Source organism: Amphibalanus amphitrite, unplaced genomic scaffold (genome assembly GCF_019059575.1).
Source record: "Amphibalanus amphitrite isolate SeventyFive unplaced genomic scaffold, NRLGWU_Aamphi_draft 000348F_arrow, whole genome shotgun sequence".
NCBI classification, from domain to species: domain Eukaryota; kingdom Metazoa; phylum Arthropoda; class Thecostraca; order Balanomorpha; family Balanidae; genus Amphibalanus; species Amphibalanus amphitrite.
The window spans coordinates 1-101,718 of record NW_024881843.1 but is presented as its reverse complement, the minus strand read 5'-3'; the positions used below and the strand labels follow the sequence as shown (position 1 = coordinate 101,718).

Below are 101,718 nucleotides of genomic sequence, written 5' to 3'. Positions count from 1 at the left end.
CAGTAGGGGTCCTGCCGGGTATTCGTAACGTGTCAACCGCTTCGGACAGTTTCGTAACATGTTACGAAGGCACCAAAACTACTTCGTTAATGTTCAAATGGTTGCTAAATTCGAATTCCGCTCTACCTAGAAACATACAAAACTCTAAAAAGTGAACCGAGGTCATCAAAGGTCAATGACCTGGCCCGACCTTCAGGTGACCTTGACACCCACCCTTGTGCATGGGACCCACATCATATCACATGTTTTAATGCTTAAAACCACGAAAAGACTGCAAAACGCGCGGCTAATGCGGGCCGACGTACGCGGCTGAATCGCGTTTCGGGTGAAACATGGTCTCAAAAAAATAGGTCACAGGTCAAAGGTCATTTGGGTCAGGGTCATGAAATTTCAAGGGTAGGTGTAAAGTTGATGAACTCAAGGGTACTGAACGTTTCGTCGCGATCGGCCGCTTTTTACGCGTTTTCGAAAAAAAATAGGGGTTGCATCAACTGGGTTGCATCAACAAATCTGTGCCGGCGAGGGTCAATCGCTCTAGCCTGTCTATCGAAAGTCATTGCTAAAAAAATCTGTTGGGGAACTTTCACGACCTGAGACGACCTCAGGGACATGAGGATGGGTCATGGGCGGCCGCAATTGTTCGATTCAGGGTGTCGAGTATAGCTGTTTCCCGATATTTGTAGTGTTTAAAATGACGTTCGTCCAAAAGAGGCGCCTTTTAATTTTCTCCTCCTGGCTTTAAATAGAGAGGGCGCAAAAATGGCCTGACCTTAGGTCACATGTATGGAATTTCCGAGATAAATATCTTATAGATACTGTTACTCTTATCAATCGCTGAAAGTTTCAAGGCGATCGTGCAGTCTGCGTCGCTATGACGATTGAAAACTGAAAAGCACTCTTCTAACTTTTGAGGTGAGGCCACTTGACGTGACTTGGTGACCTGACCTTAAGTGACCTTAGTCTAAAATTTTCACAACACGTGCAGAAAAGGGTTTTTGAGATACCTGCGAAAAACCCCAGAGTGGTGCCTAAACATCCCCCGGCCCGTCGAGGATTAAGTAGTTCACGGAAAGGAAGCCCACCTTAAAATGCATGTTTTTTCGATTTAGTCTTCATATGATCATTTGTAATATAATAATATAGTTTCCATAATAATAATAGTAAAATAATTTCCATAATAATTTGAAGCATACTTAAACTGTGGTACTTTTATAATGTTAGGAATAGCTCACTAATAACCGTTTGATTATACTTCATATGCTGTATCATTTGACGGAGGATCCATTTTCTATGTCGTCCCGGAATATGCTGCTAAAAATCAAATCTTCGGAACTGCTACGACATCTTAAGTTGGGTCGTAGCTTGGGTCGTAGGATGAATCCTAGGATTTTTGACATGAATATCAAATTATCTTAAGATTGTCGATGTGAATTAGAAGTATCCTAAATATCCAGACTGATCGTACGATAAAAAGTTAAGATGGTCAACATGAATACCAAATCGGTCGTACGATGAGAACTGATCGTAAGATGTCGACGTGAATACGGCCCCGGGACCCTCCGCATAGCAGACCAACGCCCTGACTAACTGCGCCACCAGGACTAGCGGTTTCTATGTTACGGTAAAGGAATTATAACATAGCTCTTAACGACAGTGACTGCATAAATGGTCCAACCTGTCAATAGCCTGAAAATGTAAGCTTATTACATCAACCATTTAGTATTAGAGCGCGTCTCCGAGATGCGAGATCTAGGTGTTCTCGACTGAAATGGCATTTGGTGTACGCAGTGATGGAATCGTGGAGTGGGCACAAACCTTGTCCTGGGTAGGTGCCTAATACCTATGTACCCTCCTAATGTTTTAAGCTGCTGTAGCTACATTTAGCATGTTTGCATGAGTTGACCTGATGGTACCTATGTAGAGCAGTGGTGTACAGTCTGCCTTAAAAGTACCGCGCAAAGTGACGGTGGATCCATCAAGCCTGACTGAGGTAGGGCCTGCTATAATTTGAAAGTCACCGAACCAATTGACCTAGGGAATGGACGAGGATGTGAATTGCTTCAGTTACTCAAATTTAGTAGGCCCTTCCTCGGTCAGGCATGATGGATCCACCGTCACTTTCCGCGGTACTTTTAAGACAGACTGTACGTATATGACTCCGCGTCATTAATTGGTCTTGTTCTGTTGACGGTTGTACCAAATACAGAATACAGAATAGTGTACATATTATCAAAAAGTTGTCGGTCCGTCTGTAACAAACGAAAAGTGTCATCCACATCTGGGTGTTTGCGCCGAAACGGCGCCACGCAGGAGCGTGAAATAGTGTATATTGCGGGCACGCACATGCAAATTACAACATACGCACACAAACAAAAATCTCAGTGATCATCCGTCGTTATTTCCAAAGATACCATGCTTCACACACATGTATATATCTGGCGCGAAGACCCACCCCTATGCTACAAGTTACGCTTGCGAAAGGAGTCCTATAGGAATCATATATGATAGACAGTGTCCTGTAGGACTCCTATAGGAAAGTGTCAATAGGCATATCCTATAGGATTACCTTTAGAATCCTTTGGGACATTGTCAGATGGGTGTTTATAGGAAAGTAAAGTATCATATATGAGTCTTATAACACTCCTATCTGTATAGGGCAGTATCCTAAAGCTAACTGTCATATAAGAGTCCTACAGCACTCCTATAGGAGAGTCTCCAATAGAAAACTGCCATATAGGATTCCTATAGCACTCTTATAGGACAGTGTCCTATAGGAAAGTGTTCTACAGGTGCCCTATTAAGTCCTGCAGAAAATTGTCCTATAGGACAATATCCTATAGAAATCCTATAGGAGTCCTGTAGAAGAGTGTCCTATAGGACAAATTCCTATAGGAATCCTATTGGTCCTATAGGACAGTTCGCCAGTCCTATAGGACTTTTTCGCTAGGGGTGCGCACGCGCAGGAGGCCGCTTCCGGATCTCGAGAACGGCTAGGCCGATTGCGCTTAAATTTGGTACACCTTTAGGAATCGCTTAGGAGGGTGCCGTACAAAAGTCAATTGTGACCCAATTGGCACGTGGGCACGCGCAAAATTGCACACGCGCCCAAATTTGGTGCACCGTTGGGGACCGACTAGTAGGGTGGTTCGTGCTTAAAAGGACCCTCCCACCTTTAAAAAAGTTAATGAATTGGCATAAAAGTAGTGTTGCATGGTACCTGGAGAGTGAGAAAAATGACTATCTACCAAATTTCATCGAAAAATATTAACCGGTTTTTGAGATATTAACCTGCGCACCGACGGGTGTCTGCGCCAACTTACAACCGACGGGGGGGGGGGGGCGGATGACCGCCCCCCTGAAATCTCGAGAACGAAGCAAGATAGCGACAAGCGGTAAACGGCATGGGATACGCACGGACAAGGTCTACAATTTTTACTTGGTCATTTTCAGGTCAGGTCAAAGATGACGTCACAGGGGTCAAAAAATTCAATATACTAATTGTATACTAGAGATATACTAATTGTAGCTACCAATGACCTTATAACATCCTGCTACTTTCAAAGGCCTCCGTCATCTACTGTAGCTCTGACATGGTGACAAAGTTGCAAAAAAGTGACTTGAGGTTGGGTCATTCGAAGTGACCTGGTGACCTGACCTTAAAAGTTAGGAGGTGGAAATTTGTACACCATGTGTAAAATTGATGAGAGAATAGTCATACCAAATTTCGCGGCGCGTAGCGCTGCGGTTTTCCCGCTATTCACGAAAAACCTAGGTGGGGGGGGGAGCGGCTAACGGCCCCCCCCCCGGCGGTGCGCGGGCTAAACAATTACTATTGTTTATTTTTCGTTGCCTTTGCTGTTCCTATGATGTCATTTGGAAGCAGTAATTTAGTATGTTGTTTTTTTAGCACATCAAAAGGCCTGCTTGATGTACTGAAAATGAACCTTTTCTTCAGAAAGCCTGTTTGATGTGTAATCGGTATCTTTAAAGTGCGGCAGATGTTACGAACAAACAGCATATACCACCACTGCTTCACAAAGATGTTAGGATAATAATTTAAAATCGCTTGATCTGCGCTGACGCCTAAACTTCAGAGGGGGCTTTCAAATGCATAAGCCCCTCTGAATTCAAAGTGCTGCAACTTTGAAATTAAATATCTCCGAATTAAAACTTTTCTCGATGTTGTGAGTGCCCAAAACCGGTAAGTGCAAGCCAGGGACCCCATTTTGGCTATCTCAACTCAAAACTAATGTTAACCCTCGCCCGTAGGGGAAGGTGGGGTAAGACGGCCCAGGGGGGCAAGACGGACCACCAGCCCTCCCGGCTGAACCGCTGCTGGTATCTACTGCTTTCTGCACTCACTATGTTTGTTTTCCTTCGTAACAATGGCCACCTTGAGCTCATGCTGCTAGGATGCATAGCTTTTGAGTTATTGAGAAAAATGATGTGTTTCGTCAAACCGATCTAATATAAGAGGTCTACGGGTGATTCAATTACGGCGCCTTTCTTGCATGATTAGTTTCTATTTTGCACTTAACAGTGAAGAACAAAGTTATAAACTTAGTTATAGTCACACTTTAGGAAATGCAAGGTCTTGCAATGTTGGGCTATTTGACATATACGTCATGATGATGACAGAATTTAGATTTGGGGCAAGACGGACCACTGTGGTCCATCTTACCCTGTGGTGGTCCATTGTACCCTGCATATGGGAAGTTCTTTTCCAAAACACTGACACAAGTTTAAGTAAGCTAATTTTTTAGGAAGGAGTCTTTGTTGCATGTGAGCCATGCATGCAAGTGCTCAGTTAGCATGCATTCATGCCAAACGACAATCAATACACATGTTCCCAGCTTTTAGCTGCACTTCAATCACACATGAGTAAAGAATAAAGGCTCATTTTGTTATTTTACCATTTTGGTTACTTTTTCTTACAAGAGTAGGTACAGAGCAGAAGTGTAACACACATGAACGGATAGCAGGCACTGCTGGGTGGTCCGTCTTACCCCACGTTTTTTCTTGTCTGAGTTTTTGACATGTCCCTCTTTAAGAGCATCCACCACCTAGATGTCTTTAATTTGAAATTTAGTCTTTACACATATCAACAGAGGAAGGATTGAGCGTTCCGAAGACTATAATAATATGAATTACGAGAGCAATGTAGCAAGATATGCGGCCTCAAACCTTAGCTGGTCCGTCTTACCCCACCTTCCCCTATTAGTGTTTTGCCAGCCGCGAACGTATAAGAGGGGTCCGTTGGACCATCCCCTTTGCCGTTTCGCCCCTGATCGAGTTAGAGCTTTGCGGGAAATACGAACGTGTTACCCGTGAAGAGAGGAAGCCGATAATACCCAATTTTAAGGTCCTAGGTCATCGGTTGACCTTCCAGGTCAGGTCAATGACCCAAAAGTCGGGAAAATCGGGACTCATGTTAGAACGTCGTAAAGTGTGGCTGCTATGAGGGTCTTCAGGGGGCTGATCACGAATATCATGTTAGTTTTCATCACAGACGATGTCGTCATGCACTTAGGCCAGGTCGGGCCAGGTCAGGTCAGGTCAATCAGTAGGGGTCCTGCCGGGTATTCGTAACGTGTCAACCGCTTCGGACAGTTTCGTAACATGTTACGAAGGCACCAAAACTACTTCGTTAATGTTCAAATAGTTGCTAAATTCGAATTCCGCTCTACCTAGAAACATACAAAACTCTAAAAAGTGAACCGAGGTCATCAAAGGTCAATGACCTGGCCCGACCTTCAGGTGACCTTGACACCCACCCTTATGCATGAGACCCACATCATATCACATGTTTTAACGCTTGAAACCACGAAAAGACTGCAAAACGCGCGGCTAATGCGGGCTCATACGCTGAATCGCGTTTTGGGTGAAACATGGTCTCGAAAAATAAGTCACAGGTCAAAGGTCATTTGGGTCAGGGTCATGAAATTTCAAGGGTAGGTGTAAAATTGATTAACTCAAGGGTACTGAACGTTTCGTCGCGATCGGCCGCTTTTTACGCGTTTTCGAAAAAAAAAAAAATAGGGCTTGCATCAACTTAGGGGTTGCATCAACAAATCTGTGCCGGCAAGGGTCATTCGCTCTAGACTGTCTATCGAAAGTCGTTGCTAAAAAAAAACTGTTGGGGAACTTTCACGACCTGAGACGACCTCAGGGACATGAGGATGGGTCAGGGCGCAATTTTTCGATTCAGGGTGTCGAGTATAGCTGTTTCCCGATATTTGACGTTCGTCCAAAAGAGGCGCCTTTTAATTTTCTCCTCCAGGCTTGAAATAGAGAGGGCGCAAAAATGACCTGACCTTAGGTCACATGTATGGGATTTTCGAGATAAATATCTTATAAGATACTGTTACTCTTATCAATCGCTGAAAGTTTCAAGCAGGGATGTGGAGCCGTGGAAATTTCAGACGGCTCCGGCTCCGGCTCCGGTTCCGGGTGAAATGTCATGGCGGCTCCGGCTCCGGCTCCGGCTCCGAGTAAAATGGTCCGGCTCCGGCGGCTTCGGCTCCGGCTACGGCTCCGGTTCCTACTCAGTACATCCCCTATGCGATTAATTAAATACGGGTGGGAGAAAAAAAGGCGATTGGATTGGTGCACGTTTTTTTTTTTTTTTTTTTTTTTTATAAATTTAGCTCGAATGTTTGAATGGACGGATTGACAGAGCCGGAGCCCACGCTAAGCGGAGCTTGTTGCGTAGACCCCGACCCCTACCGTCCGAACGCGCAATTCCGGGTAACGGGAGAATTTAGATGCCAAAGTTTAACGTGCCCTTCAAAGCCGGACACGGCCTGTCCCACTCAACTGACTTCAACTGGCTGCGGATGCTCCCACCAACCGCAGACCATACCCGTCAGGAGTCTCAAATATCGAGCGCCGGAGCGTCTCGAACCCGGGCTCTCACTACCGGGAGTCCAATGCTCTACCAACTGAGCTACGGGACAGGCACGTTGCTTCTGTGTTTGCGTAACAAGGCTTTTTTGAATAGGTACCACATATTTTATTGCCTTGTACTGTCAAACCGAACTATGTCAATATTTCTTTTTCCTCTTCAAAAGAAAAGAGCCGGAGTCGCCCCCTTTTTTTGACGGCTCCGGCTCCGCCTCCGGCTCCGGGCTATGTTGTTTCACGGTTCCGGCTCCGGCTCCGGGCAAAATATGCCGGCTCCGGCGGCTCCGGCTGCAGCTCCGGCTCCGGCTCTGCACCCCTGGTTTCAAGGCGATCGTGCAGTCTGTGTCGCTATGACGATTGAAAAGCACTCTAACTTTTGAGGTGAGGCCACTTGACGTGACTTGGTGACCTGACCTTAAGTGACCTTAGTCTAAAATTTTCACAACACGTGCAGAAAAAAGTTTTTGAGATACTTGCGAAAAACCACAGAGTGGTGTCTAAACATCCCCCGGCCCGTCGTGGATTAAGTAACACGGAAAGGAAGCCCACCTTAAAATGCATGTTTTATCGATTTAGTCTTCATATGATCATTTGTAATATAATAATATAGTTTCCATAATAATAGTAAAATAATTTCCATAATAACTTTGAAGCATACTAAATCTGTGGTACTTTTATAATGTTAGGAATACCTAGCTCACTAATAACCGTTTGAACAGGGGCGCGGGAACTACTTTCCGACTGGGGGGGGGGACACCATAATAGAGACTAACCTAGGGTACCCCCAAATCTAGTTTTCTCACCGGTTTTAGGCCACTTATTTTTCACCCCTCGGCTTTTTCAACAAAAAAAGAAAACATTTGCAAAAAAGTGTGGTATTCCGTCTCAAAGCTGTGGGGGCACCGCCCCCACGGCCCCAGAGTTGGGGGGCAAGCTGCCCCCACTGCCCCCCCCCCGGCTCCCGCGCCTATGCGTTTGAATATATTTCGTTTGCTGTATCATTTGACGGAGGATCCATTTTCTATGTCGTCCCGGAATATGCTGCTAAAAATCAAATCTTCGGAACTGCTAGGACATCTTAAGTTGGGTCGTAGGATGAATCCTAGGACTTTTGACATGAATATCAAATTATCTTAAGATTGTCGACGTGAATTAGAAGTATCCTAAATATCCCGACTGATCGTACGATAAAAAGTTAAGATGATCAACATGAATACCAAATCGATCGTACGATGAAAACTGATCGTAAGATGTCGACGTGAATACGGGCCGACGCCCCTGGCAATTGCGACCAATTACTTGCAAATGCCGCATTTTTGTCTGCATATATTTTGTGTGTGGCATATTCAATAAGCAAAATCACTTAAAGCCCATTATTACATGGACAGAGCGAACTTCATGCGATTACTAGCTTGAGCCTTCTCATTTGACCCTAACACAGCCTCGGCTGTTATGAACGGATGTTTTGCATGTCCGGCCACAACGTCCGATTTACAATTTTGAGAATTCCTAGCCTTTTATCAGTGCAAGCTGCATAGAAGCGTGTCAGAATTACATGCAAGGCAGCACACATCAGTGCTCGGCTTTAAATTAACTTTCTTGGCCGACATTGAACAATGCCCTGCCGAAAGTGAAACGAAAGTGAAGCAAAGATCATTCAATAATCGCATGCCGGTTGTGTGAGTGTGACTGCCAGGCTTTTATTTCCAATTTTCATAAACTTTTTCGAGGGTATGAGGGTGGGAGAATGATTGGTTTCGGAAAGTGTCACCAAATGTTCCCTTTTACCCTAAACATTGCCGTAAATAAAAAATTAAATAAAAAGTTAAAGGCAAAACACCTCTCCAATTTCCTTTACATTAAATTTCCATATCCACAGGCATCTTTTGGCATAATCTTTTTGTCAAAAATTTAATGGCCACATTTTGAAAATCAAAATTTTATCAATTAATTTTTTTTTTGAAAATTTTCAAAATATTTTGATTTATTAACTTTCTACAGTCAATGAGGATTCCAATGATGTACATATAAATGTAAGTTACTGGCCATATTTTTATATAATACGAGTCAAAAAGAGGGTTACTCTGAGCATTTTCAAAAATGCAATTGGCTATAACTCGTAAACAGTTTGCAGTATAACGCTGAAAATAGGAGATTAAGAATCTACGGTACAGATAACCCCCTAGTCGCAATTTCATCAGAATCTGAGTGGTAGGGTGTTATAGGTTGGTCGATCTGTCATGGAACGCCCCAGCTGCCTGACAGACGGTCTGACAGACGGTCTGACAGTCGGTCTGACAGTCGGTCTGACAGACGGCCGCAGACGGTCTGACAGACGGCCGCAGACGGTCTGACAGACGGTCTGACAGACGGCCGCAGTCGGTCTGACAGACGGCCGCAGACGGTCTGACAGACGGCCGCAGACGGTCTGACAGACGGTCTGACAGACGGTCTGACAGACGGTCTGACAGACGGTCTGACAGACGGTCTGACAGACGGTCTGACAGACGGCCGCAGACGGTCTGACAGACGGTCTGACAGACGGCCGCAGCTGGCTGCGGCGCGCCACGCCGCAGGCCAGTGATCCTTTGTCGAAATCCTTTGTCCGAACAGCCTCGGTGAGACGTGAACCAAGCGGCTACTTCAAAGACGGCAGCCGGCGCCCAGCTGCCCCGAGGTCACCAGCATCACTCCTTCCACACACGCACACGCACGCACACGCACACGCACACACACACACACCGGCTGCCAATCCGGCGTAATTCATCCTGAACAGGCTTATTCATCCTGAATAACCCTGTCTTACTGTCTAAGTTATGGACGCTAAGACTAAAAAAAATGCGCATTGTACGCTTTAGTCATTTCAGAACATCGTTTATTGAATGCGTATCGCTGTTCTCCCTCATCGTCGTAATACACACACATCTGTCAACGCAGCCAAGTAGTTAAGGGCGATATCGGACCAATCACCGGCCCCCGGGCCCGGTCAGCCAATGGCGATATGGGGCAAAGCTCTACCATAAGTGGAATTTAGAAAGTCGTCGCCACGATTCAGCAGTCATCGCAGAAACACCGATGGCAATTATGGGAGGCAGGGTCTGTGGGCGGCGCGGCTGGGCGTGAGTAACGGTCGTGTAGCGGCGCTATTCTATCTACACAAACTATCGACGGCTACAATATTTTACCATACAATCCTATCCTAACAGACTGCTGGGTAACACCAACAGGCAGCGCGGTGGAACTGACGGCGCGGCCCCTGCCCGCTGCCCGGCCCGTCCTCTGGCACTCCCGGGCCGCTCTCACGCGGCGGCCGACTGCTGCAGCTCCAGGTAGCGGATCTCGGCGCGCCGCCTCTGGCACAGCCGCCGCTGCTCGTGGATGTCGCTCACCAGCTGCGCGTTCTTCACCTGTCCGGAGGCGAGGGTAGCGGGTCGGTGATACGGAAACAAACCGGGCGTCGGCCACCGCCAGCACCACTGCCGACAGCACCACTGCCGCCGGCCACTGCCGACAGCTCCTCCCCCGGAACTGCCAGAGCGGCGCATAAGCAGTGACAAGGCCTGCGACCAGTGGCGTATCCAGAATCTTGAAAAGGGGAGGCCAAACCTGCTCAAGGGGCCCCACCCTTACCTTAGGGGCCCCAGTGGTAGCATACTTAAAGGTAGTGTGCCAGCTTTCCTGGACCGTATGGAGTTAATGGCCCAGATAAGGAGAACCGGATTTTTAGAACTTATCCATGCCTACAAAACTCATGGAAACGTCTTAAATTCTTCAAATTTTGAGTACCCCAGTGCGAAATTCGCCCCGACGGGTTGTCGGTCGTACCCCAACCACATTTCACACCACTATGAACAATAAACGCACACCCTGAAATCGCTATTACCGATATGCTCATCCAATCAAGTTTCGATAAACCCGTTCATCATCATCTCCTTCGGTTTCGAACACGCCTGTTAGGTGGTGCGGTAGACCGCGCCCAAAGCCAGGGCCCCGGTAACGTGAGGTAGCCGAGTCGGGGCAGCGTGCGCTGACACAAGCCGGGGCCGCGCGTCCTCCCGGTGTCATGTGATAGCCCGGGGCTGCCCGCGGGGATGCGGTAGACCGCGCCCAAAGCTGCGGCCCTGGCTTGGGTCAGCGCACGCTGCCCCGACTCGGCTACCTCACGTTACCGGGGCCCTGGCTTTGGGCGCGGCTTCTGCTCATACTTTGTGGTGCGGTGGTGGTGCGTCGGGCCGCGCGCTCTGACTTCGGCCAAGAAAAATGCGTCAGCTGATCATTGTCATTTCTGCCACTTGCGTGTGGTGAGATGGGGTCATAACTTAAGAGACGGCTTTTTCATATCAATTATTTTACATAAAATCATATTTCAAACCATAAATAATGTTCGACAGCCAAATAAAAGAAACAATACCAATACAGGCTTACAGTTTAAGCCTAAGGCTCGACATTGTGTTGTCTACGATTAGACAGCTGATAACTCATTCCCGTACGTCGTAACTCTATAATGACCTTTCCTTATTGTCACATGTGCGCCGCATTCGCGATTGTTGCCGACGCCTGTTTGCAGGTCAGCCCACTACAGTTGTTATACATATCGAAAAACCGATAAACTTTTAGGCGAAAAAGGCACTATTCCAGGCCCATTTTTGATTTTTTTTTTTGCGATATTAGGTAAAAACAGAAGCTTCTTATCCTAGGAAAAATAAAATGGGAAATCTTTCAAAGGTGGCACACTACCTTTAACCAACGCACAGGTGTGGTTCTTTGCCACTTTCGCCATGTGAGGGAGCCTTTTTGGGCACACTTGGCAATCTAAAAACTCTGAAGGCTCATTCTGGGAATCTGGCCTCTGAAAGCCCCTATTCGGTAACAGAGTGAACGACTCTGACTTCAGCTGGCCCTTTAATGGCCTCAGGAGACCCATGCTATTGCTGACCTCCCAGGGCCCCACGCTGGCTCTTGGGAGTCTGTGAGTCAGTCTGATGGCCCTATGCCGCTCTCGAACCCACGTCGGTATCTAGAAGCCCATGCTGCCCTCTGAGGGTTCCGCGCCGGCTTCTAAGGGCCACTCCTACCTCAGAGGGCTCAAACATGCATAAGATCTGAAGTATGGCTGCCGAGGCCCTCGAAGTGGCCTCTAATGGCCCGACGCCAGCCTATGAAGGCCCCGTGCTGGCTTCTGAGGGCCCAGCACCAGCGTCTGAAGTCAGATGACAGCTGGCCCCACGCTGGCCTCAGAGGGTTCACGCTGGTCAAGAGGGTCTCACACTGGCCTCAGAGGGCTCAACATTGTCTTCAGAGGGCCCCAAGCTGGTCTCAGTGGCCAGTGGGCCTCAAACTGACTTCAGAAGGTCCCTTGCCTCTGGGCTTAGAAGACCCCAAGCTGGACATAGACAGCCCCACACTGAACATGAGGGTCACACACTGACCTTAGAAGGTCCCACTTTCCTTAGAAAGACCCACAATGGACTTAGAGGGCCCCACGCTGGCCTTAGAGGGCTCCACGGCTGGCCTTAGAGGGCTGCGCGCAGGCTCCTTAGGGTTCCACGCCAGCGTCAAAGGGTCCCAAGCCCAAGTCTAAGCTTCTGTAGGACCGCCGAAGCGGCCTCTGAGGGCCTCCACGCTAGCCTCTGGGGCTCGGCCTCAGCCTCTGAGGGCCCTCAGACGGCCTGTGAGGGCCCTACGCCGGCCTCTGAGGGCCATCAAACCGCAAACACGCGCCCAGACTGACCCGGCGAGCGGTCGGGTCACCGCCGCTCGCCGGGCCAGCGCCGCCCGTGGCGGGCGCCGCAACTACGGATAGTTTGACGTAGTTGACTTCATTTAATGACTTAATGACGTAATGACTTTATTTAAGCTTGGGCCAGTACTTCGCATAAGGCCCTGAAGGTCGTTTCTCTTGGGACACCCAAGCATGCACGTACCCAGGATTTCGCCCAGAAGGGGACAACCTGCTCTCGAAGGGGCCCCGGGTTACCTGGGGGCCACTGACAACCCAGGCAGGGACGTATCCAGAACATTTCGATGGGGGGGGGGGATTGGGCACAGTGGGTCCGGTCCCCCTTGCGGACGGGTCCCTCCGTCTGTCTGTCTCACTGTCTGTCTGTCTGTCTAAGGCCTGAGAAAATGTGGAAAATTGGCAGACAACAGGGGCGGATCTAGGATTTCGATAGGGTGGGGGCAGTCAAGCACAGGGGCGGCACATTTTCCGCCAAAGGGGGCGGCATTTATAGGGTCTGTTTCAGTCCAGTGGAAAAAAACGAGCTTGGCGGCCGTAACGAGACGCAGCGATTGATATTCAAATTTAGGGTCTCAGGTCAACTGGTGACCTCTGGTCAGGTAAATTACCCTAAAGTCGGGTTTTTGTTTTTGGCAAATAATTTTGCAAACAAATGGCCATAGCGCAAAAATTTAGGTATAATCGTATTCCTCTCAAGCTGTGTCGAATGTTGTGGGTACTTTTTGTTCGGTAAAGGTCACAATCAAGATTGACACAAAGGTCGTCAGGTCAAGCCCCCTCAGGACACTGTTCGGACTAGGTCAGGTTGCATAATGCATATCAATCGATTTGGAAGCTCATTGCAATCACAATGGTGCCTTTCCCGACTCTAGCTTAATTTGGTCGAAAGTTATTAACGAAAAACGATTATGACCCAAAAGAACGTCCCCTGTGACGTTCTCTGTGGCGTCATACAAGAACAAAACGCCAAAATAAGGCAGGGAATCCTTTGACGAGCGTATGAAAACACATTTATTTGCGTCTTCGGGCGGATTCTATAACAACTATATGTTCCAAAAAGAGCAAGTTCAGTAGTTCCCCAATAGGTTTATAATGGGGGAGGTCAGGTGACTGACCTGACCCAAGATGAATTGTACGAACAACCCAAGATATACGAAGTATGAGTACCCGGGAGCTTGTTACTTTCTGAAAGTGTCATCATCCTCGCCGACACTTTGCCTGGCTGTAACCGCCGCCCAGAGGTCATTGAGCAGCGATGTTTTCTTTTCCCCAATTTGCCGCCTCCAATTAATAGAACCTTGAACAGGGCGTGGCACGCGGTGAAGCGTGGCCATTGACACGTACGATTGTGATACTGGGACGTCAGATCCCACAAAAGTAAGATTATTGTCCATTGATAATTGATTAATGTATGCAATGCTTTGAAATGATTGGTTTTTGTGTTGTTCGTGTGTCCATGTGTATTATTTTTTGTTGATACTATTGTTTGTTTCAGGTTTTACGTACAATATAGCGGCACCTAGTAGAATGGCGGTTTATTTGTAGAAATTGATTTGAATGGCCGTTACAGTAAAACTTTTGGATCTAGTCCTGATTTTGAGAGACTTTGTAGTTGAAAGATTGTCTTTATTTTCTTCTTTTAACAGTTTCAGTTGCACTGAATGAATATCAACTGGTTGTAGATTCTAGGGCAGTCAGTGGTTACGCAGGGTTGTTAGTAGGATTCCCCCTGTCGTATCATGCATGATGGTTGACTAGTAGAGGTGTTTGTAGCTAGACACACCTGTATTTGTCACTTTGACCTTGAGTTTTGGCCTCAGCACCTGGACGTCTGACCTTGATGTGTTAACACTGGTTTTGGGTCACAATTTTTTGTGCTTCATTTTTATTTTGTTATTGCAGTATTTAAACTATTATTTGCACCTCTTACATTTATTTAAGTAGTGAAACTAAATCCTGTGCCATCTTTTCTTGAGCAATTCCTTGCCTGGTCCACAATGAGTGACGAACAGAGGATGTTGTCTGCGAAGGGCAGGGAGCTGCGGACAACTGAGAAAGGTAGATGCTACCAGGCTGCTCAGAAGTCAAAGCTGTACAAGCAGTTATTGAAGAAGCTGAGATCACGTGGCAGCTTACTGTTGGAGTCTGTTGAGCAGGAAGAAAAGCCACAAGTGATCAGGAAGGACTTTGATGTCTGGAAGCATGATTATGTTGATTTTGTGCAAACATATGAAGTGATATGCTCCCTGATGGAGGGTGAAGAGAGAGAAAACCTGGATCATGACAAGAACCTCACTGAAGTGAATGAGCTGAAAGGCAAGGTGGAGGCTCACCTGTCTTCAGTCTCCGCAGATGATGCTACTCCTGCAAGATCTGACGCTGGTGGATCACGTTCAAGCAAGTCATGTGCCGGCAGTGAAGTAAAGGCACAGGTTGTGCTCATGAAGCTCAAGATGCAGCAGGACAGAGCAGAGCTGGAAGCAAGAGCTGCAATGAGTAGAAGAAGGCAGCATCTGAAGCAAAAACAAGAACAGCTGCTGCTGGAGCAAGAACAACTGGATATAGAAACAGAAATGAACATAAATGAAGCCAAGCTGAGGGTGGTTGACCAGTTTGATGTTGACAGGGAGGAGGGAGCAAGTCAAGACCCAAGTGATGAAGTTGGACCTGGTGCAAAGGAGGAGAATACTGAAGTGGTCACTGGAACTGGAGCAGTACCAAGAAATGATGTCTCCATTGATGCTGCAGTCCAAGTGAAGGATAATGTCCAAGGTACAGGAAGAAACGACAAGACAGCCAATGGTCGAGTGGAGGATGATGAACCCAGCACTCAAGCAGCACTACACAGACTGGCAGATCTGCTTACTGAGCGACACAATGGTAGTAGGCTTCCCGTGCTGGAACCAGGCATCTTCAGTGGCAACATTGAGGAGTTTCCAATGTGGCTGAAGTCTTTTGAAACCTATATTGAACATCAGACATCCTCTCCCATCGAACGCCTTCACTTTCTAGGAAAGTACACAGCGGGTGAAGCCAAGACAGCCATCCTGGGCCTGCTCCACCTGAGGACAGATGATGCTTACTCGCAGGCGAAGGCGAGACTGAATGACAGGTTCGGAAACGACTTCATCATATCCAACACGTATCGCATGAAGTTGAGGAGCTGGCCCGCAATCAAAAATGAACATGGGCGTCGCCACCACTACGGACACTACGGACAGTGTCCGTACAAGTTTTGGAAGGCCCGGAAACTTGTACGGAATGTCCGTACAAGTTTCGTCGACCGCAAATGCAGTCTTCGCACATGTTTGAAGCAGGTTAAAGTTTATCAGGCCCCTATTTGTGGTTAAAGTCAAAAGTTACGATCCAAGGCCGCCCCAAAGTCAATGTCACGCAAGAGTAGGTATATAGGGTGTAACGAAGTTATTCGGACATCTATTTCTTATTTATCTATCTATTAACTCAGCCCGGCCGCGACCGCTAAAGCCGCGCTTTGCCAAGTGGTTAGGAGAGTTGTCAAGATAACGACAAGCATACGACAACAATCAATCTGCAGATTGACTTGTATTCTTGGCAAGGCATGGATAATAAGAACTAGAAGGCCCACATCATGACCCACCAGCCCAACACTATCCACCCCTTAACTTGGTTCTTCTGCCTATCAAACTGAAAAAGACAACGCAATGGACGGGAAAATAGCTAGTGCACCACCTTTGGCCTCACGCCAAGACACATCCACTGCACTGGTCGAGGGAAGACATGAGCGTTTGGTGGAGTGGGCAGCTATTCGCGCTGTATTGTCCTTTGAACCGTCAAAGCGGCTTGTGTTGGCTGCCAGTAACTCATTACTCAAACGTGCCGGCCGTCACCGGCGTCAAACATCCGGCCAAGATCCAGATCTGGGACATGTTCAGCTTATGTGCGATGTTCCAGCTGTGCATTGTGTCACAGAAGACCACCTTCAGTGACGAGTATTACCGAAGCAGCATCCTGGCAAACAAATAATTGGAGCCGCTCAACCGGACGGCACGGGAGGGCTCGATTTCTAAAAACGCATTGATTTTGATTCAAGCCACGCTGCCTTCGTGCAGGCTGGAGCGCTACATTTAAGTCCGTAGGAGAATCAGAAGTGACATCAGGAGAAGCTCTTATCCTTCTGGACTAACGGGCGCCGACTTGGAAATAGTTGTCATCCTGATTTCATAGAGATCTTAAGGATTTTTGTTCAGCGGGAAGTGAATAAGGGGACACCCGGCACCAGGACCGCCCAACTGTATGTGAGCACATACATGCTAATACGGCGTCTGTCCACATCAAACCCACTTCTTGAAAACCCAGTAGCTGGAATGTTACAGGCATTTCTAAATCTTATGAAAGCTGGCGATATCTTCATCAAAAGGAAAACCTCAGGCTGTCTTGTTTCTTAATCACAGCGGGAAGAAAGGTGACCGGATAATTTCGTTACACCCCGTATCCTTCTATAGGCTATTTTACTGATACGTCAGTCATATTACCCTAATTATGTCACTTTTGTCATCCTGAGGCTCTAAATGAATGCTTAGATCAAAAGGAATGACAAAATCGTAGCCAGTGACTTCAAATACAGCAAATGAGACTGATCATGTGTAAACGTCAACCAAAGGCCATTCGAGGTCACATGAGGTCAACATAAAACTTGACCTTTTCAAACAACCTATATGTCATTCGACGTGTCTTGACATGACCAATGCGTTGGTACCACTGCTTTAGGTCTAGGACCTTTTTTGGTGAAGAAATCTGCAAAAAAGCCGCAGCTCGGGGTCGCTAACCTAACCTTTGACCTAATGTCGCTAACTCTTTGACCTAATGTAGGTTGGTATCAATTCTTTTTTTTGTCCCATCCTACCTATTGAATTGTCCACCATGTGAAACATAGTGGAACAGGTATGCAGGAGTGCCCTTCCATGCCCATGTGACCTGGCTACGTTAAATACCATAGAACTTCATTCAACGAGGGGAATTCAAGCACATTAGGTCACATCACTCCCCGCTCTTTTTTTTAGCTATGGACAGCCCGCCACCACAGGTATTAGTAAAAAGGTTACCCCTGGGGACCCAGCAGACAGATAGCATGGCTAGTGACGTCCGCTGAGTACCCAGGGCTGACAATGGTTAGGTACTAGGATAAGGACAAAAAGAGACGAAATATGAAAAAGCAAACAATGCATGTAAAATGTGTTTCTATTTTTTCCCCAAAACCACTAGGCATTCGGGGGCTATCGCAACTATTCGTCCGAGGCGTGTATGTGGGGGGGGGGGGGGGAGGACGAAAAACACCCTCCCTGGGTCCGCGTGGGTTAACGCATCTGACGAGTATTACGGCTGACAGAATATGTCCGTACAAGTTGGGGACCCGTGGCGACGCCCTTGAAAATGAAGATGGTCGTGCTCTCAGAGACTATGCTGATTTCCTCGAGCACTGCCAAGCGGCAGCTGCGGGTCCTCTTCGCCACCTAGGAATCCTGGATGACTACCTGGAAATTCAGATGATGGTGAAGAAGCTGCCCAAGTACCTGGTGGACAGATGGAAGAGGGAGGTGGACAAGTGGCTCTACGATGAAAAGGGCGTTGCTAAAAGGAGACATCCACCGTTCTCAGAGTTTGTCCGTTTTGTCGGCATCGAAGCCAGGATTGCTTGCGGACCAGTGGATGTACCCAAGTGTGAAGAAACGCGGCAAGTCCCACAGAAGACACAGAGTAAGGCCAGGACTTTCATGTCCACAACGGGTGTGAAGAGGGCCAATGGAGGAACTCAAGTTGACACAAGGAAGCCTTCAACATGCGAACTGTGTCAACACCAGCACAAGATCAGCGACTGCGACACCTTCAAAAGGATGACTGGAACTGAACGGAACAGCAAGGTCAACGAGCTGGGACTGTGTCGAGGCTGCTTAAGAAGAGGACACAGGTGGAGGGAATGCCGCTCAAGATGCAAGTGTGATGAATGTGGCAGGTGGCACCCTACGATTCTGCATGATGAGTCACTTCTCAAGAAAGCTGAGGTTCAGCCTGAAGGCCAACAGAGGACGTCCCACGTGGCACCGCAGGCGACTTCATTCTGCTCGGGCTCTGTGTCAGATGCTGAAGGAGGAGGCTGCTGTCACTCACTGGTGGTGCCAGTGCTACTGAGTCATGTTGACAACCCGGAACACAGCGTGCTGGTGTATGCTGTACTGGACGCTCAGTCTGATGCCTGTTTTGCTTCAGAGCCTGTTTGTGAAGCCCTGAAAGTCGACGGAAGAGCCACGAAACTGGAGCTGAGCACTATGACGGGGAAGTCGGTCATCAGCAGCCGAGCGGTACAGGGTCTGGTGATCCAGCCCCTGACAGCAGATGAAGCCATCAGACTGCCATCAACCTACACTCGTCCTGAAATCCCATGCTCCAAGAAGGTCGTTCCTAAAAGGGAGACAGCCATGAAGTGGAAGCATCTGGAGAGAGTAGCCAGTAAAATGCCGGAGTTCTTCCCTGACGCACCAGTGGCTCTGCTTTTGGGGACCAACTGTTCACGCGCCATCAAGCCACTGGACGTGGTTTCTGGTAAGGACGACGAGCCCTGGGCGATCCGAACCCACCTGGGGTGGGGCATCGTTGGCTGTCTCGGTGGGAGCAACGACCCGGACGCGACGTGTCATCTGGTGGACACTAGCGATGGTCACCCCAAACGTTGTCATTTCGCCTTCAGATCACAGGTGCGCGAGGTGAGCCCACTGGAGGTGCTGAAGGTGCTCGAATCCGACTTCCAGGAGACTGGCCGAGAGGATAAGACAGCTTTATCGATCCAGGATCAACAGTTTGTGAAGAAGATGAGTGAGGGACTCGAGCACCGCGAGGATGGCCATTTTCAGATGCCGCTGCCACTGAAGAATGACAAAGTGTCCATGCCAAACAACAAGACAGTCGCCATGCAAAGACTCAAAGGACTGAAGGCGAAGCTGGTGAGAAACGAGGCCTACAGACACGACTACACCGGCTTCATGGCGGCGACGTTAGAGAAGGGCTACGCAGAGAAAGTCCCCAGTGAAGAACTGGAGCTGGATGATGGCAGGGTTTGGTACATTCCGCATCACGGGGTGTACCACCCACAAAAGAACAAGATTAGAATCGTATTTGACTGCAGTGCAGAGTTTCGGGGTCACGTGCTAAACAGCCACCTCTTACAGGGACCGGACCTCACAAACAGCCTCACCGGAATCCTGTGCCGTTTCCGTAAGGAGCCTGTGGCGGTTTCCTGCGACTTGGAGGCGATGTTCAACCAAGTGGGAGTCGACGTCAGGGATCGCAACTTGCTCAGGTTCCTGTGGTGGGAGGATGGCGATTTGAAAAGAGACCCAACTGAGTACCGGATGAAGACTCACCTATTCGGTGCCACCTCGTCACCCGCGTGTGCAATGTTTGCACTCAGAGCTGCTGCTGACTGTCGGCGAGGTGACACTGAAAGAGAGGCCGCCGACTTTATGAAAGGTGATTTCTATATTGACGACGGTCTCATCTCTGTACCAGACGCCGAGACAGCGGTCAAACTGATTGACACGACCAGAAAGCTCTGCGCACGTGGAGGCTTCACTGTTCACAAGATCCTCTCGAACAGCATTGATGTCGTGAAGTCGGTGCCGATGGAGAGTCGCTGCGCTGGACTTCGGAGTCTAGATGTCGGTTCCGGTGATCTTCCCGTTGAGCGGACTCTGGGAATCGACTGGGACACGGACACCGACATGTTATCCATCCACGTCACGCCAAGAGTCAGAGAAGTGACCAGAAGAGGAATACTATCAGTAGTAAGTTCGTTTTTTGATCCACTGGGCCTGGTGTCTCCTTTCATTTTGAGAGGGAAATTGCTACTGAGGGAGCTGTGTCGTGAGGGCTGCGGATGGGACGATCCCGTGCCCAGCGATGTGGCTGACGCATGGAAGGAGTGGATGGAGAGTATGTTGGCTCTGAAGATCGTGAGTGTTCCACGATGCTATGTGGAAGGTGGGCTGCAGGACAAGATGACTGTAGAGCTGCATCATTTCTCCGACGCCAGCGCTGTGGGCTACGGGCAGTGCAGTTACGTGAGGACGGTTGACCAAAATGGACTGGTCAACTGTTCACTGATCATCAGCAAGGCTCGTGTGGCACCAACCAAGCCGGTTACGGTGCCAAGGCTCGAGTTGACCGCTGCCGTACTCTCTGTGAGGATGAGCAAGTTCCTCCAGGACGAACTGAAGCTGCAGCACCTACAAGAGTTCTACTGGACAGACAGTAAGGTGGTGTTAGGCTATATTTCGAACGAAGCGAGACGTTTTCACGTTTATGTCGCGAATCGAGTTCAGGAAATTCGCAACCATACTGAGCCAAGTCAGTGGAGGCACGTGACAAGTGAGGAGAATCCAGCCGATCTTGCCTCCCGAGGCATCAGAGCCGAGGAACTGGTGGAGAGTGCCTTGTGGTGGCACGGACCTGCCTTCCTGTCCCGTGCGGTCCTGCCGGAGGGCGAGGGACCACGGGAGGTTGGAGACGAAGATCCTGAGGTGAAGTCACGCTCTGCTTTCAGCTTCGCCACAGCAGTGCGGGAGGAGTTCGCTGGAATTCCGAAGAGGCTCGAGTACTTCTCTAGCTGGGTGCGAGCCAAGCGAGCAGTAGCGACGTGCGTCCTGTACGTGAGGAAACTTCACCACCTCGTGATGATGAAGAGGAGTGCCGTGCAGTCACGAGATGTTCCCAAAACGCAAGTCGGAGTAGAAGAACTGGAAGAAGCAGAGAGGATCATTCTGACAGCATTGCAGCGACAGGAGCTGCCAGGTGAAGTCGACCGCGCTGGACGATCGGGACAGGCAAGGACGGTGGGAGCCGGCCGGCGGACCGCCACGGTTCCCAAGGAGTTGTCTCGTCTCGATCCAGTTGTGCGAGACGGGTTGATCTGTGTTGGTGGGAGGCTTCGCAGGAGCGGTTTTCCAGAGAGTGAGGTGCACCTTGTTATCATCCCCAACCGAAGCCACGTGACGTATCTGATCGTCAAGGAGTGCCATGAGAAAGTCGGACATGCTGGGCGAGGACTCACTCTCGCTCGACTGAGGTCATCTGGCTACTGGGTCGTCGGAGGGAGACGATCGGTGGCACGCCTGATTCTGAAGTGTGTCAACTGCAAGAAGCTCCGTGGCCACGTTCTGAATCAGAAGATGGCCGACCTGCCGCATGACAGACTGGAACCTGCGGCGCCTTTCACCTATTCAGGCGTGGACTTGTTTGGTCCATTCCTGGTACAGGAGCGACGGAGTGAAGTGAAAAGGTGGGGCGTTCTCTTCACGTGCATGTCGTCTCGGGCAGTGCATATCGAGACGGCAAACTCACTGTCGACGGACTCTTTTCTTAACGCCTACAGACGGTTTGTGAGCCGAAGAGGCCCGGTGAGGGTGCTACGAAGTGACAGAGGCACAAACTTCGTGGGCGGGAAGAGAGCCTTAGAGCAGGCTTTGGACGAGATGGACGACGACAGGATACGCAGAGAGCTGGTGAAGGAGAACTGCGACTGGGTCATCTTTCGGATGAATGTCCCCACAGCCAGCCACGCAGGAGGCGTCTGGGAGCGCATGATTCGCTCCGCTCGGGCTGTCTTGGGCGGTCTCGTTCAGGAATGTCACGGGGCTCGGCCGGATGACGAGCTCCTGAGAACGCTGCTCTGCGAAGTGGAAGCTATCGTTAATAGCAGGCCCCTCACATCCTTCAACATGACTCCCGATGAACCCCACCCAATCTCACCCATGACTCTACTAACACAGAAATGTAATGTAGTGCTTTCGCCGCCTGGTGCCTTTCAGAGGACTGACGTCTACTGCCGTCGTCGCTGGCGACGCGTCCAGTACCTGGCAAACCGGTTCTGGCAACGATGGCGCTCCGAGTTCCTCCCGAGTCTCCAGGAAAGGAGGAAATGGGCGACAGCGCACGAGAACATCGAACTGGACAGCGTCGTGCTCGTTGTCGACGACAACTCTCCCCGCTGCAAGTGGATGCTGGGGCGCGTCACGCGGCTTCATCCGTCCGACGACGGATTCGTCCGGCGGGTCGCCGTACGCACGAAAGACGGAACATATGATCGACCGATACAGAAGCTGGTGCGGCTCCTCCCGTAGGCGCCGACTTCGGTGGCGCTCGGCGGAGCTGGTGGCTCCGCGCGCTGCTGGTGGCTCCGGCGGCGCTCTGCGGGGCCGGGCCGCGCGCTGGTGGTGGCTTCGGCGGTGCTTGAGCAGAGTTGGCGGCTGCAGCCATCGACGGCGCTCAGTGGGGGCTGAACTGTGCGCAGCTGTCGGGCTGAACTGTGTAGCTGCTGCGTAGCCTGGACTGCTGCGTAGCCTAGACTACTGCTGCGACCCTGAGCGTTGCGCGTGGGGCTGTCTGTGGCTCTGCCAGTGACGACAGTGGCTCATTTGATGACAGTGGCTCAGACGTTGAAGGTTTAACTGAGACATACAGTCATGCAGTGCCTCAGAGCCTGCGACATAAACAGTTAACAGCCACCGACAGTGTGGTGGTTGTTAGTGCGTTGTGAACTGAGGAGAGTGGCACGTCAGCCGACGAGTGAGCTGACTAGTATGTGTTGGCGCTACGTATCGTGAGTGGCTGCCGAGTGACGCTTAGTGATGGACGACGGGCAACTCTCGTGACATAAGATGATTTCAGTTTACCACCATCTTTACCGTCGTCGGTCGTGTTGCGCAAATGTGGACTGTCTTGTTATAGAATCGTGACCGATTGGTGGGAGTGTAACCGCCGCCCAGAGGTCATTGGGCAGCGATGTTTTCTTTTCCCCAATTTGCCGCCTCCAATTAATAGAACCTTGAACAGGGCGTGGCACGCGGTGAAGCGTGGCCATTGACACGTACGATTGTGATACTGGGACGTCAGATCCCACAAAAGTAAGATTATTGTCCATTGATAATTGATTAATGTATGCAATGCTTTGAAATGATTGGTTTTGTGTTGTTCGTGTGTCCATGTGTATTATTTTTTGTTGATACTATTGTTTGTTTCAGGTTTTACGTACAATATAGCGGCACCTAGTAGAATGGCGGTTTATTTGTAGAAATTGATTTGAATGGCCGTTACACTGGCGTTGGCGGCGTTGCGAAGTTGCAACATTTTTTTGACAGTGCAGACTGCAGAGTGGGTAAGCTGACAGGGTGGCCTAAGGCCCGAAGGGGACATCGCCCAACTTTTTCGCTGATACGCTCCATGGCAGCTCTAGTAAGGGACAAGGGGCAAACGAAAAATTCCAGTATCATTACATCAGTTTTTGATGGACATAAGTGTTAAAAGAGCGTCATTTGAAGAGCATGTCGGACTGGGTATGTGGTGTGCCGGCGAGGGTGGGAATTGGGGCCGGCCGGCCGGCGGGCGGGCGCTACCTGCAGCTGCTGGTTGAGCTCGATGACGTGCCGCAGCTGGCCGACCAGCTCCTCCTCCGAGTCGCTGTCGTCGCTGGCGTCCGCCGACGAGTCGTCGCTGCTGTCCACCGAGTACGTCCTGCAACACGCGCCGCCCGTCAGCTCGGCGCACAGCCGGCGCCGGCACACGTACCCAGCCACCGGCGGCCAGCAGCTCAGGCCAGCAGCGCGCCCGCACGGCTGCAGCTCACCGGTACTTGTAGAGCGTCTCCATCTCGCGGATGGTGTCGCGCAGCCGGCCGATCTCTGTGCGCTCGGCCGCCAGCCGGCTGCGCAGTTCGCGGCCGCTCGACTCCAGCTCGTCCTCCTCCAGACGCAGCAGCACCAGCTGGCGCACCAGCTCGGGCACCAGCTCGGGCACCAGCTCGGCCGGCTCTGCGGCACACAGGCGCACCGTCACCCTGACATCGGCTAAACCAGTCGTCCGAGACGCATTCGAGCGAAAATGACCGACCAAATAAACATTTAATAAATAGCAGACGTTTCGGCTACAGGGTGCTTCGTTGGGGGAGTAGGTGGGTATTGGGTAAGTCACCTGTCTCATGAGAATGTTCGTTAGACTCCACCGCAAAAACGCTGTAGCAACCAGAACTCGTAATGGCTGGGGTCTACATAGCAAGGAACTGAGCATTTTTTCTTCGACACAGTTTGCGGGATCCTCCGTTTTAGGAAATCAGCCCCCCCCCAGGTTTTACGAAAATAGCTACGCGCCGCCAAATTTGGCATAGCCTCTCTCGGGCATCCTTCTGGCACCTTCCCTGAAAATTTTGGTTCACAGTCATTTCATGTCAGCCCGTATTGTCAGGTCACAATGTGACAAAAACAACAGTACAATGTCAGGGTAAAATTGGACTAGCTTAGCGGCAACGGAACCACACAATTTTTCGCTAATAGCGTAAGCACTGTAGCACGAAACGCTACCGGGGCATATACTTGACACGTGTCCTGCGAGTTTTGAATCTCAGTGACCTAAGGTCAGACATGAATGAGATGATACTGGATCAGTGTCTCGTGGAAATTAACATTAGCCGTATTTACATAGGAGTTAAATGGAGGTTCCCCTAATCCTCCCCTACTTCTCCCCTTTCTCCAGATCGAATTTTAGGGTAAGTATCCCGCGAGTTGCTGGGGGGGGGGCGTTAAACGCCCCCACTTTTTTCGCCGGGCCATAGCATAAAAACGGCGCGCCGCAGGCGCGCCAAATTTTGGGTACCTGTAGGGAATTGATTGAAGATTATTGTGACAAAGTTTCAAAAAAATCGGTCGGAAAATTTTTGAGATATCGAGGTTTTAGTGACGTCATGATTTCTGAGTTTTCGACCAAAAACGGCATATGTTCAAAAAATCATATAAAATCACAGAATAGACATACAGACATGCCGTAAACGCCATTAGACTGCCAATGCCATGAACAATCAAATGGCTATCTTCGATTATTGATTATCGTTCCGCATTTTCCAAAATCTTGAACTGAATCTTGGCAATTTCTCGTGACTACTTCACGACCATGATACATGAATTTCTTAAATTGAACTTTTTGGGCCAAACACGTACACATATGATAAAATGAATGTCACCATCGTGTTCTACGCCCCAAATTACCCATAAAACATGTGTCACAGGCTGCGAATGTCAGTTTTGATTTTCGGGGATATGTGCCTTCCCGGTTGACCTGACCTTGACCCTGACCTATGCTTGACTGACCCCTACATGGAGCTGACACTCTTGTAGGCCTTATATGATGGATTGTGCACCGTTTTGACAGAGTATATGACGAGAGGCGCCCATTGCGAAGTCCTGAAGTCAATGCCACTGAAAGCCCGATTTCAGGTGTTTGACCTGACCTTGACCCGACCTGTGACCTCAAAATTCAACTTTAAAGTACTCATCTGAAGCGTCTCGTCGCGTTCTTTCGTTTGCCGCCTCGTGCGTTTCGCTGCGCCTATTGGTTCTCGAGTTATCGGCTGGGGGCGTTTAACGCCCCCCCCCCCAGCAAACGGTGGGTGGCGAAATACCCCAGCAACTGCCGGGGTATCATAGCCCCCGAGTATAACACTGCTATGAGTGTTACTGTGATCAGAGGCTTACAAGGAATGTTGTTTACTATAAAATGATAAATTGTGTAGGCACGTTTACGGCCCGAAAATTCACATTCCATAATTTGAAGGAATTTTCCGCTGCCTTTCAATTCCCTCTTTAACCCGGCAGTTGCTGGGGTATTTCGCCACCCGCCGTTTGCTGGGGGGGGGGGGGGGGGCGTTAAACGCCCCCAGCCGATAACTCGAGAACTAATAGGCGCAGCGAAACGCACGAGGCGGCAAACGAAAGAACGCGACGAAACGCTTCAGATGAGTACTTTAAAGTTGATTTTTGAGGTCACAGGTCGGGTCAAGGTCAGGTCAAACACCTGAAATCGGGCTTTCAGTAGCATGGACTTCAGAACCTCGCAATGGGCGCCTCTCGTCATAAACTCTGTCAAAACGGTGCACAATTTTTCATATAAGGCCTAAAAGAGTGTCAGATCCATGAAGGGGTCAGTCAAGCATAGGTCAGGGTCAAGGTCAGGTCAACCAGGTAGGCACATATCCCCGAAAATCAAAACTGATATTCGCAGCCTGTGACACTTGTTTTCAGTGACGTACCCAAGGGGGGGGGGGCCACGGGGGCCAAGGCCCCCCCCCTGAGCGCCGAAGTCGCTCAGGGGGCCCCTCAGGCCCCAGGATATTTTTTAAACACTGGATAAAACGTCTTTTACTCGGAAGAAAAATTGATATTAAAGTTTCATGTATGTGCCCTGGGTACCCGAGGGGCCCCTGCAGTCATCCAAGGGCCCACAGTTTCCTGGGCCCCTGGTCGCCTAGGGGGCCTCTGGTAGCCGGGGGCCTGGTCTCATGGGGCCCCTGATAGCCTGTGGCCCCTAGTCGCCTAGGGGGCCCTGGTCGCATGGGGGGCCTCTGGTCGCATGAGGCCCCTGATCGACTGGGGGCCCCTAGTTGCCTAGGGGGCCCTGATAGCCGGGGGCCTGGTCGTATGGGCCCCTGATAGTCTGTGACCTCTAGTCGCCTAGGGGGCCCTAGTCGCATGGGGGGCCTCTGGTCGCATGATATTGAGGCCCCTGATCGCCTGGGGGTACCTAGTCGCCCATGGGGCCCCTGGTAGCCGGGGGGCCTGGTCGCATGGGGCCCCTGGTTGCCTGGGGCCCCCGGTCGCCCCTAGTCGCCTGGGGGAGCCTGGTCGCCTTGGGCCCCTGGTAGCCTGGGATCCCCTGGTCGCCTGGGGGCCCCTGATCGCCTGAGGGCCGCTGGTCACCTAGAGGGCCCCTGGTCGCCTGGGGGCCCCTGGTAGCCGGGGGTCTGGTCGCATGGGGCCCCTGGTCGCATGGGGGCCCCTGATCGCTTTGGGGACTTGATCGCATTGGCCCTTGGTCGCCTGGAGGGCCCTGGTCGCCTGGGGCAGTGGGGCCCCTAGTCATCTGGAGGACCTGGTCGCCTGGGAACCCCTGGTCGACTGGGGGTACCTAGTCGCCCAGGGGGCCCCTGGTAGCCGGGGGGCCTGGTCGCATGGGCCCCTGGTTGCCTGGGGCCCCCGGTCGCCCCTAGTCGCCTGGGGGACCCTGGTCGCCTTGGGCCCCTGGTAGCCTGGGATCCCCTGGTCGCCTGGGGGCCCCTGATCGCCTGAGGGCCGCTGGTCACCTAGGGGGCCCCTGGTCGCCTGGGGGCCCCTGGTAGTCGGGGGTCTGGTCGCATGGGGCCCCCTGGTCGCCTGGGGGCCCCTGATCGCTTTGGGGACCTGATCGCATTGGCCCTTGGTCGCCTGGAGGGCCCTGGTCGCCTGGGGCAGTGGGGCCCCTAGTCATCTGGAGAACCTGGTCGTCTGGGAACCCCTGGTCGACTGGGGGCCCCGGGTCGTCTGAAAGTACGCTTATCACCTGATTGATCCCAAATCATCTGAGTGGCTACTGGCTACTGGATATAAGTAGTGACTGGAGTAGGCACTCATCTGAAGGAGCCAATATCTTTCACGGTGCCGGAGATATCACAGAAAAACAAAAAGGCTAAACTGAATACCCCCCAACCTTGGCCCCAAAGGCGTCATTGGCTAACACAGGGATGTGGGTCGATTTGCAATCGCATTTCCTCCTAAGTCCTATTTCTCCAATTAATACAGAGTGTCCCAGAATTACCCAAGCATTTATTTTCTGGCTAAAAGTACAATTGCGCTCGATTCCTAGTGAAACATATAATAGCCGCGTTTACATAGGGCTAGTTGCCAGATAGTGGAATTCCGATAACGAGACATTTATTCCCCACTATTATATTATATACCTACATATCCGGAATTGGAGGATGTTCAGTAATTGAGGCGCTCGCTCATAAAATGCCGTGCGTTTCATGCACACTCCTCAAGCAAAAATATTTTTACTTTCCAATTTTCCACATTTTCTCAAGGCTTAGACCGTTACAGAGACCGTTTTAATTGACTTTGATGAAGTTGAACACAATAAATCACAACCAAATGCTACATTAGGTTGTAAAGAATTGAATTGCGTTTTCCCACACACGTGGCGTTTTCTCACCTACGTCTGCAGGAGAGACCGGACCCACTATGCCCCCCCCCCCCCCCCACCATCGAAAGGTTCCTCATGACTCCCGGGGGCCCCCAGGGAACCTGGGGGGCCCTAAACACTGTGGGGGGCCCCTTCGAAAGCAGGTGGCCCCCTCCTGGGCGAAATCCTGGGTACGTGCCTGCTTGTTTTACCTATGGGTAATTTGGGGCGTAGAACACGATGATGACATTCATTTTATCATATGTGTACGTGTTTGGATCAAAAAGTCCAATTCAAGAAATGCATGTATCATGGTCGTAAAGTAGTCACGCGAAATTGCCAAGATTCAGTTCAAGATTTTGGAAAATGCGGAGCGATAATCAAAAATCGAAGATAGACACTTGATTGCTCATGATATTGGCAGTCTAATGGCGTTTACCGCATGTCTGTAGGTATCTCTATTCTGTGATTTTATATGATTTTTTAAACATATGCCGTTTTTGGTCGAAAACTCAGAAATCATGACGTCACTAAACCCTCGATACCTATCTCAAAAATTTTCCGACCGATTTTTTGAAACTTTGTCACAATAAACTTCAATCAATTCCCTACAGGTACCCAAAATTGCGGCGCGCCGCTTTTATGCTATAGCTGGGCGAAAAAAAGTGGGGGCGTTTAACCCTCACCCGCACATGGGGGGGGGGGGGGGTGGTTGCCACCCCCCCAGGCAGTCTTTCTGCTCTGCACTCAACATTTTTAGAGCTAGAAGGCTGATTTTTCGTATAGCTGCTCGTCTATCCTTTCTTGATGTCCACTGAAAATTTCAAGTTTCTGTGATTTTTGGTTTCGGAGATATGACCTTGTTTTTCAGGTCATGACCCAAATGGCCAATTCTCAACATCTTGCGTTTGCCATGGGCCTTGTGAGCTTTTGACACCCTGATTTCGGCCGTTTTTGCCAGTCTTACCTCCAACCTATCATGGAACATGTTGTTCGACGATGTACAGGGGTCAAGTCAGGGTCAAGGTCAACCTAGGTCATCTAAGATAATTGCGTTTTAGGCAAGCTGAATTTACTTTTTGTGAAGTTTTTTGACTGCATTTTTGGTAAAAGCTTCTCAGATCATGATTTCATGTGATATGGACCCAAAAACAATCGGTGCACACATCAGTATACACACAGACACACACAGACATACAAACACATATAATTGACCTTGACCTAACTTGACCTGAAATGACCTCAGCAGCAAAATTCTGGTCGGATAGTGTGACAAAGAGGTTCTAGCTGGCTTGGCACCAGAAAACAGCATCGTCATCGGTATTTGATAAGCAGCGCACTTGATATCCAACGGTGACCCAAAACAGCAACATTTTTTAGTTTGACCTGACCTGGAAGGTCAATGACTGACCTGAGAAGGTAAAACTGGGTATCATTGGATTCGTCTCTTCCCAAAGAATCTTTTTGGTCTTTACTGCTAAGCTCTATCTCCAACAGGAACGAAATGGCGCGGGGGGGGGGTGGCAACCACCCCCCCCCCCCATGTGCGTTCTAGGATGGGAAAATGGCATGTGCGGGCGAGGGTTAATGCCCCCCCCCCCCCCCAAGCAACTCGCGGGTTAAGTCTCCACACAGGCCGGCCACAGCCCACAGAGACGTTTTAATCTGAAGTTTGGCCGCCGGAGCAACCGCGAGACCGAGTTGCACGAGTAGCCGATAGTCGGCGCCACCGTCGCACTCGGCCGCAACCAGTATACCGTAAACGGGGATGACTTTGCCTTGCGGGGTGACTTTGCCATGCTTCTCGAAAAAGCCTTTAGGGAGATCTCCAGTGATATTTTACGAAGAATGTAATACTTTTTTATGCACAAATGAAAGATACTTCATGGGCCTTCCAATATAACCAACACTGAGAGATAAGTTACCACTAAATGCCTAACTGGGCTCCATTTTATTGGAGTCATTGAAATAGTCGAATTTGAAGAGGTCAGAACTTTTTATTATCTAACCATGTTTCAGACGAACTGCGATGCTGAAACTTGGTATGGTTGATCATGACAATGCTGTTTAGTTAGCATATCCAACAAAACTGGCATTTGTCACTTCATTTAGCTAAAAATTTTGGTGAAGATTTTTCCAAGTGAATCGCAGGCCACATGGGGTGACTTCGCCACCATGTTATAAATGCAAAAATGAAATACTTATCCGATGCAATTCAAAATATTTTTTTAAGGTAGCATCATTTTGATCTCAAAATTGGCTTTTAGAAAGTTATAGTTTATATATATTGAAAATTAACACAGGAATGCACAGTGGTAGTATAGAATAGCAAAAATTGCCAAAATAAAAAAATGGATGAAGCTGGACCCATTTTTTTCAGCACAGCCAAGATCAGCTACATTTCCTGAGTTGGCTAGTATGACTGGCTGAAGAAATCTGTACCATTTTATATATCAAAACGCTGATAATAAGAGTACCGGAAAGTTGCCGCAATGACGTCCACTTTCTGTTCCTCTGAATGGCGCTGGAAGAAAGCGGCAAGGTCCTAGAGTACCGATACAATCATGTTTCTACTTATTTATCTATTCTGAACCATTTTTCAGTTTCTATTTACTATAAAATGTCAATTATTTTCAACAAGTAAAATGTATTATAAAAAGCAATGCATCTCTCCTTTTTGTACATCATTTAAGAGCAAAAAAAAAACTCGAATTGCTTTATATTTTTCCAATTAAACAATTAAGGATGGTTGCCCTTCCCCATACAACTGAAAAAAAATATTTGAGAAATATTTGTTAGCGTTAAAAAAACATTATTTGGCATAGTGGCAAAGTCACCCATTTTTCAGTTTAACTTTGCCACAACTCATTTTCTTTAAAAACTTATATTTTCAGGCAAGATATAAAAACGTAATAGCAAAACCCAAAGAGCTAATCTTCATCCGTGTTTTGAACATAGTCATCCCAATACGTTAAAGGGGCCCTCCCACCTTCAAAAAAGTTAATGAATTGGCATGAAAGTGATGTCGCTCGGTTCAGAAAGAGCGAAAACGAATATCTACCAAATTTCACCGAAAAATATTCACCGGTTTTCAAGATATTAGACTTTTACTTTTGTTTACTTTTTGGGATCTTCGCTGTATTCCTAGCGACTTTATTTGGAAGCAATAGTTTGGCAGCTGAAAGTGCGGCACTTGTTGCGCGCAAAGCAGCATATACCACCGCGTGCTACAAAACGTTTTAGTCAAACATTTAAAAATCGTTAGATATCTGCGCTGACGTCACACATTCAGAGGGGTATTCCCATGCATGAGCCCCTCTGAATCAAAATGCTGCAATTTTGAAATTCAATATTTCCGATTTAAGGCATTTCTCGATGTTGTGAGTGCCGAAACCGGTAATTGTGAGCCAGAGACCCCATTTTGGCTATCTCAACTCAAATCTAATGTTAAGGTGGGAGGGTCCCTTTAACAAGTTTAAATAATACAAGCGTCTAAAGTTGAAAACATGGCAAAGTCACCCCCGTTTACGGTACTGGCAAAAATGGAGCTATTATGATATCGCTTGTTGGTAATTATGTGTGGCGTGCATCATAAATGATTGCCGCATAGAGAAGCAGCTGTTTACTGAAGAAAATGACATATTTTACACACAAGAACAATCTGAACCCCAATGTCCGCTGCTATATGGAGTTTGTACCGTAACGTTGGGGAAGAATTGGCACCGGGATTTGGCAGCAGAAGATAAAATGATCACAAATCACAAATCACATCACAAATTATGCCTACATTACATGACCAAATATATCTAAATATATGCGAGACATCATGCTGTTTGCCGTAGTATAGAGACCTTGTTTTATTAATAACTCAATACAAATATAAAGCGATTAATGGATCTTTGTTATTGTTACAAAACTGACGTCTCTTCGTTTTGCATGTGGCACGTGCATAAGGGGTCACCCACATGCATAGGGAATAGTCCAATACTTGGTAGAAGGAACGAAGCTACCCTACAAAAAGTACTGCATGTAAATCGGACAAGTGGTTGCTAAGATATAAGCTTCGCAAAAGCGTCCGCACGGCCGGCCGGCCAGCCAGCCGCTCATACTCAGAAATTTCCGTTAATCTACGAAAGACTACGCTCACTTCTCTCGCTCGGTAACGACAGACTTCGCTCGCTTCGTAATAACTATGTTGTTTTGATGGTGAACTACACCGTCGTATAGCGGCATTTTCATGTTACTTGCCATTTTTTCATACTGCGCTAGTACTAGTGGTGTCAATTTCAGAAAACGCATGTCCAAAGTCCGTCCAATGTCCAATGCTTACGTCGATTGTCCGTCCAAAAATGTCCAAGCCAGCCATTTGTCCAAAGATGTCCGACACCTATGCAATAGTTTACACTCAACACTGTTATTTAATTTGCTTTTCATGTACCGTTACGAGCTCAAAAGTGTTAATCATATCGAAAGCTGAGATTTCTAATAGCCAATCAATGTTAAACACGACTACTTTTTAAAAATGTTGAGGTGTAGCAAGCGATTGTCCAAAGTTGTCCAAAGCCTGCTGCCATTGTCCAACCGAATTCCGGATTGGACATTGGACAAAATCGGAATTCCGAAGATTCAAGTTCCGATTGACACCACTAGCCTAGTACCCACCAAAGTCCGTGCTCCCGCCGACCTTTGATCTCTGGCGTTGCCGATAGGCGGCGCTGGCGGCGCGTCTCGCGCTATGGCCGCGCCTGGCGCAGAACGGAATCAGAATTGCAAGATCGGGGGGTAGAAGGCAGCACTGGCGAATCCAGGCTTGCGTTTTGGAGGGGGGGGGGGGGCAACTCATGCAGGAGCCAAACCTAGCGTACCCCCAAATCCTGTTTTCTTATCGGATTTAGGCCACTTATTTTTCGTCACAGCCCTGACACTATGATTTTTTTTTTTAACTAAAAAAAATATATAAATGGTAGCCCACCCGACCCATGCCTTTATATTACTTTGTAAACACTTACCATTGCTTTTGTCGACCAGTTAACCCGCTTCGAGTCAGTGCTTGGGTCCCTTTGCGGGCCGCGAGGTGGTAAAACACCCCCTGTCTAACTCGGCTCCTGAGTCCTGGGCCACGCACTGATTGAACTATGTTTCATTATCGTTTGGGGAGGGGGCAAACGGGCCACTTTAGGCCTCTGGGAAGGGGGCATGGCCCTAAATGCCCCCTCCCTGGATCCGCCAGTGTAAGAGACCATTGGAGCTGCAGTTGGGTACCTCAGACGTCAGGGTACGCCCTCAGATGTATAGGACTCGCATGGAGACCTCTTATGCTATATGTAGTGGACTGAAAGGACCCAAAGGAGCCTGTCTAGGGCTCCCGGAGATAGACGTGGGCCCTCAGGACTAGGAGCCCGCCAGAGCCCCCAATGAAGGATAAGTGAGGAATACCAAGTGCCTGCAATTGCATATTGCATAGGCCATAACGCCTTTACAAATCAATATATATTATGTATCAGTGGCAGATCCAAGGGGGGCCACATGGGTCATGACCCCCCTTGGTACGCCCGGGGGAACCACAGGCCTGTCAGGGGCACCACCGGCCTAGCAGGGGCACCACCAGCCCGCCAGGGGCACCACAGGCCTAGCAAGGGCACCACGGGCCTGTGAGGGGCCCACAGACTTGTCAGGGGCACCCCAGGTCTGTCAGAGACACCAGAGACCTGCCAGGGGCGCCGCCGGCCTCGCAGGGGCACCATGGGCCAGTCAGGGGCACCAGAGGCCTAGCAGGGGTACCACAGGCCTTACAGGGGCACCACCGGCCTTGCAGGGGCACCTTGGGCCTGTCAGGGGCACCACAGTCCTGTCAGGGCCCAGGGGCACCAGCGGCCTAGCAGGGGCACCACAGGCCTGCCAGGGGCACCACCGGTCTAGCAGGGGCACCACCGGCCTCGCAGGGGCACCACCGGCCTCGCAGGGGCACAATAGGCCTGTCAGGGGCCCCACCGGCCTCGCAGGGGCACCACCGGCCTCGCAGGCATCACGGCATCACGCCGGGGCACCTTGGGCCTGTCGGGGGCATCACGGGCCTGTTGGGGGCACTTTAGGCTTGTCAGAGGCACCACAGTCCTGTCAGGTCCCAGGGGCATCAGCAGCCTAGCAGGGGCACCCTAGGCCCGCCAGAGGCACCACAGGCCTGCCAGGGTCCAGGGGCACCACAGGCCTAGGAAGGGCACCACGGGCCTGTCAGGGGCACCTCAGGCTCCCGTGCCCTCCCCCCCGGATCCGCCAGTGATGCCACACCACGCGAAACACCGCCAACTACCAGCTGCCGCGCCATAAACACGTGCCAACAACAGTCTTTTTTTTTGAAGGTCGACTCCGCTCGCGCAACTTTTGACTGACCCTCACTGCTACCATATTGCTTCTATATTATGCTGTGGAAAGCTTTACTTCACCAAGTGGCTAAAAACCTCTATCAAGGTATATTTTCTTAGCAATTTTTCTGAGTTTTTGGGGGGCCAAACAGGCCAATTTAGGCCATGGAGGGGGGGGGGGGCATGACCCCCGTGCCCCCCTGGATCCGCCAGTGGAGGGCAGGGGTCAACGCAACAAGCTTCGCTTAGCGGGGGCTCTGTCCTTGTGAATCCTTCCATTCAAAAGGTTCGGACTAAATCTATTTCTTAAAAAAATCCTGACCCAAATGACCTTCGACCTGGGATCTCTTTCCCCAGACCACATCAGGCCTGAATCGTGATTCGGCGTATGTCGGCGCACATGATTCGTGCATTTGAAGACTTTTGTGATAAGAAGCGTGTCAGCATACCTACACCTTTTTTTAAACCCCACATTTGTTCTCCGGTGAATTTCAGACAAGTTGGTTAGAGACCTTCAAAAAAGGTACAATCACTCGATTTTTCTCAAGTTTGTCTGTCTTGGCAGATAAAGCAATAACAGAACAGGCCTACGAACACACATATTTGATCAGGATCGGACGATTGGACACTTTTAAAAGGAGATCTTTCGTGCCTCCCGGAAATTCACGGGAGAGCAGATGTGGGGTTAAGAAAAGGTGTCGATATGAAATGTTTGTGCCATGCGGAGACAGGGCACAGATCAGTGACGGCCGAGCACAGGTCACAGGTCGGCGGCGGTCGGCTGGCGGCGGCTCACCGGCGCTGACGGCGGTCAGCGACTCCGGCGGGCCGGCCGCCGAGGCCGCCACGCGCCGGTGCAGGTCGCTGAAGCTGGCTTGGCTCTGCTCGCCGGGCGGCGGCAGGCAGGTGCCGGGCGGCGGCAGGCAGGTGCCGGGCGGCGCCGGCTCGTCGGGCTCCGGCAGGCAGTTGCCGGCCGGCGCCGGCTCGTCCGGCTCCGGCTGCGGCGCTGGCTCGGGCCTTTGTCTCGACTGGGCCGGCAGCGAGGCGCAGCTGGCTCTCCTGCTCCCCTCCGGCTCCGGTTCCCGCTCCGGCTCCGGTTCCGGCTCCGGCTGCGGCTGAGTGCCGGCGGGAGCCGGGTGCGGGTCTGAATCGGAGCCGGCCGTCGGCCGCTCGTCGCCACCGACCGCCGCCGACTTCTCACCGATCTGGATCACAGTGACGTTGTCCTCGTTGATGATTTGCACGGTGCGCTCCAGTCGCTGGGCGGGGGCGGCGGCGGCGGCCGTGGGCGCCCCGTCGTCTGGCGCCGTGTCTGGCTCGCCGCTCCTCGTCGCCGGCTCGGCCTCGGTCCGCTTGGTGACGAAGCGCTGCCGCCGCTGTCGAGCACAGACGGTCGTCACCGATATACGTAGACTGCTCAGCACACGTGCCACCCGACCACCTACAGGTGCCGCGCGGTACAGTAGGTCTATTAAAAAAGTCCCCAGCACCAGTGGGCGCTGCCTTCGCTGAGCCGAACCCCCGTCTGCCTGTCCCATATCGCGCCGCGTTCAGGTCAGGTAGGGTCAGCGGGTCCGCTCGGTCCGGCCCGCGGGCGGTGGACGGGCGGCCGGTAACGCTTTCCGCCAGCCAGCTGTAGAATCCAACAAACGGGACGGCCACCGCTCAGCGCAGCGAAACCGGTGTTAAAGAATGGCAGTAGATGTTCATGGCCACAATGATTATGAGATAGTCATTGTTAGCCCGTGCCCCACAGGAATGCCTAGACTCTTACGCCCTGTTGGAGGGGAATTGGGGACTGAGCATCATTCTCATAACTCAGCTTTGGGCATTTAATTGGTATTCGAAGTAGCGTCAAAAGAAGCAAAAAGATCAGCCAATTTTGGATCGGGTCATAGCCAGAGGTCATGTCACTAGAGGTCATCGATGATAAAATTTTGCTTAGACAGGGTGCGTTGCGCGCACCGGTGCATTAGGTTTCCAATTTCCATGGGAACATCAACAGACTCGGAAGCTCGCAACGCTAGTGTGGAGCCGAATTCATATCAACCGCCGCAACAATGCAGCAGTGCAGCGCAGCGTGCTGCAGAGTGGGGCCGTGAAACACCGCCCAGGGCTATCCATGTGTCAGGGCAATCCAACCCACGTGATGGGCTCGGCCCCAGCGGAGCATGAGGTCCAGGACTCCCGCCCAGGCCCCCTGTCTCCCCCTAATTCCTATCATCCTTCCCACTCTGAAATCGACCGAAAGAGCCTAACCTAACACAACAATCAGCTCGTTTACCGCTATGTCTGAATAATATTGCCAGATTTAATTAAGGTCAACGGCCTAGCATGTAAATAACAACAACTGCCACCATCGGTATTATGAGAAAACCAATTGCTTTTCCACAAACACTTCAAAGTTTTTAGCTTAAGACTTGCATGAAATTAATTTTACCAGCCTCGTGTTCCTCTTATCAAAACGCTTCGAATGAATCAAAAGTTGATCTTTAAAGTTCATTTGAAAAATTTGGCCTATGTTCAAAGACATGACCTGACCAGAAATGGTCATAATGCATAGCAGGATATTAGATCCGTATCGTGGAACTTTACAAACACCTCAGATGATTTCATAACTTAAAGGAAATAGTTCACTTTCACGAAATTATTTTTTTTGCAACGGATTTATGATTTTTTATGTTCAAAATAATCAGCAAAGAAAATAAAACCTTTTTATAACAAAAGATTATTTTCTATATTTTGATATAGGAAGAACTTTTCAGTTTCTGTAAGGCACACGCGATCCAGTATGAAAAGAGCATGGGTCCCGAAAATTCTTCAGAAACAGAGAAATTATCGCAGCCACCGGCATTTGGGCGATCTGCTCGATCTGATAATGTTCCCCTGAATGTCCTAATTGATCAGTACGAGAATTTCTCTAGAGTTCTCGTAGATAATTTCTCTACTTTCTGAAGAATTTTCGGGACCCATGCTCTTTTCATACTGGATGGAAATATATGCAAGGCACACATCCTCAACGCAAGACACCTTTTTCGGGACGAGAAATAGAATATCTTTGCCTAGGGTGATCGTTGGGCTGTAAAAGCTCCTGATTTATGCTCGTCTCAGCCCAAGCTACGGAACTGCTATTCCAGTTCAAAACCCATGTTAAAAAGTGAACTATTTCCTTTAAGCATGTCTATCAAAAATAATTATTACATGGCTCATATGTAAGCTGGGTGTGTGAACATGCTTATGAGTATGTTGAAGGCAACTGATAATGTTCTGTTGGCCACAATTTCTATATTTAATTTGTCCTCCCGGATTTCATATTTTTGTTAATGACACCTTGACGATGTCGAGAAAAAACGCTTAGGAGATTTAACAGCCTGAGATACATTCAGTATAAGGAAGGTTCAAGGGTGCTAGATTCCTTCCGTCCTCGCTATCCTCAGGAAAAACCAATCCGCATCGCCCCTAGTCTTCATGCTTCCCTCTCTGGACTGGAGGTCACCTCACCAGCCAACCTGCAGTTGATGTCGGATCCATTCCAGGACACATAATCCTCTTCGGGTGACCGTTTGGGAGACGGATGGACCGTCCCGACAGGGCAATCGTCCCACGGGAACAGTCTCGCTTCCGCAGATCACTGTCGCTGGCTCGCACAACCCAATTACTACACCAGAGCATAGTTATGTCATAGCTCTGCAAGGGCCTTTTCAGACCAAAAAAAGATGGCCCCCAACAAAACAAACAATTTTCTCATTCGGTATCGTATCTCATCAAGCACCACATGTTTTCAGAGTGTTTATTATGCGTTCCGTCCAAAAAAGCGCAGTTCAATTTTCTCCCATTGACTTGAGTGATCTCAAAATTGACCCGGCCTTTCTGTCAACAATGTCAAAATTGCAAAGTAAACGTTTCAAATACATATACTGTTGCCCATTAAAATCGCTGAAAGTTCTGAAGCGATCGGTTAGTCGGTGTATTTAGATATGATGAGCACAGGAACTTTCCTTGAGGTAAGGTCACTTGACGTGACGTGACCTGGTGTTATGACCCTGAATTGAAAGACTTGGGCGGGAAAATGGGTCATTTGAAATCTTAAAATGCTAGATTTTAACAATAATTGCAAACACTATCCCGGCCAAATAGTGAGTGAGAAGGGAGCGATTTCCCGACCCCATGTTTAGCTCCTATAATTGAGCTAGCTGCTAGAGCCTCGCGGAAAAAAATCGAGCGCTTGCGTCGTTACGTAACGCAGCGACTAGTACCCCATTTTAAAATACCTATCAGTGACCTCTTTAGGGCAGTTCAAGGGCCCCAAGGCATTTGATCGGTTTTTGGTAAATAATAAACGCATTATCGTCATTTCGATACAATCGTGTTTTCCGTTCTCAGACGCGTCGATTTATATGCTTTTTTGTTTAGGTGAAGCAATTTAGGATGTTTACCTCAGGTCAATGTCATGTTAGGGCAACGCAGGTCACGCAGCTGTTGAAAGGAGGACATGTTGCATAACATTTGATTCGGCAAGTCTTGCAAAGTCCATTGATGGCTGTCCCGACTGGCTAGCTCATTTTGATCGGGAGTTATTGACGAAGCACTACTATGACCCTAGTGACGTCATAAATGACGTCACGCAAGGTGAACAATGCAAAAGTGAAGCATAAGACCTTGCCAAGAATGTATGAAGTCACGATTTCATGTGCTTGAGGTATAGTTTCAGATCATTTCCGACGCCAAATTAACAGTTTCCACAATTCCCCATTATGCTTATATGACACTAAGTGCAATGCGGATTGCATCATTTTATAACCGACAACCGTGCAGAGGTTTACTTAAGACGTCATAGTTAAGTGACCTGACCTGAAAACGTGGTTGATGTCAAGTGATCCAGCTTGAATCAAATGTAAGGCATGTGAAATGTCAGCCTTCTATCATCAGTGTGCTTTGAGCTACCGCAAAAAAAATACATGGCCGCCACTTCTTCTCGGCCGGCGAGGGTTAAACCTCGCTTCGAATTATTGCAGATGATTATGCGACCGAAAACAAAACATTTATCTGTGTCTAGAACGGCCGCTGACTTATTGGACAAGATCTCCAATCTTAATTCGCTAGATGGGAATAAAATAATCGGTATGTGATACATATAGTTATACCCCTCGATTTGCCCTCGCGCTAAGTCTAGTATAATCATCACTGTCGTTTTTTATCCGAGATGAGGTCGCCGCTAAACGGGTTGTTTTGTTTGCTTGCGTTGAATGGCCATTACGGATTATTGAAGGATTATGATAAAATAGGAATGGGGCAAGGGAGGATATGCACTGCAGGTGTTTAATTTAGATCACAAAGGCATCATTTCCGGCATCGTGCAGAGTCATTATCTTCCCCTCCTCTGCACTGCGGCATCTCTGCGCCCCACACACGGCGTCCTCACTCCACGGCCGGCCGCCGCCAACTGACCCACTCGCCGGGCGCCGCGACCTGACCCGTGTCGCTGCCGCGGCCTGCGCAATAGAGTCGGGGCTGGAATCCGGGGGTTCGGCCGGCCGGCCGCCTCTGGAGCGGGGGACTTTTTTTGTAGACCTACTGTACGGTCCAATAACAATAACACACTTCACAGCGTCATCATACGTCCGGCACTGATAGCGGCGTCAGCACCCGGTCAGTGGCCTGGGGTCAGACCGGAAGGGGCGGATGGTGAGTGGGCCGACCGTCACCGACCTTCAGCTGGGTCAGGATGCGCTGCGCCTCCCACAGCTGCTCCTCTCGCCGCTGCGTGATGCTGCCCGACTTGAGCTGGCCGTGCAGCTGGCTCAGCAGCGACTCCTGCTTCTCAATCTCCTCTTGAATGGCGGCGGCCGTGTCCGGTAGGTCACCGTCGGCGATCGGCGGCACGTACCTGGACAGGCAGCGGACACACAGCCGAGTCAGCCAACACATCTTCAGCGGACGTAGAACGTACACAAACACCGCTAGCGAACACACCGTGAGCGGACACACAGTCAGCGGACACACATCGGGCACAGAATCACATACCGTGAGCGGACACATAGTTAGTGGACACACAGTCAGCGGACACACATCGGGCACAGAATCACATACCGTGAGCGGACACACAGTTAGTGGACACCCAGTCAGCGGACACACATCGGGCACAGAATCACATACCGTGAGCGCACACACAGTTAGTGGACACCCAGTCAGCGGACACACATCGGGCACAGAATTACATACCGTGAGCGGACACACAGTTAGTGGACACACAGTCAGCGAACACACATCGGGCACAGAATCACATACCGTGAGCGGACACACAGTTAGTGGACACACAGTCAGCGAACACACATCGGGCACAGAATCACATACCGTGAGCGGACACACAGTTAGTGGACACACAGTCAGCGAACACACATCGGGCACAGAATCACATACCGTGAGCGGACACGCAGTTAGTGGACACCCAGTCAGCGGACACACATCGGGCACAGAATCACATACCGTGAGCGGACACACAGTTAGCGGACACCCAGTCAGCGGACACACATCGGGCACAGAATCACATACCGTGAGCGGACACACAGTTAGTGGACACACAGTCAGCGGACACACATCGGGCACAGAATCACATACCGTGAGCGGACACACAGTTAGTGGACACACAGTCAGCGAACACAGAGTTAGCTGACGCACGGAATCCGCGGCTACATTAGTGCCCGTTTTTCGGGTGCCAGTGTTGTTGGGTGTCGGCTGAGGGTGACTGGAAGTAGCCGTCAGTCGTCACCCACCGTTTGATGATGACGCCGCTGAACAGAATCTTTCCGTAGAGGAAGAAGGCGTTGAGAACCCGGTGCGAGATCTGCATCGTGGGCGACAGCACCAGCGACACGTTCTGAACGTTCATCTTGTTGACCTTCTCCTGTGGGAGCACGGCGAAGGAAGCACGGCGGTAAACACGCATCGACCACACAGCATGGCGACTAAAGGCTTATTGATCCGTTGAGGCGCATCTGATTTTATGAAAATAGCAGCTGGCAATGCAAAACAGGGCTGGAGAAACCGGGAGGGGGACCGTCTCCCCGGGCCCCATTAACTCCATTTCCTGGGGGACTTGGGGGGGGGGGCTAACATATAACGAAAATGGGCCCTTTTGACTTATGTTAACCCTCTAGTGCCCCCGGTATCATATCTGTAAGTCAATTTGCAGAAAATTCGCCTGCTAATCATAGAGGTGAAAATTGTTGAAAACCCTGCTGTATCAGAAGTGGTACGTCTTGGCAACCACCTGGTGGCAAAATTTTTAAGTAACGATTTCTCAGTTTCCCACCAGGTGATTTTGAAGAGGGTCAGTTTGTCCTTTGCCGAAAATCAATTTGAGATGCAAGTGTAAATTTAAGCATTTAGAAAACAAAAAATTAGTTATTTGGAAAGAAACTTGGTATACTGTGAGACAAATGTTCAGCATATATCATAGTATGTTGCAAAACATCGCAACTTTTTCAGGGTCAAAGATATGGACCCTTATTTTTGGGGATACTAGATATGATACAGTGGGCAAAGCACTCCAATATTTTCTATGAAATTTTCGCCGCTGCAACATACGGTGTGCCAATGCCATAGTTTCCTCAGGTGATAAGCATTGCAATGGCCTGTGAGTCATTGCAAATGACGATGGTATAAGATGCATAAATTTGTGAAGTTCGCTCCTCTTGCGCCAGATAACTCTATTTCGCTCCAGACTTAAAATGTCATAACGATATTGGTACGCTTATGCCGCCTCTCATCCTTGTCAATCTTCCAACATCTAGCTTTCTATGAGTGGCCTTACATGCCTCATACATCTCGACTTTTCTAACGCTCATAGGAATATGGTTTTGCAACTGTTTGACGATGACAATAGTGAACTTTTTGATCTGCAGGACACTAGCAGACCATATCTTCTAAAACCACGTTAGGATTTAGGAATGACATGCTATCGATGACAAGCTTGTTGATTTCAAGGAACGATCATCCGTGCGAGCATTTATACTCGTGAAACCAAAAATTGAGACTTGATGGGACAGGAGGATTCAGCGGTCTCTTGCACAATTTCGATATTCCAACAGGGGTTGTGGACGGGCATATTTATGTCTTGTGGGTCTATGTGTTAGCTGGGCATGGCTGAAGACTTGCATTAGCAGCCAGCCAGCATTTTTCATTCATATTGGAGAACGACTCACAATTTGTTTGCGATTCAAATCTCCTCCGTTCATCCCAGTATTAAGAGATTGAATGTGGAGTGGAAAACTATATCGTCATCTTCAGAGGAAGCTGGCTAAACGGGCTCGCCATGAAATCAGACTCCGGACCGAAGGGCGTGGTTCCTTTGATTTCCTATCTAAGAAGTAGGCAGCCATGCACTGCTGCCAGGTTCCAGCAGGTGCGTGACACCTGGCAAGCATTTTCACTGCCAGGTATGTCATTTGTTGTCATATATTGACATATACCCCCAACTGTGGTAGCTGAGTGCCACTGAACAAAAAGGATTTATAGGTACTAAAACATGGATACTACTTTTGTACTGACCATAAGAATAAAAGTTAAAGTGCGGCATTGCGTAATGCGTATGCTCACCTCCATATGAGGTCAATGAATATTGTGCAAGTTCCTGCCGATCGGTGCACAGTTACCTGTACCTTTGTTGTCTGACACGTCCTACAGCGGTTATTGCATTGGTCAGTGCGCGGCTGTTCTACTGACGCCGATGACATCAGGACCGCACGACCAGTCAAAGTACTAACTGACGATTCACAGGCTGAGAGTTTCAGTCACCCGAGATTGTCCGGCTATCATGAAGATAAACCAACATCGTCTTTGGCATTGAGCCCGGTCCGTCGGCAGGCTGTCCAGCATTTCGCATCAGAACTGCTTCACTTCAACCACTTACCGCGAGCCAACTGTAATGTCTTCATTTTTATATCAAGTATGCATAACGCATCTACGTTTGAGAAGCACGGCCCACATGTCTGAATTATGAAAAAAATGCACAAGTGCAACGCGCTGTATCGTGGAAATTGAAGGAATAGAAGGCACTCATAAATAGATGCCTACTAGGGTTACCCGCGTGCTCCGCAACGCGAAGGGGGGATTTTTTGACCCGTGGGTATTGGGTTGGTCTGTGTCGATTTGGTTGGTATCCATTTCGTTCGATTGCTTTTTGACGGCCAAGCATTTTGCAATAAAACAAAAAAGATGCATCGCATCGAGGTGCCCGTGTCGCATTATCATGCGTTCTACTTTAGAATGATTCGAAAACTGACGTGAAGTCTTTTGAGGGCCATCGATGAATTCCGGTAAAAATGACAATGTAATGGTTTGGAACATTTACATTTTTAAGAATGCTGTTGCTTATAATGTAAAAATGAAGACTGAACTTTGGACAGAATTGAATGCTCTTTCCATCGGTGCCATTTTTTGTTGCCAGAAATATCAGATCATTGAGCAAAACCCGTGTGATTAATAAAGTGGCACAAAATAGACAAACACCATTTTCTCCCGTGATTTGTACCACCTTGATTTGGATCAATCAGCTTTTCACAATTTTCCCATGAGAGGCGGTACATTTCTCTTGCCAACAGGCGCTGTTCCAACTCGCTCCGTTTAATGGTCACCTAAAAATAAAATCAATTCCAAAATCCGTCAAAAACCGCAATTTTTCAATCAAAGTACCCTCACGGGTGCACGTGGCACGTGTCATCCCCTGTACTGCATATCATTCGATAACCTGTTCAATTATCTACATGATGCTGTTTTCCCCGTGCCGATCCGGCCCACGGTTACCGAGATATTGCACGGGGACTGGACCCGTGTCGGCCAAAATAAGCCGTTTTCGCCCGATTTCGCACGCCGATTTATACATGTAAAGTCTATGACGCGAATTTGCACTTTTTGAGCACGTGCCACGCGCTCCCTACCAATCCGATCGAGCTGAGACCCCTCAAAGGCACGTCGCGCATCTTTGATCTATAAGTTGTTCAAATTTCACCGGGCTAGGTGCAACGGTCTGGCCTGTAGTCCACGCAAAGCACCACCAAGTCGGGACCTCGGTAACGGACAGACGCACCCTCCTCAAATAGTAATATAGACAAGCGGCTGCGCCACTTGCTTCGCGGCGTAGCCATAAAATGCGGCAGCAGCCAATTTGCTTTCGAATGGTGTTTGATTTAAATCGGTCTGTCGTCTGGAAGCAGAGATATGGACGGAAACGTGCAGAGGAAAATTTTGAACATAGTAACTATTCTGAGGGCTTAGTTGGATGAAATTTGGGTCATACGGGGTCAAGTCAGGTCAAGATAGTCATCCCTGGTCACACTGGGTCAGGCCAGGTCACCTTCGGTCAGGCCAGGTCGTATAGGTCACCACGTCACATTGGATCGGCCTGTACCACACTTCTACTACTTCTACCCATACCACTACTACTACCACTACCCCTACCACTACCCCTACCCCTATCACTACCCCTACCACACTACTCCTACCACTACCCCTACCACTACCACTACCCATACTACTACCCCTACCACTACCCCTACTTCTACCCCTACCACTACCACTACCCCTACCCTACTACTACCCCTACCACTACCCCTACTTCTACCCCTACCACTACTACCCCTACCACTACCCTACCACTACCCCTACTACTACCCCTACCACTACCCCTATCACTACCCCTACTACTACCCCTACTAATACCCATACTACTACCACTACCACTACCACTACCCCTACCAATACTACTACCACTACCACTACCACTACCACTGCACCTGCCACTACCACTGGGTCATGTGAAGTCACAGTCTATAAGATAAACTGATAAACTAAAAAAAGAGTTCCTAACCTTGCTCCTATCGTGTCATTCCATTATTCTTAGTCGTATTTGATGGAAATAGCGCCTTGTGACAAATGTGGCGCATTGCGACAAAAGTGGTGCATTTGTAATTGTCCTTTTGCCATGCATCCTTCCACCGAATTGCACCTTTATATCGGACAATATTTGACAAAGCTGTGCAATTTGCGACAAAAAAGGCGCTTTGGACAAATGTGGCGCATTACGGCAAACGCGGTGCATTTGTGTAAGCGCATTGAGAACTGTCTTTATTTACCGAAAATCAACACCTTCATTCGCCACTGTTTATCAAAATAAATCACTTGGCCAATCTGCAAATGAGAGGCACCCGCCGCCGATCGTCATGCATTTTAGTTGTAAAGTTCATCAAACCCGGCTGCCGATGCCTTGAAGACCGAGCAAATTTGGAGAAAATGCACCTTTTTCCAGCGCGTGCCACGTGCGAATCATCCACCCCCCGGGACTCGAACCTCGACACTGCACGTGCCCGTGACGTCATCAACACCCTGCGAAAATTTCAGCCCTCTCGACCGCACCGTTTGACCTGTGCACGGCGTCAAAGCACCCCTCTGCACGGTGCAAACAGACAGAAACACATACATACAGAGTTTCATTTCACAAATAGTATAGTAGATGATTAGCGTTGTTCCCTAAGCACCGACTGAAAGGACATTTTGATACAAGAAGGATGCCAATGAAATATTAAGAAAATGTTCTGATAATAAGTGCACAGTAAAGGATGTCTTGTTGGCATTTTACACATTTTAACTGCCACTTTTATCACTGAAATTTTTAATAATATATATTTTCTCATCTATGTCTTCACTTCCTTCTGTGTGGTCTGATACCACTAAAAATTACCAAGTGGAATGCCCAATGTATCATATTTGATACAAAATTTATTTCCGAAATTTGAACTGCGAAAAAATATTTGACTCCAGATTTCGAACAAGGGACCCAAAATGAATCATATGTCACAAGGTGCTAATTTTAGGAACCGTGGAACTATGTGTGGGCATTAGAGGGTTAAAAAAGTAATCAGACATTTTGGCCTGTATTAGTGTTTTAATTTTTAAATCTCATATTCCAAGCATCGGAGCCAGTGAGTAGATCCAAGCATCAGTGAGTAGATCTCAATGAGTCGGAGTCCACAGCAAGCTAGTGGGCCCTTAACCCTATTGGTGGCAGGGGGGGGGGTGTTTTCATTTACCCCTCAGGTTTTTCGGGAATATCTCCGAAACCGCTGAAGTTACGATGCTGAAATTTTCTGACTTTTCCTAAAACTAAATTGGGCACATTCCCGGAAAATTTCAAGTTCATAACTCTACCAGGGGCGGCTCCAGAGCACTGGGAATTGGGGGGTCCTCTTCGTGAAGCGAGTCATTTGGGCGAAGATCACGATGCTGATGTATTATAACTGTATGCACCAGTTTTACGAGCACTGAGCAGTGAATGAAAGGTATCATGTGATAACATATACAAAGTTATTGTGCATCCTCTTTTGACACGTTTTTGCTATAATAGGCGGGTCCAGGCGTCCAAAAAGGGGGGTTATGTTTTACCTCCCAACATAGGTGCCCTGACACCGCCTATGCATGACCAATACAATTGTAGTCGCTCTCTCATAAGAAAATTGTAACATAACAAGACTATTATCACCCTTTTTAGAAACAGTACCAACAAAAACCTTATTTACTATACTTTTTGTGTACCCCCAATCTCAATGATCTGTATCCGCCTATGATTTTTGAAAATGCATATTTTTAGGATCCATGTGAATTCCTGGTTCATTTTCTATCGATCGGCAAAAGTTGCGTTAAGATTGGTTCAGAAACCTGGCCGTGATAAACAGTCTAAAGTGTATCTGCAATTTGCCCGTTTTTACCCCCCCCCCCCTACCCCCTATTGACATTTTTTTAATTTTTATTTTTTAGAAATGTAGATCACGTTGAGCGAAATCGAATGCCGTTTGAATTTTGAAAATCAGCCCGTTAGGTCTCGAGATATCAGGGGGGGGGGGTCGTAAACAGCCCCCCCCTGCCACTAATAGGGGTAGCCAGGAGCCTGCCACTAATAGGGTTAATGGTTCCGTGAACCATCAGAGAGCCATGGGCCCTCATTGAGTCCATGTGGTCCAGGTCCAGTAGTGGGCCTGTTGAAAATTTGACAGAAAGGTGTTTGCTAGGCATACTTTCCTTTCACATCCCTCCTATGTACAGCAACGCATGAATGGCGGATCCTGGAGGGCGGGGGGGGGGTCCACGGGTTCATGACCCCCAAAAGGTCTGAGAGGGTCAGTTGACCCCCCTCCAAAAGCAGAAGACCTAAATGCGTTATACATAGACGCCGTCTTGCATGCTCAAAATCACCTGTCAAACACTTCTGAGCTAATACCTTTGTATTGCTTTTCTCTGGATCGTGTTGCGTGAAAAGGCGTATTGAAGGCCAGAATCTTACTCGTTGTTTTCTCAACCGTGGGAGCACCAGGGGATGATACAGGAAAACTCCAAGGGGATGGTCATGAATTTAATTCGTGGTTCCCCTACCTATAGATACCCAAAATTAAAAACTCAACGGATTTCGGCCACTTAATTTTGGTGATGCCGTATTTCCATTTTTATATTGTTTATTTTATTTTTAGTACCCCTGGGCCCTGGCAGGCCTGTGGTGCCCCTGGCCGGACTGTGGTGCCCCTGTCAGGCCACGGCCTGTGGTGCCCCTGCTAGGCCGCTGGGGCCCCTGGGCCCTGACAGGACTGTGGTGCCCCTGACAGGCCCAAGGTGCCCCTGCGAGGCCGGTGGTGCCCCTGGCAGAGGCCTCTGGTGACCCCTGAAGTGCCTTCAAAAGAGGACGTGGGGCCATCAGAAGCGGCTATAATATGACCGTCGGCATTGGGCCTTAAGGGAACTGCATGGGCCTCTGCTGTGACCCAAAATAAGGATCTCGAATGTCGAAGTGGGACCTTGAGAGACAGGTAGGGAGCCAGGGACCCAGGGACGCCTTAAACTCAACAGCGACACCGCACAACGCCCACGTTCCGTTGGTGACAAACACGCACTGGCGGCTTCATTTCACTTCATGAGCTCGACAAACCCGCGTTGCTAAGCAACCTAAACAGCTGATGCGTACTCTTATCGCCCGCGTCCTCTTACCCGTCCTTACCCTATACCCTTTTTGTGGCCTGAAGTTGGAACTTCAGTTTGCAGCCTCTGAAAATGATCAATATTGATCGAAAACATAATTTTGATGAAAAAAAATATGTTAAGTTGAAAGAGGAGGCGACTTCATCCAGATGCGGTGGTTTACTTCTTGAAATTATTTTTGTTTATGACGACCGCCATGCAATGACGGATGATGCGCGGCCGTCAATTAGCAAAAATAATTTCAAGAAGTAAACCACCGCATCTGGAGAAAATGACCTCTGTCAACTTAATATTTTTTTTTCATCAACATCATGTTTTCGATCAATATCGATCATTTTCGGATGCTTCAATTTTAAGTTCCAACTTCAGGCCACAGAACAAACTACCATACAAACAACGGGCATATTAAAGCTGGCTTCTTCTTGCACCAGATGGCGGCACTTCTTTTCGAAAATCAGTGCTTATCTTTCCAAAATCGTGATTTCCTCGCTGAGGAGTGAAATCGGCTTCATCGTTGTCAAAAATAGCAGAATCGTTGCCATTTTTGGCACGTATGACAAAAATAGCACGTGCTAAAAATGACAACGATTGACCAAACCTCTCCCGACTGATATGCCCAAGCCGTTCCCTTTTAAAGATATAGGCGGGAGTATTTTGAGGGGCTTATAGTGGACGCCTGTCATGTGAGTTTTATCCATATTCATTGTATGTTATGTCCTTATTAATTGTCAATAAACTGCTAACTAACTAACCGTCATAAAAGAAAGACCTTATGACCGTAATGAAGGTAAGGAGAGGAGCCGTTTCCCCGCTGCGGCTCGCTGAGCCGGCAGCCGGCGCCGTCAGTCCGTCGGCGCGGCTTACCCGTTTGATGATATGCTCCATGTGTTTGAACATGTACTGAAGCAGCAGCCGATGGGGCGCCGGCAGCCGCTCCAGCAGCTCGGTCAGCTGCTGCACGCGCCGCTCCGGGTCCTTGAGGCCGGCGGCGGCGTCGAACAGCGGCAGCAGCTCGGCCGTCAGCACCGGCTCGGGCAGCTCCCTGGCGTCGGCGTCACAGCGTCACAGACAGCGGGGGCGGCACACAGACAGCGGGGCGGCACACAGACAGCGGGGGCGGCACACACAGACAGCGGGGGCGGCACACAGACAGCGGGGGCGGCACACAGACAGACAGCGGGGGCGGCACACAGACAGCGGGGGCGGCACACAGACAGCGGGGACGGTACACACACAGACAGCGGGGGCGGCACACAGACAGCGGGGGCGGCACACAGACATACAGCGGGGGCGGCACACAGACAGCGGGGGCGGCACACAGACAGCGGGGGCGGCACACAGACAGACAGCGGGGGCGGCACACAGACAGCGGGGGCGGCACACAGACAGCGGGGACGGTACACACACAGACAGCGGGGGCGGCACACAGACGACAGCGGGGGCGGCACACAGACGACAGCGGGGGCGGCACACAGACGGCGGGGGCGGCACACAGACAGCGGGGGCGGCACACAAACAGCGGGGGCGGCACACTGACAGCGGGGGCGGCACACAGGCAGCGGGGGCGGCACACTGACAGCGGGGGCGGCACACCGACAGCGGGGGCGGCACACTGACAGCGGGGCGGCACACACACAGACAGCGGGGGCGGCACACAGACGACAGCGGGGGCGGCACACAGACGACAGCGGGGGCGGCACACAAACAGCGGGGGCGGCACACTGACAGCGGGGGCGGCACACACACAGACAGCGGGGGCGGCACACAGACGACAGCGGGGGCGGCACACAGACGACAGCGGGGGCGGCACACAAACAGCGGGGGCGGCACACAGACAGCGGGGGCGGCACACAAACAGCGGGGGCGGCACACAGACAGCGAGGGCGGCACACTGACAGCGGGGGCGGCACACAGACAGCGGGGACGGCGGCTCACCTGAGGAACAGTTTGAGCAGGCTGGCGACCGTGTGCGGCTCGTGGTCGTACAGACAGACCGAGTCGCGCTGGTTGTAGGCGCGCTTCAACTGTTGCACTTTGGACTTGACGCCGGACAGCCGGTAGATGCCCTCACAGTTGAGACCTGGCGAGAGCACAGGCATGTAACATAACCTCACGGGGGCTTCATTTTTACGGGTGAGAAAAAATCAGGTGGTATCGGATTGAAACAAGTGTAGCAAGGCTACATCTTGGGACGTCTTAACATTTTCAGATCGGGACCCAGCCGCCCGCCATACTCCCCTCCCCATACTCAGCAGCAGCAGTCATCATACCGTGGCGCACTGGTCACAAGCCTTCTATCCCAGCACCTCATCCCCACCAGTGTCAGCGCCGTCGGGACAGAGAGCCGGTCGGCCGCCGCCGCCGCAGCGTCAGCATTCACGTCTCAAACAGGTGAATGTCTACAACGACCCCGCACCATGAGCGACAGAGGTACATCACAGCCCCAAATGAGCTGCTGTGGCGCAATGACCACAGTCCGCTGTCATCGCCACATGCCTGCCCTCACTGCGACTCATCCACAACTGAGTCAGCAACGGCCGGCCGCCGTCGCCGCAGATTCAGCAGCTTTATCCGAGCCGAGTGACTGTCTCCAACGACCCAGGGGCGGAGCCGCGAGGGTACGTCACCAACCCCTCCCCGAAGAGCCCCAAATGGTCACCAGGGGACAGCACAGGACCGAAGTCGCAAAATCCATCAGCAATGGAAGGGGACGTTGAAAACACGCAAGTAAAAGGTTACAACCAACACTGGACGTCAAATCGTAGCTAATATACAAGAGAACTCCAAGAAACCAGTAAATTTCAAGACATAAATTGCATCCCAGACGGTACCCTGGAAAATGGACCAATCAGAGAAGAGTTGGCAATGACGCATCAGAGCGGCGGAGGAGTGCTCGCCGCCGGAGGCTGACAGACAGATCCCTGGGGGACTCCGGCCGAGTGACACACGCCCGATCCCACCATGTAAGTTCCCTGAGATTATCCTGGCGGCTGGGGTGGGGTAAATTAAACGGGGTTTAAGAAATCTACATTATGAATTAACAACGTAACGAATACAGTTCAATTCCAATACCGTACAGGCTGGACGCAGGTTACCAAAGCTTATTTAGGAACATGGTGTGTGGATTTTACCTGATTGGTTATTATTCGGAAAATGCGTTGTAACTTGGAAAACGACTTACTCCATTATAGAAGCTGCGGAAAAGGCAGGACTTTACGTAGGAATCAGGACCTTAGTGGGTTGGCGAGAAAACTGGCACATACAGCGTAGGTAATATTTTGTTTCCAATGATTGAAACTGGCTTAGTTTCCGAAACGTGTAATATGATGAGATCTGTTTAGCTTTGTTGGTTAGGAAAACTTCGAATGATTAAATGTTAGGTAACAATTACCAAACCAGAGTATGATATCAGTTGTAAAGGAATATGTTCACTATTGACTTATCGTTGCTGGCGGAGAGGCGTACCATTACTTTACTGTTTTATTGTTAACGTTTGCTAGCTTTGCTTTGCTTCACAAATATATCAATCTGTTATTTCATAAAGAGTCTTGAGGGAAATTTCGGGAAAGGGTAGGAAGTTACCAGTACGAAATGAAGGGACGGAAAGAGAGGGAGAACACGAGGGTAAATCGGGACGATCGGGAAAAGGGAGAAACATGGGCGGCAGCAGAGAAAGACGGTAGCTGCGAACACTGACTCATCCGCGCACTGGTCGGAGGCTGAGGAGCTGGCCCGGAGAAGTCCCAGAAAGGTGAGTGATTTTCTTTCATTGTAATGTTGCGGTGTTCCGAAATCAGTAGAATGTTTTCTGTAAATTCTCCGAAGGTTGTGTAAGTACATAGATATCAGGATAGGATTCGGGAAGTAGGATTACAGATATTAGGATGTACATCCGTTCGTTTGTTTATGGGATCAACGACTAAAATATGCCCTGCATTCCTTCCATACGCCCATCCTAAAGCCCCGACGAGTTACTGGTGATCAGTTCTTGTCGTACCCCTTCCAAACGCTCATCCTAAAGCCCCGACGAGTTACTGGTGATCAGTTCCCGTCGTAACCCGTCCAAACACTCATCCTAAGCCCCGACGAGTTACTGGTGATCAGTTCTTGTCGTACCCCTTCCAAACGCTCATCCTAAGCCCGACGAGTTACTGGTGATCAGTTCTTGTCGTACCCCTTCCATACGCCCATCCTAAAGCCCCGACGAGTTACTGGTGATCAGTTCTTGTCGTACCCCTTCAAAACGCTCATCCTAAAGCCCCGACGAGTTACTGGTGATCAGTTCTTGTCGTACCCCTTCCAAACGCTCATCCTAAAGCCCCGACGAGTTACTGGTGATCAGTTCTTGTCGTACCCCTTCCAAACGCTCATCCTAAAGCCCCGACGAGTTACTGGTGATCAGTTCTTGTCGTACCCCGTCCATACGCTCATCCTAAGCCCCGACGAGTTACTGGTGATCAGTTCTTGTCGTACCCGTCCATACGCTCATCCTAAGCCCCGACGAGTTACTGGTGATCAGTTCTTGTCGTACCCGTCCAAACGTTCATCCTAAGCCACGACGAGTTGCTGGTGATCAGTTCTCGCCGTACCCTGTCCGAAGGAGAGCCCCAATCTAGACCCCCGGTACTAAATATATTATCCATCAGTCTTCCCATTAATAGTCGTTGATTTCCGTTGAATAAGGAAAGTATGGGTTCAGTAAGATCAAGATAGGAATGATAACGCGCAGCTGAACTTGTGAGTGCTCGCCTTGACCGAGCCGTATTTTGTGAGCTAAGAACGTTAGTTGTTTAGAATGAGATAATTGAGGATATAATTTTACGAAGTAATTTCCGTGAACGGTTTAAGAGCGCCAGGTGTTGCTTTGAGCAGGGTTAAAGAAGGATGTTAGCCTTGTCGGGAAATGATTATTCAGTTAAACCGTTGTTTTATGCTATTACGATCATACATACAGTGGACGTAAGGAAAGGGATACGAGTACGAAGTAGGAATAGGGCAGGTAGTCCGAGGCGAGTTGTTATTGACGCGATGGGTAGGAATTCCTCGGGAAATATAAGGAGTCGAGAGTAGGTTGAGATGGGAAGTTTCCATGTTTTATGTTATCGTATGGGCAATTGTTTTTTTTTTCGAGGTTAGACGGCTTGTGTGCCCGGCTTCTATGTCGATATTTCTACCAACATGGCTTTTGTACAGTTGAGTGCGTACAGCGAGAGGTCTGTATTGTCAGGGCGGTGTCAACAATGTCTGCACGTCTTATTTCGACCGAGAGTAGGGGCCGTAGCGTAGTGTCGTGAGGTAGTGACGTCGGTAGGTTTGTCAGTAGGTGGAAAGGTGGATTGAGTTGGAGTTGCAGGGTAAGCAAACGAAGTATTGAGAGGTATGTAGGTAGTTCCGATAATTTTGGTAGTCAAGGTAGTTGAGCCCCTGTAAAAGTTAGTGAGGCCGGTAAGTCGTAGCCAGCGGGGTACGCAGCGTTAAGTCCTCGGAGTCGACGGGCTCCCCCGTAAAAGTTAGGCCGAGATGTGGTGACGTCGAGTGACGTGGTGATGTATGTTGTGTTAGTGGTAACTCGGCAGGCCGACGGGCCCGAAATTGAGGAAGGCCCGGGATGGGACAGCATGGTAGCCTCCGGTGAGTCTTTATTTAGCTTCTTTGTTAGATGGCGGATAGCAGACAGAAGACGACACTTAAGACCCTGTTAGCGAGAATGTATGCAGTTTAATGGACATTTATCCAGCTTGGGAGTCAATCTTTCATTTGGTCACCGGCACTACTGGAGGGAGACTTTCGGGGGTAGCACAAACGAAAACTAGAATGGGAGACGTGAAAGGGCATAATGAATGGGGACGAATGAATCTTTGGTTAAGGACCAGTAGGAGGTGTGCTGAACTCAGCCGGAATGATCGTATGAAATGACACTCGAGGGCATAAGGAATTTAAGCACTAATATATCATTCAACCTCGCAAAGCCGATTCAATGTACCAGAATGACCAGCCTCAAATAACATAAAGCATCGACTATCACCCGATGCAATATTGTCTGCAAGGGAGGACTTTCATCATTTTCTATCTTTCTCTATCTTTGTTCTTCCTCTATTATTTCTTCTCGTTTTTCCTCTTTGACCGTCTATCGAGGGAGTACTGACGAAAGGTGGCGGTTTTCTTCATTTCTAACTATAATTTCACACTTAAACTTCACTTTTCCACTTTTCCCACTTTTCTATCAGCCTCTCGCGCTACACAAGATCAAACGTCCAAGCTAATTTAACGCCACCCCAATCCCATAAGTGAAGGCCGTCCAAAACGCTCCCCCATAGGCAAAAAAACGGTGTGCCACCGCTAAACGACACCTTTTTGCGTTATCCTTTGAACATTGGGCAAAACATTTGTACAAAGTCGTCATTTAGATACACTGAAAATAAATTAACACTCGCGTGCCGGTGACACGAAAAAAGCACCAATGAGAGGCGTTTTGGTAGGGTGTAACACAACTCAACTGTGTAACTGTGGGGTGTAACGCCGAAGAATGGTGCAATTACTCGGTGTTCAAAATCAACACCGACAATTAACACCAATGCCACCTCAGACCAACCGACGCTACGGATAAATAACACCACCATTTGGTGTCAACACCCCGTGACAGAGACGTTATATCGCATACGCCACACAATGGTGTAGCTCCCAGTTCATTGATCTCTAAACGGTGTTACTAGCACCGTTACCATGGATCGGATATGGCCTTGGATTCAAGGTCAGCCGGCCGCCGGCCAGCGCGAGCGGCTGCGCGTGCACATGCGTAAATTCAAATGAACGGCGGCGTGTTGATTCGCGCTTCAGTTTGAGTCGAGTGATGCGGGGCTGTGTGGAGACTGGAGGTGGTGTGAGATTACAGGGCTGCGGAGTCGGAGTCGGAGTCGGAGTCGGAGTCGGTCGGAGTCGACAGTTGTGACCGGAGTCGGAGTCGGAGTCGGAGTCGCTTTTAGAAACCCGATCCGGAGTCGGAGTCGGAGTCACCGAAAATCTGTCGACTCCGCAGCCCTGCTAGGTCTGCGGAGTCGGAGTCGGGAGTTGGAGTCAGTCGGAGTCGACAATTCTGCCCGGAGTCGGAGTCGGAGTCGGAGCTGGTTTTTGAAAGCCGGAGTCGGAGTCGGAGTCGGAGTCGACGAAAATCCATCGACTCTGCAGCCCTGTCAGTGAGATAAATAAGTGATAAATAAGTGTGATAAATAAGTGTGATAAATAAGTGTGATAAATAAGTGTGAGATAAATGTCTGGTCTGGTATGTTGTCAGCAGAGTCCGGTGACCACCCGTGCACTTGAGAAAGCGCCACTCACAGTTGCCGCAATTTTTGTTAATAACATTTGTTTATTGCTCGTCTCGGACGTTACAAAATAAATTGTCTTTATTTAAGGAATGCTTTGCTTTGTATGGGGTCTAGGCAAGCCACAGTATACCTATATGGACTTGTCACATATGTTCACACAGACCCATGCACACGTATATTATATATATATATATATATATATATATATATATATATATATATATATATATATATATATATATATATATATATATATATATATATATATATATAAATTCATCGAGCTGCAGCTACACCAAACACCGGTGTATCTCCTTCACAACACCGGAAGAGGGTGTACCCAATTGGCTACTAACACCACACATTGGTGTAAGGGTATTTGTTTTGTACCCGTAAAGAAGGTGCAAATTAATGGTGTAGCACCTTTTTATGGTGTAAAGACGTCGGGTAGCACCACAAACTGGTGTACTTACAGTGATTTAACGCCATACGCCAGTGTATGTGCCTGGTGTTACACCAGGATCCAGTGTATGCTTACACCAAAGCTTGGTGTTGAAACTACACCGGTGCAGGTGCTCAAAAACGGTGGGGTGTAAATATTTCCAAAAAAGGTGTAAACACCAGGAGCGGGTGTGAATTTATTTTCAGTGTAGCGCTACAAATGGGCGATTAGCCACAAAGAATCACTATTGTGCAAAACTATTCGGCGGCCCTCCTCTACAACTCGACATAAGGTTCAACTTTGTGCAAAACAGATCGTCCATGGGCGAAACTATTCGTCATTGAGCAGCCGAAAATTCATGATTAGCTTAACCCTCGCCGGCCGAGGGGGGGGGGCGGGTGCCGCCCCCCCCCCATAGGGTTTTTTCGCGATAGCTCCGAACACGCTGGCGATAGAGAGCTGAAACTTGGCATACCTGACCTTTGATCCAAGCCGCATCTTTTGACACCAACCGCATTTTTGGGTCAGGTCAGGTCACTGACCTATGACGTCATAAGTGAACCTCTGCACGGTCTTCAGATGTCGCAACTTCGCAACGCCCTCACTGCCAGAGGAGATGTCACATGGAAATGAAACTTGCAGGATCTAGTATCCATTATGAGTCCCACAACTTGTATATCTCGGATTTTTCCTAAAGGTCATATGAGGTCAGGTCATTTTCGTGACCTCACCATTATAAGTCAATGGGGAAAAATGAAAACTGCTATTCTGGCGCCGGGAACGATCTCCAACTATCTCAAGCACACAGAATCGTGATTTGATGCACTCCTTGCAAGGTTAGATGCGTCACTTTTGCAATGTTGACCTTGCGTGACGTCATTTATGACGTCATCAAGGTCAAATTAGTTTTTCGTCAATAACTCTTGATCAAATTGAGCTAGCGAGTCGGGAAAGCCACCAATGGACTCAGGAAGACCTGCCGAATCGAATGATATGCGACATGACCCCTTTCGACCAACTTCGTGACCTGGGGGTGCTGACCTGACCTTGACCTGAGGTCAACACCCCAAGTTGACCTGACCCGGACAAAAAGTATATCATTCGACGCGCCTGAGCGAGACGAACACGATGCTGCCAAAATCGGCGCTCTGCGGCCGTTTTTTGCGAAGTTATTCACCAAAAACTGAACCGTACCTTGGGGCACTTGACCTGACCTCAGAGGTCATCGGTTGACCTAGGACCTTAAAATCGGGTACCAATCTCTGCGTCTCGTAACGGCGCACACGCTCGTTTTTTCCGCGACGCGCTAGCTCCACCAGGGGCGAAACGGCGAGGGGGGGGTCGTACCCGCCCCCCCCCCTCGGCCGGCGCGTATGTAGAAAACCAATAGGTCCGGCGAGGGTTAAACCGTCTGTGTATATTTCAGCATTCAGAAAAACAGATCAGCAAAGAACAAAACAATTTATCGCATGCACTGGCGGCCGCGGGGGCATGGGGCTCACGGGACCCAATCCCTGCCATTTCCATCATATAACCGAGTGGATGATAAAACAGACATGGCGACCGGTGAGTTCACTGGACGAGACCGGCCTCAGCCGGCACACCCAGAGTACGTTCAGCTGAGCCCGAGAACTCACGTGTTTCTTTGGGCGTAAGTCCCACAAAAAAAAATCAAGTAAACAACACCTTGCACTCATTCTAAGTCAGGTAAACGGTATTGCCCAGGGGCTCGCAATGAGATAGACCTCATAAATTGGCGAAGCCTTGTCTTCATCAGTGTTCCGGGGTGCCAAGGCAACCGTAATGGTATAGATGTGCATTAATGTGCATGGGTGTCCCTCAGCTTCCGACATGATGATAGTTTGTTTGTTTGATGCGCCAATAAACAGACTTGAATCAACAGAGATAAGACAGCAAATAACAGTAATTTAGCTTAATTTCATCAATTTTTTTGTATGGAAGACCAGGGTCCAAGACCCCAATTTACAGGCTACAGAAAGCATCAAGTCTCAAGCCTCAGTGCAATACGAATTCTGCCAAGGGCGCACACAGGGCACAAGGGCCAGTGTCGATTCCATTCGAGTTGGGGGGCGCAACTCGAAGGGTTTGGGGCCTTCTTGGGAAGGTCTCTACGAGACCTTCCCAAAGCACTCTTCAGATTTTAAGATTGAGGTCAACTTTCGGGTCAAGGTCGGGTCAAATGTCAAATTCTGGGGTTTCTGCATGATGAGGCTTACGGACGCGGAATCGATAGCTCCTGCTCGAAACTCACAAAAAAGACCTCAAAGACTTAGTGAAGGAACCATGTGCGTATAGGGGCCATACTAAGCACGGGTCAAGGTCAGGTCAGGTCAAATAAGGTCACTTTCTGCTACGTGGGCATGCGACACATGTTTTATGGATTTTTTTTTCACGCAGAATCCGATGGTCATGGCTATATGTGACCCAAAGTCACTGTCCATGTCATTGCTGTGTATTGAAAGCATAAATAAAACGTTTACATATGTATACTACACATCACCAAGTCAGGTAAGAAGAGTCAATTTTTCATTTGTTCATTTATGACATAACAATGCACTTTTCTAGACGAGCTTTGTCCCAGGAATCTAATGCTGCCATTTATTTTCACATGTGATGTTCAGAAGTGCCTAAAAATCACGAAAATGCTTATGACGTCACCATGCCCTATACCTACATGTTGGAGCATTTTCTTTTACAATTTGGGGGTCAAAAATCAAGAAAGAAAGCTGAAATTTGGAACATCTAATGTTCTAATAGAGCTTTATAGCGTATATCCCGTTTTTTGAAAATTTTGAAAATCTTAGATTTAAGTAACTTACTAGAGGTACAGGTTTACGCGATAACTGTATGTTTTGATATGTATGATTAACCGATGCATTAGGGGCGTTCCACGACAAATCGACAAATAAAAAATTAAATTTGCACCCTCATATTTTATTTTTCGTTGAAAACTGGTGTAAGGGGTTGTGATGGGCGGGGAAGCCAGCTGTGGCAAGGATTTTTTTCTTCGAACAACGGTTTCCGAGATATAGCCTCGGGCAATTCCTGGAGGTCGCGCTGCAGCCCTATGTTTGGCGGCCTGTAACTCAGAAACTATTGGTTTTCTACGATGAAACTTTATATGGTTCAACTCACAATCAGCCAACAAACATTTTGGCTATCTCGGATTTTCAATTTTTGAAAATTTTGATCACGTGACCTTTTGATCTATTTTTCGAAGAGTGACCTTGATATTTTTCCCACTGAAAGTTGCAATTTTGTCTGATGACGATTAAAGCCTTATCAATTTTCATTCATATGCGAAAATAAAAAAAGTGGATATCGCCCTGCTTTTACCTCAGGTCAGGTCATTTTTATGACCTGTCCATTATTACGAGCGGGAGCGACAGCGAGATCTCGAGAATAAAGCAAGATAGCGACAAGCAGTAAACGGTGCAGGGTACACACGGATAAGGTCTATAATTTTTTCTCAGGTCATTTTCAGGTCAGGTCGAAGATGACGTCACAGGAGCAAAAAGGAAGTCAAAATTGCGGCACTAAATATATATAAAGTTTTTTCTCGAATAACTTTCAAGGTATCCCAGCTAGGAACAAACTAATAGCACCATCGTGATCCTCTCGTCGATCCGCATCGAAACATATGTATGTTGACCTCGAAAGGTCGAAAGGTCAAAAGTTGACCTTAGGTCACGTGACGAGCGGGAACGACAGCGAGATCTCGAGAATAAAGCAAGGTAGCGACAAGCGGTAAACGGTGCAGGGTACACACGGATAAGGTCTATAATTTTTACTCAGGTCATTTTCAGGTCAGGTCAAAGATGACGTCACAGGAGCAAAAAGGAAGTCAAAATTGCGGCACTACATATATATGAAGTTTTTCTCGAATAACTTTCGAGGTATCCCAGCTAGGAACAAACTAATAGCACCATCGTGATCCTCTCGTCGATCCGCATCGAAAAAATATGTATGTTGACCTCGAAAGGTCGAAAGGTCAAAGGTTGACCTTAGGTCACGTGACCTAAGGTCAACTTTTGACCTTTCGACCTTTCGAGGTCAACATACATATGTTTCGATGCGGATCGACGAGAGGATCACGATGGTGATATTAGTTTGTTCCTAGCTGGGATACCTTGAAAGTTATTCGAGAAAAACTTCGTATATATGTAGTGCCGCAATGTTGACTTCCTTTTTGCTTCTGTGACGTCATCTTTGACCTGACCTAAAAATGACCTCATTAAAAATTATAGACCTTATCCGTGTGTACCCTGCACCGTTTACCGCTTGTCGCTATCTTGCTTTATTCTCGAGATCTCGCTGTCGCTCCCGCTCGTAATAATGAACAGGTCATCAAAATGACCTGACCTGAGGTCAACGCAGGGCGATATCCACTTTTTTTATTTTCGCATATGAATGACAATTGATAAGGCTTTAATCGTCATCAGACGAAATTGCAACTTTCAGTGGGGAAAATATCAAGGTCACTCTTCGAAAAATAGGTCAAAAGGTCACGTGATCAAAATTTTCAAAAATTGAAAATCCGAGATAGCCAAAATGTTTGTTGGTTGATTGTGAGTTGAACCATATAAAGTTTTTATCGTAGAAACCAATAGTGTTTGAGTTATAGGCCGCCAAACATAGGGCTGCAGCGCGACCTCAGGGAATTGCCCGAGGCTATATCTCAGAAACCGTTGTTCGAAGAAAAAAATCCTTGCCACAGCTGGCTTCCCCGCCCATCACAACCCATTAGACCAATTTTAAGCAAAAAATAAAATATGAGGGTGCAGGGCACTTGTCGATTTGTCGTGGAACGCCCCATTAGTTTGTGTGTAGAAACTTGCATTTTTATTGGTATTATTTGTGAAGAACTGGGCAACTACTTTTAATTGAACTGTAAAGTATGATGGTGATGCATGCGAGTTGTTCGAGCCCTTAAGTTAGGATGTTACTCAATTCAACCCTACCCTACCCTACCCTACCCTACCCTACCCTACCCTACCCCTACCTCTACCTCTACACTACCCTACCCTACCCTACCATACCATACCCTACCCTACCCTTACACTACCCTACCCTACCCCTACCCTACCCTACCGTACAATACCCTACCCTACCCTACCCTACCCTACCCTTACACTACCCTACCCTACCCTACCCTACCCTTACCCTACACCTACCCCTACACTACCCTACCCTACCCTACTACCCTACCCTACCTTACCCTGCCCTACCCTACCCTTACACTACCCTGCCCTACCCTACCCTACCTTACCCTACCCCTACACTACCCTAACCTATCCCTACACTACCCTACCCTACCTTACCCTAGCCTACCCTACCCTAGCCTACCCTACTACCTTACCCTACCCTACCCTACCTTACTACCCTACCCTACTCTACCCTACCCTACCCTACTACCCTACCCTACTCTACCCTACCCTACCCTACCCTACTCCCACACTACCCTACCCTACCCTACCCTACCCTACCCCCACCTTACCCTACCCTACCCTACCCTACCCTACCCAACCCTTTCACTACCCTACCCTACCCTTACACCACACTACCCTACCCTACCCTACCCTACCCTACCCCTACCCTACCCCTACACTACCCTACCCTACCCTACACTACCACCGACAGTCCAGGTTTCAGCTAAATCGGCCCAGAAACGGCTGAGATACTTTCACTACCCTACCCTACCCTACCCTTACACCACACTACCCTACCCTACCCTACCCTACCCCTACCCTACCCTACCCTACCCCTACACTACACTACACTACCCTACCCTACCCTACACTACCACCGACAGTCCAGGTTTCAGCTAAATCGGCCCAGAAACGGCTGAGATATTGCAAAAACAAACAAAATTGAAACAAATTGTATTTACTGGCGAATCCCCTTGGCGAGCGGTGCCCGGCGTCGGTATTCATTGCCAAAGGTCAACGACCTCCCGGCTCTGATTTCGCTCAGGTTTGCAAGCGAAGAAACTGAGCCTAAAGCACGTGCCCTCTGCTCGGCGCCGGTCGCGATTCTAATGCTTACCCCATGGCGCACATGAACACGCGCCACGGGCGCACCCCCGGCCGCATCGTGCCCAAAATTTAATACGACCTGTTGAATTACGTGACCCACGAGTCGTGAAAATTTCACCCTCGTGCGTCAATCGACGGCGCCGCAATAGGCGTTTTTGGGAGTAACGCCGACGGCGTAACCCCGACGGCGGCGTGGGCGGACTTTTTAAGATTTATAATAGTAGACTAGAGGTACAGGTTTACGCGATAACTGTATGTTTTGATTTATGTTATGTTACGGGTGCATTAGTTTGGGTGATTGACTTGTATTTTTAGCTGTATTATTTGGGTAGATTTGGGTAGCTGTTTTTAATTAAACTATAAGGGAAGGTGATAGTTGCGGGGTGTTCAAGTGTTTTGTATGTTGGGCCCTTTTTGAACTCAACCCTACCCCTGCCCTACCCCTACCCTACCCCCGGCCCTACCCTACCCTACCCTACCCCTACACTACCCTACACTACCCTACCCTACCCCTACCCTACCATACCCTACCATACCCTACCCTACCCCTACCCTACTCTACCATACCCTACCCTACCATACCCTACCCCTACACTACCCTACCCTACCCTACCCTACTCTACCCTAACCTACCATACCCTACCCTATCCCTACCCTACCCTACCTTACCCTACCCCTACACTACCCTACCCTTACCTATCCCTACCCCGCCCTACCCTACCCTACCCTACCCTATCTCTATACACTACCTTACCCTACCCTACCCTACCCCTACCCTACCCTACACTACCCTAACCCTACCCTACCCCTACCCTACCCTACCCTACCCATACACTACCCTACCCTACCCTACCCCTACACTACCCTACCCTACCCCTACACTACCCTACCCTACCCTACCCTACCCTACCCTACCCTACCCTACCCTACCCTACCCTACCCTACCCTACCCTACCCTACCCTACACTACCACCGACAGTCCAAGTTTCAGCTAAATCGGCCCAGAAACGGCTGAGATATTGCAAAAACAAATTTATTGTATTTACTGGCGAATCCCCTTGGCGAGCGGTGCCTTGTGTCGGCCTTCGTTGTCAAAGGTCAACGACCTCCCGGCACTGATTATTTCCAGTCAGTTTTTAAGCGAACAACTGAGCCTAAAGCACGTGCCCTCTGCTCGGCACCGGTCGCGGCCCCACCACGTGCACACCGCTGAACCCACACCCTCGAAAATTTAATACGACAAATGAATGCATGCGCTCGACTTGGCATGGAAATTTCATCCCCGCAGCCCCCACCGTTCCCGAGCAATGGCCTGTTTTTGCCGATTCTAATGCTAACCCTATGGCGCACATGAGCACGCGCCACGGGCGCACCCCCAGCCCATCGTGCCCAAAATTTAATACGATCTGTTTTATTACGTGACCCACGACTGGTAAAAATTTCACCCTCCTGCGTCAATCGACGGCGCCTTAATAAGCCTTTTAGGGAGTAACCCCGACGGCGGCGTGGGCGGCGTGGGCGGACTTTTTAAGATTTATAATAGTAGACTAGAGGTACAGGTTTACGCGATAACTGTATGTTTTGATATGTATGATTGACGGATGCATTAGTTTTGGGTGTAGAAACTTGCGTTTTATTGGTATTATTTGTGTATAACTGGGTAACTGCTTTTAATTGAACTGTAAAGTATGATGGTAATGCATGCGAGTCGTTCGAGCCCTTTGTAAGTTAGGATGTTACTCAATTCAACCCTACCGTACCCTACCCTACCCTACCATACCCTACCCTACCCTACCCTACCCAACCCTACCCTACCCTACCCTACCCTACCCCTACACTACCCTACCCTACCCTACCCCTACCATACCCTACCCTACTCTACCCTACCCTACCCCTACCCTACCCTACCCTACAATCCCCTACCCTACCCTACAATCCCCTACCCTACCCTACAATCCCCTACCCTACCCTACCCTACCCTACAATCCCCTACCCTACCCTACCCTACCCTACCCTACCCTACCCTACCTAACTCTACCCTACCTAACTCTACCCTATCCTACCCTACACTACCCTATACCCTACCCTACCCTACCCTACCCCTACCCCTAAATTACCCTACCCTACCCTAACCTACCCTACCCTACCCTTCCCTACCCTACCCTACCCTACCCTACCCTACACTACACTACCACCGACAGTCCAAGTTTCAGCTAAATCGGCCCAGAAACGGCTGAGATATTGCAAAAGCAAATTAATTGTATTTACTGGCGAATCCCCTTGGCGAGCGGTGCCTTGTGTCGGCCTTCGTTGGCTCTGATGCTTTTCACTCAGTTTTCTAAGCGAACAACTGAGCCTAAAGCACGTGCCCTCTGCTCGGCGCCGGTCGCGGCCCCATCACGTGCACACCGCTGAACCCACACCCTCGAAAATTTAATACGACAAATGAGTGCACGCGCTCGACTTGGTGTGAAAATTTCACCCCTGTAGCCCTTACCGTTCCCGAGCAATGACCTGTTTTTGTCGATTCTAATGCTAACCCTATGGCGCACATGAGCACGCGCCACGGGCGCACCCCCGGCCACATCGTGCCCAAAATTTAATACGACCTGTTGAATGACGTGACCCACGAGTCGTGAAAATTTCACCCTCCTGCGTCAATCGACGGCGCCGTAATAAGCCTTTTAGGGAGTAACCCCGACGGCGGCGGCGTGGAACTTTTTAAGATTTATAATAGTAGACTACACTGAGAAAAAAATTGACTCCATATGGGTCAAAACTCTTGAAAATGCTCCCCTGAAAACGCCTTAAAACCATTGATAACTCCCTTTCCAGCAGAGTTATTGAGTGTGTTCTAGGGTAACTTCGAGCCTTCCTCATTTTGCGAAAGAGTTTTCAAGAGTTCTTAATGGATGGCGAAATGACTCCAAGTGTGACACCCCATAACTCTGTGACGCAACTCTCCATTACTTCCGAAAAACCTTTCCCGAACGTTCCGACAGGAGTAAAAGGGGAGTTACGAAGGGGTTTTAGCATACGTCGCGAGGAGCTGCCGGTGGCCGCCATCTTTTGCGCGTAGTACACAGCACGTTGTGCGGGGCGGCGGGCGAGGTGTTAGTGAAGAGCGTGTTGACTTAGACGGACCTGACCTATATACAGTCATAGGTGGGCATCGTTCCCCAAAATTGTAACTTCGTTACTCGTTCCTCCGTTCCTTCAAAACGTGACTTCCGTTACTCGTTCCTCCGTTCCTCTGCATATAATGTAACGGAAGTTCTTTAGTCCGTTTCTCCGTTACCGCAAAAAAAAAAACGTTAAAATGTTATGTATTTCACATATTTTTTTAGACTATTCTGACACAAACTAAACCTACCGAGAAAGAGGAATGCCCACCAAATCTACCAAGACAGCGGGCACTGATTGGACACTAAACCTTGGAACGTCTGGTGGTACTGATGCACATCACTTGTCCCCGGCCGCGAGTTACCTAAGTGTGGAACTACAAGTCGATTCTAGGGCTCTGATTGGTGACTTTGGTCGGGGGATGACGCTTATAGCATGACGTTACTCGCGTACTTGGCCGGACCAACGACGCGGCGCAGGCGCGCCGAGCCAACCCAGAGGCTCTCAAACTCAATTGTACAGATCCTGCGCATTGAATGGCGAAACTTCGGCGAGTTCGCTTGAGTTTGGAAGCCCCTGCCAGAGAACTGGAGACGGCCGGATTATTTGCTGGACAATGGGCAGCGCAGATGACGATTGACGGTGCCAAAAAGATGATAGGGAAAAAGGGGTTGAGACTTGAGCAGTGAATTATAAGCCTGTTGCATAGCTGAGTGGTAAATTGTAAAATACTTAAGGTTTGAAGAGATGCAGTGCAGTTTAGCCGACTCAGGGGCATTCTGCCGAGTTATGTAAGGCGGAAGGGTCGCAACTCGCAAGTCGTTTGTTTATATGATTGCCTGATTAAAATGTAAAGCGTACCTAATGTTTAGTTGATAATACAGCGAGGTTGGGCATCTGCTCTGCTCAATCCATTTCTTCTCTGCAATAGTGCATTCGCCACTGTAATTCATTGTAAGAGGCACTGGGCTGCGCCGCCTATTAATTATTCCGAAACCACCAGTGAATTGTCACAGTCACTCACAAGTCACAACAATACGAATCGTTCAGTCGTGCGCTGGGGGTCCGCCAAGTTTGAGTGTGCTGCAGAATGCAGACTGGACCGCCGAGAATATAACACTTCCGTCTCCCTGGGCGAGCGGCGCATTGGAGCCGAAGGAAACTGCTTCAGTTTTTTTTTGTGTGGGGAAGATACCCATGTTTGAAAATTATGTTCTGGAATGATGCGATAAGGAAAAGGACGGTTTCTTGAATTGAGGGCTGTGGAGAAGAAGCAGATTTTCTCATTTGCTACCCGATACAACGCGAAAAGACGCAAATGTTGCACATTGGGCTTAATAAGTCTAATAAAAGATAAGGGACTTCGTGAATCATGCCTAACTGAACGCGAACCAGTTATTTGCCACTGCAGGTAGGTACTAGGTAGATAGATACTCATTTGTAAACAGAGCGTTCCACCAACCCTCGCCAGAAATTCAATCAGCAGTTGCTTATCTTAAAACGTTTGAGTGCACCTAACAACCTTTAAAGATGACGTCCTCCCTTTCAATGGTTCGTTCGAAGACACAAAGCCAGAATCAGCCAAGCAATATCGGAATCCATTGCGCAGTGTGTCACTGTCGACTGTCGGATGTGCCCATCCACATAGCATAGCACACACTGCTAAATGCAGGTACGCTCACCTACACATTAGGTATTCGAAGGATTTGATAGCTCATCACATGGAAGAAACGCATGAAATGTGATTAATAGCTGCAGCAGAAGTTTGGCGTCCGATGCCTCTTCGCCAAGTTAAGACCATGCCAATCCCGGCCAGTCTGCCGCCGCGCCGGCACTGGCCGTGGTGTGACGTCATCCGGCCGGCTCGGCGCTGGGTAGTTCCACACTTAGGTAACTCGCTCCCCGGCCAGATGCCGGTTGCCCTTCACGAACACTAGACGTTCCAGGTTGGCATCTGAGAGCATAGGCGGCGGAACGGGGGGAGGGCACCGGCGCACCGTGCCCCCCTTTGATTTTGGCATTTTAACATTAGCCCTATCATGGATGAGATAACACTGAGATAACATTATTATCTCCATCCATGGCCCTATGTTCGTTGCATGGAAGGAATGGGACCAAAATTCGGCAGTGCCCCACCCCCTCTCCCTTAATTAAAGATGTTCCGCTGCCACTTTCTGAGAGGGTAGCCCTTTTTGCACGTAGCACATCGTTTCCCATTGAAACATGCGCTAGATTGAGGCGCTTGAAGGACGCCCGTGTTGAACTTTGTGAACACATACTGCAACGCCGGCTCTGTGGGTTAGCTGAAAGATCAACCCGCTCGGACAACGAAAAGTAACGGAGGAACGAAGGAACGGACTAAACTGTAAAGTGTAACGGAGGAACGAACAACCAATGTAACGGAAGTTACTTGGTCCGTTACCCTTCTTAAAATGTAACGAGTCCGTTCCTCCGTTCCTAAAAATTGTAACGGCGTTCCGGAACGGAGGAACGGAGGAACGGATCGTGCCCACCTATGTATACAGTGACGGATAATTGGACCTTACTTTGGATTTAAAGGTAAGCTTAGCTGTATTTCTCATCATGCTTTTATAGTGCAAGGTGTTATAATGCTGTGATGAGAACATATGGTAAACCCATGTTCTTGATGGGCTGGAATGGTCTCTGTAAGGGTAATTGATTTGTATTGTTCCTGAGTGAGATAAAGATCGGAAACAGCATGCTCTGAGTTTCTAGGTATTGGCAAATATCATACATTATTTCCCTCGAATAAATTGGAAAGTTAGGATTACACAAGCTTTACACGTCATGGATCCTATTGTTATTGCCCAATTATTTTAATATCTATACCAATGACAAATATCAAATTTGAAGGGCTTGCAAAGGAGAGCCAGAAAATAAAACTATCTTGGCATAAAAGCCTTGATTTTCCTAACCCCTACATATATAAAAAAAAATCAGTTACCTACCACTGCCACTGCCCATGAATGATGAAAACCACCGACAAACCAGCATGTTTAAATAAATTTTGTCTAAATTGTTGTATGTTTTTAGAAAGTGTTCATAATTGAATTCTTTTTTTAATGTTAACATAGTTACCTATGCAGCGTATAACGTCCTTAGCTTATTTTTAGCGACCTGCTCAACTTTTTGAGCGTTCAAGTAAGTACGTTTTATAGCATTGCCCTACTGTGTCTGCAACTAAGATGGAGGCTGTTAACTTGCCCTTTAGACTTTCACGAAACTTAACCCTCGCCCGCACATGGGGGGGGGGTGGTTGCCACCCCCCCAGGCAGTCTTTCTGTTCTGCACTCAACATTTTTAGAGCTAGAAGGCTGATTTTTCGTATAGCTGCTCGTCTATCCTTTCTTGATGTCCACTGAGAATTTCAAGTTTCTGTGATTTTTGGTTTCGGAGATATGACCTTGTTTTTCAGGTCATGTCATGACCCAAATGGCCAATTCTCAACATCTTGCGTTTGCCATGGGCCTTGTGAGCTTTTGACACCCTGATTTCGGCCTTTTTTGCCAGTCTTACCTCCCACCTATCATGGAACATGTTGTTCGACGATGTACAGGGGTCAAGGTCAGGGTCAAGGTCAACCTAGGTCATCTAAGATAATTGCGTTTTAGGCAAGCTGAATTTACTTTTTGTGAAGTTTTTTGACTGCATTTTTGGTAAAAGCTTCTCAGATCATGATTTCATGTGATATGGACCCAAAAACAATCGGTGCACACATCAGTATACACACAGACACACACAGACATACAAACACATATAATTGACCTTGACCTAACTTGACCTGAAATGACCTCAGCAGCAAAATTCTGGTCGGATAGTGTGACAAAGAGGTTCTAGCTGGCTTGGCACCAGAAAACAGCATCGTCATCGGTATTTGATAAGCAGCGCACTGGATATCCAACGGTGACCCAAAACAGCAACATTTTTTAGTTTGACCTGACCTGGAAGGTCAATGACTGACCTGAGAAGGTAAAACTGGGTATCATTGGATTCGTCTCTTCCCAAAGAATCTTTTTGGTCTTTACTGCTAAGCTCTATCTCCAACAGGAACGAAATGGCGCGGGGGGGGGGGGGGTGGCAACCACCCCCCATGTGCGTTCTAGGATGGGAAAATGGCATGTGCGGGCGAGGGTTAACTTTATCAAAATTGTAGTGCATAAAAAGTATGCTAACTTTGCAATCTCTTGCTTTCATTATTTTGACATCATGTGCCGAAATGCAGTATCAGTGCCAACACGTCAGGTCGCGTATGTCTCGTCTCGTCCATCTTGCCTCATCTGCCTACCTCTCAGTCTCCTCCCTCATTTCTTCCTTCCATCTTTCCTCGCTTCCTTTCTCACTCCCTCTTTCCCTCCCCTCTCTCCCTTTCTTTCTCCCTCTATCCCTCCCTTCCTTCCTGTTTTCCTTCCTTCCTTCCTTCATCCCTCCCCTCTTTCCCTCCCTTTCTCCTTCATTATTTCCCCTTCTTCTCTTTTTTTCTTTCTCCTCCATTTCCTCCCACGCAATGTTAAGTGTACCTATAATTTCATGGTTATTAACATTTTGCAGGGGATGAGCTGGAGAGCCTGCAGCGCATCCCGCAAGACACGTCGGAAGCCAACGGAGGCCAGCAAAATATCCATCCCACCATCGTGAAAGGAGAGCCGGACGAAGAAGACGCAGTATTCGTCGAGGCCCAGGAGGTGGTAGGGTAGCGGCACCACCAGACCAAGCATTCCTGCTGTGGTAGGCCGCCTTTTGGATTCTTAACATCAAAACTCGCGACCGTGAAGCATATGGAGTGAGATCCCCGGAGAGCGTGCCGTGGCGGGGTGTCGAAAGCGTTTGTTAATTTTTTAAGCCTCTCATCGCCCCAGACTTATGAATACACATTTCTTGAAATATATTGTTTATCTGTGCTTCGGTACACGAGCTTTGGGTGGTTACGCTATTCGTCCAATATTTATTTTCGGGGGGGGGGGAGGGGCTGGAGTGGAGTGATGGGAAATTTGGGTGAGTTTGATGGGGAGTAACAAGAGGTGTACCATGAAGCTGTAAACAGAGTTTTGGGGAATCATGGAATGGAGTAATCGGGAGTAATTTTGAGGCAGTAGGAGAGTCATTGAGAGTAATGGAAGGGAGTTTCAGGGAGTATGTTGTTTGTTTTGATAGGGTAAAGGAGAGTAATGAAGAGTTTTCTAAAACGGTAGGGAGAGTTACAGAGAGTTTCTCGAGGGAAGTTTTGGGGTGTAATGGAGAGTTTTGGAGGGGGTGTAATGAGGAGTACCACCTGGGAGTTTTGGGGTGTCGTTTTGGTGAACTCCCCCTGGGGGTGTCATGCGGAGTCAGGATTTTTCTCAGTGTAGAGGTACAGGTTTACGCGATAACTGTATGTTTTGATATGTATGATTAACGGATGCATTGGTTTGGGTGTAGAAACTTGCATTTTTATTGGTATGATTTTTGTAGAAGTGGGTAACTGCTTTTAATTGAACTGTAAAGTATGATGGTGATGCATGCGAGTTCTTCGAGCCCTTTGTAAGTTAAGATATTACTGAACGCAGCCCTACCCTACCCTACCCTACCCTACCCTACCCTACCCCTACACTACCCTACCCTACCCTACCCTACCCTACCCTACCATACCCTACCCTACCCCTACACTACACGGGTAGGGTATACCCTACCCTACCCTACCCTACCCTACCCTACCCTACCCTACCATACCCTACCCTACCCCTACACTACACTACCCTACCCTACCCTACCTTACCACTACCCTACCCTACCCTACCTACCCTACCCTACATTACCCTACCCTACCCTACTACCCTACCCTACCCTACCCTACCCTACTACCCTACCCTACCCTACCCTACTACCCTACCCTACCCTACCCTACCTAACTCTACCCTACCTAACTCTACCCTACACTACCCTACCCTGCCCTACCATACCCTACCCTACTACCCTACCCTACCCTACCCTACCCTACCCTACTCTACCCTACTCTACCCTACCCTACAATACCCTACCCTACCCTACCCTATACCCTACCCTTACCCTACCCTACCCTACCCTACCCCTACACTACCCTACCCTACCCTGCCCTTACACTACCCTACCCTACTACCCTACCCTACCCTACCCTACCCTAGTCCCTACCCTACCCTACCCTTACACTATCCTGCCCTACCCTACCCTACCCTACACTACCCTAACCTACCCTACCCTACCCTACTCCTACTGCCTACACTACCCTACCCTATCCTACCCTACCCTACCCTACCCTACCCTACCCTACAATCCCCTACCCTACCCTACCCTATCCTACACTACACTACACTACCACCGACAGTCCAAGTTTCAGCTAAATCGGCCCAGAAACGGCTGAGATATTGCAAACACAAATGTATCGTATTTACTGGCGAATCCCCTTGGCGAGGGGTGCCCGGCGCCGGTATTCGTTGTCAAAGGTCAATGACCTCCCGGCTCTGATTATTTCCAGTCAGTTTTTAAGCGAACAACTGAGCCTAAAGCACGTGCCCTCTGCTCGGCGCCGGTCGCGGCCCCATCACGTGCACACCGCTGAACCCACCCCCTCAAGAATTTAATACGACAAATGAGTGCACGCGATCGACTTACAGCGAAAATTTCACCCCCGTAGCCCTTACCGTTCCCGAGCAATAGCCTGTTTTTGCCGATTCTAATGCTAACCCTATGGCGCACATGAGCACGCGCCACGGGCGCACCCCCGGCCGCATCGTGCCCAAAATTTAATACGACCTGTTCATTTACGTGACCCACGAGTGGTAAAAATTTCACCATCCCGCGTCAATCGACGGCGCCGCAATAAGCCTTTTTGGGAGTAACCCCGACGGCGGCGTGGGCGTGGGCGGCGTGGGCGGACTTTTTAAGATTTATAATAGTAGACTAGAGGTACAGGTTTACGCGATAACTGTATGTTTTGATATGTATGATTAACGGATGCATTAGTTTGGGTGTAGAAACTTGCATTTTTATTGGTATGATTTTTGTAGAACTGGGTAACTGCTTTTAATTGAACTGTAAAGTATGATGGTGATTCATGCGAGTTGTTCGAGCCCTTTGTAAGTTAGGATGTTACTGAACGCAACCCTACCCTACCCTACCCTACCCTACCCTACCCTACCCTGTTATGTTCGTGATTCACGGTTCGAGTGAGAGAGAGCTTAAGAGAAACGCGATTTATTTACTGCCGGTGCGAATGGGCCGAGAGAGTCCTCCAAAAACTAAACAAGTATGGCGAGCGCCACGCCTAGTCGCCCGCGCCAGTCATGCCGCTTGGCGCGCACGATCAGCTGAGCGTCGGCAGGGGCGCTCCCAGGCACACAGAGGTGGGGCCGCAGAGGCGGTCCAAGTACACACCCCCTATACCCGAACACAACATCCCCCCTCGAGACAACAGTCGTCAAAAACACACAAAAACACAACAATGCACGACGTTGTCTCACAGTCACTCCTCATACGAGGGCGCACCCCATTGAACTCGGAGCCGACCAGGAGCGCGGCGCTGCCGTCGAGAACGACGCGGGAGAGCGGCGGCGGCCGTCTCCACCTCGGGTGACCGCACCGGCGACGAGCGGCACACGGCCGGCGCACTAGCGGCGGGTCGGACCGCCCTCTCGGCGGCGACCGCGGTGCGCGCTGGCGGCGGCGGCGGCGGCGGCGGCTGAGGCGCACCCGCAGCGGGCGGGCGCGGGGCGGACGGAGCCACAGGCGGGGTGGGTTCCGTCAGAAGCGGCCGGTATGGGCGCAGGTAGCGGCGGTTACGCCACAGGACCCTGCCACTGGCCGTCTTGACGAGGTACGTGCGCCGCTGACCGACGCCCACGATCACTCCGATCCGGTTCCATCGGCCGGTGGCGGGGTCTTGAAGGTCGACCCGGCTGCCGATCTTGAGCGGTGACAGCCGGCGCGTGCTCTTGTTGTTGCACCTGACGGCCTGCTCCTGGAGCTCGGCAGCCTTTTCCTCGCAGACATCGGCCGCCCGCTGCCACTCAGGAGCGAAGGCGCGGTGGTGCGTGGGAACACCAGAGCGAAGCGGGTGACCAAACAGCACCTGTGCCGGCGACCGTCCGTCTGCTCGGGGCGTGTTACGGAGTTCGAGCAGACTTCGGTCCAGTTGGTCCTGGTCGAGCCGGCCCGATGAGGACGCAGCCAGCACCAGCTTCTTCGCTGTCTTCACGCAGGCCTCCGCGTGCCCGTTAGCGCGCGGGTAGTGCGGTGACGACATCTCATGTCGTACGTCCCAGCGCTGGAGGAACCGGCGGAGCGTGCCCGATGCAAACTGGGGTCCGCCGTCTGACCGGAACACGGTCGGGACGCCCGTCTGCGAGAACATCAGACGGAGCTGCCGCGTCAGGTGGTCCGCCGAGGCCGTGCGGGGACACACAGTGACATACGGCCACCCGGACAGCCGGTCCACGTACACCAGGTACGTGTGTCCTCCAGCGGAGAAGTAGTCGGCCGAGACCGACTCGAAGACGCGTGTCGGTGCGCCGTCCTCCCGCCACATCGGCTCCCGAGCGTGACTGGGCAGGCGCTGACGGCACTGAGCGCAGGCGGCGACAGTGTCAGCAATCTGCTTGTCGATGCCCGGCCAGTACACACTGAGCCGAGCACGGCGCTTGGTCCTATCAACGCCCTGGTGTGACTCGCGGAGTTTCTCCAGCACACCGCGTCGGAGGGCGGACGGGCTGACCAGTCGAGCGCCGTAGACCACCAGTCCGTCGTCGATGGCCAGCTGATGGCGCACGCCCCAGTACGCTCGTACTGCAGGGGGCGTCTCGTGCCGGTTCTCTGGGAATCCGGCCAGGATCAGCTCGCTGAGAGTCTGGTACTCGGTGTCGCGCTCCGCGGCGGCGCGGACTCTCTCCAGTGTGGAGTCGACCAGCGGAGCCAGCTGGGCGCCCTCCTCCGATCGAGCGGAGGCCTGCAGCGCGGCAATGACGCTGGCGTGCAGCGGGTCGTCCTCGGTGTCCACCGCTCCGTAGTCATCAGCGGCGGGGTCGCTGGTGGGCGCTCGCGAGAGCGCGTCTGGGATCACGTGACTCGATCCCTTCTGCCAGCTGGTGGTGAAGCTGTAGGCCAACAACTTCTCTCTCATCCGCTGCAGACGCGGGTTGTCGATCGAGTTGAGCTGCTTGTAGTTTAGGATGGTCACCAGCGGTCGGTGGTCGACCACCAGGTCGAAGTGGGGCATGCCAGCCAGGTAGACATGGCACTTCTTGCAGGCCCAGAGTACAGCAGCCAGCTCCAGCTCGATTACAGCATATCGGCTCTCGGTATCGGTCAGGAACCGTGAACCATACTGGACCACACGCCAGTCCTCGCCGTGCCTCTGGAGCAGTGCAAAACCCAGTCCTCGGGTTTTAGCAGCGTCCGTCTGTAGCACGGTCGGCAGCTGGGGGTCGAAGAATGCCATCACCGGCGGTGACGACAGCACAATCTTGGTGTGCAGAAACGCTGCCTCGTGCTGCTCAGTCCAGCGCCAGACCCGGCGCGACTTGAGGAGGTCTCTGAAGGCCTGAGTCGAGTCAGCCAGCTCCGGTGTGAGGCCGCTCAGCTGATTCACCAGACCCATGAAGGACCGCAGGTCGGTGACGTTCTCCGGTCTCGGGAAATCAGCGATGGCGCGCGCCTTTTCATTGTCGGTGGTGTAGCCGGCCGGGGTGATCTTGTAGCCGCAGAATTTGACCTCATTCTGGGCGAACTTGAACTTCAGCGGGTTCAGCGTGATTCCTCGGTCGTCACAGCGCCGGAGGATTTCGATCACCTGCTGCAGGTGCTGCCGGTACGTCTGTGCCACGGCCAGGATGTCGTCGACAATCTTGACACAGTTTGGGATGTCGCCGAGCGCGGCATCGCCGCGCCGGTTGTACTCGTCTCCAGACGCACTGCATCCCATCGGACAGCGGACGAACTTGAACCTGCCCCACGGCGTGATGAAGCAGGTGAGGTCCTGACTTGACTCAGCGAGCGGCACCTGGAAGTAGCCCATCTTGGCGTCCAGAGTCGACATCCACCGGTGCCCGGCGGGCAGACTCGTCACAGCATCGTGAGGAGACCGGCAGGGGTACGTGGGTCGATTCACGTACCGGTTGAGTCCCGTCAGGTCCACGCAGAGTCGAAACCCGGACGGGTTCTTCGGCACGCACGAAATGGGATGGCACCATTCCGTCGGGTAGTCCACAGGGACGATGACGCCGCGGTCCAGCAGGTCGTCCAGCTGCGCCTTTACCTCGGCACGCCAGGCGAAGGGGATCGGTCTCGCAGCGGTGACCGACGTCGGACACGCGTCGGGCCGGAGTTCGATCGTCATCGGACCGCCGTCCATGACTCGAAGAGTCGAATCTTGCCCGAACACACGCGGGAAACACTCCACCAGAGCGGCTGCATGAGCTGCACGGACCGCCTCCGGTGGGTCTGAGTCGCTGTCCCAGGCCGGCAGCGGACCGCTGAGGCCGGCGGCCGGGCCGGGTCCATCGGCCGGCGGCGCCGGCGCGCCCGTCTCGGTCCCGGTGGCCGGACAAGGCCTGTCACGCGGCGCCTCATACGGGGCCGAGCGGCCGCTGGCGCTACGAGCGGAGCCGGCAGCGGCCGGCGGTGCAGACGGTGTGACGTCATTAGATGGTGTGACGTCAACAGAGGCCGTGACGTCATCAGCAGGGCGCGGTGCGTCCTCGACGGATCGGATCTGTGCCGGAAAATCCCTCGGCAGAATCCCCAGCGCCACACAGTCGAACCAGCTGAGTAGCAGGCCAGTCAGCTCCCTGATGACGAACACGGCAGCGGTGGTCGATCGGTCGCCCAGCTCCAGAGTAGCCCGGAACGACCCGACACAGGTGAGCGGCTGTTTCCCTACTGCTGAAAATGGCTGGCCGATGCAGGGCTCCAACTGCGCTGGTTCCACGCAGATGGAAGACAGGCTGTCTTCTCCGATGACTGTCGCCTCGGCGCCGGAGTCGGCCCGGGCCGGCACGGTGAACACACCAGCCGGCGTAGACAGTCGGACAGTCACAGTGGGAGTCGGCCGCGTCGAGATGCCGTTCACGTAGACGTCTCTGATGACACGGCAGATGCGCGGCTCTGACGGCTGCCCCACCGCGGGCCGCGCGCGCTCCGGTGCTGCGCGCTCGGCGGGGGCAGCGGCGCTCTCGCGCGCCACCTGGGCGCACACCACTGCAAAGTGGCCGCGCTGGCCACACGAGTTGCAGATGGCGCTAGTAGCGCGGCACGCCGCCGGGTCTGCGTGGGCGGCCCGCCCGCAGCGGCAGCAGCGCGCGCCGGCCGCGCCCGCGGAGCGCCCGCCAGGTTGGGCCGCGGGGCGCGCCCGGGGGCGGCGCACGCCGGCCGTACCCGCGGAACGCCCGCCGGGTTGGGCCGCGGGGCGCGCATCGCGCGACCTTGAACGGCGGTATGCCGACAGACGGCTCACTGACGCCGTCGGTGAGCGGAGGTCGGAGCAGGTAGCCCGGGCGTTCTCTGACGCACGGCAGATGTCCACCGTCTTCTTGAGGTCCAGCCCCGGATCCTCCAACAGACGCTTCACCGTCTCCTCGTCCCGCAGGCCACACACAATCTTGTCACGCAGGCGTGAGTCGTAACAGTGTGTGCAAAAGTCGCAAAATGCCGCGAGCTCCTTCACTTCGCACAGAAACTCCTCAAAATTCTCGCCCTGCTCCTGGACACGGGCGTAAAACGCACGGCGGTCGACCAGGACACTGCGCTGCTTACGGAGATGACTCTCCATTGCGTCTACCACCGCGGAGAGGGGAGAGTCGTCCGCTATCGTCAGTCCATAGCGCAGTACCCGGTGCCAATCTTCGTCGAGAAGACTGAGAAGGGCAGCTCTCTGGGCAGTGACGGGCAGCGCGGACGCGCCGGTCAGAAGCATGTACCCGTCCAGCTTCTCCCTCCATACAGCGAAGTCACGCAGGGATGTGGAGGACGACAGCTGAGGCGCCGGCGTTGCAGCAGCAGGCAGGCGCACGGGCGGGGCGGCAGCCGACGTCCGGGCGGCTGTCGCCGCCGAGGCATCGTCGGCAGCGACGGTAGCGGGTGGCTGTCGGTCGGCGACCAGTCGCTCCACCATCTGAGTGAGCCGCTCCTCGCGCTGCGCTGAGTCTCGCTCCCGCTGCGCCGACAGCTCCGCCTGCTGCAGGAGCAGCTGCGTCAGTTTCTCAATGTCACTCATCGTCACAGATCACGGCGCGCTATACACTTATCACTGATACACTGATACACCGATCACTGCGCGCACGCACGGAACCATCTACTGACCGCGCCATGTTATGTTCGTGATTCACGGTTCGAGTGAGAGAGAGCTTAAGAGAAACGCGATTTATTTACTGCCGGTGCGAATGGGCCGAGAGAGTCCTCCAAAAACTAAACAAGTATGGCGAGCGCCACGCCTAGTCGCCCGCGCCAGTCATGCCGCTTGGCGCGCACGATCAGCTGAGCGTCGGCAGGGGCGCTCCCAGGCACACAGAGGTGGGGCCGCAGAGGCGGTCCAAGTACACACCCCCTATACCCGAACACAACACCCTACCCTACCCCTACACTACCCTACCCTACCCTACCCTACCCTACCCTACCCTACCATACCATACCCTACCCTACCCCTACACTACACTACCCTACCCTACCCTACCCTACCTTACCACTACCCTACCCTACCTACCCTAACCTACCCTACCTACCCTACCCTACCCTACTCCTACCCTACCCTACCCTACCCCACCCTACCCTACCCTTACCCTACCCTACCCTTACACTACCCTACCCTACCCTACCCTTACACTACCCTACCCTACCCTACCTTACCCTACCCTACCCTACCCTACCCTTACACTACCCTACCCTACCCTACCCTACCCTACCATACCCTACCCTACCCTACCCTACCTAACTCTACCCTACCTAACTCTACCCTACCCTACCCTACACTACCCTACCCTACCCTACCCTACCCTACCCTACCCTACAATCCCCTACCCAACCCTACCCTACAATCCCCTACCCTACCCTACCCTACCCTACAATCCCCTACCCAACCCTACCCTACAATCCCCTACCCTACCCTACCCTACCCTACCCTACCCTACCCTACCCTACCCTACACTACACTACCACCGACAGTCCAAGTTTCAGCTGAATCGGCCCAGAAACGGCTGAGATATTGCAAAAACAAATTAATTGTATTTACTGGCGAATCCCCTTGGCGAGCGGTGCCTTGTGTCGGCCTTCGTTGGCTCTGATGCTTTTCACTCAGTTTTCTAAGCGAACAACTGAGCCTAAAGCACGTGCCCTCTGCTCGGCGCCGGTCGCGGCCCCATCACATGCACACCGCTGAACCCACACCCTCGAAAATTTAATACGACAAATGAGTGCACGCGCTCGACTTGGCGTGAAAATTTCACCCCCGAGGCCCTCACCGTTCCCGAGCAATAGCCTGTTTTTGCCGTTTTTAATGTTAACCCTATGGCGCACATGAGCACGCGCCACGGGCGCACCCCCGGCCGCATCGTGCCCAAAATTTAATACGACCTGTTTTATTACGTGACCCACGAGTGGCAAAAATTTCACCGTCCTGCGTCAATCGACGGCGCCGTAATAAGCGTTTTTGGGAGTAACCCCGACGGCGGCGTGGGCGTGGGCGGCGTGGGCGGACTTTTTAAGATTTATAATAGTAGATAAAAATAGTTTAGTTTCTATTTTAGGGGGTAAAAAACACATTTTATGGGAAATGCGAGATAGCCATTCTAAAGAACCTATTGAGCTGCGTCTATTCATGTCCTTAATTTGCAGTTTGCTTTAAACCTTAACCCGGCAGGCGGTGGGCCTACCAGCCACCTTCCGCGCGGTGGGGGGGGGGGGCATTTTTTCCCCACCCCCCGTATCTCCGAAACTACTGGACGGATCCGGAAAATTCAAACGGCGTTCGATAGCCCTGTCAAATTTGTCGAAGGAAACCAAATTTCATTGACCTCGGGGTCACCGATGACGTCACAGGTCAGGTCAAAGATAAAATGTTTCACCGTTCACGGGGCTTCTAGGGAAAGCGCTATAACACCGAGTAAAACGCATTTCGTCGAAAAGCAGCGATATGGCGTCAGTTGTCTAGTACATATGTTGCTATTAGAGGTCACTGGTCATACCAGGTCAGGTCACAGGTCAGGTCACCAAAGGTCACCAAGGGTCACCACATGAGCACAACTTTACTAAGGTTATGTGATGCATGTTTTATGGCCAGTTTTTCATTTCCGACTCAATGGTGTTGGTTATAAGACCATCAGGTACGGTTGAGGTCACTTTCTGGTGGAGGTCAGGCCAAGGTCAGGTCAAAAAAGGTCAAATTTCAAAGTTGATATTTTGCATAAAATGGGTATCGATTCGATGCAGCTCGTCACGGGGAGTCTAATGGTGGTCTTTGTTTTGCGCTACGAGGTCTGGAATTGCTAAAAATTGAGTTTGAAAATTTGACGTCATCAATTTTGAACAGTTTTTTCGCTATTACTTGGCCAAAAAAAGAGGTATCGATCTCAAATTTGGTATGTAGATAGAAGGCGGTAGGGACTATCACATATATTCCGGTTTTTCGAAATTCAAAAAACTTTTTGGATTTTTTGGCTATTATATTCAAAAAACCTATTTTTTTATTTTTGGATCAAAATTCGGAATCAAAATCCAAAAAAAATCGAAAAACCGAAACAGCAGTTTTGTAGCCCTTTTGATTCCACACTTTTTATGTCAAAAACATTTTTATGTATCTCTAAAGCTGTAGGCCTGACAGCTCTTCCCGCGAAACCTTTTTTTTTTTTTGGTCGAAAATGGCAAAAATGACGTCACTCTGACGTCATTAGCGGCCAACCTATCATAGCCTTTGGAAAAAAAAATTTGGTCACCATGTGCGCTAGCTGCTCCCGGGAGGGTACTGAAAGTTTGGTGACGATCGGCGCAGCGGTTCTCGAGATATATCGAAAAAACTAAAGGGGGGGAAATGCCCCCCACCGCCTGGAAGGTTAATATTTGGCGATTTTTAACCTTGATTTTTGGTGATTTTTAAACATTTAACATTTTTTACGAAAAAGGCCTTGTAGTTACATCAATAAATAGATATAGCTAAATAAGTTTTTGATAAATTTGCATCAACATTTGACAAAAGACGTCAAATTAATGATGAAGAACGTATAAAACGTTGCAAGTTCATGGCGTAAGCGGTTCGTGAATTATTCCAGGAAAACGGGGGGTCAGATGCGACCCCCCCCCCCTCCACAGGCGGTCGCGGGTTAAAGGCCTGATCTTCAACATTACGCCTATGGCAATGCATAGATAGAAATGACTCATTTTTACGTTTAAGGTTTGGCGCTTCAGCTCCGGGCTAGGTCCGCTATTGTAGCTAGCATTTCAAACCAACCGATCACCTACTGCGCCAATTTCCATTAGAATTACAAACATTTTCCCCTGCATTGACACTGCTTCTAGCGCAAAAAAATGTGGGGTTGCTATATGGACTATCCTTCACTTTTCTTTTTTATACCAACAAAAAAAAAAAACAAGAACAAGAAAAGCACACCTCATTTACACACAATGATTGAAAACCTGTTGAACCATGCCGTATTTGTAAAAAAAAAAAAAAAAAAAAAAAAAAAATACGTTCACAATGTTTGTCGCAGTGCGTAAGTCATGTCCTCCGGCCGAGATCGTGCAAAAAAACGATGAAAGTTCAAATAATTGAATTTACGATCTCGCTACGAGATTTCCGTGTTTGCGTGACAGCGTCATGCGTTTTACCGAGATTTCCTTAAAATCGGTACGGAATTGGCAAGTTGTCGTGTTTTGCGTGACATCGTTCCCAGTGTAGCTTGCCCAATGTTGAGCAATGATGCGACATTTTTTTTTTCGGGAACGGGAACATTATTTCGGGAACGATGTCACCCAAAAACCGATGTCTAGGATAAGACGCACGAAAAACGCGTAGTGGAGCGTGGCCTTTAGTGTGCTGTTTGATGTAGTTCGTAGTCCTCCCGTCCTGCTCGATGTAGCTTGTAATCCTACCGCCAATAGTCGAGTAGTCCTACCCTGAAGCTCAGTGTAGCCAAAAGTCCTACCGTGCTGCCTAGTGCCTATTGTAGCCAGTAGTCCTACTGCTAGTAAGCGAGTAGTCCTAATCTGATGTTCAGTGTAGCCAGTAGTCCCTACCGTGCTGAGTCAATGAAGCCAGCAGCCCCTATTGTGTGTTTCCATGTAGCCAGCCCAGTAGTGTTTCTGTGCCGTTCGTAATAGCCAGTCGTCCTACTGCGCTGTTGGATGTAGTTAGGTGCCGTATTCGTACCGTGCTGTTCAATGTAGTCGATACACTGGCGGACCACGGCCGGCAGCTGGACGCCGTCGTGACACTTGCTGCGCTCCACGGCCAGCGGCAGCGGCACGCCGAACACGGGCTCCTCCTCCTCGGCGGCAGCTGCCGGCGCAGGCACACACGGCTCACCAGACACCGGCGCAGGCACACACGGCTCACCAGACACCGGCGCAGGCACACACGGCTCACCAGACACCGGCGCAGGCACACACGGCTCACCAGACACCGGCGCAGGCACACACGGCTCACCAGACACCGGCGCAGGCACACACGGCTCACCAGACACCACCACTGCCACAGCCGGCTCACCAGACACCGGCGCAGGCACACACGGCTCACCAGACACCGGCGCAGGCACACACGGCTCACCAGACACCGGCGCAGGCACACACGGCTCACCAGACACCGGCGCAGGCACACACGGCTCACCAGACACCACCACTGCCACAGCCGGCTCACCAGACACCACCACTGCAACAGCCGGCTCACCAGACACCACCACTGCCACACACGGCTCACCAGACACCACCACTGCCACAGCCGGCTCACCAGTCGGGAGCTAACCCTGCCAGCCCACCAACCTGTCACCAGTCGGGAGCTAACACTGCCAGCCTACCAACCTGTCACCAGTCGGGAGCTAACACTGTGAGCCCACCAACGTGTCACCAGCCGGGAGCTAACACTGCCAGCCCACCAACGTGTCACCAGTCGGGAGCTAACACTGCCAGCCCACCAACGTGTCACCAGTCGGGAGCTAATACTGCCAGCCCACCAACGTGTCACCAGTCGGGAGCTTACACTGCCAGCCCACCAACGTGTCACCAGTCGGGAGTTAACACTGTGAGCCCACCAACGTGTCACCAGTCGGGAGCCACACTGTGAGCCCACCAACGTGTCACCAGTCGGGAGCTAACACTGTGAGCCCACCAACGTGTCACCAGTCGGGAGCTAACACTGTGAGCCCACCAACGTGTCACCAGTCGGGAGCTAACACTGCCAGCCTACCAACGTGTCACCAGTCGGGAGCTAACACTGCCAGCCCACCAACGTGTCACCAGTCGGGAGCTAACACTGCCAGCCCACCAGCGTGTCACCAGTCGGGAGCTAACACTGCCAGCCCACCAACGTGTCACCAGTCGGGAGCTAACACTGCCAGCCCACCAACGTGTCACCAGTCGGGAGCTAACACTGCCAGCCCACCAACGTGTCACCAGTCGGGAGCTAACACTGCCAGCCCACCAGCGTGTCACCAGTCGGGAGCTAACACTGCCAGCCCACCAACGTGTCACCAGTCGGGAGCTAACACTGCCAGCCCACCAACGTGTCACCAGTCGGGAGCTAACACTGCCAGCCCACCAACGTGTCACCAGTCGGGAGCTAACACTGTGAGCCCACCAACGTGTCACCAGTCGGGAGCTAACCCTGCCAGCCCACCAACGTGTCACCAGTCGGGAGTTAACACTGCCAGCCCACCAGCGTATTTGGAAATTCCGACCTCGACGAGCATTTGTGGTAGAGAACCGCCACTTTGGTAGGGGAAACTACTGCTGTCTGCTACCATTTGCACTGCATGTGTCGCTATAGCTGCGACATCTATGCATATGCATATAAACCGCGACATCTGTGTGCGCTGATTCTACAGGGTGATCGAAAAAAAGTGTCACCCCTAATTTAAAAGCCATATAACTTGCGATTGGTTGGTCGTACGACTTTGCGCCAGTCAGCATTGGAAAGAGCATACAATTTCCTTTCGAATGGATGTAAATATGCATGGTTTATGCCTCAAGCGAAGATGTAGCTATTCAAAAAGTATGTTAAGGACGCAATTTGGCGTGTTCAAAAGTTTGGTTGTGCAAATTTGTACTTTTGACAGAGTTTTTGATCTGACAGCTCACGTGACAGCTCACGTGAGCATTTTTCTTCACTGTTCCATGGTTACCGCTGCATAAAATTGATAATCCGGCTGTGCAGGTTGTCGCAATTTTTCGCTAGTTAAGCCCACCAACGGGTCACCAGTCGGGAGCTAACACTGTGAGCCCACCAACAGCTCACCGCGTAAGACCACGACCGGCCCACCAGTCGGAGCCAGACACAGTGAACGCACAGACGACGGTAGCTGGCTGTAGACTAGCAGTGCTATTGTGTTAACGTCGTTTAAAAACAATCATTAACATCATTGTGTTAACGTCGTTAAAAAACAACCATTAACATTGTACAAGGTACGTACAATTCATATATACAGCGCTGACCTGGCCTGGGACATTCGTCGCCCGGCAATGCATGATATGATGGGTTGCTCGGCGGCCGGATGGGGGCGTGTGTGTCTGACTATTTATGAACTAAGATTTCGTTCAATCATATGCTTCAATTATTTTGCATCATTTATCTGTAATGTTTACATTATGGTTCCTTATTCTATCTTGGAAGGGAGCTCTAATTAAAGTTCTGCTTTTGCGCCAATCAACTGTTTTGCTGTTGCTATTATTTTTGGAAGGGAACAACATAAACTGAACGGAACGGAACTACAACTGTAATGGTCAGGGTCCATCGGAGAGAACGCCGTTAATAGAACAGGGTACGGCAGAAGTTTTGTTCTATGGAAAAAAATGTGCTCTGTTAGTTGCTGCATAAACCCGCGCCGGGCCGGGGGAAGGGGTGTCTGAACAACCTCCTCCCCCACGTGACACGTCTAACTCGGCTCCTGGGCAACTGAACGACACGCGGTAAGCGGCATTCGAAAGAACGTCAAAAATAATGACGGAAACAGTTCAGTCATGTTTTAGGTCAGGCCAAAGGTCAGGTCGCCAGAGGTCATCAAAGGTCAATTAAGTCAATTTCATTTTTTTCGGAAGCTGCCAACAGCTAACTCAGGAACCTTTCTGCAGTGCTAGAGCACCGCAGAAAAGCGCATTCGATAGCCCTTTTACAGAACTTTCTGAGTATTGTTCCCAGATTTGACCTCAGGTCAACGTTTTAGCCTCCAGACAGCAAAAACTCTAAAAATAGCAGTTTTCAAGAGGAAATGTTTTTAAGTACTAACTTCTGACTCAATAGACCCACGACAATACTTATGCCAGCATCGTGTTCCTCTCGTTGAGACTCGCCGAATGAACTATTGATTTCATATTTGTGTGAAACTGGCGGTACCTCGGTGACCAGGGCTCGTCTAAGCAATTTTCAATGGCGGGGAGGGGGGGGGGGAGGACTGAAGGAGCCAAAGCTAGGGTAACCCCAAATCCTGTTTTCTCATCGGATTTAGGCCACTTGTTTTTCATCACAGCGCTGAGAACATGATATTAAAAAAAAAAAAAAACAGGCGATCCGAGCCATACCTTGACCCTCGCCGGCACAGGGGGTGATGCAACCCCCCCTAAGGTTTTTCGCGAATAACTCGCGTAAAAAGCGGCCGATCGCGACGAAACTTTCAGTACCCTCGCATTGATCAATTTTACACCTACCCTGAAAATTTCATGACCCTGACCCAAATGACCTTTGACCTGTGACCTCTTTTCCGAGACCATGTTTGGCCCGAATCGCGATTCTGCGTATGTCGGCTCGCATTAGCCGCGCGTTTGCAAGCTTTTCGTTGTTTCAAACGTTCAAACATGTGATTTGATGTTGCTCCCATGCATTAGGGTTGGTGTCAAGGTCACCTGAAGGTCAGGTCAGGTCAGGTCATTGACCTTTGGTGACCTCGGTTCACTTTCTCGAGTTTTACATGTTTCTAGGCTAGTTTTTGGAGCTGAATTCGAATTTAGCAACCATTTGAACATTTACGAAGTAGTTTTGGTGCCTTCGTAACATGTTACGAAGCTGTCAGAGGCAGTTGACACGTACCACGAATACCCGTCACAACCCCTAATGGTTGACCTGACCTGACCTGACCCGACCTGGTCTAAATGGTTAAAGACATCATCTGTGATCAAAACTAACACGATATTCGTGATCAGCACCCCGAAAAACCCCTTAGCAGCCACACTTTACGACTTTCTAATAGGTCCCGATTTTCCCGACTTTGGGTCATTGACCTGGAAGGTCAATCAATGACCTAAGACCTTAAAATTGGGTATCATCGGCTTCCTCTCGTCACAGGCAACACGCTCGTTTTTTCCGCGAAGCTCTAGCTCGATCAGGGGCCAAACGGCAAGGGGGGGTCCAACCGACCCCCCCCCCCCCTACACATTAGAAGCTGGCAAACGCCGCACACATGCGAGGGTTAACCCTCGCCCGTACCTATACCATACATAGGGTGGGGGGAGGGGTCGAACAGACCCCTTCGGTTTTCCGCAAATAACTCGCGTAAAAAGCGACCGATTGCGACGAAACTTTCAGTACCCTTACGTTTATCAATTTCACACCTACTCTTGAGAATTTCATGACCCTGATCCAAATGATCTTTGACCTGTGACTTACTTTTCGAGACCATGTTTGGCCGGAATCGCGATTCGGCGTATGTCGGCTCCCATTAGCCGCGCGTTTGCAGTCTTTTGGTGGTTTCAAACGTTCAACCATGTGATTTGATGTTGCTCTAATTCATGGGTGGGTATCAAGGTCACCGGAATGTCAGGTCAGGTCACTGACCTTTGATGCCTGGATTCATTTTTTCGAGTTTTACATGTTTCTAAGCTAGTTTTTGGAGCTGAATTTAAATTTAGCAACCATTTGAAAAATTACGAAGAAGTTTTGATGCCTTCCAGGACCTCGTCAAACATGTTAACTGGGGAGGGGGCGGAAATTGCCTCCCCAGTGGAGCGGATTGCCCCCCCCCCCCCGTCAACACGTGAGCTTCTCCCAAAATTACCTTCTTTGCTATCAGAAATATAAAAAGGTCTAGGGCGAAAGCTGGCTGTCTTTTGGCAGCGTGACCATAACAGAAGTGCAGGTATGGGCAGTGCACCGCATTGGTTTAGGTGATTTGCGAGAAATTCCTAATTTTACGTTTCGTGAATGCGTTTTATATTTTTTTCTAGCATAATAAGCAGAAGAAAACTGATCTTATTTGACTGACATTAGTCCTGAAGTAGTATTTTTGTCATACTTAGGACTCATCCAAGTATTACGTGCTCCTGCTCGAGCGAAATTTTTGTCGTGCTGCCATATTGAAGGATTTTTTAGAAAAATGCAGACACTTGGGTAACACCGCCCACTTGGGAAATTTGGTATTTAATAGCACATTGTGACACCTAACCCAGGAGTGACGCATTTCAAATAAATAAAGAACGTTGTTGCTATGTTTTCTTTTTTAGAGGATAATGAAAAACTTCCAGAAAATGAAATTTTTGGACTTAAAGTAGTCTAGTTATATAAATGAGTACTACGTTGTACCAGGGATATAATAAAATGGTTTCCACTGTATTTTATAGATATACTAAAACGCCTCGAAATTTACGATAAGAAGAGCAACTTAAAGGGACCCTCCCACCTTCAAAAAAGTTTATGAATTGGCATGAAAGTGATGTCGCTCGGTTCAGAAAGAGCGAAAACGAATATCTACCAAATTTCACCGAAAAATATTCACCGGTTTTCAAGATATTAGACTTTTACTTTTGTTTACTTTTTTGGGATCTCCGCTGTTTCTAGCGACTTTATTTTAGAAGTGCGGCGTTTGCGGCAGATGTTGCGCGCAAATAGCATATACCACCGCGTGCTACAAAACGTTTTAGTCAAACATCTAAAAATCGTTAGATATCTGCGCTGACGTCACACATTCAGAGGGGTATTCCTAAGCATTAGCCCCTCTGAATCAAAATGCTGCAATTTTGAAATTCAATATTTCCGATTTAAGGCATTTCTCGATGTTGTGAGTGCCGAAACCGGTAATTGTGAGCCAGGGACCCCATTTTGGCTATCTCAACTCAAATCTAATGTTAAGGTGGGAGGGTCCCTTTAATAGTCCAGCAATATGCAGATTTCGTTGCCTGCCGAGCTCGGGCGGTGTTACCCAGCGGTCGGTGTTATCCCCGAAAAATGTAGACATTTACTAAATATGGAATAATCAAATTAGGAACGACACTACAAGAAAACAATTGGTTGACATCAGGGTTGTGCTCGACTCAAAAAAATTTGCCGACTCGACTCGTCATTCAACTTCAGAATGCCCTGACTCAACTCTGACTCAAACAAGGAGCTGATTTTTCCCTTGACTCGACTCATGACTCAAGCGGCTCAATGAAAATATGAGTTGACTCAAACTTGACTCAATTTTTTTGTTGAGTCAAGTGTGTTGACTCAAAATTGACTCAGATAAAAAAGTTGTTGAGCGGGGGGGGGGGTGAAAAAATCCGGCAGGAGGGCCAGGCCTAAGTTGTTAAGCATGGGGAGGATGAAAAACTTATACTATATATTGTTTCTAGAAAGTTGAGTCAGCTGACTCATGTTCCTAAATGTTTTTGACTCAACTCAATGTCAAAAGTTATTTTACTGACTCAACTCTGACTCAACTCAACACCTTAATATTTTTGTCCGACTCAACTCTGACTCAACTCAACAGCTCAACATTTTATCCGACTCGACTCAAATCTGACTCATTTGAGTCAGAGTTGAGTCAAATTTCTGACTCGACTCATGAGTCAAGCACAACCCTGGTTGACATGTATGTAAAATTGATGCGACAATCCAATGAAACTGAGACATTGATCATTTGACCAAAAATTACGTACTAGACCCTGAAAAGTTAAGGGGGTCGGTGTCCCCCATCTTCCCCTACATGGATTTAACGAGAAACATTAAATAATTTGATCAGTTAAGGTCTAGCTACACTAGGCGGGATCCTACATACGTCCGTGATCTGCGAGTTTACGGGTTTTGCAGAAAATCGGTACGCAGGTCAAGTTCAGCTGATAGGAAATACACAGGGCCGGCTACACTGGGGTCACGCAGATTCAGTTAAGGAAATTCCGGACGTTCAGTACAGGAAATGCCGGATAGTCAGGACGGTCAGGATGTTCCGTACCGATATAAAGTCCAGAGCTACGAACTTTTTTGCAGAATCTGCGTGATTGCGTGATATGAGACAGTTGTTGGCGCACTTGGTGGCGCACCGTATGAATCCAAGTTACGTAATTAATAATTGTTTCTTTAAATTTCATGTCTTTTTGATGTTTTATGAACAAAATAAACTAATTATCAATAAAATAGTATAGAAGATAGCAAACTTAGCGTTTGTCGCGAAAACATTTATTAGTTGTTATTATTACGTCAGCATACAATAATTCACGGAAATTCTGGAAAATCGTAGAAACCGATGTCAAGCGAGTCTCGCAATCACGGATCTGCAGATCACGCACGTAATTTCCTGGACGGTCACGCATAGTGTAGCTCAGCCTTACTGTTCAGTGTTCATGGCTATGGGAAAAGCCAGGGTTTTGTGATTTTCAGAGCTGGGCCCTATTTCACGGCACGCCGCTTCACTCTGCTTCAGCGCGCTTTACTGAAGCCGTGAGTTAACCCGCGCCCTGCTGGGGGTCCTGGATTTCCACGCCCTGCTGGGGGGGGGGTGTTTGAACACCCCCCTTGTAACTCGGCTCCTGGGCCACGTAGCGATACGCGGAAGGCGGCGTTCGAAAGAGCGTCAAAAATAATGACGAAATCACTTCGGTCAATTTTTTTGGTCAGGTCAAAGGTCAGGTCACCAGAGGTCATTGAAGGCCAAAGTTCGCCGATTTCCAGGTCGAATATAAAAATTTCCAAGAAGCCAACGCATAACTCGGGAACCAATAGAGCTACAGCACCGCGGAAAAGCGCATTTGATAGCCCTATTAACGCCCTTTCTGAGTAATTATCTCAAATTTGACCTAACGTCAACGGTTTTGCCTGCAGGGGGCAAAAACTGCAAAAATAACCGATTTTTTTCGGAAACAGTTTTCGGCAATAACTTTTGACCCAAGCCTTGTACGAGCTTACTTTTACCGGCATCGTGTTCCTCTCATCAAGACGGATCGAATGAACTATAACTTGACCTTGAAAGGTCAACTTGAAAATTTGACCTCAGGTCAAGGTCATGACCTGACCGGAAAGGGTCATGTTGCATATCAGTCGATCCGTATAGTCGAGCTGAACACATCTAAGGCGTTTTCATCGCTCTAGCATGCCTCTATCAAAAATTATTTGCGAAAAACTGTTAGATACCATTCGTGACCTAAGATGACCTCAGGGCATAAACAAAGGTCACGGACACCATTTTCATGTTCAGTGTGTCTAATCCACTTGTAATTCGGTGTTTGGGAGTGTTTATAATGTCTTTCATCCAAAAGAGGCGCATTTCAATTTTCTCCCATTGACTTATAATGGGGAGGTCGCAAAATTGACCTGACCTTAGGTCATCGATATCAAAATTCTGAGATATACGTTTTGTACATGCTGTTGCTCTTAGCAATCGCTGAAAGTTTCAAAGCGATCGGTCACTCGGTGTAGCTATGGCAGACATTGAAACTTTTTATGAGGTGAGGTCACTTCAAGTGACCTGGTGACCTGACCTTGAATGACCTTGGTCTGAAATTTACACAACATGTGTAGAATTAATGTATGATAAGGTGTACCAAAAACAGCGGCGGATATTCGCGAAAAACCACAAGGGGGGTGTTCAAACACCCCCCCCCCCAGCAGGGCGCGGGTTAAAACCCACGCCCCGCTGAGGGGTGGGCAGAATCTGCCCCCTCCCATGTTTCGCCAATAACTTCTAAACGCGTTACGCCAGCGACGTCAAACTTTCAGTACCTTATCATACATCAATTTAACACGTTCCCTGCATGTCAGCCATTTTCGCCTCAAAAGGGCAAAACTTCAAACGCCGCTAACATCTTCATTTTTAAAGGAATCAAGACGTAACAAAAAAAGGTTCTACGTGATTATTTTTTGTCTATCCAATGGTTATCTCGTTTTCTGTTGTTGAAAACTTTCGATTTTGGCCCAATTTTTTTTTTCTTTAAACACTGACCTTTTTGGGAAAATCATTATAAAATCCAAAATTTTGAGTGTATCGAAATAAACGGAATATATGTCAGAGAAGTGGTCTATGTGAACCTACATACCAATTTTTAGAAGAATCGGTTCAAAAATGTGAGAGTTATTCAAAATTTTATGACGTCTTGACACACAAAAATTTTGAAAAAAAAATGATTTTTTTTTGGAAGTTCTAGGTCTTGTACGGAAACAAAAATAGCACCATTCGATTCGCCGTCAAAAACTGCATCAGATACAGATACATGTAGACACCTTTTTAGGTCTTAAAAACCAACTTCAAAATTTGACCTCACATGACGTGACCTTGATCTGTCTTCGACCTAACATTCATCCAGATGTGATCCATATCACTCATTGAGTTTGTCTCTTGAATTATATGAATAAAATAACCCATAAAACATGTATCGCACATTCCCTTTTCTATATTTCGTTTTTGATGACCTGACCTGACATTTTCATGATATTGTATGCAACGAATATTGTCTTGGTAGCCTAAGAACACGTTTTGGGCAATCAGTCTCAATCCATTCTTCGGCAACTACGAGGCAAGGCCGATACTGAAGAAACTTGCATTTTGTACCCTTGACCTGACCTTGACCTGACCTCTGATTTACTTAAGCAAAAAAACGGCTCTTAAGATCCGCCTTATGGTGAGCTTTCGATTGCCGTTTTCCCAGTTTTTCTACGACCATCGCTTCGGAAGTTAGACAGGGGGAGGGGCAGAATCTGCCCCCCCCCCCCCCATCACTGTCTGGTGGGTCAATGTGAAGGGGTAACACACTAATGTTAACCTTCGCCCGTATTGCTTTTCCAGCCGCGAACGCATAAGGAGAAAGGGGGGGGGGGGGGTCCGTTGGACCCCCTTGCCGTTTCTTCCCTGATCGAGCTAGAGCTTCGCGGAAAAAAACGACCGTGCTGCCCGTGACGAGAGGAGGCCGATGCTACCTAATTTTAAGATCCTTAGTCATCAGTTAACCTTTCTGGTCAGGTCAATGACCCAAAAGTCGGGAAAATCGGGACCTGTTAGAACGTGATAAAGGGTGGCTGCTATGATTTTTTTCGGGGTGCTGATCACGAATATCATGTTAATTATGATCATAGATGATGTCTTCATGTTTTTAGGCCAGGTCGGGTCAGATCAGGTCAGGTCAACCAGTAAGGGTTTTGCCGGGTATTCGTAGTAGGTGGCAACCGCCTCCGACAGCTTCGTAACATGTTACGAAGGCACCAAAACTTCTTCGTAATTGTTCAAATGGTTGCTAAATTCGAACTCAGCTCCAAAAACCAGCCTAAAAACATGTAAAACTCAAAAAAGTGAACCGAGGTCATCGAAGGTCAATGACCTGACCTGACCTTCCGGTGACCTTGACATCCACTCTAATGCATGGGAGCAGCAACACATCCCACGTTTGATTGCTTGAAACCACTTAAAAGAGCGCAAACGCGCGGCTAATGCGAGCCGACATACGCCGAATCTAACAGGTCCCGATTTTCCCGACTTTTGGGTCATTGACCTGACCTGAAAGGTCAACTGATGACTAAGGAGTAAGGATCTTAAAATTAGGTAGCATCGGCCTCCTCTCGTCACTGGCAGCGCGGTCGTTTTTTTCCGCGAAGCTCTAGCTCGACCAGGGGCGAAACGGCAAAGGGGTCAAACGGACCCTCCCCCCCCCCCCCCACTATGCGTTTGCGGCTGGGAAAAAAAAAACAACAATACGGGCGAGGGTTAACATTAGTGTGTTGCCCCTTCACATTGACCCACCAGACAGTGATAGTCATTCTTATCCGTGTTGGGCGTTTCATTGGGTTTGTGGGTTGCAAACACCAGTTGGGTCGCTGGCCAGCTGCCAATTGACAATTTGCTACTCGGCGCTCTTTGGGCCCTGTTTCACGGCACGCTGCTTCACTCCGCTTCAGCGCGTTTCAATGAAGCGGTAACCTCCGATACTAAGGCATGACGTTATCACAAAACGCCAGCGTGCTGTATTATATTGCTTGCAGTAGGCATTGCTTGGCATTGAGATAGGTATGTCGGGGAATACAAACATAAAATGTAACGGCCATATTTCAATTCGAAACAATCCTGCAAGCAATATAATACAGCGCGCTGGCGTTTTGTGATGACGTCATATCTTAGCATCGGAGGTTCCCTTTTACTCACCGCTTCAGTGAAGCGCACTGAAGCGGAGTGCCGTGAAACAGGGCCCAGCTCTGAAAATCACAAAATCTTGGCTTTTCCCGTAGCCATGAACACTGAACAGTTATTATACTGTAATATTCAACCGGGATATTACACTGTAATATTCAATTCAATAATTGAACAAATTATTTAATGTTTCTCGTTAAAACCATGTAAGACTCCTAACAGAAAAGTATTGCAGAGAAGGTAATTTTATGAGAAGTTCACGTTTTGACTGGGGGTGCAGGTGTTGGCCACGGGGGGGGGGAAATCCGCTCCACTGGGGAGGCAACTGCCCCCCCCCCCCAGTTAACATGTTAGATGATGCCCTGCACGTGACCCGAGATCCGTTCGCAGTCAGAATCGTTATCCCTTAGGGGTAGAAACGATTAGGTAGGTACCTGATAAAAGTTGTAACAGGAAGAGGACACAACTTTTGCCGGATCCTGGGCCCAATCTTACCAATGCCGTGAATAGGATTTGGCAGCACTGGCCGAAGTTTATGGCACTGATATCAATGACATCCCTTTCATTTACACCCAGCTAATCTTATCCAATGATTTTCATAGCGAGAATGATTATGAATGTTGCCCGAACGAATGAATAAATGAATGTTGAATAGTTTTGAATGTTACCAAATGCCGTGAATGCGCATTCACGGCATTTGGTAAGATTGGGCCCTGTATATCTACGATGTCACATATGTTGTGTCAGAAAAAAAATGTTAAGATGCATGCATGTTCAGGTGCAGATGATTTACAAATTACTAACACATATATTTTTCGCAAAATAAAAACGCACTTGAATGCATTTATTAAGTTATGTAAACGCCAACAATTTTCTGAATTAACAGCTTACCTGAAACAGACTTTTTCCGTTCATTGCCTTTGGTTTGGTCTTTTTTCTTTTTCTGCCGCCCTACCGGGGCATCTTTAAAAAATTCTTTATGTTTTAGTTCTTTGTTCTCTTTTGACTTTTCTTTGGGCTTCTCCTCTCTGGGTCGTTCCTTGACTTTCTCCTTTGTCTTTTCTTTCTCCTCTTTCATTTTTTCTTTCTCTTTAAGTTTCTCCTCCCTGTGTTTCTCTTTTTCCTTCATTTTCTCTTCTTTAAAAAGTTCTCTTGCGTCTTTTCGGGCCTTGAAGTCCTTTTCCTTTACTTCCTTTACCTTCACTTCCTTTTCCTTATGTTCCTTCTGCTTGTCTTTTTCTCGTTTTTCTTTTTTTGAGAACTTGAACGGATTTCCCAACTTGCCTCGCAAGGGACTCCTGCAACAAACGTACAGTTAGAGCGAGCAGTAGCCAGACCAGACAGCTGGATGCCTACACACAAAGCACCATAAGCTGAGAGCACGGGCTGAGGTGTGTTACAACTTAAATCCAAAGCTACAACTGTAATAGGGTAAGGGCTGGTAAGAGGACGCGGGCGATAAGAGTACGCATCAACTGTTTCGGTTGCCTAGCAACGCGGGTTTGTCGAGTTCATGAAGTGACATGAAGCCGTCAGTGCGTGTTTGTATGGTGTTTGTCACCAACGGAACGTGGGCGTTGTGCGGTGACGCTGTTAAGTTTAAGGCGATGAATATTATTTTGGAGCGTTATGATATTATTATGGTATGGTACCAAGATTCTTATAGATAAGGTTGGGACACTAGTCACGTGATCGTTTTTCCTGCTTTTCCCAACCCTGCTCACGATTTTCATAAGCCTTGATTTATTCTTGAAGCACTTTGCACAGAGGCGTTTGTAGTTAATTTATTTACAAAAACTAATTCAATGATATAAGAAATTAATAACCAGTATAACGCCTTTTGGGGCGACTAACGGAGCGAGCGAGAGGGTGGGCCTTGCACGTGCGAAATTGCGAGGGGGTACCTCCAACTGACTTGTGCACGGCACCCTACCAACCGGTCTGTAGCGACGTGCCAAATTTGGGCACAATCGGCCCAGCCGTTCTCGAGATCTGGAAGCGGCACCCTGCACGTGCGCACGTGCAAAATGGGTCCCAACTGACTTGTGCACGGCATCCTACTAACCGGTCCCTAACTGTGTACCAAATTTGAGCGCAATCGGTCGAGCCGTTCTCGAGATCTGGAAACGACCCCTGCACGTGCGCACGTGCAGCAGCACCCCAACTGTGGCACATGGATATGCATTGCCTAGTAGGTGCCTACCTACATGCCAACTTTCAGCGCAATCGGCCCAGTAGTTACCGAGATATTGCAACTATTACAAAAGTGACACATCTTCGTTTTGCACGTGGCACGTGCATAAGGAGTCACCCACATGCATCAGGAATAGTCCAATACTTGGTAGAAGGAATGAAGCTACCCTGCAAAAATTACCGCGTGTAAATCGGCCAAGTGGTTGCTGAGATATAAGCCTCGCAAAAGCGTGACCACGCCGGCCGGCCGGCCGCTCATACTCAGAAATTTCTGTTAATCTAAGGAAAGACTACGCTCGCTTCGCTCGCTCCGTAAAAAAAAAACATTTTTACTCGCAATCTTCATCAAAAGCTGAATTAATTCGCGTTTCATTAATTTAACCAGTATAACGCCTTTTGTGGCGACTAACGGAGCGACCGAGAGGGTGGGCCTTGCACGTGCGAAATTGCGAGGGGGTAGGGGAGGGTGGGGCAAAGCGGCCACCCTAACGCTTCTCACGATGCCAACGCTTGATCTTTAAACTTGAAAAGATTCTTTCTATACCAATGTGATCCCTATTAAGTTGCCTTTTATTTCAACTGCGTTTTATTTCCAAAGGCGTTCACATATGGAAGATATTGACAAAACTTTAAACCTATGCATATTGGCCACTTTGCCCCATACCCTGGGGCAAAGGGGCCACCGGCGTCTTCTCAAGTCCCGATATGAGAAACAAAATAGTTGCCTCATGTACGACTAGGGTATTTGATGGTGACAAGGTTTAAGCGAGGATGGATGTTTGCTTTGTCAGCATCCCACCTGTAGGTAAACAAAGAAAGGATTTTCATGAAAAAAACATTTAATTGCACCAGTATAACGCCTTTTGGGGCGACTAACGGAGCGAGCGAGAGGGTGGGCCTTGCACGTGCGAAATTGCGAGGGGGTACCTCCAACTGACTTGTGCACGTCACCCTACTAACTGGTCTCTAGCGATGTGCCAAATTTGGGCACAATCGGCCCAGCCGTTCTCGAGATCTGGAAGCGGCACCCTGCACGTGCGCACGTGCAAAATGGGTCCCAACTGACTTGTGCACGGCACCCTACTAACCGGTCCCTAACCGTGTACCAAATTTGAGCGCAATCGGTCCAGCCGTTCCCGAGATCTGGAAACGACCCCTGCACGTGCGCACGTGCAGCAGCACGTGCGCACTCTGGCACATGTATATGCAGTGCCTAGTGGGTGCCTACCTACATGCCAACTTTCAGCGCAATCGGCCAAGTAGTTACCGAGATATTGCAACAATTACAAAACTGACACCTCTTCGTTTTGCACGTGGCACGTGCATAAGGGGTCACCCACATGCATCGGGAATAGTCCAATACTTGGTAGAAGGAATGAAGCTACCCTACAAAAATTACCGCGTGTAAATCGGTCAAGTGGTTGCTGAGATATAAGCCTCGCAAAAGCGTGACCACGGCCGGCCGGCCGGCCGGCCGGCCGGCCGCTCATACTCAGAAATTTCCGTTAATCTAAGGAAAGACTACGCTCGCTTCGCTCGCTCCGTAATTATTTGGTAACTCATACAACTGAAAAGTGGCCAAGATGAATGCATGACGACACATTTGAATAAAAATAATGTTTTTTATCCAGATGGAAACAACTTATGGCCAATTGGGGGGTGGCCACTTTGCCCCGGCCACTTTGCCCCGCGCATACCGTCCGAGACAAAAAGATTCCAGCTTAGCTATTAGTGGGGTAAAAAATATTAAAATTGGTAGAATACATGTACGATAACCATGCAATGCATGGACAAGAACGCTTATAAAAATTCCAAACGGTTATGAAATAACATAACATTTAAAAATTTTAAACATAGTTGGTAACCTGGCAAGAAATGCTTTTCCGTGTTTCACAGAACAATGGTGATGGGCCTGAAACCCCGGTCTGGCTCATTCGAACGACCGTGAAGAGAAGTATAATTGGAAACCATAAATTGGAACTGACGCCAGCTATGAAGGGCTAAAACGATGGGTGGCCGCTTTGCCTCGGGTGGCCGCTTTGCCCCACTCTCCCCTACCTCCAACTGACATGTGCACGGCACCCTACTAACCGGTCTCTAGCGATATGCCAAATTTGAGCACAATCGGCCCAGCCGTTCTCGAGATCTGGAAGCGGCACCCTGCACGTGCGCACGTGCAAAATGGGTCCCATTTGACTTGTGCACGGCACCCTACTAACTGCTCCGTAACCGTGTACCAAATTTGAGCGCAATCGGTCCAGCCGTTCTCGAGATCTGGAATCGACCCCTGCACGTGCGCACGTGCAGCAGCACCCCAACTGTGGCACATGGATATGCATTGCCTAGTAGGTGCCTACCTACATGCCAACTTTCAGCGCAATCGGCCCAGTAGTTACCGAGATATTGCAACTATTACAAAAGTGACACCTCTTCGTTTTGCACGTGGCACGTGCATAAGGAGTCACCCGCATGCATCAGGAATAGTCCAATACTTGGTAGAAGGAATGAAGCTACCCTACAAAAATTACCGCATGTAAATCGGTCAAGTGGTTGCTGAGATATAAGCGTCGCAAAAGCGTGACCACGGCCGGCCGGCCGGCCGGCCGCTCATACTCAGAAATTTCCGTTAAAGGAAATAGTTCACTTTCACGAAATTACTTTTTTGCAATGGATTTATGATTTTTTATGCTCAAAATGATCAGCAAAGAAAATAAAACCTTTTATAAAAAAAAATATTTTCTATTTTTTAATATAGGAGGAAATGACCCCTGTAAGCACGGACGTATAAATAAACTGGACTGACAATCCCAATGGACCTCCTATGGAAGATAGCGAAGCCGACAAGGCGCCATTTTACGTTGCCAAAAAACCGTGCTCTGGAAGGTCATCGAGCCAATACAATTAGAATTGCGTCCAAATGGATGATCGGATCGAGATGCTGGTGGTACCGTTCGACGGGTAATTCCTTGAGGCAGGTGATGATGGATGTCACATGTCACCCGGTGTCACATGGCGCGTGCCACGTGCCGACAAACTTACAAAGGGCAAAAACCTTTAAGCGACGCTTCAAATCAAACGAAGGGCGGCACAGGTGCCAAACTCCCAGGTCACATGTCCCAGTGTTCGACCACTAACATATGGTATGTTCGGCATCAGGGGGTGCGGAATGCACGCGCTAGTGGCGAAAAACGTGTTTTGAGGAGGCATCCTCCGATTCCGGAAAACCTTGACCTAGGCACACCAAATTTGGCACACTGACACTACTGGACACACGCTTTGAGGCGCTGTACAAATAGGCGTGCTGGGGTACACGGTGCACGTGCTGTGTACGTGCAAACCTTTTGATGTTGCACTCCAGGTGTCACATATATGCGGGTAGGGCGGGTAGCGCTGGCAAGCTCAAAGTGCCAAATTTACACAGGCCACCCAGAATGTATTCCAGCATAGTTTTGAGCATATCCATCTCCTGGTGGCCCCCAAAGGTGCGCTCTGCACGTGCAAAAAAATTATCCGCGCCGGGCGGTGGGGATGATTGGACAGACTGAGACACCCTATGTGGATTTACATGTAAATATCTCGAAAACGGCGTTGTGTAGCGCCGCCGTTTTTGGCACACCTTTTCATACATCTTTTTCATAAATGCTGCATAACTTTCAGACTTAGGTCGCTCAAGGTTAGGTCACCAGGTTACGTCCAAGTGGCCTTACCTTAGGAAAAATTATAATGCCCGTCATAGCTACACAGACTATACAATCGGCTTAAAACGTGCAGCAATTGATAAGATCAACAGTATATACGTAGAGTACCTACCTCTATCTCGAAATTTCAATATCACTGACCTAGGGCTTTGTTGATTTTGCGACCTCAGACCACCAGCACGGCAAATAATTTATTTTGTCAAATTCGGGCTCCTAAACTTTTTGCTACGGCAGCAACGCAAATTTACGCCTCAATCGCCGGCCAGCGCAGCATAGGCATCTTTGTTCTCTACGTTGTTTGCGCCTGCAGTAATACTGTACCGCAATAACCATTATCTTCATCTTTCACCCATAGATGGCAGTAGCAAAACGCCTGCATCTATGCTGTGCCGCAGTGCTCTTACAATACGAGCTGAGCAATGAGCATTGAGCAAGCAAGTGATATTGAAATCATAGGCGGCGGAACGAGGGGGCACCGGGGCACCGTGCCCCCTTTAATTTTGGCATTTTAACATAGCCCTTACAATGCAACGCCCTATGCGCGTTGCATGGAAAGAATGGGACCAAAAGTCGGCAGTGCCCCCCTTTAATTGAAGGTGTTCCGCCGCCACTGATTGAAATTCCGAGGTAGAGGTACTCTACGTATATACTGTTGCTCTTATCAAACGCTGCACGTTTTAAACCGATTGTTCAGTCTGTGTAGCTATGACGGGCACTATAACTTTTCCTGAGGTAAGGTCACTTGGACGTAACCTGATGACCTAACCTTGAGTGACCTAAGTCTGAAAGTTACGCAGCATGTGTGAAAAAGATGCATGAAAAGGTGTGCCAAAAACGGCGGCGCTACACAACGCCGTTTTCGAGATATTTACATAAATCCACATAGGGTGTCCAAGCATCCCCACCGCCCGGCGTGGATAATTTTTTGCACGTGCAGAGCGCACCTTTGGGGGCCACCAGGAGATGGATATGCTCAATAACTATGCTGGAATGCATTCTGGGTGGCCTGTGTAAATTTGGCACCTTGAGCTTGCCAGCGCTACCCGCCCTACCCGCATATGTGACACCTGGAGTGCAACATCAAAAGGTTTGCACGTGCACAGAACGTGCACCGTGTACCCCAGCACGCCTATTTGTACAGCACCTTAAAGCACGTGTCCAGTAGTGTCAGTGTGCCAAATTTGGTGTGCCTAGGTCAAGGTTTTCCGGAATCGGAGGATGCCTCATCAAAACATGTTTTTCGCCACTAGCGCGTGCATTCCGCACCCCCTGATGCCGAACATAACATATGTTAGTGGTCGAATACTGGGACATGTGACCTGTGAGTTTGGCACCTGTGCCGCCCTTCGTTTGATTTGAAGCGTCGCTTAGAGGTTTTTGCCCTTTGTAAGTTTGTCGGCACGTGGCACGCGCCATGTGACACCGGGTGACATGTGACATCCATCATCACCTGCCTCAAGGAATTACCCGTCGAACGGTACCACCAGCATCTCGATCCGATCATCCGTTTGGACGCAATTCTAATTGTATTGGCTCGATGACCTTCCAGAGCACGGTTTTTTGGCAACGTAAAATGGCGCCTTGTCGGCTTCACCTGAATGGAGGTGGTTGCGGGTCCAGTTTATTTATACGTCCGTGCCTGTAAGGCACACGCGATCCAGTATGAAAAGAGAGCATGGGTCCCGAAAATTCTTCAGAAACTAGAGAAATTCTCGCGGCCACCGGTATTTGGGCGATCGGCTCGTGCTTTTGTTACTGAAGCGTTTCCCGGAGATTGCGCCGGCCGCCTGGCACGGACGAAAAATACACGACTTTCCAATCCGGCTGATCGTGGGAAAATACGGCCGGAGGTCTCGGCTATATGCAGGTATACCACCGGGAGCTTATGTATATATAGTATATACCACTGGCTCAATGTATAAGCTAGCCTGCAAGTTGGCTTTGGTGCAAACATGTCAAACATGGTATAGGGCGGATTGATGTAAGCGAATCAGACGTTCAATTGACAATTTCCGATTCTTATTTGATAATTACGGCCAATTATTATTTTTTATTTTGGGAAGTGTTATTAGGAGCGGAGCAATCAAATCTCATTTCTCCCTTGTCTCTTTACCTATCTCTCAAATCCCTTGCTCACTTATTTTTCCTCTGCATAGGCGGCGGAACGGGGAGGGCATCGGGGCACCGTCCCCCCTTTGATTTTGGCATTTTAACATAAGCCCTATGGGCGTTGCATGGAAAGAATGGGACCAAAAGTCGGCAGTGCCCCCTTCCCTTTAATTGAAGGTGTTCCGCCGCTACTGTTAATCTCTGTAGGTATCAGTTCCTTGCCGTCCT

At 49.5% G+C, this 101,718-nt stretch overlaps 2 protein-coding genes across 2 annotated transcripts; one reads left to right on the top strand and one right to left on the bottom strand.

The window, feature by feature from the left end:
* Nucleotides 1-9,760: 9,760 nt before the first annotated feature.
* LOC122389205 (ralA-binding protein 1-like) lies at nt 9,761-95,205 on the bottom strand. Its single transcript, XM_043380985.1, has 10 exons — nt 94,382-95,205; nt 82,357-82,485; nt 50,968-51,112; nt 49,897-50,074; nt 41,787-41,917; nt 40,723-40,900; nt 35,810-36,389; nt 24,297-24,480; nt 24,067-24,184; nt 9,761-10,310 (listed from the first exon to the last, which is right to left on the bottom strand). The coding sequence occupies exons 1-10, from the start codon at nt 94,617-94,619 to the stop codon at nt 10,203-10,205; spliced, it is 1,989 nt and encodes a 662-aa protein (XP_043236920.1). The 5' UTR covers nt 94,620-95,205; the 3' UTR covers nt 9,761-10,202.
* Nucleotides 20,437-23,770, top strand: LOC122389204. The gene is made up of 2 exons (XM_043380984.1): nt 20,437-23,577; nt 23,695-23,770. Exon 1 carries the CDS (start codon nt 20,602-20,604, stop codon nt 22,792-22,794), a length of 2,193 nt encoding a protein of 730 aa, XP_043236919.1. The 5' UTR covers nt 20,437-20,601; the 3' UTR covers nt 22,795-23,577; nt 23,695-23,770.
* Nucleotides 95,206-101,718: the final 6,513 nt, after the last annotated feature.

Coding starts and splice junctions, on each gene's coding strand:
- LOC122389204 (XM_043380984.1), top strand. CDS start 20,602: ATGGAGAGTATGTTGGCTCTGAAGATCGTGAGTGTTCCACGATGCTAT.
- LOC122389205 (XM_043380985.1), bottom strand. CDS start 94,619: ATGAAGGAAAAAGAGAAACACAGGGAGGAGAAACTTAAAGAGAAAGAA. Junction 82,486..94,381: donor ACGGAAAAAGTCTGTTTCAG/GTAAGCTGTTAA, acceptor CTGCGCCGGCAG/CTGCCGCCGAGGAGGAGGAG. Junction 50,075..50,967: donor CTGCTCAAACTGTTCCTCAG/GTGAGCCGCCGT, acceptor CGCCGACGCCAG/GGAGCTGCCCGAGCCGGTGC.